Below are 105,764 nucleotides of genomic sequence, written 5' to 3'. Positions count from 1 at the left end.
CCCTAAACCCTAAACCCTAAACCCTAAACCCTAAACCCTAAACCCTAAACCCTAAACCCTAAACCCTAAACCCTAAACCCTAAACCCTAAACCCTAAACCCTAAACCCTAAACCCTAAACCCTAAACCCTAAACCCTAAACCCTAAACCCTAAACCCTAAACCCTAAACCCTAAACCCTAAACCCTAAACCCTAAACCCTAAACCCTAAACCCTAAACCCTAAACCCTAAACCCTAAACCCTAAACCCTAAACCCTAAACCCTAAACCCTAAACCCTAAACCCTAAACCCTAAACCCTAAACCCTAAACCCTAAACCCTAAACCCTAAACCCTAAACCCTAAACCCTAAACCCTAAACCCTAAACCCTAAACCCTAAACCCTAAACCCTAAACCCTAAACCCTAAACCCTAAACCCTAAACCCTAAACCCTAAACCCTAAACCCTAAACCCTAAACCCTAAACCCTAAACCCTAAACCCTAAACCCTAAACCCTAAACCCTAAACCCTAAACCCTAAACCCTAAACCCTAAACCCTAAACCCTAAACCCTAAACCCTAAACCCTAAACCCTAAACCCTAAACCCTAAACCCTAAACCCTAAACCCTAAACCCTAAACCCTAAACCCTAAACCCTAAACCCTAAACCCTAAACCCTAAACCCTAAACCCTAAACCCTAAACCCTAAACCCTAAACCCTAAACCCTAAACCCTAAACCCTAAACCCTAAACCCTAAACCCTAAACCCTAAACCCTAAACCCTAAACCCTAAACCCTAAACCCTAAACCCTAAACCCTAAACCCTAAACCCTAAACCCTAAACCCTAAACCCTAAACCCTAAACCCTAAACCCTAAACCCTAAACCCTAAACCCTAAACCCTAAACCCTAAACCCTAAACCCTAAACCCTAAACCCTAAACCCTAAACCCTAAACCCTAAACCCTAAACCCTAAACCCTAAACCCTAAACCCTAAACCCTAAACCCTAAACCCTAAACCCTAAACCCTAAACCCTAAACCCTAAACCCTAAACCCTAAACCCTAAACCCTAAACCCTAAACCCTAAACCCTAAACCCTAAACCCTAAACCCTAAACCCTAAACCCTAAACCCTAAACCCTAAACCCTAAACCCTAAACCCTAAACCCTAAACCCTAAACCCTAAACCCTAAACCCTAAACCCTAAACCCTAAACCCTAAACCCTAAACCCTAAACCCTAAACCCTAAACCCTAAACCCTAAACCCTAAACCCTAAACCCTAAACCCTAAACCCTAAACCCTAAACCCTAAACCCTAAACCCTAAACCCTAAACCCTAAACCCTAAACCCTAAACCCTAAACCCTAAACCCTAAACCCTAAACCCTAAACCCTAAACCCTAAACCCTAAACCCTAAACCCTAAACCCTAAACCCTAAACCCTAAACCCTAAACCCTAAACCCTAAACCCTAAACCCTAAACCCTAAACCCTAAACCCTAAACCCTAAACCCTAAACCCTAAACCCTAAACCCTAAACCCTAAACCCTAAACCCTAAACCCTAAACCCTAAACCCTAAACCCTAAACCCTAAACCCTAAACCCTAAACCCTAAACCCTAAACCCTAAACCCTAAACCCTAAACCCTAAACCCTAAACCCTAAACCCTAAACCCTAAACCCTAAACCCTAAACCCTAAACCCTAAACCCTAAACCCTAAACCCTAAACCCTAAACCCTAAACCCTAAACCCTAAACCCTAAACCCTAAACCCTAAACCCTAAACCCTAAACCCTAAACCCTAAACCCTAAACCCTAAACCCTAAACCCTAAACCCTAAACCCTAAACCCTAAACCCTAAACCCTAAACCCTAAACCCTAAACCCTAAACCCTAAACCCTAAACCCTAAACCCTAAACCCTAAACCCTAAACCCTAAACCCTAAACCCTAAACCCTAAACCCTAAACCCTAAACCCTAAACCCTAAACCCTAAACCCTAAACCCTAAACCCTAAACCCTAAACCCTAAACCCTAAACCCTAAACCCTAAACCCTAAACCCTAAACCCTAAACCCTAAACCCTAAACCCTAAACCCTAAACCCTAAACCCTAAACCCTAAACCCTAAACCCTAAACCCTAAACCCTAAACCCTAAACCCTAAACCCTAAACCCTAAACCCTAAACCCTAAACCCTAAACCCTAAACCCTAAACCCTAAACCCTAAACCCTAAACCCTAAACCCTAAACCCTAAACCCTAAACCCTAAACCCTAAACCCTAAACCCTAAACCCTAAACCCTAAACCCTAAACCCTAAACCCTAAACCCTAAACCCTAAACCCTAAACCCTAAACCCTAAACCCTAAACCCTAAACCCTAAACCCTAAACCCTAAACCCTAAACCCTAAACCCTAAACCCTAAACCCTAAACCCTAAACCCTAAACCCTAAACCCTAAACCCTAAACCCTAAACCCTAAACCCTAAACCCTAAACCCTAAACCCTAAACCCTAAACCCTAAACCCTAAACCCTAAACCCTAAACCCTAAACCCTAAACCCTAAACCCTAAACCCTAAACCCTAAACCCTAAACCCTAAACCCTAAACCCTAAACCCTAAACCCTAAACCCTAAACCCTAAACCCTAAACCCTAAACCCTAAACCCTAAACCCTAAACCCTAAACCCTAAACCCTAAACCCTAAACCCTAAACCCTAAACCCTAAACCCTAAACCCTAAACCCTAAACCCTAAACCCTAAACCCTAAACCCTAAACCCTAAACCCTAAACCCTAAACCCTAAACCCTAAACCCTAAACCCTAAACCCTAAACCCTAAACCCTAAACCCTAAACCCTAAACCCTAAACCCTAAACCCTAAACCCTAAACCCTAAACCCTAAACCCTAAACCCTAAACCCTAAACCCTAAACCCTAAACCCTAAACCCTAAACCCTAAACCCTAAACCCTAAACCCTAAACCCTAAACCCTAAACCCTAAACCCTAAACCCTAAACCCTAAACCCTAAACCCTAAACCCTAAACCCTAAACCCTAAACCCTAAACCCTAAACCCTAAACCCTAAACCCTAAACCCTAAACCCTAAACCCTAAACCCTAAACCCTAAACCCTAAACCCTAAACCCTAAACCCTAAACCCTAAACCCTAAACCCTAAACCCTAAACCCGAAACCCTAAACCCCGAAACCCTAAACCCCGAAACCCTAAACCCCTAAACCCTAAACCCTAAACCCTAAACCCTAAACCCTAAACCCTAAACCCTAAACCCTAAACCCTAAACCCTAAACCCTAAACCCTAAACCCTAAACCCTAAACCCTAAACCCTAAACCCTAAACCCTAAACCCTAAACCCTAAACCCTAAACCCTAAACCCTAAACCCTAAACCCTAAACCCTAAACCCTAAACCCTAAACCCTAAACCCTAAACCCTAAACCCTAAACCCTAAACCCTAAACCCTAAACCCTAAACCCTAAACCCTAAACCCTAAACCCTAAACCCTAAACCCTAAACCCTAAACCCTAAACCCTAAACCCTAAACCCTAAACCCTAAACCCTAAACCCTAAACCCTAAACCCTAAACCCTCAACCCTCAACCCTAAACCCTAAACCCTAAACCCTAAACCCTAAACCCTAAACCCTAAACCCTAAACCCTAAACCCTAAACCCTAAACCCTAAACCCTAAACCCTAAACCCTAAACCCTAAACCCTAAACCCTAAACCCTCAACCCTCAACCCTAAACCCTAAACCCTAAACCCTAAACCCTAAACCCTAAACCCTAAACCCTAAACCCTAAACCCTAAACCCTCAACCCTAAAACCCTCAACCCTCAACCCTAAACCCTAAACCCCTAAACCCTAAACCCTAAAACCCTAAACCTTTTTTTACTTTTTACAGAGATGATCTTTAAGGGATGACCAATGAGATGTACAATCATATTTTTGAAACATAACTCGTAGACCCATAAGGTGGGATGATGTGCTCATTACCCCTATTAATTCGAAAATCTGTATGATGGGCTATTTTCTTTCAATTCAACAATCTAAAAGTTTCGTATTCTTTAAATTTTTGGCAGAGATGATCTTTAAGGGATGAACTATGAGATGTACAGTCGGATTTTTGAAACATAAGTCGTAGACCCATAAAGTGAGATGATGTTCTCATTACCCGTAATAATTTGAAAATCTGTATTTTGGGCTCTTTTCTTTCAATTCAAGAGTGTAAAAGTTTCGAATTAATACTGGTAATGAGAACATCATCCCACTTTATGGGTTTTACAAGCTAAGTTTCAAAAATCTAACTGTACATCTCATACGTCATCCCTTCTCTGCCAAAAATAGAAAGAATAAGAAACTTTTAGACTGTTGAATTAAAAGAAAAGAGCCTATTACACATATTTTCGAATTAATATGGGTAATGATAACATCGTCCCACTTTAGGGTCTACGAGTTATGTTTCAAATATCCGACTGTGCATCTCATAGGTCATCCCTTAAATATCATATTTGCCGAAAATAAAAAAAATACGAAACTTTTAGACTGTTGAATTGAAAGAAAAGAACCTGAAATACAGATTTTCGAATTAATACAGGGTATTGAGAACATCATCCCACTTTATAGGTCTATGAGTAATGTTTCAAATATCCAATTGCATATCTCATAGGTCATCCCTTAAAGATCATCTCTGCCAAAAATAAAAAGAATACGAAACTTTTAGACTATTGAATTGAAAGAAAAGAGCCTGAAATATAGATTTTCGAATTAATACGGGTAATGAGAATATCATCCCAGTTTTTGGGTCTACGAGTTATGTTTCAAAAATCTAACTATACATCTTATTGGTCATCCCTTAAAGATCATCTCCGCCAAAAATAAAAAGAATACGAAACTTTTAGACCCTTGAATTGAAAGAAAAAAGCGTGAAATACAGATTTTCAAATTATTACAGGTAATGAGAATATCATCCCACTTTATGGGTCTACGAGTTATGTTTCAAAAATCCAACTATGCATCTCATAGGTCATCCCTTAAAGATCATCTCTGCCAAAAATTTAAAGAATACGAAACTTTTAGACTGTTGAATTGAAAGAAAATAACCCATTATACAGATTTTCGAATTAATAAAGGTAATGAGAACATCGTCCCACTTTATGGGTCTACGAGTTATGTTTCAAAAATCTGACCGTAGATCATCCCTTAAAGATCATCTCTGCCAAAAGTAAAAAAGAATACGAGACTTTTATACTGTCAAATTGAAAGAAAAGAGTCTGAAATACATATTTTGGAATTTATACTGGTATTCAGAATATCATCTCATTTTATGGGTCTACGAGTTATGTTTCAAAAATCCGACTGTAAATCTCATAGGTAATTCCTTAGAGATCATCTCTGCCAAAAATAAAAAGATACGAAACTTTTAGACTATTGAATTGAAAAAAAAGAGCCCGAAATATAGATTTTCAAATTAATACGAGTAATGAGAACATCATCCTAGTTTTTGGGTCTACGAGTTATGTTTTAAAAATCCGACTGTACCTCTCATAGGTCATCCCTTAAATATCATCTCCGCTAAAAATAAAAAGAATACAAAACTTTTAGACCCTTGAATTGAAAGAAAAAACCGCGAAATATAGATTTTCAATTTATTACGGGTAATGAGAACATCATCCCACTTTATGGTCTACGAGTTATGTTTCAAAAATCCAACTGTACATCTCATAGGTCATCCCTTAAAGATCATCTCTGCCATAAATAAAAATAATTCAAAACTTTTAGACCCTTGAATTGAAAGAAAATAGCCCAAAATACAGATTTTTCGAATTTATACGGGTAACGAGAGCGTCATCCCACTTTACGGGTCTACGAGTTATGTTTCAAAAATCCAATTATACATCTCATAGGTCATCCCTTAAATATTAACTCTGCCAAAAATACAAAGAACACGAAACTTCTATACTCTTGAATTGAAAGAAAAGAGCTCGAAATACATATTTTCGAATTGTATATGAATATGAATTCTGAATATTATGACACAGTACCAAGTTAACCATTTTCCTGAAGACGATGACACGCTTTTTGGGATTAGAGTTCTTCTGCAGCTCTCCTCTTCAATATGCAAAGCCTCAAGAATGGGGTTTAAGTTTCTGTAAGATTGCATGATTAGAAAGAGTGCAAGGACCCTAATATATGTATCATACATAGTGGTAATCAACTAGGACTCTTCCCATTGAATAATCTTAATTGATCTTAATCTTATCACCGTGAATTCCCTTATTCATATCAGCTACAAAAACTTCTAATATTATCATGAGTATTCAATCTAATGAATCCTAATAAACATGTTCCTTATCAACTCATAAACATTTAATGTTGATCTCTAATATTTCCACGTGAATAACAAGTGCTAACCAAGTTTATTGCTCTTATCAGAACTTACAATACACTATTAGATGGAGTCTTGGAGATATTCTTACATACATTGGTTTGTACGTGTGGATGTGCAAGTTGCAATTATGCAATGTTAGATGGAGATATTCTTGCATACAGTACATTGGTCTGTTTGGGTGGATCATAACACGAGGTTGGTTCGTTAGATGACCTTCGGGTATGAAACAGTTTATGCAATGAGAGCTTCTCTCATGCAAAAAATATTTAGTCTCAATGGTGTCATCGTCAAATAAATGTTTGCAACGTACGTTAATTTTTTGATAGGATTTTTACTTCCAGTAAAAGTAAGGATAAAAGCACTTAAAATACTTACAAGAGTACCAGGTAATCGTAATATAGTTAGCTCTAATAAGATTGTTCTCCACAAGAATTGAATGAATAATTTATTTCAAACCAAATCTTAATTAACTATTTAAAACAAAGTTTGAAAAGAAAAAAAAAAGTTGATCTTGGAATTTAAAATAATAAAAAAAAATTAATAAAAATAATTAAGTAAATTGACAAAGTAAAGAAAACAAAAGAAAATGGTTTTGAAAATCAAATTAAAAATTAGAGTTCCGCTATTACCTTAATAATCCTATGTAATTTTTCCAATTACTTATGAATTACACGTGCATATTTTGAAAGTTAGGTTTTCCTAAAGTATGCTCTACTCAAACCCCTAATCTAAAACATATATCAAATATGTAACCCGTCTGTAGTATTCAGATCAAATCTAAACATGCAAGACTCATTATGTTTTGTGAAAACCCTTTGAAAAACCATGCAACCCTTAAGACGTGATATTCATCCTATGTGAAATTACACATATCAATCACAATAAGCCTTCGTCAATTTCAAGGACCAACCTCCGACCAAAATTACATCAAATTACTTTTCTAAATATCCTAATGGTGATCAAGCATTAAGACAAATATATAGTTTAAATACGATGATTAATAATTCAAATCTACATGCATAATATCATAAGTAAATTGAAAAGAAACTATATATTCTTGTTAAGGCTCGTGTCATTGCTTTAGCAAAAGAGAATTCGATATGAATAATCATAAAAGAAAATATTATTAAAAACATGAATAGAAAACACCTTGAAATACAAATCGTCAAAGCATAGCCAAGTTCTCCAAATTGATGCGTTCATCAACCCTAATGGCTCAATAGCCTTCTTTATACTACCACAAAATAAAATCCTTACCATAAAAGATCTTCTAAAAACTAAAAAACTTATAACAAGATAACTAGGAAATACATTTCTATTGGGAAATCAGCCCAGCCACAAAGAATCTCATGTGTCTGGATCTTCAGTGCTCCAAAACAGGCCCAAAACGACTTGAATTAAAGCTAAACATGTCCCGAACATAATTGCAAAGACCTCGAACCTAAAAGACATCATCATGGTTGCCAAAAAGTCCAAATAAGCCCAAAATGTTACTTTGACAGCACTGTGCGCTACTCCTTTATTTCTTCACCATAAATAAACTGCTTGATAAAAAAAAATCTGAAACTTTGATAGGAACAAGTTGAGAGACTCACAAACATCCTCCAATTGGAATCCTTCCAAAATTCGTCTGTTTGATCACTTTTTGCTTAAGAGGAAGTCGCATGTCCTACATTAGAAATATAAATCAAAGTATCAACTTTCACCAAAATAACCAATAAATTAATACTAAGAATAGGGTAAATTAGTATAATATCGGCTCATCAATGTCATCGTCAAATAAATGCTTGCAACGTGTTTGACAAGTGCACTATCCATCTAATAGACAATTAATACATAGTGGCTTGAGAGAATCGTTTTTCCGAAGGAGTTTTAATGCAACGCCAATTGGAGAAGGAAGCTAAGACGTTGAAGATTGTTGTGTCTGAATCTCATATTTTTTCATTGAGTCATTCATTCCAGTTTTACAAATCAATCCCTCGAGATTTGCATTCTCGTCAAAATTGCGCAGTTGTGAGAGAATGAAGATTTGGAGCCTTTCCCAATTTTCCCTAGTGGCGTGCAATAATTGGAAAGATAAGACATAAATCTAAGGTTCTCATATTTTTACAGAATTTTCCGAAAGATAAATAGACCCCAAAACTGGCGTGCAAGATAAATGACGTGTTTCCCAAGCCAAGAAGGATTCTTTCCTAGTTTGTGTCATTAATTGTTTAGAAGTTTGTTTTATTCTAGGAGAATTTATGCCAGACCTTTTAGGGTTTTTCTAGTATAAATAAGGCGTCCTAAGCTTTCTCTACAGATATCCCCTACATCACCACCACACTATACTAGCATTCACCATCTACGCAATTTGTGAAGAGCTTAGGGACGTGCTTTGTCATGGACTCCGGGTTCCATCTTTCTTTTATTTTTATTTCTATGTGTAACTAAGTTACTTCTCTAAGGTTTATGATGAAACCATGATATGATTATATCTGAAGTATTTTGTTGATTATTATTCGATTACATGCCATGTTTAATTCTTAATCTTTGTGTGTAATTTATTCTAGTTTTGAATGTTCTTGTGATTGCCCATCATTGTGAATTTGTTTTAGATATTTAGGCAAATCTAGACAACCAATCAATTAGATTTATTGAAACTAAGATTAAGAAGAGTAGGAAAATAGTGAGGATGGCCTATATCAAACTAGTCCTACTTGGTTGACATAATTCTTCAGTGCTTAATGGATTTTTATGTGTTTAACTATATGCCTAACCAATAGGATATAGTTATCTCGTATAAACAAACGAGTTGATGCCTGACCACGAATTTATTCATATCTTAGAACGAACAACCTTAAATATAGGCATGGTAATTGGATGGTGATCGGCTTTAAGAAAAAGAAAAAGATTGTTATTGGTGGATTCATGACCTTAGGCTTTCATCATCTTAATTTGTTTAAACCGTTGTGTGTTTTCATTATTCATCTTTTAGATTTTATTATAAGTCGTAGTTCTAATTACTTTTCATAATCAATCAATCATTCGTTTTTCTACGTTAAGTTTCACATAATTAGCTGGTTAAATTGGTGTTAAAGCAATTCCTATGGAATCAACCTCGTATTTGCATATATTCCTATAATTGATTCGTGCACTTACGAGTTTATTTTGGTTTAAATTAATCCATTATTTAGGTTATTTTCCACCATATACTTTTATGTGTCTATTGGACAAAAGATGAAAACTGAAAACTAAAATCAAATAAAATCTGAAATGGATCCATAATGTGTTCGGTAGTGTAAGTAGTTGCGGAGAAAGTGAATCATTTGGATAAAAAGGAAGCAAAGTGACACATGTAACAAAATTTCAACAAGTATTTTTAGGTTTAATCTTGTGCAATTGATAATTTTTGGAAAGTGCGGCCGGTCGAATAATTTAACCTACCTCCGCACTTGCTAGACATCTGCGAGAGCAATAAGTTGATCGATCACATTTGGTTCCGCAAGGGTGCTAGTGTCTCCAAGCTCATCTAACTGTCTAGAAGCGATCTTCCTCAGAATCCTCCTCATGATCTTCCCACTCCTTGTTTTCGGAAGGCCAGGGGCCCAGTGGATTCTGTCCGGTGCTGCAAATGCTCCTATCTGAAAAATGTTTAAATTCCACAATTTAACAATTTTAACCTGAAACCATCAGATCTGTGCTGCAAATGCTCCTATCTGAAAAATGTTTACATTCCACAATTTAACAATTTTAACCTGAAACCATCAGATCTTAAGTTTCCCGGACTGTGAACAGCACAGGACTAGAGTGCCGTTGCACTTGCACTGCAAGTAACAAGGTGCAGTAGAAAACTTAGACGCAGAACTAGATACATACCTGCTTTCTCACAGCCAGTACAAGGCTTTTCCGGAGTTCTTCACTGTAAGGTACACCTTCCACAAGAGTAACAAAGGCATATATACCTTGTCCTTTAACCTATAGAAAGAAAGTAATTTTGTTCAGACATACTAGCCACAAGCATCTGCCACTCCCTCCCGCTCTCTTGCTCTCTCTTAGATATGTCATGCACAATTCATAAAACAATGCGAAGTATATGGAGATAACTTACCAGATTTTCAATGCAGATTGTAGAAAGACAATTTCATTAGAGTTTATTCTTCTCTAGTGGGATATGATTTTTATTTCAATGTTAGGGTTCAAATTTCTTAGTACTTGAACTAGAGTGAGTATCCTTGCTGGGTTTATTTTAGGTAGGTTTAGTTATTTGGATTTGTAAGGCATCAGCAAATAGATGTGTGTCACATTAAAGGTTAAAGTTTGGGTTCTCTCCTCCAAGGATCCTAATCTGTTAAACTCAGTTATTGTGTCACATCCACGTACTTCATGCTCAACGCCAACCACAGCAGCTTCAGCACACTGGGGATGGGAGACCAGAGCAGATTCCACTTCTGCTGTACCAATACGATGTCCACTGCACATATTATGATTTTATCATTGAACAAAGGGAATAAACAACAATCGCACAGTTGTCCACATTACATCCTAAGAAATTCACACGTTATCCTATCACTACGTTTAGCTAACTCATACAAACATCAAGATTGAAAAATTATATGCACGTAGTTTATGGAATCCAAAAATACCTAACGTTGATAACATCATCAACCCTTCCTGTAAGCCAGTGATATCCATCCTTGTCCCTGAGACATTGATGTGTAACACTTAGTTTTATTTCACATTAGAAGAAGTCCTAATAAATAAATCCTAAACTCTAAACTCAAAAAAGGAATCAAATCTCATCCTGGAAACAAAAATCTCCATGCACAACACTTGTTAGCATTCACACTAATGTCAATGTGATGTTACTACTTACCTGCTGCATCCATCACCACTAAAATAATACCCAGGAAAAGGTTTAAAGTAAGTGGTTTCGTATCTTTCGTGATCACCGTATAGAGTTCGGAAGGCTCCAGGCCATGAGCTTTTTACACACAGATAGCCACTGCATTCCCCTTCAATCTCAACACCCTTTTCATCAACTATGACAGCCTGCGGTTACAAGCAAAATAATTATTAAGATTAGATCTTACAGATTCAAAAGTATAAAAAGAGGACACTTTATGAGATCCATAAACTAGATTAGAATAAAATACCTGCACCCCAAAGAAAGGGAAAGTAGCAGAACCAGGTTTCTGTGGCCAGGCACCCGGTAGTGGAGTTATCTGTCAGGTAAAGAAAGCCAAGCATTTCAAGTTAAAACATCTCACTGATGGAAGTCCAGGTGAATACACATACATATTGGCACATAAGTGTGGTGAGAGGAGTGTTCAACAACTTTAACGAAGTAAGATCTTGAGGAATTTTCCCGTGCCACTAACATTTCTGCTTAACACCAGTCAATGGTGCAAGGGATAAAAACTATATAAGAACAGTACTACAATACCATGAAGCCACCAGTTTCAGTTTGCCACCAAGTGTCAGAAATAGGACATTTTGAATCTCCAACCACATTGAAAAACCACCTGTACCAAACAGCGTTGGGTTAATAACTCTTTTTGGGTGTGAAGTGAAGTTTTTGAATCAGACAGCAAAAGAGATGAGAACCTCCATGCACTTGGGTTAATAGGCTCGCCTACACTTCCAAGGACCCGTAACGATTTTCGCGAGTATCGTGTAACATACTGCATAATACATAAATAAATAAAATTCAAAGAACACACACATCCATAAATACTTAAGGCATTATGTAAGGGGTACTGGAATCTTAGCCTTATCCAGACAACAAAACCACCATGGATACAGAAACAGAACACTATGTAGAATGGCAAATCTTGCAATGCAGATAGTAAATGACGGAGATTATAAAGAGGACTGATTTCTTGATGGTAATTTAATAAGATACATCGAGAGATGGGACACCCCAAGAAAACCAGATATGTATGACAGGGGAGCATCTTTGATGGAACAAAAGAACAAAAATTAAACAGGGACAAATGACAAGAGGATATTATAGCCTAAAAACACAGACAAGCTTTATACTTCAACAAAATCATGTCCAGTTAATGAAAAAATCCATTAGATTTAAGGAAAAAAAAAAGGTTTGGGAAATGATTAACCAAGAAACAAAATAGAGAAAAGCATTTTTTGTTCATAGCTGCTAACAGCCATCATAAACTTATAAAATCATTTGGATCAATAACAAACACATTAAAATAATCACATCCATTTATAACAAAGGAATGGCTAATATCTTACCTCGTCACTATCACGCATGAGGGACCGCACTAATGTGGGGGCAGTATAAAATATGGTCACTTTGTATTTATCAACAACATCCCAACAGCGTCCAGGATCAGGATAATTTGGAGCCTGCAACATATACATGGATAGTAACAGCCACAGGAAATGTCAACATAGGAAATCCAATTCAGCAAAAATTAGAGGAAGCATGTGCACCAAAAAATACACCATAATCAACCTCACTGTAGCGCTCTTTACACATGAGATCCTCTATCCACATATTCAGATACAGCTAGTCAGTGTTCTAAATATAATTATGTATTTAGCAATAGAAGAGTTCATTTCATTTATAGTATAATGTTCAAAGAATTTAAAATTTTATATAGATCATAGACAGTGATACGTGATTCTTCTCACCATAAGTAAACACGTACAAATTTTAATTAGATGTCATATTCATATCTAGTCAACTACTGTTTGTTATTTTGCCTTCTTGAGGAAATAAAGGCATTATTAAGTTACTCTGAGTCCAATGGTTAGTTTACACCAGAGGGGTTACCCTTTTTACCATAAGAACCTATCCACCCTTTAAACAATAGTATATGTCCAACTAAAGACCTTCCGCTAAGAAGGAGAGTACAACACTGGTAAAAAAATAAAAAGTTAAAAGAAAAAAAAATGAATCTTTAGACCTAGCTGTCCAGCTTCTTCTTGGTATACTCTTTTTCTTTTTTTCCGAAGACTTCCAAGTGCCTGACTAGAGATGTCGGCTGATCCATATGTGTGCATGAATGTTTTTCTTTAGACATGTATATTAGGTTCCTCTCTTACAGCTACATGTAAAACGATAATATGTATACATTAATCTGTCTATTAGTTACCCCTTCATATAAAACAGCAGTTGCTCCATTAAGCAGGGGTCCATAAGTGACATAGCTGTGCCCGGTGATCCAACCACAGTCAGCTGTACACCTAAATTAAAGATAAAGCCATGTTCAGGAACAAAAAACATCAGAACAAAGCAAGTTTCTTTCACATGAGGAAAATCAAAATAACATTAATGATAAGCTTAGGGTTTTGAAGGATACCAGTAGATGTCAGATGAGTTGTAATCAAATGCGTATTTAAATGTTGTGGCAGCGTACACCATATATCCTCCAGTTGTGTGGAGAACTCCCTATAAGAGCTTATTGTTAGAAGAATCCACAAGGAGAAGAAAAAAATTATTTGAAGTATGGAACATATATTACCTTCGGTTTACCAGTGCTCCCACTGGTATAGAGCAGAAAAAGTGGATCTTCTGCATCAACCCACTCCACTGCACAAGTAGTTGGATATTTAGGTATGACATCCTGGGAGATAATCATGGGTCATCACTCATCAGTCACAACCGTCCGTAAGACAAACATTCAGGTCAATTATAAGCACATGATGAAACAATAATATAGGAAGAGTACACAATGCAGCATGCATGTTACAAACAAAAGAATTCTTTCCTCATGGAAGTCTATATCAAGAGGTGTTAGTACAAGTGCTAACCTGCCACCATACATCCCTTCCTTCCAGCCATTTAGTACTTTCCCTCTTCATAGCCGATTGATTTTCATAAGTTAAGCATACATCTGCTCAAACAGGGCACCATATGTCATGATACAGAGAACTTTTACATAAAAACTGTGCACTGCCTCGCCATACCCACACACACAAATAGGTCATTCCATAGATCACATATCAATTTGCTAATTTCCATACCTACAGAAACCCCACTTTGGGATGATTCTATAAGGGCAGCATCAACTATATCTTTGAGGTGGATAACCTTAGAACCTCTTTTAACAGCATTGCAAGTGATTACAACTTTCGGCTTGCAATCTACAATCCTTTGAGCAAGAGATTCTGCAGAAAATCCGGCAAAGACAACCTGAAAGATTGGAAAAGGCAAATAATTATGAAAAAAAAAATATCATTGGAGGATGCTGGAAAGCAAAGAGAAAGATGGTGCAATACCGAGTGAACGGCACCAATGCGAGCACAAGCAAGCATTGTAATTGGAAGTTCCATTAACATGGGCAGGTAAACCACAACAGCATCACCCTTTTTAACTCCAACATCTTTCAAATAGTTCGCAAGCTGTGAATGAATGGTAGAGGTAAGAAAAGGTGAGATATTTTACTAGTTAGTTTTATGAAGCAACTCGGATTCCCAGGCAGATTGATAGACGGACCGACCTGGCAAACGTTCTTGAGAAGCTGGGTGTAAGTTAAAGTGGCATCAACACCAAGCTCATTGCCTTCCCAGTAGAAGGCAATTTTGTCACCAAGTCCAGCTTCAACATTTGTGTCAAGGCAATTGTAGCAAATGTTGGTGATACCGCCCTTGAACCACTGCTCAAATCAAAACTTTCTAAACTCGAAAAAAGGCAAGGCAAGCAAATCGAATCAAAACAGAAAAAAGGAATCAAAAGAAAGACCTCAATTCGGATATCGCCTTTCCTGACATCAAGATTCTCCGAGTACACAGGTTGGCCCCATTTCTGTTTCCAAAAGAAGGTGGCAGCGATGTCGGACCAAAATCCGGCGGGGTCCTCGATGGACCGTTTGTACATCTCCAGATACTGAAGGGGGAGGAAGATGGTAATAAGATAGGATTAAGAGGTTAGATGATGTTGTTGGAAGTGGAAGTGCAAAGCGCAGAGAACTGAGAGAAGAATTAATAAATGGAAGGAAGATAGCCAAGGTACCGTACCTGTTGGGGAGAGGAGACGTGGGCCTGACGGGAGAAGTGGTCGCTGGGAAAGACGAGATCGTTCTCTTCAGAAGCGAGAGATTCTCCGAGAATGACAGCGTTCAGGTGGGAAATGTTTCCGGCGCCGGAAGGCATTGTGGCCATCGACTCCACATGCCGCAGGTGATCGCTTGTCGTAATCAAATTTGGATTATTACGAGGCTTCTTGTTGTTGTTGTTAGCAGCATGATGATCGGCATGATCAGGCGTTGATGATTCCATGTCCCAACCGCAGGATTTAAATCTGAGCGACGCCCACAAAGAAGTCCTCCTTTTTCCTCCTCTTCGTCAAAGGAGAAGAAGACGACTCAGCGAATTGGAATTGGAGTCTGGAATTGACTTTCTTCTTCCGTGGAGAGCGGAAAGGGAATATATGGCTAACGGAGGGGTGTGATGATGAATCTGATGATATGCAAAACCCTGACCCTCAGCAAGGATAAGATTATGAAGATTATTATAACAACCCCTCCTCCTCCTCCCTCCTCCTCCTCTCCAGGTACAGGTCGAGGTAGTCATAGTATTTTTAATATTAAAATTAGTCTAGTTTCCTTTCTCTCTCCTCGAGGTAGTCATAGTATTTTTAAGTAAAGCTGTCTGATATCATTGCGTTGTGACTTTTCACCCATTAAATAAATAAAATAATATTAATTGATGGATCATAAACAAACGTTTCAAAGCTGGCAGGCAGTGACATAGAATAGAATATCCTTTTCTCTCTCCACTCTCCACTGAATATTTTACTCTGCAGAAGCTTTTCCCTTCCAGTGTCGATCACTACTGCAGGACAGACAGACTGCACCTGCCATATCCAGGATTTCACGCCGTGGCGGGAGGAGTCGCCCCTCACCTTACATACCTACCCACGTGCAGTCCACGTCAGAGGATTTAAACGGTTCATTGTTCAATGATGCTCACTTGTAAAAGTACGAGGTATTCATCAATTTTTCCTCCGAATTGGTGATCATTGGTCAATTTTCTCTCTCAACTTTAATTTTGGTCAATTTCTTCCCTCAACTCTCATAATTACTCAATTTCCCCCTCAACTTTAATTTGGCCAATTTCTCCCATCAACTCTCAAAATTAGTCAATTTGCACCCTACTGTTAATTTTTTTTATTTTTAATTTTCCATATATTCTTTTCTTAATTTTCAATATTTCTAATAACTTCCAACAAAGTACTAAAATTAACATAAACTCACCTGCATAATATAGGGTAAAATGTACAAAAACATAATACAATTAGTATGTGATATGGGTTGATTATAAGAAAAAGTTACGAATCGGGTTTAAAGCATGTAGAAGAAGAAATAATAATCTTAAACTCATGGATCAGACGTATTTCAATAAAATGAGTTATTCTTAATAAAGAGTCGAAAATTATGAATAGACTAGCCATTTTTTCACTAAAGCTCGATTCTCCGCAATTTACTTGAACTTAGCTTTCACTTTTATAAAGAAAATTGTATTCACATACAAAAATTTAAACAGCAATCATTTTCGTTATCAATTTTGTATAGTCAAAAATCATATAAAATTACTCCATATTGATTTATCATGACTAATAATACTATCTAAGATAAATTGTAAAATTCTAAATTTTAATCTATTTGTAATAGGATAAAGATATAGGAACATGATTAACATACATCTGATTTAGTTTCTTACACACACTTGTTTAATTATGATCAAATTAAAAAATTAACAGTAGGGTGCAAATTGACTAATTATAAGAGTTGAGGGGGGAAAATTGGCTAAATTAAAGTTGAGAGGGGAAATTGGCTAATGGTCACAAGTTCAGGAGGGAAATTGATGAATACCTCTAAAAGTAAATAATTAGAAAATATGAAAATAAAAACAAAGTAATCATAGTATAAACAGCTTATTCTTTACAAAAATTGATATGAATAACTTACAATTAAAACCAAGACTTAGTTAAATATTCAAAACAAAATATGAAAAATTGAGATCACGAATTAAAATAAAAAAATGCAAGAAAGTAAAATTAACTAAATTGGCAAAAGTAGGAATCACGCAAAGTAAAAATAACACATGGGTTTAGAAAAACAAGGGTAAAGGCATTAAGGTTTAGTCATCGCCATTAGCAACCATATCTAATATGTGATTGGTCTGTGACATTCAGATCAATCTAAACATGTAAGACTTCTTAAGTTTTGTGAAACATTTTGAAAAATCCGAGAATCTTTAAGACGTGGCATTCACCTTGAGTGAAATTACAATTAATAATCACAATAAGCCTTACTCAATTTCAAGATGGCACTCCAACAGAAATTGCACACGATTATTGTGACATCCCACATCGCCCAGGGGAGTGATCCTTAAATGTATATTCTCATCCCTACCTAGCACGAGGCCTTTTGGGAGCTCACTGGCTTCGGGTTCCATGGGAACTCCGAAGTTAAGCGAGTAGCGCACGAGAGCACTCCCAGGATGGGTGACCCATCGGGAAGTTCTCGTGTGAGTTCCCAGAAACAAAACCGTGAGGGCATGGTCGGGGCCCAAAGCGGACAATATCGTGCTACGGTGGTGGAGCGGGCCCAAGAAGTGGTCCGCCCCGGGCGGGGATGTGACAATTACTTGTCTAAACATTCTAATGGTGGCCAATCATCAAGACATACAAATAGTTTAAACATAGTGATTAATAATTCAATGTATGCCTGTATAACATCATAAGTAATTTGATAAAAACTACATATTCTTGCTAAGGCTCATAGTTATGCCCTAGCAAAAAAAAATTTGTAACACATATTGATAAAAAATAAATAAATAAATAAATTTAGTAACACATATTCATAATTAAAAAGTAAACTATCATTAGAGTAACCGATAGAAATCATCTTATATCAAAGTAAAAATCCAAAAAGCTATGTCGAGTTCTCCAAAGACTAGAGTGTTAAGAAATATTGGTGATGTGGATGCTATTTCTCTTACAACAAATTACATAAGAGTTAAAATGTCGTTTTCGTTAAAAGTGAACAGTACCGGAAGTGTTTCATTAAAACTCCTTATCTTTTATAGGATGGAAATCATTCTTCGTCGATACTTGATTAGAACAAGATTTTATGTTGAGATGTGTAGGTTCACTGTCCTTAAGAGTAGATTTCACCCCTCCAAGATAATTTCTTGATGTAGCAAGTTATGACGTCCTACTCTACAAGATTCAACAACCTATAATCATTGCAAGCGTGTACTCGTAATACTTGGATCGAGTGAATAACTCGATTATTTCTTTTGGTATAGAAGTGAATAATGTAAAAGGACTCGGAAGAAGGACAAATCAAGGGAGTGTTGGATAGTGGCCAAATTAGTGCCATGTTTTGTGGCTTAAATTGCTCCATGTTTTGTGACTTTTTCAAAGCCATGTTTTGTGGCTTTTTCAAAGCCATAATTATTTGGTTGGTATTAAAAGGAACGGATGAAGGAAGGGAAATCATCCAAGGAAGAGATGTAAAGCATTCAAAGAGATGGTGTGAGCATTTGGCTCTACCATGGGTAAGGGTGAGAGAAATCAAGAGAGTTAGAGTGAAAGATCTCTTGTGAAAGAACTCTTGGGGTAGAGTGAGGCTCTTGGGAAAATTCTGTGAGTGGGTGTACAAGGGATATGGGATTGGGTTATGTCGATTTAACTCATGTATACTTGTACTGTTATTCTCATAGTGAAGAGCAATATCTCTCCGGGAACGTAGGCAGTTTTTTGCCGAACCTCGTAAATTTCTCTGTGTCTTTATTTCTTGTATTTTATTTTGTTCAACTGTGTGTGATTTGTAATTTGAATCTCGGTTCCGCACTAACGAACGGGCCAAGGCATAACAATTGGTATCAGAGCATCGTTGGGGGCTTTGGTTCGTGGGAGGTCCAGATTTGTTGTTCACCATGGAATTTTCAGTTGAGCAGTTTAAAGGGAGAGGCGGTTTTGCTCTTGGTAAAGGAGAGTAATGGAAGCCTGAAGAAATGGAAGTCGGGTTTAGGGATGCTTGGATCAACTGCGAAAGTTGATGTTGAGGAAGAAGACAAAGGCCTCTTTCTTCTTACCTCACTTTCAGATTTGTACGAGAACCTTGTGAAACTTTACTGCAAGGAAAGAAACAGTAAGTTTGGAGCAGGTGCAAGCTTCTTTGGTGTGGAATGATACACACAAGAGACCATGGATGATGGTGGGCACAAGACTGCTTAAGCTATTCAAGGTTGAAATCGTGGAAGAAAATTGGAAAGAGGATCTGAGAGAGACAGCAGGTTCAGATCTGGTTCCGGAGACAAGGGTCCACAGTGCTACGGGTGCAAGGTCGGGTTAGCAAGTTTGTGGTGGAAGACTTTGAGTATGCCCTCTAGGTACTCGAAGCAACACTTCTCCTGGTGATGTTTAGTCTCAAGTGTTGCAGGGGTTTTGCAGCAGGTGGAGCTATGAGATTAACAGGTGATGAGAAGGTCCTGAGGTAGGAGGAAGTGTGGGAATTTTGTCTGGCTCGATGGGTTGTTGCTGGAAATAGGCGCGCTGACGAGTTTCCAGGTTGCAGACAATGAAGAGGAGGAAAACCTGCTGGAGGAGACGAGGATGTGTTGAGATCCTGTCTGAAGCTAAATGGTGATTTTTAGCTTGCAGCAGCTGCACATGCATTGGCAGTAACTGAATCGGAACAGGACCAACGAGGTGGATTCAGAGTGTGCATGCTGGTACGTAAGGCCAATAGATTTTGGTACAATTTGGCCAAGGTGGAGATTGTTGGATAGTGGCCAAATTAGTGCCATGTTTTGTGGCTTAAATTGCTCCATGTTTTGTGACTTTTTCAAAGCCATGTTTTGTGGCTTTTTCAAAGCCATAATTATTTGGTTGGTATTAAAAGGAACGGATGAAGGAAGGGAAATCATCCAAGGAAGAGATGTAAAGCATTCAAAGAGATGGTGTGAGCATTTGGCTCTACCATGGGTAAGGGTGAGAGAAATCAAGAGAGTTAGAGTGAAAGATCTCTTGTGAAAGAACTCTTGGGGTAGAGTGAGGCTCTTGGGAAAATTCTGTGAGTGGGTGTACAAGGGATATGGGATTGGGTTATGTCGATTTAACTCATGTATACTTGTACTGTTATTCTCATAGTGAAGAGCAATATCTCTCCGGGGACGTAGGCAGTTTTTTGCCGAACCTCGTAAATTTCTCTGTGTCTTTATTTCTTGTATTTTATTTTGTTCAACTGTGTGTGATTTGTAATTTGAATCTCGGTTCCGCACTAACGAACGGGCCAAGGCACAACAGGGAGGAGATAACTCATTGTAACCGTAGATAGGCACCAAATCATAGTAACCGTAGATAGGGCATAACTCACATTTAAGCAAGACAACAAAGAATTAATCAAGGCACTTACGTAAAATAGATATGACATGGTATAAGCCTTTCCATTGCCTTTAGTACTATTACAGATTCGTAGTAAATTACCCTCCTCAATAACACAAATGCTCTCCACAAAACGAAAGATTAGAACTAATTTAATAAAGGAAAAACTTAATAAGTAACATAATTTGTGGCGCTTAACTAAAAAGCTTCATATATAATTTACCCAACGCCTATTCCAATCTTTTATTAAATATTCTATGGATAAGTGCAAATTCAAGAAATACCAAAATGTACCAATAATTCCAACATTTAAAGGAAAGATCTCACCGATAATCTTACGCATAGAACGGGGAACAAAATGGACCCAATCACCCTACTGCGATACATGTCTACGTAGTTCTGCGTTTCAATCAATCTTATATTGCCCTGACCTGAAAATTAAAATGCCTAACCAAATCACCATCAATCTCTTGTGCTGTGCATCCATGAGCCCACCATCGACATAGGTGGTAGTTTGTGCGCAGACCAAACGATGTAGAAGTATCATCCAAATCAACTCTTAAGATTGTTGGAATATTGGGGTTAAATGCTATTTTCTCTACATCAAATCACATAAGATAAATATTAATACATAGTAATTTACGGTGCCACAATTAATTAGATAAAATAAAATACTTATCTTTTATAGTAATTTACGGTGCCACAATTAATTAGAAGTCCGCAGAATTCAGTAGGATAGTATCACCTTCAATATTTTACAATAAACTCATTTCTTGTCCAAAAAAGGTGAAAAAATACCAGTGTATACAATCCATAAAATTTGGAGTTATGAAAGTCTATAAAAAAAAAAAAAAGGATCTGTATCAGGCTCAAATTATTGACATGAATGGTTTCTTATCAAAATTACATCAGTTACATGTAACACTTAAGTAGTAATTATTATTTTCCATGTCATAATGAAAAACGAACTATGGATTTCAAAAGGATTTTACAACATAGGTTTAGAAAGAAAACCAAGAACCAATGATTTGTTTCTTATAATCCATTGCACAAAATTACGAAGAGGATTCGAATAAACGAAATTAAATACCACTTGGGTAAAACCCCAAAGAACCCCATTATAGAATTACCTTAAACTAATGATATAAACACATCAATTCAAATCAAAGTATAAAAGGAATTTATTCAATCACAATACAAACCCTACAAACTCTTAACGAAAATTCCATATTAATCCGTAGAAGGATTTGTATTTGAAAGTTCGAAAACAATCTAAATTATGCAATTTATACAAAAACATTATTCAAATTAAATATCACCCAAGTTACCTCATGACGGCTAGTGATTCACCGGAATACTCATAAAACAGCCAATGTCCAGTCGGAAATGCATCGAAGTCTCAAAGCTTTGATTACCCTATTATTTTGTCCATGAAGGATAGACCAAGATAGCAAGTATCTATATAATAGAAAGCCAGCGCCCCAACCGACAAAAATTTGGGGTCGCGCTATTCGACAAAAATATTAGGACAAAATTGCCCCTTAACCAAAAAAATCCAAAAGCAGCCCAATATAATATATCAAATAATGCAGGGGTAATTTGGTAATTTGATCATCATAAAATACAATATAAATATAAGGAGGAAGAGAGAAAAGAATAAAAAAAGTTTTTCGCATGTGGATAACAATGTGATTAAATAAGTTGTCAAATGATTGTTTTTTTTTTTTTTTTAACAAACGATATTATCTACACTAAGGAAGAGATTGTGAGCTTAGCCTCACAATGGGCTAGTAATAATGTAATTCAATCAGTTAATTATTTATTAAATATTATTTTCTCTATTTTTAAACACATTCAAAACATCTTAAGAGGCGTGTAATGCCGGTTATAAAATAGGTCTTTCGCACATGGATAATAATGTGATTAAATTAATTGTCAAATTATTATTATATTTTTTTAAATAAACGATGTTATCTACATTAAGGAGGAAGGATGTGGGCTTAGTCTCACAATAGGCCAGCAATAATATGATTCAATCAATTGTTTATTAAATATTACTTTCTTTATTCTTAATATAAATTCTATAGATATTGATTTTATTATGTGAATTCAACTACTTTAATTGGTTTATGAGGGATTTCTTTTAACATGATCTAAAATTATTCATTTAATTCAAATATTTGACTTTCCTTTTTTCAATTTACGCATATAAATACATTTAAAATATGTAAACAAAAAGATTTGGACAAAAAATGCCCATAAGACAAAAAACTTCAAAGGCATCCTAAAATAATGCATCAAATAAGGTTAGGGCATTTTCATCAGTTTAACAGTATTTTTTTAATAATTAATTTATTTGTGGTTTTTTTTTTAATTAGTACCTCACAATAGGCTAGCAATAATATGATTCAATTTCTCTATTTTTAAACACGCTCAAAACATCTTAAGAGGTGTATAATGCCGATTATCAAAAAGTTCATTCGCACGCGGATAATAATGTGATTAAATTAGTTGTCAAATTATTGTTTTTTTTAAAAAAAAAAAACGATATTATCTACACTAAGGAGAAGATGGTGGGCTTAGCCTCACAATAGGCTAACAATAATATGATTCAATCAATTGTTTACTAAATATTATTTTCTCTATTTTTAAATATGTTCAAAACATCTTCAGAGGCGTGTAATGCTGGTTATGAAAAATGTCTTTTGCACGCGGATAATAATGTCATTAAATTAGTGGTCAAATTATTGTTCTTTTAACAAACAATATTATCTACACTAAGGGGAGGGGTGAGCTTAGTCTCACAATGGGCTAGCAATAATATGATTCAATCAATTGTTTATTAAATATCATTTTCTCTATTCTTAATGTAAATTCTATAGAGACGGATTTTATTATGTGAATTCAGCTGCTTTAATTGGTTTAGGAGAGTTTTCTTCTAGCATATCTAAGATTATTCATTTACTTCAAATATTTGACTTTTCTTTTGTCAATTTACGCATATAAATACATTTAAAACGTGTAAGTTGTGTGTAGCACACCGTGATTCAAAAACTGTTTTCTGCACGAGTGTGAGTGCATGCATGAAGGCTAGTAGGAAAGAAAACATGAGGGAAAAAAACCCCTTTTGTCCTTCACTCCAATCATCTAATTTCCTCCCTTATTCATTTATTAGTTCATAATTATCAAATAGGAGTCCAATTTTGTGATAAACTGATAATATTTATCAAAACCAAATCGATAATTAGACAAATTATTTTGAAATAAACTAAATGGGATGTAGTCAATTTGGATTTCAGATGATTTTTTTTAAGTGACAAATTTCAAAGGATTTTAATAGATTCTACAATTCCATATGGATTTTGACAGATTATTATGGATTTCAATTATAAATTTCTATGGATTTGTAAGGATTTCTTTTGTGGATTTCTTAAGATTTCTTTTTTTGACTCGTACAACATAAATTATTTTCTCATTACACAATCTAAAAAGGACATAAACATATATATATATATATATATATATATGTCACATCCCGGCCCGGGGCGGATCACTTCCCTGGCCTGCTCCACCACCGTAGCACGATATTGTCCGCTTTGGGCTTACCATTCTCTCACGGTTTTGTTTTTGGGAACTCACGAGCAACTTCCCAGTGGGTCACCCATCATGGGATTGCTCTAGCCCCCTTCTCGCTTAACTTCGGAGTTCCTACGGAACCCGAAGCCAGTGAGCCCCCAAAAGGCCTCGTGCTAGGTAGGGATGGGAATATACATATAAGGATCACTCCCCTGGGCGATGTGGGATGTCACAATCCACCCCACTTTGGGGCCCGACGTCCTCGTCGGCACACACGCGACCAGGGTTAGGCTCTAATACCAAACTGTCACATCCCGGCCCGGGGCGGATCACTTCCCGAGTCCGCTCCACCACCGTAGCACGATATTGTCCGCTTTGGGCTTACCATTCCCTCACGGTTTTGTTTTTGGGAACTCACGAGCAACTTCCCAGTAAGTCACCCATCATGGGATTGCTCTAGCCCCATTCTCGCTTAACTTCGGAGTTCCTACGGAACCCGAAGCCAGTGAGCTCCCAAAAGGCCTCGTGCTAAGTAGGGATGAGAATATACATATAAGGATCACTCCGCTGGACGATGTGGGATGTCACAATATATATATATATATATATATATATATATATTGATATGAAAATATAAACCAATCAAATATGTCTTTTCTTTCCCTTTCACATTTGAATTGTGATTTCTTTACGAAAATAAAATTTTAACTAACCAAAATAAGTAGTGCTTCTTAAATCAAATGTCTCAAAATTAACCCTTTTTTCTCAACAATTGATTAGTTCATAATGTGTTGTTCAGTCGAGATTACGTTTCTACAATACTGACAGCCATCAAAATTCCTGCAAAAATTAGTCTACACAATACCCATAAAATAAGAACAAAATAAACTTAATTATTATGTAAATTTAATCGATACAGAATTGCTTTTATCATGTTAGCTAATTCTAATTGAATAGTATAAATAGTCAACCAAACAATATACACAAATTATACTTTAGTTCTGTCGATCATTTACAAATTTTCAATTAAACAAATTACCTATTAATTGGACCCTAAGTTTGTTGCGTGGCTCTGATACCACATGTAAGACATACTATGAAATCACAAAAACAAGACATTAGGATCACAAATATAATGAATTAAATCAATATAAAATGGAGATGAACTAATTATATTGAACTTATCTGTAGAATACGGAAGACATGGTTCTTTCGGATGACAAAGGAATCGGCATATGCATAAGAATGTCTTCTACTCTCTCCAAACTATATGTTCTTGCTATGAATAGGGTTTAGCACATAATAGAATGATTATTGTGAGAGCAGGGACAATCCTTATATAGTTGCTAGGATATATCTCAATTAAACCTATTATTAAATACTCATACTCATAATTATATATTTTATATCCCACCATAGTATGTTTTTACTAAATAAGATCATGTAAGAGGTTAATTAGAGGTTAAAACTCTATTATTCTAACCATATTAGGCCATAAAATCACTTGACAATCAAATCGCCTAAATAATAAGTTACTCGAGAATAAAGCAATTGATTGACAAGTCATTGATATTCACTCTTATGTTTACAAACACAACACAAAACAATACTGTCTTAACGAGAGAATGAAAGACAGGAACTAGTATCACTCCTTTCTTGTATCACAATATATTTGCTGTATTATTTATTCATCACTAATCTACATATTCATTATATGTTTTAGTATATGTTGATGACCAAATTGTAGCACAGTCTAGTTTTGCTGCCATTCACCAATTCATCAATCTTTTTGGAAGGTGTAATGTTGCCAACCACGGTGTCCCGCTCTAGTTCTGAAGGTGAATGTTGTGCTCTTATCACCACTACCGCTGAACTACGATGGTTCTGTCATTTTTTTCGTTAACTTGGCATTCCTATCTGTACCCAACCTTCCATCTTTGTTGAAAATGTCCCTGCTCTCGACATGGCCGCAAAATCCGGTCTTTCATGCTCGAACTTGTCACATTAAAATTGGCTACCACTATATCAGGGAATTGCTTGACCAATGGTATATCCCACCTCACTACCAAATCGCCGATGTCTTTCCCAAGGCCTTTCACGTGACCCGTTCTCTTTCCTCACTTCTAAGCTTAATCTCCAATTTGTTTTATTTCGCTTGAAGGGGATAAAATGATTACCATGAATCTAGTAAAGAGTACCATGACCATTCAACACATACAAGAATCACTCATTTCTTGTATCACAATGATTGCACTTGCTGATTTATTACTCTCTTAAATGATTACTAGTATATGCCCACATACAAAATGTGTGTGAAATTTTTATTTTTGTTTTTAAAATTGAAGGAGAAAAGAAGAGAGTAAGAGACAACACGTGGAGAGAATGAGAGAGGTATTTTTTTTTTTATCTTTTTTTCATTTTTTTTAATTAGAGAGGTTAAAATCACATATAAGTTGATGCTTAAATAAAAAACAGCAAAATTTGATTTTGAAATATTATGTTACTGCCCTTAACTTTTTTTGCTATGATAGAAGACTCAATAGTATTTTCACCCTCTTTTGGTTAACAAAGAGGATTCTATTAATATGTAGTTTAGATACATAGTTAACTTGTAATATGAAATATATTTAAAGCTATGTAAATACGGAGATTTATGTACTAATTCTCTAACCATCTACTGATTGTTGTAGGCATAATTTACTGAACAATTATGGAGGCCATAGAGAGAGGGGGTGCGGCACAGTAGAGAGAAAGAGAGAGATTTGTAATTGTGAGGTGTGTGTTATGCCACCCTATTGTGCCTTTATTTACAGTAGTAGGGAGGGTAAATTCCTTACCCCAATAGGATTACAACTCTAATAGGATAATATCTAGTTTAAGAGATATAGTAGAATCCCGTAAGGATATCCCAAATATGATAAGATTTACATGATCACATTCCTAATCTAATAGGACTGCAACATTCCCCCTTAAGTGTGTAAATACTCAAAAAAAAATGGCGCATCATGTCTTCAACGATGAAGTAAGTTCAATTGATGAAGTCATCGACACAATGAGCAAATGCGAATTTCAAAACAACGAAAGAATGCATAAAAGGTAAAACTCACAAAACCTTGCTATGGTAAACCCCAAGGTGGGATAAAAACCCATTGACTAAGGAGAAAAGTGAGAAGTTGCATTAAGTCAAAACTATACGTCTTCTGGACGCAAGTAGAAGAGCTCACAAAGGTATGACCAACCTAGGTTAGGTGTCTCGTCAAAACCTAGTTAGGTAGCAAAAATCCAGTGAGAAAAATGCTCCTAATCATAGGGAAAAAGAGTATATTAAGATCAAGTAAGTATATTTTTAGATACTCGCCCTAAGTTTGACACAGCTTCCAATTGAGAACTACAAGCATTGCATATGAATAGTTAAGCATACCAATTCCTTGGACAAGCTTCTGGAAGGTTAACTTTGGTAGTGACGTCGTGTAGAGGTCGACAAGGTTGTCTAGGATCGGCTTGCATGACTTCAATCTCCTTATGCTTTGTTGATGTAGGCGTAATATGTCTTGCATTGACTTTGTTGATATATCATGTCATGGTCAGGTTGATATATGCGGCATAGTCTTTATGGATCGTCGTCGGGACTCAATGATGGATGAAAACAACGCAGGTACTTTGAATATGCTCAACAAGAGATCTCAACCATGTCTCACGTGTGGCATAGTGAAGTGAGGTGAATCTTGGAATAGTTCGAAGATTTCGCAAATTAGGTCATATCGTGAACCTCCAAGATATTACAATATCTCTAACAATAAAGACATAACCATTCAGGGATGTGCCTTATACGGGTTTGATAAATAACCAGCATCAGCATAATAAACAAGGCAATCATCATTCTGAGGATCAAGGGTGGTCAGATCCACTCGAGATGCATTGGAATTAGCCCAAATTCGTAGTACCTTCAAGGTAATGCAAAAACCATCTTTAATACCAATTCAGTGGATGTGTGTAGGCGCGATGTTGCATCTTTACTAATAGGTCAACAACGAAGGAAATATCATGTCTAATACATGAGCTAAGTACAACAAAGCGCAAAGTTGAACTCAAATATGGAACTTTGGATTCCATAAACTCTTCAAGGTCTCATTTGCATATAACATATGGAAGATCATAGGTATACTCAAAGATAACACCTTCGGGGTGTAGTTTCGACTGGTAGACCAAAGTACTGTCAGAACAAAGCTTAAACTTCAAGTCAAGGCATAAACGAATTTTCCAAGATCCTTCATCTCAAATTCCGTCTTTAGATACGAGGCAGTTTTCTCAAGCTCTTATATAGTCTTAGTGAGATTCATGTTAACGACATAAACTGTAACTCTAGCAATTCGGAATATGACTTCATAGTTTAACATGCAAAGGCTTAAGTCATATCTCTGACTGATCAAATAATCACTTAGACAGGTATACCATATCTGCCAGATTGCTTCAATCCATAAGTGAACGCCTCAAACGAGTTAAGAGGGTGTTCCATAGTTTTGGAACTATTTGAACCAGTCCATGTAATTCTTCGGGAAGTTACATGTCAATCTCCGTATCAATATCCCCATGAAGAAACACTAACCATGTTCATAATGTTGCAATCAATCACAAGGTGTTTAAGAGAAACCTTGCGCCGTAAGGTGTGCATTATATCGCACTATTTCATTTATCTCATTATGTTTCCTTTCCCATTTGTAACACAGCAAGGTTACCTTAGGTAGTGTAAGAACTACGAGTCCAAAACACCCTTTGGTAAGGAATTTAACTTGGATTTTAATTTCGATTGTCCTATCACTTCTACATTGTCACTAATCAATGGAACACGATTTAATATAGTCACTTTTCATTTATGTCGGTAGCTACCATATAAGTGAAAACATCATCAATGATAATCTCATTCCAATTCTATTATCTCATCCAAACTAGTATCTGGACCAAAAGCTTCAAGTCTCGGGAGTAATTCGGATTAATCTCATGAGATGAAGATGATTTAAGACAACAATCGAGTATGGATTCATTGTTGTGTCGTGATCTTCCTCTTCTAGGGAAATGAATCCTATGAATCGAGTGATCTGTCGTGCTTCAGGCCGAGACAGATTAATTGGCTATCTGCCGAGGTACTAGGTCGTCTAACAGGGACAACCAAACCGTCCTTCAAAGGCAGTACACCCTTCAGGGATGTTAACTCGACGTCCATTAAACATGTCTATCCTTGCAGGCATGTTTACAGTTGATATATGATTTCGTCACTTTAGCTAGATCAGAGGAATGCGTCTAGAGCAACATTTTGAAGGCTATAATACATTGCACTTGCTTATCACACTTGTGCAGTACGAGGATTGAGATGAGACATAGTGGGCAATGTCCACGTAAATTCGCATCATTCTACAGGAAAGTTGACGTTCTTATCTCCCCCTAACGGTGAGAAGACTGCCTCATTGAAGTGACAATCCGCAAATGAGCGGTAAAAAGATCGCATGCAAGGGCTCTAAAAGAGCTAGTGTGAAGAAGAATCGTAATCGACAAAGATTCACAACCTTCTATGAAGACCTATATTGGTATGTTGCAGCGGCGTAACTTAGCACATGGAATGCACACCCAAAACGCATAAATACGAAGCGTCAAGTTCATACCCAGTAACCAACTGTAACATAAAAAATGATTGGGTGTCAGTGGACCTCAAGGCGGACCAACTTAACTGCGTACAAGATTGCATAGCATTAGGCAGAAACCGTAAGCTTGATGCGTTCACTATGGTTCTGGCGATCAATTAAATTGCGTTTTATGATCGTTCTGCTAGGCTATTTTAGGTTGAACATGGGAATTCGATGTTCAATTATAAACCCAAAAGACATGCAATACTTTATCGAAAACCGTTGATATAAACTCCCCGGCATTATTCAGTCTTCTAGACTTTATGGGATAATTCAGGTGGTGAACCCTTAAAATCGACCAAGAGGTTTAGCAGCAATGTGTGTGGATAAACATATGACCAATTTGTCAATTCATCAACCAAAACCATAAATATTTATACGGTCAGCATTTTGGTTGGATTAGTCCACATATATTCCCTTGAATCCACTATGAAAAAAGGGTCATTTCTTATCTTTGCTAGGGATGATTTAGAAAATCAATTTCCCTAATGAGCAGGCTTGGCAAATTGTGTTTTTAAGCACAAGATCCTTACTTTGGGTAAGGACATGCGTCATGGCATCATTGTTCGACCTAAGTGTCCCAAAAGGTCGTGCCAAAGTAAACTGCTCAATCACCAAACTCTAGGCCGGCCACATGTGGCATGTTCCCAGTTAGGAGACAGCTTATTAGCCTTAAAGCAAAGCTTCAGGCTCATTTTTGAAAGTGGTGCAAAGATATTCAACTCTATTTTCTTCAGTGGTTCCATTTATGATTGTTATCATCTCGAATATCCTTAAAACTCAACAACGTTCTTCCAGAACGGGGAGAATATAAAGTCTTTTAAATGGTAAGTTAATACCATTCATACAACAAGGAACGTGCCAATGCTCTTAATCAAGTTGGATAGACCTGGAGTCGTTGCTAGAGATGTGATTTAGGTATAAAGTTAGTGTGCATAATATCGCATTCATCCAGACAACTAACTTTCCCACATTTGTAATCATGTATTTAATTGAATTCGGTCACATGTATACAAGAAACATGATTCAATTAACTCATATTCAAGGACAATATCGATAAGATTATCCATAACTAAAATAAACACCAAAGTTGAATCCAAGAACATTGAAAAATGTTCACAAAGTAAATGGTTTACTAAGGGGATTCACTCAACAAGGTCATCCATGTCAAAATTCTGTTATTCCAATAGTGTCCGGTGGAGCAAAATTAGTCTCACATATTGACTATGAGAATGATACTCCTCAATGACATTGGTAGGGGCACGAACAGGTGCATAACCAATGATCTAGTCCATCAGACAGAAGTAGATTTTGCAAGGTTAAGGTTTGGGAATATTATCCCTTATTCTTAAAGTTTTAGGTCTTAGGTGCCAAAGATCACACTTCAGGTGTGATGTCACACCTTGGTAGGCTCTGATTCTACCATAGGTTGTAAAAACAAACTTTAAATTAAATTGTGAGAGAGACAACCCAGATTTGGGTTCGGTAGGCCTCAATCGAAGTAGAGCAGTACCATTCGGTGGGCTCCAACCAAAATTGGGAATCACCATTTGATAGGCCTTGACCGAACTAGGTCGAGCCATTCGTAGACTCCAGCTAAGTTGGGTCTATACCGTTCGGTAGACTCCTACCTTTTTTTTCACATTTATGGTAGTAATCAAATTCGAGAATTTGGTAAACTTCCGCTCTCTACACTGCTGCTTCAAGGGTGAGTTAGAAACATGGAATGATGAGAAAAAAATTCTCCAGTCAAATTCGATCGAATTTATAAATTTCACAATTGTACTCATTCATGGATGTAATCATGGTGTGCTTCAGGCAATATCTTTCATGATTAAACAAGTCATAGAAGAAAGCCAAAAAGCCATGGAATCCTCGTTCGGGACGTATTTCCATTGGTAATGCTTGGGGTATAAGTCTTCAAGTGAAGATCATGGCGAAGGCTTATTCAGCTCTTCCATGCCATTGTTGGCTTCAATGGTTACTCAACTTCTTGATAGTCAAGTGGAGATTCACGTCTTGTACCCACATAAAGTGGTTTCGATCAAGAAACGTCCAAATCAGTGATATCAAACTTGCTACAGTACGACAATCCACTGAATGGGGGGAATAAGATTATGATTAGTGCTATAGAAATAAGATATCCATAAGCATCAAAATTAGAACATTCTGGTTCTAAGACATGATTGACATGAAAATTTTGAGTTTCATTGGTGTATTGTTTTATGAAAACTTCGGGTTTCAAAGGCATTAAATTCGAAATTACAGGTTCGAGTTTAGTTATGAACTTCTGGTTCATAAAATGAGGTACATGTAAGAACATAGAATACAATATACAACTAAGTGTAGTGTAGTGAATTTGGGTTACTTCAGGAACTCTAGTGTGAGTGCTTCGAGACTACGAAAGGGAGTCAGCGGTTCAAAAAAAAAAGAAATAAACTATTGAATCGTTAATCTCCAAAAGTGGGCTTCAGGCCATTTTGGATGTCTTGTCAGATTAATGGACTGCTGGTCACTTTAATTAATTAAATAGATCGAGACCATTCGGGATCGATCGTAGAAGCAAAAATAATATTTGCCTAGGCCCGTTAATTGTTTAATGTTGGTTGCAGGCCACACAAGAAAAATAAGGCCCAAATTGGGCTTGGGTTGACTTCATTGGGCAGCCCAGTAACCTGCAAAGCAAATTGCATGCTTGCTGCGATATCTCACGGGCCGAGAGGAACAGCCCAGTAGCTTGCTGGTATGCGGGCCAAAACAAAAGAAGCCCAAGTAGGCTTGGTCTGTGAATAAAATAAAAAAACATCAGCCTTAGCTGGATGTGGATTGAATGAACATAAGCCCAAAAGAGAAAAATGTTAGGCGGGTTAGCCTGGGATGGGGACTGGTGCAAATATGGTTGAGAGACGACACCGTCCGCCGCAGATTTGTCCAGCAGGGAAGACAGACGGGAGGAGGGGAGGGGGGGGGGGGGGGGGGGGGGGCGGAGCGGGGGAGGGGGGATGGGCCTTGGGGAGCAAGGAAAGAAGATAACTTTGTAATTTTTTTAATATTTTAATATTAAACCATATTGACACGTGACATTCATTTATTATTCACGTACCAAAATTATGATTCTAAGTACAATCTTGAAATGGAAAAAAAAATTTATGTAGTTGAAAACCAATAAATAGTAAACTGATTAAACCTAATTATAATGATTATTGACGGCTAAGAAGGAGATGAAAGAGCAGGAGGAGGGCCAAAATTCGCGATGCCTCTCAGAGCACAATCAGACGAGTTCACCCACAACTATTAAAAGTCCAAAGGGAAAGTGAAGCTTTGATTCTTTCTGAACCTGGGAAGCTCCAGGAGGGTTTCGGATTGGATTGGGTTGCATAATTTAATTTTTGTGTTTAGGGGAAGTGGGGACGGTGGACTGGTAATCGTTGTAAGTTGGAAAATAGTATTATTGGGAAGAGAGAGAAAGAAGGATGGGGGCGAGTAGGAATAGCGACCCGAATCAGGATGGGTCAGATGAGCAGCAGAAACGATCGGAGATCTACACCTACGAGGCGCCGTGGCACATCTACGCCATGAACTGGAGCGTCCGTCGGGACAAGAAGTACCGGCTGGCCATCTCCAGCCTCCTCGAGCAGTACCCAAACCGAGTGGAGATCGTGCAGCTGGACGACTCAAACGGGGAGATCCGATCGGACCCCAACCTGTCCTTCGAACACCCGTACCCGCCCACCAAGACCATCTTCATCCCGGACAAGGAGTGCCAGAAGCCAGACCTGCTGGCCACCTCCAGCGATTTCCTCCGCGTGTGGCGCATCTCGGGGGATGAGGACGACTCAGACTCCTCGTCGTCGGTGGAACTCAAGTCCCTCCTCAACGGCAACAAGAACTCCGAGTTCTGCGGGCCCATCACCTCCTTCGACTGGAACGAGGCGGAGCCGAAGCGCATCGGCACCTCCTCCATCGACACCACGTGCACCATCTGGGACATCGAGCGCGAGGCCGTAGACACCCAGCTCATCGCCCACGACAAGGAGGTGTACGACATCGCATGGGGCGGCGTCGGTGTATTCGCCTCCGTCTCGGCGGACGGCTCCGTGAGAGTGTTTGACCTGCGCGACAAGGAGCACTCCACCATCATTTACGAGAGCTCGGAGCCGGACACCCCCTTGGTCCGCCTGGGATGGAACAAGCAGGACCCCAGGTACATGGCCACCATCATCATGGACAGCGCCAAGGTGGTCGTCCTCGACATCCGCTTCCCGACCCTCCCCGTGGTCGAGTTGCAGAGGCACCAGTCCAGCGTCAACGCCATTGCCTGGGCCCCACACAGCTCTTGCCACATCTGCACCGCCGGTGATGACTCCCAGGCCCTCATCTGGGACCTCTCCTCCATGGGTCAGCCGGTGGAGGGTGGCCTCGATCCCATTCTGGCCTACACGGCTGGGGCTGAAATCGAGCAGCTGCAGTGGTCCTCTTCCCAACCTGATTGGGTTGCAATTGCCTTCTCTACCAAGCTTCAGATACTCAGGGTATGAATAAGTATGACCACTGACCGGGCACTTCACTAACTCCTCCAGCTTCCAGAGTCCAGTTTGCCACCAACCAAATGCCATCGCTCAGCTGCTCTTTAGTCAGTCCTCCTTGCTAGCTCGTAGTTCCTAGTCATAATTGAGATAATACTGCCTCACTCTGTTACTTTATTGATAATTGATGTCAACATTAGCTGAAGCCATATATGATTTGGTTATCAATATTGCATTTCATGCTCCTTGCCTCCTATATTTCTTACGAAAATGCATCCTGGTTGATGATAGTCTTGGATATCTGCTAATGAAAAGATAATTAAATTGTTTCTGAATTCCATCCGTTTGTTAGCTAGATTGCTCAAATCTTTAATAACTATGCTATCATTTGATTTGCTATGTTGATATTGCTCTGCATTTTATTTCTGTTTCGCCATGCCATTTTCGTATGAGAAAGAAGAGATTGTCACCTACCTGACCATCTCAGTCTGCTCCTTAAGCTTGAAATTCAGTCGCATACACATATACAACATCTTCTTTTGAAGTGTTTAGCGTTTTTTTATTTGACTAAACAGTATGATTTAATGAGTTATGCAAGTATGACTTGATAATTTGTTAGTGAGTTTGTTTCCTCATTACTAGTGGGTCACATGTGTGTAAGGAATGCCTCAATTTTTCTCACTGTAGTATGAAATTGCATTCCTACCTTCATTCGTAGCAAACACTGAGTAGTTGATAGAAGGTATATGACTCTGTTAGAAGATCTAACAGTGAAATTTTTCAACAGAATATGTTGAGAATCCACAAAGTGAAATGAAAAACAATGATTTGTGAGAGTTGGATTAGTAGTTTGACTTTATGAGTTGGATTAGGCTTTAGCTTAGTTGAATTAAGTAGTTTGCATCAAGGATTCACTCTTCGAAGGTTTTTTCTGAGTCGCCTGCACTTACATTCTAGACCTACCTTCCAGCTAATTGTGGTTATCAACGGGTTCTCAACCAGTCTGTTAACCTACTCTTTGAATCTCACACTAGGGTTTTCATTCAAAGTACAAGCATTTTATGCTAGAAAGCTGGAAATGCTCCATCGGTAACACTTTATAAGATGTCATTCCCGAAACGTACCTTGGAATCAAGAGAAAATTTTATGTCAATGTCTCTCATAAGTTAGAGAGCAGAAAGGCACGACAAATTGTGGAAATAAAAAAGTAAATTTGAACTCTTATCTGAGAAGGAATTTCGTAAAAAAATTATTTTAGGGACGAGGCTAGGTAGCTTGTTGCTGCCTTCCTGCTTTTGAAGCGTTCGCGGTTCTGTTAGAGTTGTTGGCGAGTTGTGTATTTACAATTAGTGATTTCAACACTTTTTTTTTTTTTATTACCTTCTGCACCTATTATCATGATCGTTGATTTTATTTTAACTGTTCATCCTAATGGCTGCAAAATAAGAGGGATGTGCATGAGATGAGAAATGGTGTATGAAATTTCTTTTAACTTGTTGCCCTTTTATATTGAGTGCAACTTTGCTCAACCCTTCAGGGGGTGAGCTGTTCATCTCCTTGATTATCGTTAAATTAGTTTGGTTTAACTGATTTTAGATGCATATTTCAGAACTTAAACTAATAAACTAAATTAAATGGCAATAAATGGGAGTTAAATTAGTTTGGTTTAACTGATTTTAGACGCATATTTGAAAACTTCACCTAATTTAAATGGCAATCGATGGGAGTGAGCATCACTCTCACTTTACAGGTGAGCAAAAATGCACTCTTGTGTAATTCCATTGTAATAAGAATTTTTCCTATTGTATTTCATATCCCTTGGATTGCGATCCATGTAATTCCTATATATATTTCCTCCATGTAATTAGTTTCCTATATATAATTCCTATGTATAATAAACGGATGTAATTTGAGGATCAGGCGAGGATCGTCACTCCCGTTGCAATTGCACTCGCAAGAAATGTCTGGGCTTGAACCAACTGGCAAAAAAAATTATAAAAAAAAACATCATGTTGTGCCATGTGGCAAAATGTGGCGCTTGATTTCAAATTATTTTTGGAAATCAATGGTTAGGATTAATTCAAAAAGTAAAATTCCCAAAAATTTCTTGAAATTACCAAAAAAACCCTTCTTTTTTTTTCTTTCTATAAATACCTCTATAAATACCCAACCATCTTATTCATTACCTTCACCACAACTCAATATTTATTTTTACTAAAATCTCTTACGTTTATTTTCTACTTTCCAAATCCATTTGTTACCACAAAAATGAGTGAGAGGACAAATTGGTCGATAGAGGAAGACATTGCTTTGCATTGTATTTGCAATTAGACAACCGTTTTACTTTCAGGGAACAAACTTACAAAGCATAAATATATATATATATATATTTTTTTTTTGTGAATAGTAACCTTTCTCCTCATTCATGTGATTCAAAAAGGGTTTTGCTAGACCACCCTATTGTCTTATTTTTTTACCTACCATGAAGTTAACTTTGGAGGGTAAATTAAGACAATAGGATTTTTCTAAGAGATTTTTCTTAATTTTGGGACCAAAATAAGATTTTTCGGATATACATGGACCATGAACACGCCATGCATAACAATAGGATTTTTCCTATACCTTGAAATGATCTAATTGCCCTCCCATATAAATGGGTTACCCAAAAATTCCAACCCTCATTACTCATTTTGTAGAGAGAAAAACAAAGAAGAGAGAGAGAGAGAGAGAGAGAGAGAGAGAGAGAGAGAGAGAGAGAGAGAGAGAAACATCCAGTCCTCCTACACCTGCAAATATCTTTTAGGGCTTCAACCCACGTTGTCTGCAAATCAAGCGAGTTCGCCCATCCAATCCTCTTACATCCAGTCCTCTCATTTTAGTACTTCCAGCTTTTATAGTTCTCTCTCTCTCTATTATTTTTCTTAGCACTTATCCTATTGATGTAACGAGTCATTTTTTGGAATTTGAGTGTTGCGGCAAAGATCAGAGCTTTCAATTTTTTTAATTTGGGATTTTTGTTTTTACTGTGAGAAATTAGGGTTCTTGATGCATTATCTGGAGGGAATCTTTGAGTGCGAGAGTTTTGGAGCAAATCTTTGAGGAATGTGGTCAGTATTTTGTCTCTGTTTTGGGAAATCAGGTTTTGGGAAAAGTTAAAAAAACTTGATGCTAGTCACAGCAACGTCGTCGCCGTTGAGGTCGAAAATGAAGTTGGGGATGATACGTGCAATGACGCCGATTTTATTGTGGACGTGCATCATGCAATTAATGGCGTTGGGGGATATGTGGGCGCTTAGATTCTAGTAATCCTTTAAAAATATGTAGTTTACAAACCTTTGACCTAAACCTAGACTCTGGAATCCCATTAAAAAATCATCTATTTCCAGTGACATGCACATGATATGCTCACAGGTATAAGACAACCTAAAAACCCATAGCTCACACCTATCTCTTCGAAATTAGAAAAATGGCGTCATCATTTGTGAGTTTTTACAATTTATATGTGGGGTCATTTCAGTTTTGTGCATAGTGTGCATAGCTTGTGCGTGACCGGTTTGTCCTATTTCAGTCATAAGATTAATTTAATATGCCATTTTTGGCAATTTCCCATTAATATTTTATTAACATGTTTCATTAAAAAATGAGTGATCAAATTGGACAATAGGTTTTGTTTATCAGCACTCTTCAAATATGAGACTTGTTTCAACTAAATGGACTCAAATACCACTAATTTTTAATAGAGTAATACTAGCGAGACAAAATTTATAGACAAAATTTACAAACTAAATAATTTGTCACTAATAAAAATGAACACGTTTATCAATACTGAAGTAATAATCTAATTATCAACTTTCATATCGCTTAGTTTATAAAATTTTATCTTCAAATTTAATCACGTTAGCATTACGCGTTTTAATAATGGGTAATTGTAATAAAGATCGAGTCAATTCAGCAGCACAGCTGCACACGTGTACACTAAAGATCGAACTGGTGGGCAGAAGCTCTAAAAAGTCGTTTGGAATTTCATTGTCGACAGATGAAAATTGGCCCACTAAGAGAATGAGGCTCAGGCCCAAAGGCCTAACGTCCAACATTATATTAGTTGAAAATGAATATTCACGTGAGAGGGCCGAGGGCTGAGGGCTGAGGGCTGAGGGCTGAGGAAGATGTGATGATGGAAGGAGAATTATGAAAAGGAATAGGAATACGAGTAGTTGGGGGAGGAAGAGTAGAAAGAGAGGGGGACACAAAACACAAAGCTTCAAACGACAGCCATTCGTTGAATGATAGGCTCTATCCATAATCTCATCCTCTCCTCTCCTCTCCTCTAGTCCTCTTGGTTTAATTTCAGTCATTCCCTTCCAACGACACACTACACCAGTACCTCATCTCACCATCTTAGTTTTATCTCAATCATTTATTCAAATGAATACATAACGACCTTGTCATTTTTGTGACTGTCGTCCTTCCTTCCTCCCTTACCACTGCTTAGCTATATCCTCCCTCCCCCCCCCCACCCTGCCCTGAGCTAGTTATTAGTGCATAGCTAGCACCGCTCCGCTCCAAGAATGTCTTCGGCTATGCTTTCTGTGGCCAAACCATCTCTTCAGGTTCATATATGCAGCTACCTTCTCGTTTTCTTGCCTCAATCACTTTATGCTTCTTAACTAGCTCGCTCAGACCTGTATGGATATTGCATTGTATGCTAGATATACACGTTTTATATACATATACATGCACACAGACGCAAGAGTACTAAGCCAGCTGATTACTTAAACTAATTAAGCGCACATGCAGAACGTACCGTACGTTAATTAGTTAAACTGATCATTAATTAATTATAGCTAGCTAGTGTTTGTTTAATTTGTGTTATATATGTGTGTGCGTGTGTGTGTGTATAAGATGCCCAAAATGATTAAATTGATTAATTTGCAGGCCAATGGAAAGGGATTAGCAGAATTCTCAGGTCTCCGTACCTCATCAGCTTGCCTTCCTTTCGGAAAGAAGACCTCAGACGATTTATTCTCAGTCATTACCTTCCAGACCTCTGCTGTGAGTACTACTACTACTACTTCTACTTTGATTAATTTCTTCTTGTCTTTAATGTCTTACTGTCCATGTCTTTTCCTATGTACATACGTGCTAGTATCAGTAAATAACGTTTCAATGATCATCGATCAATCATAACATTTAAGGAATACCAATTATGGTTATCAAATCTCATAATTAAACAACCAGGGAGTCGAGTTTAAGAAACACCGTGGTTTATATACAAGGAATATTAGTATATGCCTACAGCTAGCGTATGTGCTTATGCCCTGAAATTGAAAATCAATAGAAACAATCCTGAGATTGTCCATGATCTATTATTTTGGTCATTCTGTTAAAAATTCTGTCAAGTGTCTCGGAGCTCTTAGCCGAAAGTTTGGGCAATTTTCAAAGCTTCGTAACTCAATCGTTTCTTAACCAAATTCAACCTATAATATATCAAAATGAAGATAGGAAAGTGTAGAACAAGATTATACCATTTGAAAGCCCAATGGTTGCTAGAGATGGCCGGAAAATAGCCTGAAAGATGACTGATTTGCGGGAAAATTGGAAAATTCGTTGGAAACTAGGTAAACTTTAAACTTTCATAACTTCTTCAATAATCAACGAATCGAGTGATTCAAAAACGAAAATCATGCTTCTTGACGAGACGAAGATAATTGTACCTTTCTCAAAGGCTAACTCGTTGTGGTTTGGTCGAAAAACGGCTCGAAAGTGGCTATCTTGGTGGTCAAGTTAGCCACTTTTGAGCCATTTTCCGGCCAACCCACGACGAGTTAGCTGTCGAGAAAGTACCATTCTCTTCATCTCATCAAGAAGTATGATTTCATTTTTGAATCACTCGATTTCGTTGATTATTGAAGAAGTTATGAACGTTTAAAATTTACCCAGTTTCCGGCGAGTTTTCTAGTTTTCCCGCGGACCAGTCACATTTCAGGCTATTTTCCGACCATCTCTGACATCTATTGGGCTTCCAAATAATATAATCTTGTTCTACACTTTCCTATCTTCATTTTGATATATTAGGGGTCAAATTTGAATAAAAAACGATTGAGTTACGAAATTTTGAAAATTACCCAAAATTCCGGCCAAGAACTTCGGGACATTTAACAGAGTTTTTAACGGAATAACCAAAATAATGGATGGTGGACAATCTCAGGGACCATTTCTATTAATTTTCAATCTCAGGGACCAAAGTGATGTGTTATGCAAATCTCATGAATCATTTTGACTAAAAAACCTTTCTTTTAATTCTTAATTTTATAAATTATACAATTAGACTACTTTACCCCTTTTACATGAACTGTTTTCGTTTCAAGTGAGGGCATAATTGCTCACTTTGAAAAACAAAAGGGGGAATAAGAATTGTTGTTATCGGGGCATAAGATCGCATTTAAACGTGTGTTTGTAAATGTGGCGGCGTAATATGTATTTTGTAAATTTTAATTTTGGGAAGTTGGGAAGCAACGGAGGATACAAAAAAGGAGTAACGGAGGCGAAGCTAAAGGTGGCAATAAATGGGTTTGGAAGAATTGGAAGGAACTTCTTGAGGTGCTGGCATGGACGCAAGGACTCGCCTCTTGATGTCATTGCCATCAACGACACTGGAGGCGTCAAGCAGGCATCCCACCTCCTCAAGTATGACTCTACCCTCGGTATCTTTGATGCTGATGTCAAGCCCGTTGGGGATAATGGCCTCTCCGTTGATGGCAAGATTGTCAAGGTCGTGTCTAGCCGCAACCCCCTAGACCTGCCCTGGAAGTGAGTTGGCTTAATGAGTTATAGCTTTATTAGTGAATACACACCTGCATCTACGTGTACGTGCATATACATATGATCGATCATGTACTAATTAATTTGTCAATGGCTGCATGACAGGGATTTGGAGATCGATCTGGTGATTGAAGGGACTGGTGTGTTTGTCGATAGGGAGGGCGCAGGCAAGCACCTCCTGGCAGGGGCCAAGAAGGTACTTATCACTGCCCCTGGAAAGGGTGACATCCCCACCTATGTGGTCGGAGTCAATGCTGACGCTTACAACCCCGATGAAACCATTATTAGCAATGCTTCTTGCACCACCAACTGCCTTGCCCCCTTCGTCAAGGTCCTTGACCAGAAATTTGGTAATTACATCTTTCTCATCCTTACTTATATATTTTCTTTCTTTCACCAAATTCCTTCATTACCAAATTTGTTTACCAATGTTGTGTGTACCTAGTACGTAGTACATAAGAACACATGTCAGTTTCTTACAAGGATATTATTCTGTACTGCAGGCATCATCAAGGGTACCATGACTACCACGCATTCCTACACTGGTGACCAGAGGCTACTTGATGCCAGCCACCGTGACCTAAGGCGTGCACGGGCTGCTGCTCTCAACATTGTTCCCACCTCCACAGGTGCAGCAAAGGCCGTGGCCCTAGTTCTTCCAAGTCTGAAGGGCAAGCTAAATGGCATTGCCCTGCGTGTGCCCACCCCAAACGTGTCGGTGGTGGACCTTGTTGTCCAAGTCACTAAGAAGACCTTTGCAGAAGAGGTGAACGCTGCTTTCAGAGACAGCGCAGAGAAGGAGCTTGCAGGTATCCTTTCTGTTTGTGACGAGCCCCTTGTCTCAGTCGATTTTAGGTGCACAGATGTCTCCTCCACAGTCGACTCCTCATTGACAATGGTAATGGGCGATGACATGGTCAAGGTCATTGCTTGGTACGACAACGAGTGGGGTTACTCCCAAAGGGTTGTTGATTTGGCTGACATTGTCGCCAACAACTGGAAGTGATCATCCTTTCAAAATTCAAATTAGCCACTCCTACTCCTATTCTCCTCGTCATTCCTGGCGGCCGGATCCATGTTTTTTGTTTTTCCCTAACCATTCTGCGTTTATAATTTCTACTTTTATTCTTCTTTTCAGATTAACGATGAGAATATTGTTGAAACCAATTTCTCCTTCTTTTCATTATGCAAGATGAGTCTTGATGTATGTAGAGATCAAGGTGAACAAGTCGTTTAAACTTTGAAGCATGTGTTGTCGATTCCTTCACTATTATATTTTTATTATGTACATTACATATATCCATTGCTATTTTTGGCTTCAAATTTTTTTTATTCTGGGGCTACACATATAACAATTGCTATGGTATACTCGCACTAATATTTGAAACTAAATGATTAAGCTACACCAAAATTAAAAGCAACGCTAATCATCTATGTGAAGCTTGTTTTACGAACTCCTTTTCAGTGCTTCATACCAAATTAAGGTGGTCTCATATGGTTTGCGTGATGATTTGCTTGGAAATGCAACTCCAATTAATGTCCATTCCCAAGGGATTGTAACGAAACATCATTCCCGTGTTTAGAAATGCTGGGAAATGAGAATTAGAAGCTTTATGAGCATGTTTACTCACAAAGAATGACTATCATTCTCATTGATGTCATATCATACGTTAACAACCAATAAATAGAAAGACAAAAAAATCAGGCTTAAGAATAAGATAACTAGGAAATTATTCGTCTCATATCCATTCCTTCCCCGTGCCAATTTCATGTATGGTTTATGCAGTCATAGGAATCAACATTCCAATAATAGCTTCATAGAAATTTGAAATATAGAGGAGGTGGGGATATGTGAATGTTGAATTTATGGCCAAATTACATTGAGTCTTAAGTTAATCTCACTAGCCCATTAAGTGGGCCTTTTATTTTTATTTAGCCCATTTGAAAAGCCAGGTGTGGCTAGGGTTTTAATTGGCAGCAGCAGCTGCCTTTGTTTTTGAGCAGCAGAGAAGAAAAAGAAAAGGTGGTGCCGCAGTCCCACTTTGCAGAGAAGAAGAGGGTGCTCTTTTCTTTGGTTAGTTCTCACTCCATCAAAGTTGTATTTGTTGTATTATTTATTATATTTCCTTCTCTATTTGTTTCTTTGGTGCGTAAGAGTTTTTGAATGTATTGGGGTTTTGGGTTGTGAGATTATCAACACTTTGTAAACTTCCATTTGGTTGATAGTGGATTATTGAGTGAGCTCCTACTGCTCCGATAACGTACTCCAGTTACATTAACTGTTAAGGAACCTCGTTAAAATCTTGGTGTCTTTTATATTTTGTTCTTACATTTCATTTGATATATTTCCTGTGGGTTAGCTTGAGTTGGTTCCAATTGGTTTGGTGCTATCCTAGCACAACAGTGAATACGTGGGGGAACCGCCAAATAATCCACACAGCTCATTATTACCGTGGCCAAGGTAACCCAACAAAACAACTGGCGAAAAAATATATAATAAAATTCATCTTAGTAATTTCACATCGATAATCGATAAATACCTTAAAACTAAAAGGAACAATCCATCCGTCTCTGGTCTTACAAAAGAATTGAGCAATTCAAATAATACAATCTTGAAACACTCAACCATCCAGCACAGCCGTAATCGTCAAAACTCTAGTGTTGTATATACATAAGCATGCAACTGTATAACTGAATTAAATTGTAAACTCGAAAAAACAATGAAAAAGGCAACATCTAGAGAACTTATGCACAGTACTAAAATCTGTGAACATCCCGAGTTCTAGATGCCTAGAACAACCAGTGTTTCCTCCTTGGTTTCTGTTGAATTGGAGCGTCTGCAAAAAAGACACGCAACTAAGACATTAACTTAACTCTCTCCTTGTACTGCAGTTGACACCTATAAAATGAGCCTCTTTCTGATTTAAATCAAACAAAAACACAGAAAAGAAACAAAAGAAAGACACCTCGGATTTCATATAATGAATTGTAATGAACCTCGGACCAAAAACTCAGCCACAACTCTGCATTATTTAGAAGGAAAAATAAGAATGTTAGAATCTGAAATTGTCCTATAGCATTTTACAAGACAATTTTTCATCTAAATCTACAACTACGAGACTAGAGGATCTCTTTTTTTTTTTTCATTTCAATGAGCATAAAGGAGCAAAAATACTTCCATCTTACCACGTTTTGGTGGCTGGTACTGAGGCATAATTTCAATAAAGCAAGTATCTCTGAATGATGTCAAAAGGCAAATCTTTGCTGAAAACTGCATCCAACCAGGATTACGAAACATCATAAACTACAAGAGAAGATATTGCATAAACACTACGCCAACAAGAAACTTTCCAAGTTGTGAGCACTGGTCTACGTTTTATGTACTAATATTTGAACTATTGCATCATTTTTATTTTTATTTTATTTTTATTTTTTTTGTGCAACTAAAGATTCAATATCAAGTTCCATTTCAGGCTCATGAAGAAATATTTCCAGTCAAACTGAAAAAGTCTTGATGCCATCATCAATAAGTCGTACTTATTAAGTACATTAATAAAGCTAAGATAAATCACCAATGAGTACAAATCAACCACCATGAAAATACAAGAAAATAATGATAATAAGAATGATATGCCGACTACTAATCTACAGAGAAATTCAGATCCATTGGGACAAATGTAAAAGACCTTGTCAGCTGCTGCTTGTAAGGTAACATGATCTCCCCATTCACCAGATCTGCATCATGTGGAAATTAAAAGTGAATACAAACCTGCTGTACCGAAAAACAGATGAAACTAAGCCAGAATTCATGTATGCAGACAGAAGCTTGTTGATCAAATAACCGAACTAATGACCCTAAAAAATTTGACATACTTTGCCATTTTCTTGTGATAGCGCTTGTACTTCATAGGGACATAGCCTTCATACAAAGAACGATAGTCTTTGAGCTGGAAACAGGAAAGTAGTGCATGACAAGCATACTCAAATTAGGCATCCACTTTTTTGTTCCCCTTTAAACTAATCAAAGAACTGGTAAAATAATGTTGAAAATGAGACAATGTGGCACTGAAAGGTCACTATAAATACTGGTCATGATGCATTGTAGAGAGAAGGGAAACATGAAGCAGTAGTTGTGAGAGCAAAGAAAAGTCACTTTGGCATTATACCACCCAATGGTTACAGGAGTGGTAAAGGTGGTGACTGCGGAGGTAACAATATGGTGGATGGAGGTTTACTTTAATCAAAATATGGCGATGCCCAGCAGTGGTAACAGTTTCCATTATCTCCTTAATTGATCCTTCATTTCATATCAATGGATCTCCAGTCCATTTTCTAGCCATCTAAAATTTTGTTCCTCCTATAGCAATTGGTTACTTCATATACACCCTACCTGCTTCACAATCTCTTTTCGAACATGTTTGTGATACTCTGGAGATTTGTACATTTGGTCTGAAAGTGCACGAAACTGCAAAACAATAAGAAAAGAAATCAATGTAACTTAAAAATGACATACCTTTTATTTTGGATTTTCAGTATTGCAGATACCTGACAATTTCCATCACCAGAAACCTTTACTTCATATAAACTATGGACATGTAACCTGCAAGGAAGTAATAAGAAATTCACTAAACTATCAGCCAAGAAGAAGTAAAACAGAAGTGTGGAGAATACAAAACAGATATTTACTTCTAGTCCGCCAAGATGCTGAGTACAGAGTTGCATCACGCTCAATGCCTAAATGAGATTACAAATAAATTCATCTACAAAGTAACATGTTGTTATAGATTAAAGTATTGTAATACAAGCGTAATTTGAGTACAACCATCAACCCACACCCAAGGGTAAACTACCTCTCCTATTAAAATACCAACAGGTTGAACACCCCAACAAACATGGTAATAAAATACATCATATTTGATACTATCATTTTCAGGACTGTATGTGGTTTTCTATGAGTTGCAAAAATGCATATCCAAAGTCAGGTTTGCCAATACCTTCAGCCATTTCCAAATGTGTGCTTACGTGGTTTTTTTTTTTTTTTTTTTCCCTTCGAAATATGCAGTTTTTTTACCTGTATTATTCCCATCATCAACCAAAAAGAAAGGGGAAGATTGCTACAAGAAGTTATCTTAATACCTTTTAGGAAAGTTGTCAACCACAAAATAACCAGTCCATATTTCTATTCTGAAGCATAAACATACCTCTGGAGAAGGCGTTGGTGATCCAAACCAGCATCAGTTATATTGGGGATGTAGGAATTTACCCGTGGAACATGCTGGAATTTTGCAAAAGATATCATAATATCAGATATAAAGCTATGAATGAAAAGAGTGAATTGAGGGGGGAGCAAAGGAAATTTTCAATACAGGAACAGGTGCCAGGTTGGAAAGGCGCCTAGCAACTGCACCATCTAACTTAGCATACTCTTCTGATAGTACAACAGCAATCATGCAGTCATCCTCAACATCCTGTTGGCTGCTCAAGGAAGTTGAGCTAGAACATTTGTCAACACTGTGAGTCACGTTCATCATAAACTATAGTCTGTTTCAAATTCTTCACTCTGAAAACAAGTACCAGAATGAGCTTATAAGCTGAGTAGCCTAGTTTGAAAAGCTAACAAGAGTTTACAACCTTCCAACAAAAGTGAATTCACAACCAATAAACAAAGATATGGCATATTTCTTAATTGCGGGTAAGATTGGTCTTAAACAATTGCAATATATAAATGTAAAGCTATGCTAGGCTTGCCGAAATGTGCACTGTCAATTACTATCGGGTAAGATTGTTCTTAAAAGTTTGTTTGAGTGATGGCAATTAAGAGTAGTAAGACATGGCTGAATGTGGGTCTTTTCTTTTCCTTATCCTCATCATTAATGATGTCCAAATGCAATAAAAGAATGAACTGAATAAATCATGCAATACAAACTCAAACATGGAAGACTCAGATTGGATACGAACAAACAAACAAACACGATAGATATTTGGAAACTGAATACGAACCTGGAATTGGAATTGGAATTGGAAGGCGAAGAAACAAAAAAACGATTCTTTTAATGCTCAACCGAAATATCAAATCTATTCAATGGCAAACAGAAAGAAAAACAAGTTAGAATCTTGAATGATTCCTCCATCTTGACATTCCGCGCACAGAAATTGTATGGCGTGCGTAAGCATAAAAATGATGAGCTTTTGCTCTTTAGGCCTTACCCTGATGATGTTCTTCGTTTCGTTCGATAATTCAGAGGGATGATATCGTCGTCCTTCTCCTCCTTGGCCCGGTTGTTGTTGGTTGGTGGACTAATGTGCAATGCGTTGTTGGGTTGCGTGCCCAGCGCCCTGCCTGCAGCTGTATTTTCTTCTTTTTATTAAATTAATAAAATTATACCGTGCGCGCGAGCAGTGGTAGGTTCGTTAGTTGGATTTTCAAGCACCGGGTACGGGGCATCCCCACCCTGATTCGCGATATTTTATATTTCCATTTTGTCCTCCGAATTTTGACTTACAACACTTTGTCCCTCAGAATTTCAAGACGTTCCATTTTCGGTTGCTTATTTCCGTATGTACTCATTTCCACCCTTTTTTTTTTTTTTTTTTTTTTTTGACCAAATGATGTGTTATCAATAAGAGATAAACACATGAACCAACAGTTATTTAATAATCCAATTATCTAAAACCACATCATTTAGTTTGCAAATTTAATTTAAAAATTTTGATTTCTTTAGCATTACTTTTTTGCCAAATCCACCTATCAGCGTCTCCTAGCAAGACCCAGTCTCAACTAAGATTGTTTGTTTGATGTTAAGGATTAAATTGAATGTCAACGAAAAAATTGAATGGCACCAACGAATACTAATATTGTCTAAAATGAAAGTAGAAGACAAATTAGTCAACATTTCAAAGCTATTATCCATTTCAATCCAATCTTAGACACCAGGACCTTGGATCAAGCTTGAACGAGATCAAATTTAATTTGTTTCAGTTCAATTTGAAGGCACGAGTGACAATAGTTGTTGTAAACAGCCTATCTACAAACTCAAATCACACGTATTCGCAGCCAAATTTCACACACACACACACACATCTCCATTGCAAGTGCAAACAGCTGCTTGGCTGTAAAGCCTGAAATCCGCAAACTATCCCTGCTAATCTTATTATAATCCATAACCACCCAGCAAAATCTTGTATTAGCAAGAATGCCAATGCAGCGTTGCTCTGTTATGGTAAATGTATCTAACTTAACCAATTCCCTGAATCCAGATTCCAGAGTAATATGGAATAGAACAATACGAAATTTCATCAATCATGCTTTCTCTTTCTCTGGCCTCCGCCAATGGAGTATGGGCATGCCATATACCGTGAATTAACAAGCTCCCGAGGTATAGCTGCACCAGAAGATCTCAAAACTTCAACTAATTCTGGAAACAAGTTCTTATTCTCCTCACTCACAAATACAATTGCTGTACCCTCTTCTCCCAATCTAGATGCTCTACCAATCTGATGGACATACTCCTTAACGGAGTTGGGCATGTCAAACACAATAACCTGTCTCACACTCAGGAGATCAACCCCACGGCCTAAAATCCCAGTGGCTACAATAACAGGAACCTCACCCATTAAGAAAGAGCTCATGATATCTCTCCTCTCTTTCATGGATTTCTCCCCATGGATCGACAAAGCTTTCACCCCAGTGGTGACTGTAATTGCACTAGATAGGAGATCTGCCCCAAGTCTTGATCCCACATAAACCACCACAGGCGGCATAAAATGCTGCTTGCTCATCAATATGTCGAAAAGCTTTTGCTTTTTTTGCTTTGACTCAACCCAGATGGGTAGTTGCTTCACAGCCTTATTTGGCCTGTTGGGATTGCCAACAAAGACTACGGCAACATCTTTTGCCATACAGCTTGCCATCTTCTCTATATCTGGGGAGACTGTTGCAGAATACAGTAAAACCTGGGGTTGCGATAAAGCCCTAAATATCTGCATTACCTGATCCCGGAAGCCCCTTTGAAGCATGCAGTCCACTTCATCAAGTGCGAAAATCCTTACATCATCCAGTTCTATATCATTCTTCGTTAAAAGATCTATCAGCCTGCCTGGAGTTCCCACAATGAGCTCCACTCCTTGCTGAAGGCGGTGAAGTTGTCTAGCCATTGCATCACCACCAACTACGAGTGCTGTTTTAAAAGGCAAACCCTTTCCGAGCAACTTAGCCTGCTCCTCAACTTGTATGCAGAGCTCTCTGGTTGGTGTTAGAACCATTGCTAATGGCCTCTTTTGGTCTGCGGACTGCTGAAAGCGAAAGTTTGCACAAAGAGAAACAATTGGAACCAAAAAGGAAGCAGTTTTACCAGAGCCCGTCTCAGCAGAAACAAGCAAACTTTTGCCACTCAAAGCAGCTGGGATTGCTTGCATCTGGACTGGTGTGGGCAGTTCAAAGCCTGCAGCCTCTATATTTTGGAGGAGCTTTTGAGGACAATTACACGAAGAGAATGACAAGATTGGTGTTGGAACTAAGTCTCCCGTCACATGAATTCCAAGTCTTGTTCTAAGCAAATCAGTGTGGTCGGCGGATAAGAATTGAGATCGGGATTGAGCACCAGAATCTCTAACATAAAAGCACTCATCAGTAGCGGGTAATGTTTTGGGAGGTGGGAGGTTGAGTGGCAAATGGGGGACGACCACTTTACATAAGACAGTTTGTTTGCATTCCAAACTGCAAATGTCATCGTCTGTCTGATGGCATATGTACTCACCATAACGGTTACATATAACACATTTAGGCTCCCCTGGAAGAGCTTCTCTTTGATCTCTGGACCTTTCTTTCACTTTATCATCTGCAGGCAAGCATCAGAGGGAGAATGGAAACCATGAATATGCATAAGTTGGGTTGGGAGAACGGATTATGATCTTGTATTACTTATTTTAATTTATCATTTGCAGGCAAGCATCAGAGAGACAGACTGGCTGACTTTCGGAATAAGTTACAAAAAAATCAAGTAATGATTGGAATGGGAACAAAAATAATTACGATTTCATTGCAATTTGCAATAGCTGTACCTTGAATGCCAACGACTGAAGTATTGCTGCATCGGTCATCATTCTTTCTGTGTTCCATTGTATTTGAATAATCACATCACATGGACACTGCAAACAAACAAACACCAATCAAATATTGCAATTGCAAAAGAATTCTAGAATAATATCAGACACAGTGATGCACTGCAGCCAATTTTAGTGCCTCTTCGTCTGTGACTGAGTGAAAATTAGCACAAAAACTCTCCTCAACGACGACATTGAGAAGTGAAACCAAAAGATGAGGAGCATCGGAGCATCAGACCACGCCCAATTTTGGTCGATTCCGACATAACCCAATCACAACAAATGACATACCTTGGAATTGGAATTGATATTGGTATTCGAATAGCCATCCGCCACAAGCCACCAGCCACCAGCCACCAGCCGTCTCCGTCTTTGTAAAACGGATTCTGAATTCGGAACAATTTTATGAACTAGGGTCTCTCTGTTTGAGACTCTGCCAAGTCTTACTTATGAATAAAGAGGCCCAACCGGTAGATATCTCTAAGCCCAGGCCTATTTCTGTTCAATTGTTTTCTTTTGGGCTTCGGCCCTCCTCAACAATTTAAATTACATTTTTCACTCAACAATTTAAATCACTTTTAAAAGGAAAAGTTGTAAAGTGCTTGTAGCATGAGTGGTTAAGAGTGTTTAATTCTCATTTTCACTTTAAAGTACTACAATTATATCAATTTGTACCTTTGGTTTGATTGATTGTATGATAATTCATAAATTGATGAAGTGGTAAGCTCAAGACACTTAAATGGGCAAAGCCGCATTTGCACAACATTAACAAATTAGAAGCATAACCCATTTTGAAATTCACCACAAATGATGTTCAGGAAGGGAAACAACTAAATTAGCCAAAATCTCATCCTACGTCATTTTTAGTGATTAAGGGCTTACAGGGAAGAGAGTTCAGAAAGGAAACGATATTTTAGACTTTCATGTCATTAAATCAGTATTCTCATGTCAAATTTTGGATAGAATTATCATAAACTAGAACAGAAAATTAGAGCAATGGTCTTTGAACTTTGATCAAATTAGAGCTTTGGTTTATGAACTTAAAATCCATAATTTATGGTCCCTAAAATTGTCATAATATGGAGCAATGATCCTTTTATTTTGATTAATGATGTTACCCAAAAGCTCTATTACTCAATATTGTAACAAGTTCAAGGACCCGTAATACTCAAGAATTTTTGTTCAAGGAACAAAGTTTCATTGAGACAAATCCAAAAACAATTGCTCCAAATTTCTTTAAACTAAGTGGGTTAAAATTCTACAGAGAGTAAGCCCCCGTATTGACTATATTTGGGTTGAATCTCAGTTTTCCAATATCTTACACTACAAACAACAACAAAAAAGGAAATCTTTAGTAAAGTTTCCGCCGGGATAAAACTGCATTGTGCCGCAGTAAATAACTTTTCCCGACAAATGTCATTCTATCAGGAGAAGTTTTGTCGTGAAAAACAAATAATAATAATTATTATTTTGAAAAAAATAGGTTCCCATTCCTTATTTTCATATTACATTGATGTAAACCTTATTATTTTTCTATTTTAGATCAAGGTCATTTGACTGATTCCATGTCATCATTTTAGCATTTAAAATATATATTACACATGATCATAAATGAAATCTCATCCCTTTGTGCATTTAAGGCAAAATAAACTATATGAGTAAGTTTAAAACAAGGAAACTCCATTGAACTCCTCCATTCTTCTTCTTCCCTTATGCACATCCAGAATGTACAACATCCCAAACCCAATTTTCTCCATTTTTTCTCCATCCTTGAATTGATCCAATGCATATATGTTGAATAAACCTATTGTGATTAAAATACAAATTAGCATCAATGATTTTATCGGCTTGTGAGATTTGTGTGGCATAGGCAAGGCAATGCAGGCATCGCTTTCTCAAGGATTTTGGTTGATTCAAACATGCAGAGACTGTAGAGTGAGCGGACTATGTGAAATTTGTACCATTCTGAAGTCATCTTCTTTTGTTCTTTATATTTTTTTTTCCTTTTATTATTATATATTAGTCTCGATTATTCAATGTCTGGTTGGCTACACTTATATCCATGGGTACATTTTTAATCTACATGTTTGGTTCTAATATATCTATTGCTATAATATGTTTTGGTTGGTTCAAATTCGTTTTACATAAATATATGGATATTGTTGTGGCCTATATTTAACTAACAGGGGAAGGGGGGCCGGCGGCGCAGAGAGAAAGATGTGTTTGCAGGGTTGTGTAGAGGATGTGTTATTCCCCCTGTGCAGTGCCTTTATTTATAGTAATAAGAGGAAGAAGAAATCATTCTCCTTCAAGGAATACAAGTCCTAATAGGGAAGAATAACTAGAATCAAATCTAATTTAGAATTTACACAATCACACTTAAATAAGAAGTTTATAACAGGTACAAAGTTTTTGGAGAATATTATGTAAAATGGTTTTTAGGGTTGCTGCATTTTATGTACCCACATATACATGTCTATAAAACAATGTGGTATGATGTACATTCTTTTCCTTGAGTTTTTAAATGTACCCATGAGTTTTCTTATAAATTCGGTAAGTACCCATATGGTATTTATTTTTGGTCTAAGTTCATGGGTACATTGCTTTTGTATGTATGAATTCATGGGATATATTATTTCCCTTAATATTACTCAATGAAATTCACAAAAATATGTGCAGTGTGCATGAATTTTATTGTAGAATTTTTTCTTTTTAAATTTTTAAATTTTTAAATTTCTTTTAGACTTGATCCCATAAATTTTTTAATTTTTAAAATTTTAAATTTCTTTTAGACTTGATCGATTGATTGAATCTCATAATACTAGGATTTTGAATTACATAAATTCTTGGATTTAAATCCCTTAAATGTTGGACTGCAATCAATATTTTAAATTACAGTTTTTATTTAAGGTATAAAAAAGATAACATGGAAATATAGTAATACTAAAATGCTGAGGTGTACAAAGTCAAAGGACTTTGATCAAAAAATAAAAAACAATAAGATTTCAATCTAACAATGTTGACTAAGGACCGGAACCAATTTTTTTTTTTTTGTCAAATGATAAATTATTGTTAAATTAGTCACCGATGAAATTTGAACCCACGCCGTCATGCAAACTTTTAAGGTTAATTTCATGAGTTTCTAACTTTTTTTCACATAACTAGCAAAGATTTTTACACCTAAACACTTTCTTTCCTCCCTAAAATAGCAAAACAATTTACTCTCCGTCCATAGTATTAGCACCTAGCTAGCTAAAAACGAAGCAATAGCTAGGTGCCTATATAAGCCAGGTAAGCGCGCGCGTGGTTGGTAGGTCGATCAGGCAACAGTGTGGATGAGCTCCGACTGCTGCTGCTGGTGCCTCTTGAAGGAGTGCTGCTTCTGAATTCTGATTTGGCGGTGGAACCTCCTTATGAACAAGTCTGCCACGTGGTCTATTTCTCCTTCGAGACTGAATTCCTGGCCGGCCTCTTGCTTTGAGTTCTTGACAATATCTATCACGGATCCAAGCTGATCATCGTCCGAGTCGAACAGCGAGTGGGTCAGATCTGGGTACTTTTCTGCATCATTGACAACGACGTGGTCCTCCGACGTAGTAATGTGATCGTGATTATGATGATCAGTTGGAGTACTAATAATATTATTATCATGAACCGGTCGCGGCTGCTGCAGGTGGGACTGGGATTCATGGGACGACATTAATATTATACCATCATCGTCATCATCTTCTTCTTCTTCCAGCTGCTGATGATCAGAGTCGTCAGAGTGGCCAAACAAAGCGTGGATCTTGTGAGGGATGGAGGTGATCATCACCAACTTGTTGTTTTTCAGCAACGAGAATATGATGATTCGAGCCTTCATGGCCCTGGTTTTTCTCTTGAGAGCCTCTAGGGTTTTACCCTTGCCCATTGAGCTTACCGCACCTATTATCTGCTTCACTAATGCTGCACATACTTTCTTCTTCAACATCTTTCTTATATCTCAGCTAGCGCAGCAGCTATTGCTCGATCGATCTGCACTTAAATTCTCAAAGCACACGTACGCCACAAGCCTGCAGCTGCTGGGAATGATCGCAGCGCTGTTGAGAGAGAGAGAGAGAGGGAAATATACACACTATTGATTTGTACGCAGGCGCATTGCAATTATCTAGCTACTGGGTGCGCGTATGGGTTTTATATATAGTTTGTCTATATAGATATATAATGATACGTGGCCATGCTATAGAGTTATGTTTACATGCAATTGGCTAGCTGTATATCATTTTTATGGGACAGAGAGAAAGCGCGGGAGTAAAGAAAAGCAAAAGTAAAAAAAAGTGAAAGTGATGGTTAAAGTGATTGACCGTGCTAGCTAAATATTCTTATTTCTTACTTTGTAAGGAAATTAATATTGTAGGATTTTTGTTTTAATTTAGCAAGTGGTGTATTATTTTAGTAGTCAATAAATTTTGTTTTAATTTATTGTGTTTGGATTTAAAATTTTCTTTTTTTTAATGTAAGGTTAGTTTAAAATTACACATAATAAAAATCATTTGATAATTCAAACTTCAAACAAATTATGTCACTGAATAGTCGGGCAGAAATCGTAATCAACAAAAAATAAAAAAGCACATACACCACCACCAAAGGAAAAAAGCACCAACGATTATGTTTCAACTTTGGCTTTATCAAGTATAATGACAAAAATAAATAATAAAATGATTAGATGCCTCTAGGTTCTAGGCCGCTCCAGCTTTAGTATTTAGTGTGTGCAACTTTAGGAAATCAGGTGCCTCAATTTAAATTTTGTCCATGTTTGACTAGTAGTCATACATTGCTTAGCCGGGGTATTTATTATTATTATTATTTTCTTTTAAATTCAAAAGAAAAATAATATGAAGGTTAAATTGTATTTGTTATAGGCCTATTTGACTGAACTATATTTAGGACTAGAGAAGGAGAGAGGTCGACGGCAAGAGAAAGAGAAGAGAGAGATTTAATTGTGAGGTGTGTGTTATATCATCTCATTGTGCCTTTATTTATAGTAGTAGGATAGATCAAATCCTTACCTAATAGGATTACAATTTTAATAAGTTATTAACTACTAAAGGGAATATTCAAAGGTATCCCTAGATACACTAGGATTTACACAATCACATCACATTCCTATTCTAAATATGTCTGCAACTCTCCTCCTTGAGTGTGTAAATACTCAAACAAAACATCGCATCAGATCTTCAGCAGTTGAGGTAGACCAGTTGATGAAATTGGCGGCACAACGAGCGAATGCGAATCTCAAATATAAAAAAAGTATGCATTGGTAGTAAAACTCATAAAACCTCGCTATAGTAAAACCTAAGGCAGGTGAAAACCCATAGACTAAGGAGAAAAATGAGAAGTATGTATAATGTCTAAAACAAACGTCAAACAGGACGAAAATAGTGAACTCAACAGAGTATGATCATCCCAGGATGGGTGCCTCATCAAAACCTCGTTAGGTAGCAAAAACCCAGTGAGAAAAATGCTCTTAATTGTAGGAAAAATAGTACATAAAGATCAAGTGAGTATGCTTCAGGATACTCCACCTGAGTTAGACATAACTTCCAAATAATAGAACTACAAACAAATCAACTCAGATAATTTACGCATACCAATTCCTTGGACGAGCTTTTGAAAAGTAAACTTGGGCAATGACTTGGTAAAGAGATCAGCCAGGTTATCTTAGGAACGGATTTGCTTAACTTCAATGTTATGATGCTGTTGTTGTTGGTGAGAATAAAATAACTTCGACGCTATGTGCTTGGTGTTGTCTCCCTTGATGTATCATTTCTTTAACTGCTCGATACATGCTGTATTGTCTTCAAAGATCGTCGTAGGAAGGTCAACGACGGTAGTAAGACCACTAGTGCTTCGAATATGTTCCATGACTACTCTCAACCAAAAGCACTCAAGCAATGCTTCATGCAGGGCGAAGATCTCAGCATGGTTCGAAGAAGTCACAACTAACGTTTACTTGTTAGAACTTCAAGATATAACGGTGTCTCTAATGGTAAATACATAGCCCGTTTGAGAACGTGCCCTATATAGGTCAGACAGATACGCATCTGCATAACCAACAAGGCGAGAATCAACCCGATGACCGAGGGGGCGGCGGCTCCTCTCGTGTAGGTGCATTGTTGTATTTAGCCAAAAGATTAACAACGAAGGAAATGTCAGGTCTAGTGTATTGAGCTAAGTACAATAAAACACCAATTGCACTTAGGTATGGAACTTTAGTCTCCAAAATCTCTTCCTCATCCTTCTTGGGATGGAAGGGATCTCGTTTAGCATCTACAGTTCGAACGACCATAAGAGTACTCGAAGGCTTTGCTTTATCCTCATTAAAATGTTGTAACACATTTTGGGTGTAGTTCGATTGATGTACTAAGATTTCATCCGAACAATGCTCGATCTCTAGGTCGAGACAATATCGAGTTTTCCCAAGATCTTTCATCTCAAATTTCGATTTCAAGTGAACGACAATTTCCTTAAGCTCTACGGGAGTTTCAATGAGGTTTATGTCATCGACATAAACTGCAATGATCACAAATCCAGAATGTGACTTCTTTATGAACATGCATGGGCATAGTTCGTTGTTCACATAACCCTGACTTGTCAAATATTCACTCAAACGGTTATACCACATTTGCCCGAATTGTTTCAATCTGTAGAGCGATCTACTAAATCTAATAGAGAAAGTATTACGTGATCTAGAACTATTTGAACCAGTCAATGGAAGTCATTCTGGAACTTTCATGTAGATTTCCGTAGCTAGATCCCTATAGAGATACATGGTTACCACGTCCATAAGCTGCATATTCAGTTTTTTGGAAACCACCAAATTGATAAAGTAATGGAACGTTATGACATCAATTACAGGGGAATACATCTCCTCGTAATCAATCCCAAGGCGTTCAGATAAGCCTTGCATTACGAGGCGTGCTTTGTATCGCACTATTTCATTATTCTCATTACACTTCTTCATGAAAACCCACTTGTAGCCCACGGGCTTCACATGTGGTGAAGTAGGAGCTATAGGTCCAAACACTTTATGATTTGCAAATGAATTGAGTTTGACTTGGATTGCTTGTTTCCAATTTGACCAATCCGTTTTACATCGGCATTTATCAGCGGAACGTGGATCAATGTCATCGCTAAGCATGATGTTAGTAACTACTATGTACGTAAATGCATCGTTAATGATCATCTCATTTCAATTCCAAACCTTATCCAATACTGCGTAGCGGATTGAAATCTCACGATTCTCGAGAGGTCGAGTTTTCTTATCTAAGATAACACTGTAATCTAGAATAACCTCATGTGTTGGAATAGATAAGTGAGCGATTGTCAGATTCAAACTAGGGTCACTAGTTTATGCCATTTTCCTATTCCAGGGTTATGAATCCTTTGAACTAGGGGGTCTGCCACGCTTCAAGGTAGAAGCAGATTATTGGCTAGCTGCCAATGTACTGGGCCACGTGGAAGGTGTGCCGCCCCACCCTCGGGGATGATTCGGCCTTCCCAGGCGGTATTATGGCATACTCGAGGTACGTTTATCCTTGCATGTGAGTTTGCAGCGAGTATATGTGATCTCGTCACCTTTGCTAGATCAGTAAAAGCATCCAGCATGTTTTGAGCAATGCTCTGAAGATCTATAATTCGTCACATTTTAGTTTCAGATTGGGTAATGTGGGGATCTAAATGAGTCATAGTGGGAGTATACCACGATAATTCGTGGTGTTCTATAGGAACGTTAACATGTTTATCTCCCCCTAATGATAAGAAGACTGTCTCATCAAAGTGACAATCCGTAAAACGTGCGGTAAAGAGATCTCCTGTCAAGGGCTCTAAATAGCGAATAATTGATGGCGAATCATAATCGACATAGATTCCCATTTTTCTCTGAGGACCCATTTTGGTATGTAGTGGTGGCATTATTGGCACATAAACTATGCACCCAAACACACGTAAATACGAGACGTCAGACTCGTATAACCAATTGTAACGATGAATGAGGTTTGGTAGCTGTGGGCCTCAGGCGGCCCAACATAGCTGCGTGCAATATTGCATAGCCTTAGGCAGATACCGGCAGTTTGTTTCGCATCATCAAAGTCCGAGCTATCAATTGAATGCACTTTATGAAAGCTTCTGCCAAGCCGTTCTGGGTGTGAACATGGGGTACATGACGTTTGACTTCAATCTCAACTAACATGTAATAGTCGTCAAAATTCTATGACGTAAACTCTTCAGCATTATTTAGTCGAATCGATATGATCGGATAATCAGGGTGGTAAGCCCTAAGCTTAATAATTTGTGCTAGGAGTTTCACAAATGTAGCGTTATGTGTGGAAATAAGCAGACATGTGACCAAAGTGTCGATGCATCAATCAACACCATAAAATACCTAAATTGTCTGCATATTGGTTGGATAGGTCCATAAATATCCCCTTGAATCCTCTAAAGAAACTTAGGAGGGTTGTGAATACCCTTTGTAATTAAGGGTTGAGTATTCAATTTCCCCAAAGAACAAGCTTTGCATGGCAAGAATCCAACGTATGAAGGTAAATGATGCCCATGTGATGATTTAAGGATACTGCGCATCATGTCACGTCGGGGATGTCCCATACAATCATGCTAAAGTAGCATAGTGCTTTGGAACCCAGGCTCAGGGCCGGCCACATGATGGATTTCTATGCTGCAAATGGTTGTGATGTACAACCCACTTAAGAAACGTTCCAACTTCTTGTGAATACGCTTCTGGCCATACTCATAAAAAGTGATACAAAGAAATTTAGAACCATTCTCTTCAGTGGTTTCAACATAATATTGATTAGCTTGAATGTCTCTAAAACTCAGCAACGTTCTTTCAGAACTTGGAGAATAGAGGGCCTCTTTAATGGTTAAAAAAGTACCATTAGACAACATTATACGGGTCTTTCTGTATCCTTCAATCAGGTTGGATGAGCCTGAGAGGGTTGTCAGAGGTGTTTTCTTAGGTATGAATTAGTAAGATAGTGTCGCTCACGCAATATGGTGTGCGTAGTAGCACTATCAGCTAGATAACTAATTTCCCCATTAGTCATACCTAGAAATAAATTGATTGAACAGGTCATATGCATAAATATAATTCCATTCATTCAATTAATCATTTCAAAAAATAATATCCATAATTCAAAACAAACCAAAACCAAACAAATTATTCCAAAAATTTAGAAAAATTGTCCAAAAATTAAATCATAAACCCAAAAAATTAGGCGGGGTTTGGCCACTAGGGGTAAAGACACCCTAAAAACATGTCTAGAAGAATAAAACTTATTCGTCTATAAGAGCTGATGACTCTTGAAAATTTGATATCTTCATGGATGCAGTAGCATCTTTGGGATGTTCCACATGGGAAAAGTTAAACTCACGACGGGAATGATACTTGGCAATGGCCTCGGGAGTAGCTCTGCATATGCGTGACCAATGATCATTTGATCCACAGCGGTAGCACATGTTCATTTAAGTGGAAGCTGATTGAACGGTAGTTTTTCCCTTGTTCTTGAAATTTAGGGTCTTAGGGGCAAGGGGTTGGCACTTCTGGGTCAAATTTCCTCCCTTAAGTGGGCCTTGACTCTGTTGACCTTGGGCCCGTGGTTCTTGTTGCCCATTACCACGACCACGACGATGTTTTCGCCATTTATGGCTACTAAAATTGGTCGCATGCGCTTTAGGCGCGGCATTCGAGCTAGTGGGTCGAGCTTGATGATTTTTCATCAAAAGCTGGTTCTGCTTTTCATCGAGAAGTAAAATAGAGATCAAATCCGAAAATTTGGTGAACTTATGTGCCCTATATTGTTGCTGAATGACAATATTGGTGGCATGGAAGGTCGAATAGGTCGTCTCCAAGAGATCTGCATCTGTTAAGTCCACTTTACAGAACTTAAACAGTGATCGGATTCTACAAACTTCAGAGTTGTATTCATTCACAGCCTTAAAGTCTTGGAAGCGTAGATGCTGCCAGTCATGTTTTGTTTCAGGCAAGTAAATGTCTTTTTAGTGATAGAAACAGTCGGCCAGACCAAGTCAGAAGGTGCATGGGTCCTCCCCAGAGAGGTACTTGGTTTGCCGTGCATCATGAATGTGTCTTCAAATGAAGATCATTGCAAAAGCTTTCTGAGCTTCATCGCCGAGTTGTCGTCGATAGGTGCCTTAATGGTGACTTTAATACCCTTTGTAGTAAGATGGAGTTTCATGTCTTGAACCCACTTCTGGTAGTTTCTTCTTGAGACTTACAAAGCAGTGAAATCGAGTTTGTTCAAGTTCGACATGTCCCTAAAACAGAGGGTACAACAAAACGTAGTTAATCATATGGTAATCCATAGATATACATCATAGAACAGTCGAGGTCTATAGACATATATATTGGTTTAATTTAAACATGAAAGCTACAGGTTTCATGTGGTAAGTTTTGAATGAACACTTCGGGTTTCAAAGGCACTAAATATGAAACTACAGGTTCAATTTATTTTATGAACGATTAGTTCATAAATGAGATGATCATACGAGAACACAGAATACAATATGCTAATTTAAAGTGGATTTGAGTTGCTTCGGGAACTTAAATGTGAAAGCTTCAGGACTACGAAAGGATGTCAACGATTTAAAGTAGAAAAATAAATTATTGAATCATTAATGTCCAAAAGTGATCTTCAGGTCAATAATTTTGGATTAATTATCAGACTAATGGACTGCAAGTCACTTTTAATTAATTCAATAGATCGGGACCAAACATGATCAATCGTGGAAACAAATTAATGACAGACGGGTCATATTAGCTTTGGTTAGTGATAAACCAAGTGATAATTAACCTAGAATTCATTAGCGTAAACCAAAGTACCCAAAAATTGGCATTGGGTCGAAAAAAATAACGTGGCCCAGCCAAAAATGGGTTAGTAACAAAGCGGGGATAGGCCCTGTAGCTTAGTTGCAGGCTATTGGGCCTCGGGAAGGGCAGCAGGCTTATGGGCATGTGGTCTGGGTGAGCCCATCAGCAAAAGCTCTTGGTTTGGGCCAAAACAGGGCGTGGGAGCAGGCCCAGCCCAAGGCTGGCTTACGGGTTGGCGCTCGCGAAGCCCAGCCAAAGCTGGGGTCGGGTTTTGGGCGGGGGTAGTGCGGGCCTAGCAGCACAAGTTGCTGGCGAGTGGGCCAATGCTGGGGCGAAGCCCAACAAGTTAATGCGGGCAGGCCTAGACATAGGTTAAGAAAGGCCCAGCAGCTCTAGGTTGCTGGAGTTGGGCTAGGGATGCGCGAAACAAGACCAAGAAAGCTTCAGACCTTCTTGGTTTGGGTTGGGGGCATCGGTCCCGTGATTACCCTATCAGGCCTAGGGCCTGGGTTATCTAGCGTGAGCAGTAAAGCCCAAATGGCTGTTGCCGTGTGGTCCAGGGCGTCAAATGATGTCGTTCCCATGTTTGCTCCACACAGCTGGGCTGCAAGCCATCTACGGTGGTCGGCGATAGTGCTTATGGCGGTGCGGTGACAAGCCGCATTAAATTCCAAGATTTTTTTTTTTTGGACATCTCTAGGGTTTGAAAAACCCTAAATTGCTTCTAATTTATTTATATGATTTGACTCACAAATTCCACATAGCAAAATAATTGCGTAATGCATGAAACATGTGTGTGTATGTATATATAGGAAGGAAAATATATATATAAGGGGTTAATGCATCATGGGGAATGTTTTCATGATTCGTGAACGTTTCAAATATCTTACTTTATTTTAAGCGTACCTGATTGACATAAAACAAATAAAAGCCTTTGAATTTTGTAGAAGAAAATCTCCTGCTACAATCCTTTCAGTTCCTTAGCTTCTAGCAAGAGCGTACTGATAATGCGTTGTAGGCCTGTTTAACTGAACTGTATTTAGGACTAGAGAGGGAAAGAGGCCGACAACAAGAGAGAGAAGAGAGAGATTTAATTGTGAGGTGTGTGTATCACCCCATTGTACCTTTATTTATAATAGTACGATAGGTTAAATCTTTACCCTAATAATATTACAACTCTAATAGGATATTAACTACTAAAGGAGATATTCAAAGATATCCTTAGATACACTAGAATTTACACAATCACATTCCTATTCTAAATATGATTGCAACATTGTTACCTTTTTAATGAAGGTAAAACTTAATTATTTATGAACTCTTTGAAGAAAATTTTCAAAGTTTTCAGAACCCAAACATCAGTTTTGACACATGGAGTACCCCTTTAATTAGTTATTATCACATGCCCCACTAAAAGGTTATTTTTTATGAGTAAATTACATGTTACCATCTCAACTTTGGATCACATAATAAACTCACACTTTATCTTTTAAACATTGCAATATCATACATCAAATTATGAATTTATTGCAATATCATATCTTGTTTCTTTGTCTGTCAATTTGTCTGTTAACGGTTTACGTGATAGAAGTAGGGCGCATTCCCTCGCCCACTGGAACTCCACGGTGGAGTGTAGCTAATCCCACGGAGAAGAAGAATCTTTGGCTTACAGAATAATTGATGTTTGGCTTAGGGTTTAGAGACCAAAAAAAAAAAATTAAAAAAAAATTAAAAAAAAAAAAAATTGATAGGCTGGGCTATTAGGAGGTCAGTAAATTTTGGATTACTGACCACTCCGTGCTCAGTACCCAAGTGTTACCCAATAAATAAATAAATTCTAGCTCATCATCTAAGAATTAAATCAACAGAACCCCAATCCTGCTAGCAGACACTTTTAAGTGGTCTAGCTAATTAAGAAACTGGATGAAATATATAGAAATCCTGAAAGAAAAAAAAAGATAACAAATCATAAAAAGAGACAAAGAAATGACCCAGCAAGCTAAACAACATCATTTCAAAGATAAAGATAAGAGTCCAAACTAATCAAGAGATAGGAGGAGAAGGAGACCATTAGTTAAGAAATTTCTCCACGAAGAAGAGTAGGTTAAGATTACGACCATTAGTTGTTAAGCATTTAGAAATATCTCCATAAATGGCTTGTTTGGTACATATATATTATTGGATTGAAATGAATTTAGAATTAATGTATGTTGAAGGATGAAATTATAGAAATATTTGTGAAGAAAACTTAACAACTCCAGTTCTTCTCCAATTCTTTTTAAAATGGTAGGATTAGGAGGGAATTTCCTTCGTAGCTAATCCTTTATCCTTTAATTCCCTCCAACTGAAAACCATCCATTTTCATCTTCACTATATTTTGAAATTCGAGAGCTACCTATTCAAATCAAATCATGCATACCAAAAAAGCTCAAAGAGTAAGTAATAAAGTAGCTTGTATGCCCCTTCATTTGTAAATGAAAGATATTTTAAGTTCAAATATGGTAAATTGCGAGTATGATATTATTTTATTCCACACTTCTTTCAAATATATCATTATATTTAAAAAAGAAATAGGAAAAAAAAAAAAAACACAAGAATTTAGTAGGAAAAAAAAGGAACGTCATATTGGAAAAATCCCTATTTCCCAACCGGCAGTCAGTCAAAGTCAGACCGGTTGGCCAGGGTTACAATGAAATAGCTACCGGTACCAGTACCAACCACGTCGACGATCCCTCCTGTTATTATTAATATATCAAACTAATTGATTGAAAAAACCCAATTATGTCATCCTGCTGATGTCCATCCATGTCCATGTGGCTGCGGTGGTCCAATCTCTGGGCTCCAAGGACCGTATTCATGGTAAGGATGATGGAATGGGCGAGTTGGATGAGAAGGTAGAAGATAATTATATTCTGCCATGGGCGGTGGCGGAGGAGGAGGAGGAGGTGGAGGAGGAGGAGGTGGCGGTGGCGGAGGTGGATAATAGGCATGAACATGATCATCTGCTGGGGGTAGCACCGGTGGTGGCCGAGGAGGATTATAATTGTAATGGGCACTACTAGTAAGAGTTTGATGTAATTCCATTAGCGAGCTGGCCGGATGGCAGACTTGGTTACTGCTGTTGAGCTTGTTGTGGTAGCCGGCGCTGCTAATATTGCTATTGCTAATACATATATCATCGTCATCGTCTTCAAATGTAATTGTGGGATATTGGATACGCAGCGGCTGATGATCGTGAACATCATGCCTTCCAGCACTACCCTTTTCAAATGGACGACCAAAACCAAATCCAATATTAGTATATGTATATAATGATCACTATAACTATTATTATTTTCACAATTTCACTATATATACATATATATGTATACATAATTAAGAGGGATGCATGGTTCATATGGGTGTCTTGTATATGTACCTCAAATTTGTAAGGTAGCTTCGAATTCAGTAGTTTGTAGGAGAAGTTCAGTATCCCATTGGGTTTTTTATCGCTAGTCGTCACCTGATAATTTACATACCTTGCCAATGCATCGTGCTGCTGTTGTAGGCGTATGAGATCCTTCAAGGGCACACGAACCTCTCCTATACTCCTGTCTCCAATTCCCAACAGGCCCATACCCTCGTGTCGCAGATCGAAGTGAATGAAGAGATCATCATCGTCATCAAACTGATCAAACTCAAAGCACATCTCGTGATTCCATTCTGGATTCCCATCTCCTTCCTTATCTGTTGGTGTTCTATTCATCATTTGTTTTTGTTGATCCACCACCACCTGCTGCTTATTGTCATCCTTCTGCACCGAGACAAGCGCGTAAACTGACAGCTTCTGGAAGAAATTGAAGGCTTTCAGATCTTTGCACGACACCACTTTGATTTCTACGATCGCACCTCCTCTGCTGGATTCCATCTGTAGATATATCGATATATATTCCTGCAGGCTAAGGCTGCAGGCGCACCAAGTGTCTCTCCTCTCTCTTGAGTCGAGCAGTAGATCTACAAATCTCAAACTTCAAATAATTATAGGACTGCAAGTTTGCAACTCAAACGGAATTTGATCTCGTCCACTTTCTGGGATTCCTCACATCTTAATCATTCATTATGTATTGTGCGGTCAGAAATTATTTGATTTTTTTATTTAAAATTAAACATAAATAGTATCTGACGAAAACTGACTGCATGATATACGATAAACGGTTAAAATGTGGAAATTCTTAGCATCCCCACAGAGTGAATACAGAGAATCCTCTTCCAACTCAAACTACAAGATGCCGCTCAACTATATTTCTTTTTCGGGCAACTACAATTCTTTACACGTCTCCCGAGTTTACATTTCAATTTTCAACACTTAATTTCTTTTTCATAGATCTAATTTTGGTTAAAAACAAATAACACAACTACGAAAATTCTATCATGCTCTGTGTATAATTTATAGGTTTTTTGGTCAAAATAGTCTATGAGATTTGGCTAACTCCTCATTTTGGTTCTTAAAATTTGAAATCAATAAAAACGGTCAATGAGATTGTCCGTCATCAATCATTTTGGTCATTCATTAAAAAATTATGTTAAATAAGAATCAAAATAACAAAATTACTCTCAATCTAATAAACAATAGGCTAAAATAATTTGACAAATTTTGAGGGTATTTTTGTCATTTTATCCTTATTTTATGGAAGTTTTTCACGGAATGATCAAAATGATTAATTGTGGACAAACGCAATGACCAATTCTATCGATTTCAAATTTCAAAGATCAGAGTGAAGAGTTATGCAAATCTCAAAGACCATTTTGGCTAAAAAAACCTAATTTTTATCTCTATTTAAACATGTTCTTAATTTTTATTTATTTAATTGATTTCAATCTGATAATTATAAATAAATAAAGATAAACAGTCATTTCCCGTAAAAATATATAATAATGCTGTTTTTCTTATCATGAATGAAGAATGAAGTATGAAGAATGAAGTACTATTGTTTAATTTTTCAGTGTTAAGTCTAGTTATTTTTTAAGAACTTTTACACGATGATAAACCAATTGTGTGGGGGCGTCGGTGCATAAAGGTGATGAAAATGCAAATCGATCGATAGGGAAGGCAAAGGTGATCTAAAGCTTTCTTCCAAATATATTAGCAAAGAATATACAATAACGTGACGAATTACACCTCGTTAAAAAAACATCAAAGCACAATACAACGAATCCTAAACATTTGTATTTCTACAAAACACAACAAAATGAATATAATTCCCTCCTAAGAAGCAACTTAATGCAATTTACTACTCCTATCACGGGCTCTCGGAGAGCACGGGGTTTGTCTCCAGCATTTTTGTAGCATCTTCATCCATGGACATCTTGGTCCAACCAGAATTTCTCATGGAGAAAATCTTGGCGCGGTCAAACCCATTTCCTCTAAAGCCCGTTATCTTTGATGACACCATAGGCATCACAAGGACAGCAGATGCATTGATTGAATCATCTCCAAATCCCAGTGACAACGCACAAGCAGTCTGTAAAAGGATCCAAGTTCAGAGCATTAATAGTCAGTCATGCGATATTTACCAGGATTCTATCTCAGTAAGTTCAACAAGCCAGTTTAGATCACCTTTGCCTTCACTATCGCATCTGAAATCTTCACCAGGATTCCTTGCACAAATGATCGTGTGTCTCTAATTTGTACATCTTCAGATGAAACAGCAAACCTGTAACACCCACGCAGGTGTCAAACAGTGGTGAAATTGACAAAAAGAATACTGATCCCGCTCAAATTTGAAAGCATGTGCTACAACATATGTTTTTAAACTAAAACAACAGTGTAATATCCACTCTTGCACTGCTATCAATATGCTACAATATTGAAATCATATAATAAAAGTTGCATAAAAGAATGTATTGTACCTGCCCATGTCTTTTGGAATGCTTGAAGACACCACAGAAACTAAAGATGGATTTTCTTTGACTTCAGCACCTGAAATTTAAAGAGTTAGTTCAAATCTTGATATTCTGCCAGCTTAAATTTTTTAAAATATGAATCAAATACCTCTGGAATCATCAGGTGCCAGCAAAGTAATGCCTACGAACACAGACATCATTCCCAGTATGAACATAGTTGTCCTTAGTGCATCCAATACCTGTTTTGAGAACAAAAATATGCTTTTCACACGACCTCAAAAACATATTCCAAGGAAAAAAATGTTTTGGGGTGGGGTGGGGGGCTGCGGGTGGTGTTTGGGGGGGTGGGGAGAGAGAGAGAACCTGGTATTCTTGAAAATATACAAATCCTGTACAAATGGAAAAGAATGTCCAAGCAATCTGAAACATAGGAACAATAAGAATTGCATCGAAAAATGACAATCCTTCGTTCAAACGAGCCATCTGCACAAGTAGAAGTGGAAAGTGTTAATATAAAAGTTAAATAAAGAACCATAGCAAGACAGCATGCAATTGCAGCAATTTGTGAGACAAGTAATCTAGAGTTAATCTGCAATAACTGATACCCAAAATCCAGCTGTACTTAGAAATAAAAGGAGCATGGAGTATGTGAACCAGCTATGTAACTGATAACTGCTAGACATGGCCAAACGTAGCAGGTTAGATCTGCCACCAAAAAAACAAGGGAATTAGAAACAGAAGGGAATTGCATGATTGCACCACATGCATTACACAAGGAGAACTATCATGGAAAGATAACTTACAGAGATTTTGCAAACAACACTGAGAATGATCCAACAGCACCTGAAACTATAGCATAGGAAAAAGGAAGCAGCATATGCCAATAGGGTCTCAGATCCTGGCCAGAAACAGCATGCAGAAGTTCTCCTCTCCTGTATATCCAGAAATTGATGTGAATGAAATTTGTTGGAGCCATACCAATAAGAAGGAAGAGTTCATAACTTAATTCCCACCTGTAAATGGAGTGATGCAAGGCAACAACTAAAACCAAAATCATACAGTAAAATAGGAATGCAATATTGCTGTATTTCTCGGCCAGCTGTTCAGGTGTGTATACTGTAACAAAAACAATTAAACTTCATTACATTTGAGTTTGTGGAGAAAGTCTTTTCTGCAACAGTTATATATTATGGCCCTCTCACAATAACCAGTCATGTGACCAGCACACATGGGGTTGGATGTGATAAGGCTGTTGTATGCAATGTTTGTAGGGACAATCGTTGTACTTGTGTGTGTGTGTGTGTGTGTTTACAACAGGGGGGAGTTTCGGATGGTACTTGAAAATGAATCATGTACCAGGTGACTGGTGGTTGCCAAAAGCAACAAGAAAAATATTCCCGATAACAATAAAGGCTGTGGCAACCATTACCCTGTAAAGAAAGCAGTCTTATTACATAGAGATGTACTCAGAAATATATGTAAAATGGATGTATGGACAGCATTACAGTTATGAAAATTCAATCTCACTTCAGATTATAACATACTTTACAGTCACCATTTTGTTTAACACAAAGTAAGCAAAGGCAATGTTGGATACAAACTGAACAGAACCCAGTGCCGCAAGAAGTGACTGCATGGAAGGATACAAGAAAACAAAACTAATTAGAAATAACAAACTCATCCAGATATTCTTGTCGCAGATGTTGACATCTGTGTATGTATAGTACTAATCCTGCTTTGTGGATTCAAATAACAAGGCTAACAAAATAGAGTTTATACTGACCTGAGCAGCATATCCAAAGGATACAAAATTTAGGCAATTACCAAGAGCAAAAAATAAAAAGCCTGCATATGAAGAAAGGTAACTTATTTTAAGTCCTGTGTTCGTAATCCACCGTGCAAACTAGAATATCCAAACAGTTAGAACAGATGAAGCACTGAGAGAGAAAACTGTACCAACTCTCCATGTCTGATAGTGTATAATAGGCTTCAAAGGAAGCTTTCCATTTCCTCCATCACTTTCTAGTATTGAATGTCTCTCTCTCTGCCAAAACAGAAAATAAACATTCTGACGCTTGCTCATGGTATAAATACAGTTACCAGTATTAAATTGGTACAGAAGGAACACAGGTGGCTCAAGTCTGCATTTTCAGACTAGCTACAAAGTGGTTGACAGCATACAAGAATTGAAAACACACGAAATGTAGATGTTCTCGCATACATCAAATGAAAACTATGAAGTCAATGGAAGTGAAAGTCTGACTAATGAAGATTTAGCATGCAGAGAAGAATGAAAGGTGTGGTTTGTATTGTTGCTTTGCCAGCTGCATGTTGATTGTTCAAGCAACAATGTGCAGTAACAGTTAGAGTAAAAGTGCTAAAAAGAGGAAAAAGCATACACACCCTACTAGTGGGAAAGTCATCACAATAACATGTGGAAGGTTATAAATTTGCCTAAAGATTGTTAGACACGATCACAATTCATAATGGTTCAACGAGAAGAAGGGAATGAGCAAACATACACACAAGACAGCCACCCAAAGTAATAGAGTATAGAGAATAAACCTCGTTATGCCCCAATTTGAGAAGGTTAGTTCCAAAGTTGATGGCAATGCTGCCAAAAAGGTTAATGAAAGCTCCAACGACCCACTCCCCCATGGATTAGAGAGAGATGTGAAGCCGAGGTTGCATGCAGCTTAGGTGTCAAGTTGCCAACCAATATTACTTACTGAACCTGGCACAAGTAGAATACAATCACATATATAGCGGCGATTTGCAAGAGAAATGCTTGAGGAATTCCCAATGTCTCGCACATTAACAGACAATCTGACAGATGTAATTCTATATGAAATTTGAATTTACAATCAGTCAATCAATCTTATTGCACATTAACAGACAGTCTGACAGATGTAACTCTATATGATATGATACGATACGATACAAAAGAGTAAAAATAACATGTATGTATGATTGTAATTCTATATGATATGATTCACAATTCAGATGAAAAAAATTAATATTTATTATCATTTCGTTTCGATTCGATTCGATAGATCAGGCATAAGAATAAGAAATCATAAATACATTTAACAAACAAAGAAATTCATAAAGAAATAAGAAGAAAAATAAAGAATGAAACCACATTTGGAGCTATTAATTTACCCCTCTCTCTCAAGGACAAGTTGGAATTTCGATCGAGGCGGATCCAAATTGTGAAGGTATTTACTTTTCTTCCTTGTGTTTCTGTTTAATCTGTGTGTTATTTCCGAAGAGAGAAGGAGAAGATAATTGTAAAGGAGAACAGAATCCCAGATGCGAGATCGATGGATGGATGGATGTGCAAGACTTGAGATTAAGGAGGAAAGGATTAGGGAAGAATGAATGCCAGAAATGCCAGAAATGCCAGAAACAAGAAAGAAGAGGAGAGACGACGAGGGAGAAGAAGACAGAAAAGAAAGAGTTGTCCGGTCAATAGCCCAAGGCGTGATGCTTCAACGCACGCTATGACGGCCGTGCTCTTGAACTTGTCGGCAAGACAATCACCTACGCTAACCCACATGACAACAAAACTATAACTGCTATCATCTGTCCGTCCATCTTTGTTTTTTCGCTTGGGGAAGGAGTGGGCTCCACTAACTGTCATTGAAGTAGTTAATCTTCGCTTCTAATTGCCAGCAACGTCTTTACAAAGAGACCGGATTCTCGTCGGATCTTCTTTGTGAGGATTTTTAGGATTTGTGAATCGTGTTCGTTCATTGTATATCATACGGTCGAAAATTATTTTAAATATGTTTATTTAAAAATAAACATAAACAGTATTTAAAAAAATTAATCACACGATATACGATGAAATGATACGATTTACGAATTCTTAAGATCATCACCAAAAGAATCCGGAGAGGATCCTGTTGACTTTACAAGGCGGGTTGTAGTTTGTTTGTTTGATATCATTAGGCTATTACTAGTAATTCCATTAAACCCTGAAAAACATTACCTCAGCTCTTCAAATTAATTCAACTAATTCTAACTAACTAACTGGAATCACCTCTCACGAGGTTGAAGCACGACGAGTATCTGCAGACTCTCTGCCCATCGACTACATGTATCGCTGAACCAATTTGCAGTTTTTGTAGTTAGAACATGCAAATATATTTTGAAGAAAATTTAGTATTGTATTATTGAAAACTCGTGTCAATGCAATATGTAAGGATGAGAGCACGCGAATATATCACTTATAAGCTATTTACTTTTTGACACCAACTTTCAACTATGTATATATACTTTTACAAAACGCATTACCTCCCTCAAAAATAAAAGAATTAAAATTAGTTCCCGTCTTCAATCAACATATTGATCAATTGTGCCGATAATTTTACAAAAGTATTCTGTCTCACATGCATTTCCCTCTCTTGGAAATGTAAGCAGAGAAATCAGTTGAGGTGGCTAGCTAGCTAGCTAATTTCTCTCAACCTCTTGTTTATTTGTGATCAGGATTCCGAGCATTCAGGAATATCATAAAATATAACACGGAGTCCCTTTCTTTTGGTGTGACCAAAAACATTTCCAGATAATGCATATATTCTTACTGTAGTGTGTCGTGTGATTAACATCTTTGTATCTTCTTGTGGTGGATAACTGACATGTGATGAAGTGTCCTAGCTAAGAGAGAGAATTAATCATAGCTGTTTGAATTCAATGTCCTAGCTAGCCAAAAGATGGAGTTTTGTGCTCTTGTCCTTGTTGCATTATCCGTCGGAAAAACTTGAGCTAACAATCACATTTTTAATCGGTTTTCGACCAAAACCATCGTATTTGAGTAACTCTGATCAATGCCATTTACGCCCTCCCGGACTCCCAGTAAGGGAAATGCTATTCGTAACACAGCTTATACAAACACAAAAATGAATGAAACACACACGGTTCTTTAGAGGACACCATTAGTAGTACCACAACTTTCTCATACTAATCAATTATAATTGTTCTGTTTTTCAGCCCTCCACTTCATCAACTTCATACCTTCATATAACAAATTTCTAAACAAACAGTAACTTAATCCAACACCCACTCTAATTATGCAAACAATATAACTGCACAGTATAAGTTGGTATCAAACATACTCTTTAATCGTCATCTTATCATATATGCTATAGAATGACAATGATGGTAATGCTTTAGTTTTATCTACGCAATAGTCAATACCAAGCACAACAAAGTCATTTGGTGTCCTCGATCAAAATCCTGAGATAGCACTTCCCCTGCTTAAATTAACACATATGAGCAGACACACAAAGCACTGCCAGAATAAATTTACAAAGATGTACAAAAACATGAAACCAAATGGAACAACCACCTGAATCTATTTCCAAGATGAGAGTATCTAAAGTTTCAAACGCGTGTTGAAACTTGTTACAAAGCACCTGAAAGATTATACCATACCATACCATATGAAAAAGAACCAAACAGTTTTCAATTCAAAATATCTACCAACCAAGGAGTGCTTTGCAGTGAAATGCAGGAGTTCGGGTACCTTCACTATCCGCAAAGCTACCCCATGTATTGTAACAGATCTTACTTGTCGGTTACTTCAGTAAGAAGGAGACTAATAAAATCATTGCATCTTGTTTTCTTTCTTTAGTGAAGCTGTTAGTGAAGAGCTTTAGAATCTTTCATGGCCACATTGCCACCCCACCCACACTATGTGAGTCTATTTCCATAAGCACAGGTGTCTCTAATCATGCAATCCTGGGAAGAAGTTGAAGATGTCTCAAACGAATGGTTAACCCGACATTGCCACCTAAATGGTATTTTCATTTTACAAGTTCATTACAACATAGTAGGCAGTAAAGGCCCTTAAAGCAGTACGCCAGCAAAACAAGTAATCTAATCTAATTGACAAGAACAAAGAAGAAACCACACAAACAGGCAGGAAATAAGAGAGGAGCCGGATTCATTAATGTAACAATGTAAGAGTAGGAGAGAGGGCAACATTGGGCAAGAAGTAAAAAAAAGAAGATACCAGAGCCAAAAGAAAGAGCAGAGCAGTTTGCAGTTTGTACTTGTGATGGTAACATAATGCAACTAATGTTAATGGTATACACACAGAATCAAAAATCTGCCGGATGTCATCACAGTAGTACTACAGTGATTTAAAGAAAAAGAACCAAAAAAAAAAAAGTACCGGTGATTCTCCTGAACGAGGGTGAGGGTGTGGGTGTGGATGCTAGGCTGCTAGCTAAGCCTGAGTGCCGCTCAAGGCCTTCATCTGAATGTGGTTGTGGTCGGAGGAGGGGGCAGCGTTGGGCAAGGCCTCGTATGAACCCAATCTGCGGATTCCAACAGACTTGGCAACGACGGCGTAGGTGACCATGACAATGAGCAGGACGAACATGACGTGCACCAAGAACACCAGATCCAAAATGGCCACCGCCCTGAACCGGGACTCGTCCAGGTCGCACTTGGTGGAACCCTCCACCGCGTTTACCACGTCCAGCAGCCTGTGGCAACCCTCCGGGATGAACGCCTCCACGTACAGCGACAGCCCCGTCTGCAACACCCACAGCCCCTGCAAGCACATGGCCGCCCCTAACCCCACATCCGCCACGAACACCCTCGGCTGGCACGCCAGAACCACGCACAGCCCCGACGCAACCGCCGTGATCCGACCGGAAACCGAGTCGCACTTGGCCTGCAGATCCGACATCTGCACCGACGCTGCCCCCCACGACACGAGCGATTGCAGGTAGAAGAGGGCCGCGGACAGCCCGAACACCAGATCCGAGGGCAGCGGAAGAACCGATGGAGCACACTCGGAAAGCAGCAGAGCCAGCGTGAGCACCAAAAAGAGGAAGAGGGAGGCCGCGAACTGCAGGGACGTGAATCGGTGGACGGGGGTGCGGCCCTTGAGGAGTGGGTCGGCGTCGAAGGAGGTGAGGGTCTGGTGGACGACGGCGACCAATAGGCAGGCGATTATGGCATAGAGCTGGAGATACCTGAGGCGATTATGAGGAGGAGGATTAAGGTTGGAAGAGGAAGAGGAGAGGGGGAAGGGGTGGTAGGGCTTGGCGGCGTAAGACTGTGGAGATTTGAGGTGGTTGCGGGTGGTGGCCACCGTGTGGTAGAGTCCCAGTGATACCAATGCGGAGGAAGACAAAATCTGGTATACTAGGGCTGCCATTTCTCTCTCTTTCTCTCTCTCCTTCACTGCTTATTCTACTGCTGCTTCAATCCTTATCTCTCTCTTGAGTTTTGAGTCTTGGAGTTTTGAGTCGCGAATCGATTACTTGTTTTCAAATAAATACTCGCAATGAAATAAATAAATAAAAAACGAGGAGGAGGCAGGCCAAAAGCTAAACACAGGCAGTCATCGTTCGACCTCCGCTCCGATCCCAACCAGATCCTAATCAGATGATCCTCCTAATTACTTAGATCCTCGGATCCTGAGAAGCCTATGATATAGAAGCCGATGACCGCTGTAGATGATTCACATAACCTCTTCAAACTCTCCTTCCCAACTCACCCATCATTTCAATTCTCAAAATTCTTGCGCTAGAAATTGTTTTATGTTTGGAGCCGGGCCGCTTTTCTTTTTAAGATGTGATATTTACGTACTTTATTTTTTATTTTTACATTTTTATTATTTTTGATCGTCGAATTGAAGAATATCAACCAATAAAAATTATCAACGATGTGTAAAAAGTAAAATAAAGTGTGTGAAGCACACCCTTCTTTTTACATGGGCATTTTGGCGCATTGCCATTTGGTGAGGCAACAATGCAAATTTTGCATTTTCTTTAGGTAGATTGTAAAAAGAAAAGTAAAATTATGGCTGTTTTAGGGTTTTAAATATGACAGTGTTCACACACTCATTTTTATTTTCACACAATTTTGTTTTATTTTAGTCATTGTATTTTTTCAACTCATTTGATCTCACTATCAAAAATTAAACTATGAAATTTCAAGGTATTGATTATGTTTTTTCGACAAAATTAAATGTCTATAAAATCCAAATATACTTTATAAATTGTTTATAAAAATTCTTTTGTATTCAATAAGAATTTGATTTCAATTCAGTTTGAAATGTGAAAGACTTTTTTATTTTATGAATTTAGCGAGATTTTGTAGTGCGCTTAAAGTAAGCATTTTAAGGGGTGTATTCAATTGAGTATTTTTTTTTTTTAACAAACGATATTATCTAAATTAAAAGGATAGGGAGTCAGATAAGACTCGAACTGGGCTAGCCATAATAATGTGATTCAAATTCGTCTTTGACGAAAATCGAATATGAGACATCTCACTTACTAGCTAGAGAAATACCACTAAGTGGCTTATTCAATTGAGATTAGTCATTTTAAATTTTAATCATGGTATTCAATCAAGATTCTACCACAAGTCTAGATTTATTCAATCAAGATTACTTCTAACAAGGCTTGTATAGATCGGCGATTGTTATTCCAGCCATGTCAGAGTCATTATTACGCATCTCTGGAGTTGTGGTCACATGTCCGAATCTTGGGTAGTAGAATCAATATAATGGGTTACAATGACCTTAGCCATCAAGTCCTAGGTGCCTATGTTCCACTGAGACGCAAACATTTTCTCAAGGTCGAGTTTGGGGCAACGGGGTGTTAAGAGCAACTCCACCGTTGCAAAGGCCCCCTAGGGCTATTCACTATTTAATCCACCCAGTGAATAGTAACTACCCTTAATGAACAGTAACTGCTCTTTGCATCTTCACCCCTACACTGAATAGCCCTGACAATAGGCAATAAAATATTAGTATTTTTTTATTTATAAAATAATTTTATTTATAATTTCGGATAAGATTTTTAATCATTCTCGTTGCGCCACGTGTCATTATCCGAAAAGACAATTATTGGTGATGGGTTTCGATAAGATTTTTATCCAATGTCTTCGTGCCACGTGTCGTTACATTTTCAGAATCATTGAGAATAGATTTCTGATAAGATTTTTAACCAATCACATCGCGCCACATGTCACAATCTATTTACAATCTTTAAGGATAGATTTTGATAAGATTTTTAACGAATGACGGCATGCTATGTGGCATTATCTACAACCTAATCCTTTCTGAATCCTCCATATAATCCACCATCCATCCTCAGAAATCTCACACCAATTTTCTCAAGATCTCTATCATTATTCATAGTTTCTGTTTCCTTCTTCACCAAAATCAAAATCTGTATCATTATTCATAGTTTCTGCTTCCTTCTTACAATGTCTTCTTCTTCAAGGATGATGTGGGAAATCGATCGGCAAAAGGAAGAATTGTTTAACCAATCAGAATGAATGTTCAATCTCCAGGTGCCCCAAAATGAGATGGAAGAGGATGAGGAACGTTGAAGGAGAGATGACGAAGCAAGAATGGCAAAAGCCTCACATTCCCGTCGAGTCATCCAAGATGTGGCTCAGATCTGCAGGCCCAACCATTCCGTAAACCTTGATAGAAGCAGGCAACGACGAGGTACGGATCTTGGACGATTATTTTGTCCGTAAAAGTGCATTCCCTGATATGTACTTTAGACGTCGTTTTAGAATGGAACAACATTTGTTCAACAAAATCATGATTGCTGTTTCCAACCATGATTCTTACTTTGTGCAAAAGAAAGATGTTTTTGGTGTTATGGGTCTTCTTCCTGAGCAAAAAATTATTGCTGCCATGTGGATGCTTGCATATGGAGCATTTGCAGACCAAGTAGATGAGATAGTGAGGATGGGGAAATCAACCATTCTTGAGTCCCTGATGAGGTTTTGTGAAGCAATCGAATCTATCTACACCGTAGAGTACTTCTGGAAACCTACTGAGATGAACTTGCAAAGGCTTCTGAAGAAGGGTGAGATGCGAGGTTTTCCTAAGATGATTGGAAGCATCGACTGTATGCACTGGACCTGGAAAAATTGTCCAAGTGCATGGCAAGGTGCTTATGGGGACAGAAAATGAGCAAAAAGTATCATTTTGGAGGCGGTAGCATCTTTTGATACATAGATTTGGCACGCCTTATTGGGGTTCCGGGAGCTCAAAATGACCTTAATGTCCTTGCCCAATCCCCAATGTTCAACGATGTCTTGCAAGGTAAGGCACCAAAAGTTACGTACTGGGTCAACGGACATAAGTACGACCATGCTACCTAGCAGACAACATTTACCTAAGGTGGTCATCGTTTGACAAAACAGTGCCACGTCCGCGAAGTGCAAAGGAAAAACACTTTGCAAGCTATCAAGAGGGGTGCATGAAGGATGTGAAGCGTTGTTTTGGTATCCTCCAAGCTCGCTGGGCGATTGTCAAGGGTGTTGCCAGAATGTTTGATTTAGAGTCACTTCAATCCATCATGATGACGTGCATCATTCTTCACAACATGATTGTGAAAGATGAGTACGATTATGATGTCGTTCATGAATATGAGCCAGACACGATAAACAATTCTAGAACACAAATATATTGTGCTCATGATGCCACCGAAGAACCTGTGCAACACGAGCCATTATAAAGGGATGGACGTTACAATGAAAGGCTCGTTCAACAATATACTGCACTTCAGAAGCCATATATGCACAATGCCCAGCAAATTGACCTGATAGAGCACCAGTGGGAATTGAAACAAGCTCAAGATACTTAGGTTCATTTAGTGTGTTTGTTTTTATTTGGTGTGTTTATTTAATTTTATTTGGTGTGTGTTTTTAAGCTCATTTAGTGAGTTTTTTATTATTTGGTATGTTTATGTAATTTTATTTGGTGTGTTTTTTAAGTTCATTTAGTGAGTTTTTTTAATTATTTGGTATGTTTATGTAATTTTATTTGGTGTGTTTTTTAAGTTCATTTAGTGAGTTTTTTAATTATTTGGTATGTTTATGTAATTTTATTTGGTGTGTTTTTTAAGTTCATTTAGTGAGTTTTTTTTTATTATTTGGTATGTTTATGCAATTTTATTTGGTGTGTTTATGTCCTTTGAATAAAGAATGTCTTAGTTTAAATAAATTACCAAATTAAATAAATATAATCTTAGTTTAAATAAAGTATTATATTCAATAAATAAGAAATTATAACCCAAGGTGATTGGAAAATTATGGGCTCGTGAATGGAAAATCATCACCTGACCAATTTGTGGTGCTAGGATTATCTTCTCTTGTGGTGCTAGGACCTTCTCCTCTTACTCTCGCTTCTCTTACACGTCTTTCTCGCACCACGTCCGCTTTCTCCGAATTTCAAATATATTTAGAATTCAAATACTTCCTTTCTAAAGGCATGTTCATAATGTCACGATCTCGTTGAGCCCTTCTTTCTTCTCTAATCTCTTCCCTTTCTTGCCTAAGTAGCTCTCTTTCTCTCTTATTAGCTTGAAATTCTCTCTCAACATCTACAGTTTTTGCCTCATCTTTAGCCTTATCAGCCTCAAATTTAGCCATTTCCCTCGCCAAACTCAATTCACCTTGGCGAGCAAGTTCTTCCATATACTTTGCATAATCATTCTTGGAAGCATTCCCTTTTCTCTTTGAAGCCTTCTTACCTTGAGGCCTAATTGGATAACGGGTCGACTCCAACGCTTGTTCAAGTTGGGCGTTTCCGGCACTTCTTCTGCGTCATCTTCATCATGAACATGCGAGACATGATCGGGCATAGAGTGTAGAGGGGTGTTGTTCATGACTACTTTTGAACCGACAGACACAACTCTGAATTTAGGACAGTCTTTGACAATATTCCAACATTCCCACCAAGTGAATGATTGCTTTTGGTTTTTGGATTTAGCATTATACCAAGCTTGTGCTTGAAGTGTCTACACAATGCGGGAGAAGAAATAATATTAATCAAAGTAGCTAATGTAAATTTGGGTATAGTATAATACAAACAAATAAATAATATATTGTTACCTGATCCGCTAAATTTTCCCCACTTCAAATATTACTACTAACTTGTGCCAAGGCGTCTCTCCACATACTAAACGATTGGTTGAGTATTCTCCAACGACTGGACATCGATTCTTTGGTTCTTTTCCCACCAAATTTCTCAAGATAATTGGTATGAATAAGACTCCACATTTCTCGCAACTGCATCTCATTACCCGTAATTAGATCATGAGTAACTTCAACCCAACTAGTACATAACGTAACATCTTCAATAAGCATCCAATTTATTCCTGCATCATTAGTCATTTTGTTGGAAAAAAATTGGATTGAAACTTTGAGAGAAAGATAGGAATGTGGTTGAAAGTAGTTGAGAAAATATGAAATTGTGCTTGAAACTTTGAGAAAATATGAAATTGTGGTTAAAACTTTGAGTGTGACGACCCGTCCCGAATTATAATATATTTTATCTTCGAAAGCATGGAAATGACAATTTTACCCTTGAAATGATGTGTGGTGGTTGTATAAGTAGGCTAAGGAATTGGACCAATTATTGTACCTCCTACTTTCTTAGGTCCAATTAGAATTGTGGGTTTGTTTTGATTTAAATTGTTAGCCCTAAACCTTATGGCCCAATCAGGGCCCTGCTTTTTTATTTTTGCCCAATCTCGTAGCTCAGTCACACACACACCAACACCTACAACTCTCTTTCCTTCTTCTCTCTTCTCGACTCTTCTTCCTTGTCCGTACAATCCGAGCCTTCAACTCTCAAACACCATCCAAACTTCATTGATCGAGCTTGAGCTTTGCATCAAAGTGTTTTTGGTGACTTCACGAACCTATATGTACCATTGGATAAAAGAACAGATCACGGGAACCCGAGAACCTAAGAGCTTCAGCATGGTATTCTATAGCTTTGTCGTGATCAAGGTTAGTTCACGGAGTTTTAAAGCTTAAGGGAGTCTTAAAACTACTCCATAGAGATCTGGGAACAATTTTTGGAGGATTTAGACGTCGGGATAGGTCAGCTCCACAAGTTCTTGTTTAGTCGGAATTTTCCAAAGATTTTCCGACCACTTTTCGTTGGTTTTAGGACCTCTAAGAGGTAAGATCGTGTTCTTCTAGTTCAGGGCTTCAAATTGATATAAAATTCGCGAAATTTGGTTGAAAAATGGCGAAGATATTAAAGTTCAAAGTTTTTCTAGAAACCGGCAAGTGCAGCGGTGGCCGGCACCAGAATACGGCGAACCCATCGGAGAAGACAAGGACTATTCTGTCAACTTTGATGAAATATAGTGACGGCGTAAGGTAACACCATTAGTTTTTAGACGGTATGTGCTGATATTTAACGAAATATTCCCTAACAGCGTTAGGGTTACCGTTAGCTTGCCAGGCACGTGCCTGCTTGTAGCCAGCGCGTAGGACATCGGAAAAATTTTCTAAAAATATGGGGATGCTCATGGTGTTGAGTAGGCCATGATGGTATATTCAATCACCCCAATTGAGCAAGGTATAAGAAGTTATTTCATAATGATGGTTATGTGCTTTAAAATAACATTAAATTAGTTGTTTCACATATAGGTGAGACGTTTCCAGAGGAACAACGTAGCCAAGACTTGGGGGTTACGACCCGGCTATATACCAATGAGTGGGCTTTTTGATTTTATATATATATACATATATATATATATATACATATATATATATATATATGCCTTATGTTTCCCAGAAACTGCTTAAATGGGTTTTTACGTTTTAAATGCCATATCGTATGCATTATATATTAGAATATGCTTTATTATAGCTGTGCATATTACTGCTCGACGCTGTGGACGCTCAGGTAAGCTTCAGGTGAGTATATAGTGATGATTGTGATGGTAGTAAGTATGATTATGATAAGTTGCTTTTAGTGATTTATATCATGCACCTCGGTGTTAGTGCTCCGCCCAAGGATAGGTCTAGCCTTCACGTGATCATTCACCTCCTGCACCACACGCTCACCTTGGATCCAAGGCAGGTGCCAGCCTATTATACAGACCACATTAGGTGGTTCCGACTCGTAGATAACTTGCGATACTTCGCACAACCTTCACGTGATCGTAGCACTTGAGCGTACTTATTTACACCTAGCCTATTGTACAAACCACATAGGTGGTTCCAACTCATGTGCAGGATTTGATTTGATTGTTGAGTTATTGATTTTAGCCGTACAGGTCACGTTAGGTGACTCTGGTTAATATGTCACTTTATATTAATGCAATTCACATGGCTTACTTATTCATGGTTGAGATGATTGTCATGGCATACACATAGTTTGGTTATTCTTGAGTATAGTTTTCATATGTGTTTACAGTATTATTTTTTGGGAAACTTATACGGGTTTTACAGTGAGGTTATTATATTTGAAAATATAAATGGTTTTGAAAGCTTTGTGTTTTTGCCCACTCACACTTTTTGTTTTGTGCCCCTCCAGGTTCTAGATAAAAGTTCGTGTCGATGGCTCACGAGGACTTCTCGATGGTTCTGACAGACATCCACCAATATAGGGTTTCTTTTATGGTCTGTATAATTATTACTTAGTCTTCTGGACCGCACTTCGATACCTATGCTCTGCTTGTGTGTGTTTTTACTCTAATCACTTTCACTCGTACTTATAGGCTAGTCTCAGGTAAGATAACTACTGGTTTTTATTTATTCGCATTTTCATATCATTACCGCTTCCACACAGTGCACATGGTTACGTCACCCTCACGTGACGGTCAGCATGCCTCTATTGAGGTCGGGGTGTGTCATTGAGAAAATATGAAATTAAGGTTGAAACTTTGAGAAAATATGGTTGAAAGATTGGAATAAGGTAGAAGATAATGAGAAGGTATTTATAGAAAAGTAAAATCAATTTTTTTTTTCAAATTTTTATTAATTTTTTACATTTTTTTATTCACATAATTAATCTTTGCTGTCGAATTAAAAAAATTTTGAACTCCAACCCTCCAAATTGTGCCACGTGGCACAACGGTAAAATTTCAGATTTTTTTATTATTATTATTTTAATTTATAAAGACGAATAACATGGACTGTTAATCTCAAATCCAACGGCTGAAATAAATGAAGGTTTGAATTTTTTTTTTTTTACCGTTGGAAATCCAACGATCCATAAAATGTAACCGTTGAAATCCAACGGACGTGAAGAAGCCACGTCGCCTCCCCCAACAGGCCCCACGTCTGAAAATGTGTCGAAGACGTGCCTGAACCATAATACAGATAACAAAAACACGCAGAACCGCCGCAAGATAAAAGGAAAGTGAAAAAAGAGACGTTCCAGTTTCCAATCTAATACATGTAAATCTCAACCAAAGGCTGGAGGACATCAATAAACAAAGAATTGATCAGACAAACAACATTGTCATGCAGAGGCACACCGTGACTATGTATGTATGTACTTGCACATTATATGATAAGGACGATCACGACGATCACGACCACCACTACCAAAACTACCAGCACCCACCAACACTGCAACAGGTAATAGACCAACATTGAAGATAAGATACACTGCTTCAGACAAGAATTTGACAGGAAATAACAAATAGGAGATAATCAGAATCAAATTCTAAGATAACCTAAAATTATTGTGCCTTGTGCGGTAGGGTGATCTTGTTCGCAAACTACCCAAACATGTCCTCTACAAAATCTCTGCTACACCAGACCAGACAGTCTTCTTGCTATTTGTCACTAAACAAAACAAAGGAAAGTTTGTGTTCGCAATTTTGCGAGTAAATTCCATTTCTTATTGCAACCTAATGTCTTCTTTTCTATATTATGTATCACAGTCTAGATGACATGATGTGAGGTTGCTAATTTTCTTTTGTGACAACATTAATTCTGTCACTTCTTTTTTTAACGCGCACAATTCTAAACACCTCGTTTTCCCCTAACAGATCAATCACAAAGTACTAAACACCCTGTATTAATGGTAAGTGGGGTAGATAAGACGTGAAAGTTAACTAGTTTGTTTAATTTATTGTTTACTCCTTACCCATGAGCATCTGGATTTAACTCCTTTGGACGCCTTAGCTAGTTGAACTCTAGCTTGGGTCGTTGCAGCAGAAGAGTTGTCAATGTTTGATTGAATGTCATCTGCAATGAGAGAACAATATGCCCGATAAATAAAATAAGAGCAAAAAGCTCCATGAATGCAAAGTGAAAGTGAGCTGTATTACCAATGACTACACCCTGCTCATGAACGAGAACAGCAAGGTCCTTGAAAATTTCACTAGCTTCCCCTATTTGTGCTTCTATGTCTCGAATACCCTGTTCCCTCTCCTCAATGATGGCCTCATTGAAAGCAACCTCATTATCAAGCAAAAGTAACTCCTGCCTGTAGGTGAGGTGTTTGTTCAAAACAGAATTGTGAATCCTTGTAAAACGTGTATCAACCCAACCCATGTGTAAGGGTGTGTGCAAGCGAAGATGCTCAAACTATTAACCATACACGGTAAGTTGTCAGCCAAAGTTAAGACTCCCTCCCAATGTACAAGGTTCACAGAAGCAACTTGAAACTTTGAGCCACTGAAAATACACAAGAAAACTTTGGCCATAGCCACGGGATGGGATGGGAGATCCAAGTTTTTTAACAATACAAGAGTTAAAAGGTCGAACTGAAGAACGGTTGGCAATATTCAATCCTTTTTTCATATGATGAAAAGACAAAAGTGGAAGGTGAAGGGAAGGATGATGTGAAATTGTTAATGAGTCAATGAGAGATGAAATAATAAAACGAAAAGAAAAAGGACTGGAATGTTAGGCAGAGCAAATGATGTGAATGTAGATAGAGAGCATGGAAATGGGTTACCTCTTTTGGTCCTGAAGGAAAGGTTGGCGGTGCTGATCCCTGGTGCTGCCACTGCTAGGTTCCAAATATTCCCCAGAGGCGGAGGCGGAGGCGGAAGCTGCAGAGCTGTTGTGAAAGCAAGCATCAATAAAACAAGGAGAACAAAAACAAACAAGAACAGGAACAAGGTGTGGAGGTAAGCCAATGTCATACATACACACAAAAACACAAGTATAAATATTTGAATTAGAAAGGTGATAAGAGGAGAAATGTAGTAGTAGGGTAGGGGTGGTACGTTGGCAAGGAAGGCATGTAAGTAGACTCGCGCTCAGACGCGAGCTGTTGAACTTTCTGAAATTCTTGCAATGTGGTCTGGAAATCTCTTGCAAGCTTCGCATCTTCTATCTGCTTACTCGGCTGAAAAATCATGATAACATTTATTATTATTATTATTATTATTATTTTGAAATTTGAATTAAATTAGAAAGAAACAAATGCCTGAAATTGTTGCAGTGTGATTTAGTTTAGTAGATGAAATTCAAAAGGCGGAGGCATGAGTGATGAGAGTGAGTGAGGTAAAGAAAGAAACGCACATTGACATTGGATTGGTGATCAGATTGGGTGAGGGATTTGAGCTTGGCAGACGTATCTTTTACCAGTTCAAGTATGCGTTGCCTCGTGTTGTGCCTGCACTTTGCATTTCCACTCATTACATTACATAACAACAACAACACATTAATTATGAACGACTTTGCATAACAGAGAGAGAGAGACGCACAGCTTCTGGCGGTGATCGGGAGTGTCCTTGGCAGTCCCGATGGCATCGACCAGTCGACGGAAAGTGCCGACGGCAGTGTTGATCTGGAATATACCGGCAGCCACCGCCTGAGACGGAAACGCCGATGCCTTCCTTCCCCTTCCTCCTCCGCCACTCTGCACATCTTGAAAGCTCATTTCTTCCTTCTTTTTTTCTTTCTTTCTTTCTTTCTTTCTTTCTTGTTAATTTCTAATAAGATCGAGTTGGGAAGGAGAGGGCGCATCACAGATTCACAGGACAGCTGCTTGATTGATGGAATAAATTAAATCAAAATTAATGGAGTTAAGACTTGGACCAGTGGGATCCATCATCGATCTACGCTCCACGTTTCTCTCTTCCCCACTAATCTATCTGTAACTGTAAAGTGAGCCGTCCTCAAAAAACAGAGAGTAAACAACACTAGAAATGCTCTCGGTATTTTTGTTTTGCTGCCAAGTACTAGCAAATTCGTTGGTATTTTCCTTTTCTTCTCAATTCATTAACGTCTTAATTTAGTGGTGATGCCCCGATCTTTCTCTTAACGTCGGAAGAGGTTCGATTTCTCTCCACCAATTGACTGAAAATTAAATAACAAGAAATCCATCGCTAATTAGACATCTGACATTTTTCACCTTTTTTTGTATTTATGTATTTATTTCATCTCATACTTGTAAATTTATTATTTCTAATATGTAAATTGAATAAATTAAATAAAGAGTAGATAAGGGCATGATTTTATTTCTATACGCATTTGAATTCAATAAATAAATAGATAATTAAATGATAGAATCGAATCAGAAAATAAAAAACATTTCCTGTTAAAGAATACAAAAGCCAAAAATTAATTTGTGACTTAGTGGACGACCCCATTCTGTAATTTATCTGCATACGTGGCTTCACCTGTCGATTTTATACCCGTCAGTCAACGGCGCACCCCAGCCACCAACCAAATGGCAAATACCAAACCAAAGTAGCAAATTAGCAACAGCAAGGAAGAGAAACAAGAGTAATTAGAGACTAGAGAGCACCTCCACCATTTGAAATGATTTCTCTTCTCTATCTCTACTAATAATAGCAAGTGCAGAACTACTCCACTTTGCAGAATTACAGATGAGCATTTAAATTAGCATCTAACTATGCATATACCCTACCAACGGAATGACTGATCCTTCCTTCCATATACAAATACAAATAGGATTATCGTCGTCATATGCATATGCGTATGGCCTATGGCGTATGCGGATGCATGCATGACAACAACAGAGTGCGTATTTCGCTGCCCCACACACCTGTTTGTATGTATGCATCTATGCATGTATGATGTATCTCCCTCCACTTGTCTTGCTTACCTAATTCACAAGTAACCTGCAGTACAGAGTACTGATATAACTTAACCCATATGAATAAACCAACCATCAGATCAATTGGTGATGACTTACCAAATGACTCACGCAGATATACGGCATCTTGGCTTTACAACAAAATCAGGCAGATATATTTGGCGCTCTCTTTTTACGACCCAATCAATATGCTAATGCTCAAGGCTTCCAAGTACGGCAAAAGGGTTAACAAATCCACTCCATCGTGTACAAGTGTAGTGCTAGTCCATCTTTAAAAAAAACTGAATTCCTGTCCGTGCCCTAAGACACCTAATACTTTATGAGAGCAGGTAAGGAAGCATGCAGTTCAGCCAAACATTGAAAGATCCAATTCAACAGCTGTTCCCTCGGTAGCTCTAGAAGAAGTTCCGCCTGCAACACGTGACGCAACCAACATGATGATATCGTGACAAAATTTTCTTTTACGAAACTTAGCTCACTTGTCAAAATGTAAAAGAAAATGTATTCATGAAATATGAGATTACCTTGATCTGGTCACCCTCAAAAACCAGAGAGTTTCGGTAGACATCAGAGACCATTGATTCAGTAATCAGCTTGAAGACCTTTTTCTTCATACTTGTTTTCATAAAAACCATCTTACCTAAGGCATATATCTTGCTTATTCCAAGATCTGCTGCCATCCTCCTCACATAAAGCTTCTTTAAAAGAATCTCCATGGAGTGTGGTTCCTTTCCATATTGCCGGCGTAAATTCTCAGCATAATGCATCAAACTCCAGATATCTTTCTCAGCAGCTTTCTCGGCTTCATGAATTATCTCCATGGGATTCTCCAGATAATTTATGTATTCAGAGGGGAGATGAGGATTTATATTTAAATCAATCTGAAAAGTACATAAAACACACCCATCAAATATAAATATGCATGCATGTTGTCATCCCAATCTCTTCTAGGAAGTACAGTAGGATGTGTCAAAATTAATCAGCATCTATCTTGGTTCAAGTGTTTATTTTAAGATGCTGAAAGTGATGGTAGAAATACCTCAACAGACCAGTAAGGAACTGAAACTACGCGGTGTTCATCAACCTGGCATCAAACAAACAAAACAGCAAGTTTTGAGTTCAAAAGTTCCGAGAGAAGACAAATTCTAGACAGTGAGTGGGCCTAACGAATGAACAGTGACTACATGTGTGCATTGTTCGAGAGAGGAAGAGAATATATTGAACACCATTTTAGATATTTTGAACCATTTCCATCTCATACATTAATCTTTTATGCAGTTACAGAACAAAAGATATTGCAAATGCAATAATAATAATGACAATAAAACTAGCCAAAATTGCACTTAAAATGGAAACAAGAAGTAAAAGGTAAAATATTGGATCATGAGTGTAAACCTTGGATAGGCTCTCAAAGAGCATTTCAAAGAAGAGATCAATGCCAACATTTCCAACATCCCCTGTTTGTTGCTCACCAAATATGGTACCAAAGCCTCTGATTCCCATGTCCTTCTCTGCAAGTTGGAAACCTTGCCCAAGTTCACAGCATTCCTCAAGAGCTGCAAGTCGCTCCTAGAGCATGACCACAATGATTGCTACTTTAAACACTCCAAAGTAACCACAGACAAGTAAATCTAGAGCAAAGTAGCTAATTGCCTTTTAACTGTATCTAAAATAGCATGCAATCATGAAAAACAAGTGCTAAATATCATAAAGGGTAACACAAGTAGTTACAAAAATGTATACAATATTCTATAAGGGACAAGAAGTACCAGCGCTTGATCAGTTAGCAGTGACTTCTCCGGATAGAACAAGTATGCATGAGCTTCCTTATCTGCCCGGCCTACCCTTCCCCGCAACTACTACCATTTATGCATTTAATGAAACAAAAAAGAACACAGTAAGTAAAATGGATTAGGAGTTGGAGAAGCTCAGGTACCATTATGTTCTCCCGTTTAATAATTGAAAAGCACTTAAAATAACCATAATAAAAATTTCAAATGTTAGTATTCCTTATATGTTGCACCATTTGGAAATATATAAAGAAAGAAGAAAGAATAAGACCTGGTACAACTGCGCTAAGCCAAATTGTTGAACATCCTGAATTATGATGGTGTTTGCATTCTGAATGTCAAGCCCACTTTCTACTATATTAGTGCATATAAGAATCTTGATTTCACCTTGTGCAAAATTCTCCATGGTTTCCTCCAGCTGCTTTGAATATTGCTGAAAAAATATGCAGATATAATTACTGACATGCAGAAAAAGAAACCCAAATGAGCAAATCCCCTTATAAGTTGTAACAAATGATGCATACAACTTGACAAAAAAAATTGATGCATACAAAGAACTTTCTCGTTCAAATCCTGATGCATCCTCAATTTCCCTAATTCTTAAAATTTCATCACATAGTGGTTCCCTTTGGTGATACCAAATGCCAAAGCAAGAAAGAAAATACCTTCCCATGTGCAATAGCTATTTCAACATTAGGAAATGACTGTTCAAGAAAGTCCATCACTTCTTCAAGTCCTGCATCATAAGAACAGAAGTGAAATATGTATCAGCCATCAAGAGAACCAAACGTTTATGTGGGAAAACATTCTTGAATTTCCTCTAATTAGACTGTTATTCAGTAATGGAATTTCTCTTGTTCTTTAGACATGAAAGCCAAATGAACCTAGAACCACGAACAAGGCAGTCCTCATTTACTCTACAAGTCAACAGGCTCACAAAATAGTGACATATGCATGTAGTCATTGATAAAACTGAAAAGAAACAATACAGACACTACCACCGAGCAACATCATGACAAAGAAACTTTGTGCTTAGCGTTGGTAGGAGTAATAAAAAGCATAGATCATCATTCAATGAGGTTACCTTTAATGCGAGGCAATACATAAAACACTTGGCCTCCTCTCTCCAGCTCATGCTTAATTGCTGATAAAACCTTTTCTTTACTGTATGCAGAAAGATGGGATTTGATAGGGACCCTTTCTGGTGGTGGAGTTGAAATCAAACTGAAAAATTGAAGAATACATAATTACAGCAGCACCAAATTAAGGGACTCACATTACGCAAGAACTACTGCAAAGATAAGTCATTACCAAGTATCACAGAACAAATTGAAATGGGCATCTAGATCAAGAGATCTCTAAAAGTCCAAAGACAAGTCATTACCTAACATCACGGAACCCAGTCAAGGCTAAATACAGGGTTCGTGGTATAGGTGTTGCAGAAAGAGTAAGAACATCAACCGATGTTTTGAAAGAAGCAATCTTCTCCTTTTGTTTGACGCCAAACCTCTATTTAGCAGAAAGAAAGTGCATGCTTTAAGACAAAGAAAGAAGATTATGTAGGTCAACTAGGAGAGAATCTAATTTGTTGCAGATAGCAGATTCGATGACAAACCTGTTCTTCATCAACCACTAACAAACCAAGATTATTATACACAACACGACTTCCAAGAAGCGAGTGAGTCCCAACAATTATGTCCAATTGCCCCTTTTTAATCATGTCCAAATGCCCCTCCTTTTCTGCTTTGGTCTACATGCCATAACGGTTGTGATCAGTTTAAGACTAAAGGGAGCAGTTTGAAAATTCCAAAATGCATAAGATGTGATACCCAATAAGTATGTAATATGTAAGAAAAAGACTTGGGTTACCTGAAACCTGCTGAGAAGTCCAACCTTGATGTCGGGGTAGATAGAAAACCGGTCTGAAATAACATCAAAATGTTGCTTGGCCAAAACAATAGTCGGTGCGAGAACCATAGCTTGCTTCCCTGCAGAAACTACACAGAAGATGGCACGCAGGGCAACTTCGGTTTTGCCAAAGCCAACATCTCCACAAATTAAGCGGTCCATTGGGGTTTCTCTGGCGGTTAGATCTTTGTGAACATCAATGAACGCCTGCTGTTGATCAGGGGTGGGTTGATAAGGAAACTGAGAAACAAAGTGAGTCATGGCAGGAGTGAGTGGGTAGGGAGGGCGTCTTTGTTTGAGTCTGTGAAGATACAGCTCCATCAAATCAACAACCATTTTCTGAATGGCAATCTTTCCTTTGGTCTTTCTTTTCTCCCAGACACTGGTGTCACTCAATTTGCTCAACGTGCGAGGCCTTTTCGTTTCGTTCGGCCTGAAACAAAACATACAGATTATAAGTTAACGTATCGTTTTTTTGGTTGGTTTGTTTGTTTTGTGGAATGAATTCATGAGATTGAAAAGGAAGAAAGACAGAAAGGAAGGAAAACGTACAGATTATAACGATAGAGCAAGCGAGAGGCCTGCTTAACAGGAAGCTTAGCCATGCCATCGGCGTACTCGATGAAGACGTATTCAATGGAGTCGGTCTTAGAAGCGGAATTGAAACTGGGACTAGCACTGTCTAACTTAATCCCAACGAATCGACCAATGCCGACCTTCTTATGGACGACGTAGTCCCCAGAACGAAGAGTGTAGGGGTCCACCTTGTAACCAACATCGCCTCGGAGCTTCTCGAGGCCCCTCTGCTGCTGCTGCTTCACCATCTCTATGTACTTGTCCGCCTCCTCCGATTCCATCACCGTTCTCGTTCCCGAGCCCTCTCTCTTGCTCTGCTCCCGCCGAATCCTCTCGTTCAGAATGGTTATGGCGTCGCCCTCTGCCGAATCCTCTCTTTTCCCCGATTTCGGTTTCCACTGCTGTTCCGTGCTTTGGGTGTGGGTGTGAGTCTGGGCGGTGTAGACAGCGTTGGGCACCCAGCAAACCAGTCCTCTTCTTCCGAGTCCGACTCCGCAACAAAAGCTGGCCCCGGGACACGGCGGCACCCTCAGCCCTCTAATTGCCGAGCTAGAGTTTAGGGCGGGGATTGGGAGGAGCAACGCCATTTTTTGTTCCCTGCAGAGCGACTCTTCAGTGGATAAAGTTGAGAGGTTTTAGAGGGGTTTTACAGTTTTACATTCACCATTCCTTTTTTCACTGTTGCTGCTGCTTTTGCAATTGCATTGCGAACAATACGAGAGAGTCCTCAACTCAATTCAATTCAATGGGAGGCATTTGATGCGTGGAGTGGAAGATTTTTCGCTTTTTTATTTTTTTTGTCAAATGGAGTGGAGGATACGTGCCCACGCCATGCTACCCAGTCCCACACACACTGACTGACGACTCGACACCAGATATTTCTATTTCTGGGCCCTTTGCCTTCTTGTTGATGGTAATGGACCTTGGTGGGCTTACAACTTTCCCAACAGACACAGCATTCTGTCTCCTTTCTTTAAGATTTTTTTTTTTTAACAAACGATACTATTTACAGTACACTAAGAAAAAGGAATAGACTTAGCCTTACAATGAAATAATAATAATGTAGTTCAAATTCTCCTTAGCAAGAATCGAACCTGAGACCGCTCACTTACAAGTGAAAAGTAATACCATTAGACCATAGTACCAAGTGGTTTTTTTAAAGATTTTTATCACCTTTTATTTTTTACCAACTCATCAGTTTGATTTTTTATGTTTCAAATTCGCCAATTTAGTCCTCTATCTATTGTCCTCCACTTGACACAATGTAATTGGATTTGTGGGTTCCACAAATATCCACACAAGTATCCTAACAAATATTTTAACAGAATATAACGACAATGATTACATTGATCAGTAAGATAATAGATAAACACTAAACTGATGAATTTGAAACATAAAGGATCAAACTAAGGCTGGGCACGGGCCAGGCCCAATTTTGGAGGAACCGGACCTTATCCGTTTTAAACAGTAACAGGGCGGGGCAGGCAGGGTAAAGGGATTTTGAGTTTTGGAACCAGATCTAACCCAGCCCGTTTCAAACGGGCCAATTCAGGGCGGGTTCACGAGTCCAACTCTTTTTTTTTTTTTTTTAAATACGTCATTTTGTAAAATGGGGCTACAATCTACCGCTGCATTACAGTGCACAACAACACATATTACATTTATAGAAGTATTGAAGCACAAATGTGCACATCAGCACATATTAATATAATCCCAAATCATTGAAATTCGAGTTCTCAAGGATACCATGATCCCATTTTAACAATGGTTAAATTCTCAAACTGATACCAGCTAATGCTTAATCCCAAATTTCGACCCCTTCCACCTAAATCATTTGAACAAAAGATTTGAAATTGGAACATAACAAAGGTCAAGATTTCAAAACCCAACAAAATCTCTAAATCTAGAAAACCTTAATTTAATTTTAAATCCTAAATCCCTAAAACATAATACCTTAAAACTGAATAGGGCTGTTAGTAGAGCTCGACTACGCTGCAAATATGAGTCTGAGTCAGATGGAAGAGATGATTGATTCGTCGCTTCAAGTTGTTCGACTTCGTCGTTCGTCCCTTTGAGTTCGACAGAGAGAGAGAGATTGATTGATTTCGAGAGAGAGACACATCAGCAGTGGTTTACGGTTACATTAGAAATCAAGTAGCTCCAGATCATCGACCATGATTGCATTCCCCATCCCAATTCCTTGCATGCATTCAAAAATTAAAGGCACATAAAACAAAGAAATTCGCTATAAATTGAATAAAAAAAAAAAAAAGGAGAGAGTATTTCAGTTTCCTTGGATCGAGGTCTGATGATGGTGGTGGCGGACGAAGCTGATGATGACGGCGGCAGACGGAGCTGGGATAGTGAAAGCGAGTCGGGATGAGAGATCGAGCTGGGAAAAAGGCAAACTGAGTGACTCTTTTCGAAGTATATAAGAAGACTGAAATGAGGATAAAACCAATTATTCCCTACTAGAAACGGGCCGGGCCGGGGCCCCGTTCCCTCCTATTTCTGGAACCGCCCCAAACCGCTAATTTAGTATACTCGTCCCGACCCGCGAGTCCATGACCTGTTTGCCCACCCCTGGATTAAACTAATGAGTTGGTAAAGATAAATGATCAATTGTGATAATAAAAAAAATGAACATGGGGAATTGACAGACAATTGACGGAAAGTTTATTTTTAATAACATGGAACACGAACATGGGGTGGGTTTTTTTTAATTTTTAATAACTTTTCTTCAATTAATTATTATTTTAATAATTAAAAAATATTAAATAATTTTTTTTTTTAGTTTTTAATATTATTTTTTTAGTTTTTTAATAGAAAGTGTGCCACGTTAGGATTTAACGAAGGAATTGATAGACAATTGACGGAAGGTATGACATTGCAACAAATTCGAAGATACGATATGACATTGAAACTTTTTAAAGACGAGGCATGAAACTGTTAGTGACCCAATAGTTGAGGTAGTTTTGTAATTTACCCAAAAAAAAAAGAGAAGAAGATGATGATGATATACCAAACCGTTCCATTTTAAGCTTTTCAAAGCGGTTTATGTAAGTTTGAGTCTTATATTTAGAAACCATGCTATTTAAGTTTGATTTTATAGCACTAATTTTGTAGTTGTGAGTTTAAAAGTTCCGAGAGCCATAATCAAATTCAAAGTTTTCGACCCACCCTGTAGAATCTTAACAACCCATCTCCCTTAGTTATCTTCCTTTGTAGACTAGTAAGCAAATTCATCTATTTTTTACATATAACAAAAAAGATTTGTATCTTAAACCGAACAAAACAATAGTTCAAAATATTTATTACCGATGATGGAGGAGAGATTTGAGGGATACATTACGGCCCAAACTACTACAGGAGGCAGCAATGGGCGAAAGCTTGATGGAGCAATACTACGTGAAGGTAGAAGATCTACAAGTTGTGAACTTCTTTTTCCGAAGAAGAAGCAATGATAGTATCTGGAGAATAAGCATCGGCTAACTCTGTGCCCGCAGTCTCGGTAATACAAAGGATGCAAGCGTTATCCCAAATGATTGGACGTAAAGCGTTTGTAGGTGGCTTTTTAAGTCCGCCGTCAAATCCTAGAGCTCCACCGCCTAATGGCTCTAGGGAAGTCGGAATAGGAGAGCACTCATCTTGGGTGGGCTTACTACTTAGATGTTTTCAACAATTATCCACTCCGCACTTGGCTACCCAGCGTTTACCGTGGGCACGATAATTGGTACACTAGAGGTGCGTCCTTCCCGGTCTTCTCATACTACAGAAACCCTAAAACTCAAAGCTAATGGCTCCATCAAGAGGGCTCGTAGTGTGGGGAAAAGTTTCACACAAACCTATAGCATTGATTATCTCGAGACGTTTGCTCTTGTGGCCAAACTAAACTCAACTCCATATAAATCATTATGTCAGTTTCAACTAACAGATCTTGACCACTGCATCAACTCAATGTCAAAATGGCCTTTCTTCATGGAGACTTCCACTAAGTTTTCGAGCTCAAGGGGAGGAAGGGAAAGTTTTCAGGTGAAAAAAGGCGATATATGGTCTCCAGCAGTCTCCTCAGCCATGGCTAAGTGATCCTAATCACATTGGACCTAGTGCCCAAGTGGTTTGGCCAATAATGGGTCAAGAAATATTGAATGGTGATGTAGGGGGAGTTTCAGAGGAATACAAATAACCTCTAGGTTTTTTTTTTCAAATTTGGCTAGCATCTAGAATAACTAGTGAATTACAACTCTATTGTATTGCACTTGGTGCGTTGGTCCTTGCTACCTCAATACTTTTTGCTAGTTGGTTCGATTATCACAAAACTGCTACGAAACTAATGAGCAAATTAACAGATACAGAAAAGTCAAACTCAAGAACAAGAAAGAAGGGCAGTAGTAGTGGTCATGCACGTTAGGAATTGGTTCACTAGAAAAAAATAGAGAGGGTGTAGAGAGATAAAAACGTGTTGTTGCTGGTTGGTGGGTTTTGGGTTCTAGTATTAGTTTTTCTTTTCATTTGTCTAAAGGCCATATTTCGTACTTCAGTAGAGAGATTTTATTAGTTCGGTGTAGAGACACAACAATTGGGTTCAAATAAAAATTTTCAAACATAATACTAAATTACTTACCATTAACCAATGAGAAAAGAGATGATTTTTACACACCATTTTTCACTTCAAACATATCCTCTAGTTTTGTATTTGTTAGATTGAACAAGTAAAGTAAAATTAGCAGTCAAAATTAAAAGAAAAACACATTAGAAAATACAAAGTGAAAACAATAAGAAATTTGATATATGTGGTACGCCACACCCATTCATCACATTGATCATCTTTGATCTTTAATCATCAAGGCACTACATATAAAATCACTCCACAATCATCTTTGTTCAGCATCGATCACAACATCTAGGGCTACTCAGAAATTGTATTTAGAAAGAAATAATAATAATAATAATAATAATAATAATAATAATAATAATAATCCCATATAACAAGAGCAAGAGAAGAAGGAGAATAATTCATTAATTAAATACAAGAAGACTTTTCATAATTGCAAGCAATATGCCAATATCCACAAGTGTTCCGTCTAGAATAATGCGTTGTATTTGATGCCAATAAATAGAATTATCTGAAGAGACAACGATAGAGCTGTGGCCGCCACGCTTCCACGAGAGAGCAACGAAAAGGCATCGTTTACAGAATTTGGAACTGAGTTCCTGGAATTACTAGGAGCACGACTAGGAGGAGAACCTGCTGAGAGAGAGAGAGAGAGAGAGAGAGTAATTCACTAGATGATGGTGAGGAGAGGACAAACAGATAATTAATGAGAATTAATTTAATTTACCATGGACATGATTCATTAAGAGTAAGACAATGCTGGTAATTAGTGCGATGAATGAATCTTACTTGAAAGGCAGGCGAGCGGGTTGACACGTTCACCACATCTTCCCGGCAACTGCTGAGCCTCGTTGATATTGATGCCGGCTTGCTCAGCTTGATTGGTGGCCCGGTTGCTGATCATACTACACAAACATTGTGGATTAGACTTGATCATCGATTTGAGAGGATCGCAACAATTGTCGGGTGGGTGACGGGTTCCATTCAGGTAGTTGAGGCAAGGAGCAAGCTGACTGAGGCAAGACGTGTCTCCTTGAGCAGCAGCCACCATTAACATTCCTTCCTGCGCCATAATGCCGGCAAACACTAGTATTACCAGTGCATTGTTTTGGTACTTGGCCATTTTCCAAAGTTTCCTTGAGAACGCAGTTGTTTGTTGTGTTGTTAATTTGTTTGATGTTTCTGTTAACAGCTAATGCATATGTGTGTGTGTGTGTGTATACATATAGCAGCAGCACAGCACACATGAATGAGATGACTTGAGGTAAGGATGGGTTTGGATTAATTCAGTTGGTAATCCAACTTCTTGTTGCCTAATTGACTAATAGTCTAACAATTAAAGTCACTGTCGCAAGTAGGAGGAAGGCGGTGGTGCTGGTAACTGGCTCATTACATTATATAGCTGATATAGATAAATAGGTGAAGCTACTTTCCCTCCCAACTCCCAAAGTTCCAAGGAATTTCAAACGTACAGAAATCAATCCCCAATGTTGTTGTTGTTGTTGTTGTTGTTGTTGTTCACCTTATTAATTGATTTGCTCCTGAAATTGCATTTAGTCTCACTTTACCTCTGAAACTGGTTTTATCTTACTTTGCCCCATAAAACTGCCATTTTCGTCTCACTTATTCCCAGCTCACCTCATTTTCATCCATTTTATCAAATAAACGTTAAATTAAAGGGTAGTATAGAATTTTACTTTTGACACTGTTCTTTCCCTCCAAATTGTCTGCTAAACAATCTCAAATCCATTTTTAATACTCTAATTAAAACCCATGTTTGTTTCTCTTGCGTATTGGTGTGGAGTTGAAGTTGCAGCTGTTGGAAAAAGCAAATAATGAGTTTGCTTCAAAATCTAATTCAAGCTAGTCATTGAATCCAAGGGTTGCAACCCAACTACGCATCAATCCGCAAGAGAGATGGAAGAAATATAGTTGTCGAAAAATGGAATTAGAATTGGAATTGTTTTAGCAGCAAGTTAACGGCAAAGAATTGTGTAAAAAATAAAATGTCCATACTACCTCTAATTTAACATTTATTTGACGGAATGGGCAAAAATGGATTGAATTGAGACTAAGTGAGACGAAAATGGAATTTAAAGTGAGAAAAACAGTTTTAGGGGGTAAAATGAGATTAAAAGACAGTGTCAAGGGGCAAATAAATTATTAAGCCTTATTATATTATTATAATATGCATGCGCTGGCACCTGGTAGTAAGGTATCGTTTGGTATGCAGACAGGACGGGACGGAACGGAATGGGACGGGACGGGACAGGACGGAACGGAGCGGAGCGGGAGCAAAGATGTCTTCGGATGGAAACAAGGAGGAAGAAGAAGGAGACGGAGAGGTTATAATTTTGTGTTCCACGGATGTGGAACGAGTCGTTCCAGGGGGATGAGGCGGAACGAAAATTCATCCAAAACTCGTCCCGTGGAACAGCTCGTTCCACCCGTTTTAGGGGCACCAAACGTGAGACGGAACGGCTTGTCCCACTCTGTTCCGTCCCGTCCCACGTACCAAACGGTACCTAACAGATACCATTGGGATTGGCTGCTGCATCAAACCTTCCCTACATCCTATCGTTCCTTCCTTCTAATTTATGATTAATTCGTACAAAAATTGCTATCAAATCACTATTAGCATTAGCAAAAGTAAGAAGACACATCAAGTACAAGTAGTGTAGAAGGAAGGTTAAGGGTTGTAGAGGGAAAATAAAGTTGAAACTTGAAAACCCACCCCAGGCGCCAAGTGGTGTTGCAGTTGCTTACCAAATAAAAACGACGACAGAAATTCCAATAAATTGGAACAAAAGCAAAGCGCAGATATGTACCCTGCCCTTTCGATTATTTGTCCTTCTTCCCCCTAGCCTAGGAGCAATAACATCTATTCCATCAGACATAGTATATCATCCCAACTTCGATAAGACTGATGTGAGGAATGTTAAGCGCCACGGCAGGGCCCCTGCAGTTCTTCCTAAGAAAAGAATACCCCATATCAATCACAAGCTTCTTCAGAAATGATGACGACCTCCTCGCCTTCACATATGAATGCCCCATTATATACGCAACCCCTGCTTCCCTGGCCTGGATTAAATCCATCAGCTCTTCCCTTACTGCAGGATCCATACCCACATTTGACGGCACCTGAAACCTCACTTGGTGCCTCCTCATTTGTGGGTTCTCATCATCATACACTGATCCCATACTCCGCAGGGCCAAAGATTTGCTGCTTTGGATGGAGTCCCCCACACCAGAACCCTCTTGTTCACTGGCTACCAAGCTCAAACTTGATTGCACCGTCCTCGTGCTTATAACCGCCATCCTTCCATCAAATGATGTGCTTTCTGGGCTTGAGAATTGTGGTTCCCCCGCTTCCATCTGGATGAACTCTGCTATGCTCTGTATGAGCAGGTCCTCAAAGTCCCCATCATCCCGTTGGATGTCCTTGTACCCATACCTCACAATGCACCTATACATACGATAAGGTCTTGGACATATCCGGCCAATCAGAAATCGTTCCTCAGGTGAAACCCATGGCACCTGAACTGATTTTACACAAACAAAAACCAACACCTTGTGGAATGCAGGAAGATTTGTTACAAAGTGAGAGAATATTGCAGGAACTCCTGTTGCCAACTCTGAGTATATGAGACCTATCCCAGGTACCCGGACGATACCGAGGCTCGGGCCAAGACCAAGTAGCCATTTTAACGAGACTTTGTTGTGCAGATCATAGTTATACTTCTTCCGTGTACCATAATGCCAGACATACATAACAATCATAAAGATGAACGAGAGAACAAAAGGGACCCATCCTCCCTGAGGTACTTTAATGAGTGCTGCTGATAAGTACACTCCCTCAATGAACCAGAAAAAAATCAGAAAAATCGCAGCCAGGACCACACTTTTCTGCCAAACAAAGATTATTACCAGCGCCATAAGGAATGTCGTGATAAACATAACCATCATGCAAGCAAGTCCTGAGAACCAAAAGTGAACAATTTGTCATCCTCACTTAATTTGTTTAAGGGGCAGAGAAGGAGGCGGGGGATACAAAGAAATAACATACCATAAGCATTTCCGATTAAAGTAGTGTCTTGAAATCCAATAGTTATGGCAAGAGTAAGGATCATAAGTATCCAATTAATTTCCGGAATGTAGATCTGCCCACATATATGCTTTGAGGTGTGGACAACTTTGACTCGGGGGAAACAACCAAGGGCATGACATTGCTTGATGATTGAGAAAGTAGCAGTTATAACAGCCTGGCTTCCAACAATTGATGCGAGGGTAGCAACAACAAAGACGGGCCAAAATACAGGAACTTGCGGATATGGGAGGACAGAAAGCAAAGTTACCAACACTGATTTAGAACAAAATTCTGGAAAGCAATATTGATAAATGTCAGGATGAACTAACCAGGTATGGAGTCATAGAAACTGTAACGAATGGAGCCAGGATGTTTAGACAGGAAAGCAGCTTGACCCATGTATTGTACTACCAAACAAGGATATATAGCAAATGCAAACGCAAGCTGCACAAGCAAGAGCCAAAAAAAAAAAAAAATATTCTCACTTTTGAAATTTCAGTCCATATCACAATGATCAGGGCGTACAAAGCTAGAGTGGGTAGAGTAAACAAACCACATATTTCTTTTATATAAAAAGGTTATCAGAGGATAAATAATAAACTTACTCTTATCGATAAGGCAGTGAAATGACCAAGATCTGCAAACATAGCTTCAGTACCTGATAAACATGCAGATGCCTAAAAGTCAGTTTACTTAAAATAGCAAGCATGCAAGAGCAGATCTTGAAATTAACGGTGTTGATAACTTCTTATTAGTGCAGGGCTAAGATAAAACTCCCAAAGAGGTTTCGTATGGATAGTTACACCAGTACAATAACTTCTTGTTACTGCAGGGCTAAGATAACTCTCCCAAAGAGGTCTCGTATAGATAGTTACACCAGTACAACAACCAGTAAATATATTATTTATATGTAAAAAATTTCCATCAATTTTCGAATTCAGCGTACCAGTTATTGAGAGAAGAATCCCACCAAGAGAAATCCAACCATCTTTACCAGTCTCATGGAAAAACTTGATAATATAATGGGGCGACAATGCATGAACAATATCTGGGTTCCACTGTATTGTGTTGTACAGCCCAATGGAAAATATCGATATCAACCAGATTATTACAATAGGTGCAAACAAAAATGCTACCCTGTGGGTGCCACAATGCTGCAAAGCAAACAGGCCAACCAATATGACACATGCCAGCAAGAGGAGTTCACCTAGTATCAAAAGCAAAGCCAATTATATGATACACAGAGAAATATATAGAATAGGCATCATGAATTTCAAACTCGTTTATAAAAAAGATATAAGAAAAAACTGAAAGTGAAAAAGAAATGCTCAAAGATATAGAACAGGCATCATGAATTACCATCAGTTAATTTCTCTTCTGTAACTTGTAACCCTGATACCGATGATAAAACTGCATGTGAAAAAGAAATGCTCAAAGATTTAACTCCTTAATCAAGGGAAGTGTGAAAACATTATTTTAGAAACAAATAATAAATATCAACAATCTGGGTTTGCCTAGACAAAATATTTTATTAGGTAGAGCTTACTGAAAACTTATCAGCATTTGAGCATAAAACAATCAGCGTATCAACAAACAACAGAAAGACTGACAGACATGGTATTATTAAGTGGCTCTACTAAATGAATAGTAGGAATATATTCAGAAGTGTATTGGATGCGGCGAATTGTACATGTATACATCTTCCTCGTATTTACAGGGATTGGAGCCCCAATTTTATTGGATATTCCCCAAGGGGCAAGACAACTTAGTAATGTTATCATAAGTTTTTTGTTCTTTTTTCTCATCTGTCTCGGGGTTCTGGAATGGGTGATTTACTAACATTAGATGAATATAGACTGTATTCAACACCAACAATTATTCTACAACTTAGTACCGTACCTGAAATTGCTGGAGTGAGCACGCCATCTCCTATGACCATGCAAGTGCCTAACAATACCACCACTAGTAGGGCTGTCCGTAACCTTTTATGCTTCTCCAAAAATCTCTTTAATGGGGAAGAGCTTACAACCTGTGATGAAGGACCGTATTTGTAAGCTGAAAGCTCCTCATCAGCTGCTTGCTGGTTGGGAAGTAAACTAAACTTTGCATGGCGGCAAAGCAGCGAGTAAAGCGCAAAAGTCCCACCTGAGACGAATTAGAATAAATACTGACCCTTTGGAGACCCAATAAGAAGCAAGTATGAGATGTCACACAAAGGATGTATTCAAAATTCAAGTGTCACCACACCTTCACCATTATCGTCAGCACTCAATAGGATAAAGACGTACTTGAGCAAGGGTACCAGTGTAATGGTCCAGAAGATTAAGGAAAATGCACCAAATATCACTTCCTCAGAGTTATGGTTGTGTAGATTCCCTGTGAATGTGCTAGTATAAACATAGAGAGGAGAAGTACTAAGGTCCCCATAAACCACGCCAAGGCTTTGATATGCAAGTATGAGATTTCTGGAGAGATTCACCCATGAAAGCTGCAAAGCAACAAGAGGTTAATTGGTTACACTAGTCGGTAAGTAACAGATGAATCACATTCAGCCCAGGGCATAGGAGAAAGAATCCATATCTAAAATGATTACAAGCCTAAATCCTTAACTAGAGAACACAAACTATACTTATATGCCAAGTAGTTGATATGGAAGTGATTGAATGAGGCATTCCATTACTTCTCGTCGTTGTCAAACTCAATTATTTATATATTTGGACCTAGGTATCCAGTGATAAGAACGTAAAGCCACTCAATGAGTGCTGGTACAAGCACACAACAAATCCTCCTGAGGAAATAACGATTTAAAATATAAACCACACTGCATTAGTTGGCAAAAACCGACTTCTTCTTTAAGGCGAAAAGTGCGAGACAAGATTGAGAATTTGTAATTTGTATTTAAGATCTCCAAATTACAACTAGTTAACAGAATCTCATTTGCTACTTAGTTGTTACACATACATGCGGATCGACCAGTGCTCAAATGAATTGAATTGAATTGAATTGAAATGAAATGAAATAGGTAAGGATTTGGGCGAGTGTGGAGAGGATAGATATTAGACAGACAGAAACCAAATCAATCCAAACAGCAGCAGAGAATCAATGAATGAATGCAAAAGTAATAAGAAAGAATGAATGAATGAATAGGGAAAAGAAAGCATCAGCAGCAAGTACCTGACGAGGAAGAAGAGGAGGAGGATTCCGGGAGGGCGTCGAAATTGCAGAGTCCGGCTCCATCGCCGCCTAATCCTAAATTCCTAATCCTAATCTGAAGAGGCTAGGCTAGGCTTCTTCTTCTACAAAACAACTAGCTATAAGCTGTCCATCTCAATCTCCATGGAGGCTCTCAACACCTCATCACCTCATCTCATCATCACCTCTACTCTGCGTCCGCCTGTCTGCCTGTCTGTAACTAAACACTTAAAACTGAGCACCTTTATATTTATCTTATAAGAAGAAGAAAGATAGAAAGCATTTGATTTTTCAGATTTTTAGATTAGGTTGCATGGACTCTACTCTAGTCGTCTAGTTTGGTATGATTGAAATTATATCAACTAATTATAAAGCTTACAAATTTTGGCATCCCTTCCTTGCCACCTAAATGATAAATCCCTAATTCCTGAAATAATTACGACGAGTGGAGGGAGGGAGGGAGGGATTTTGCCATTTGCTCTCATCTGGGGCGGGGAGGCATATTTCTCTTCTTTCGCTTCCCTCCTGAATCCCCCCACTATCTCTGCGCCACCTGTCTGTCACTCTGAAAGTCAGTCTATTTCCATGCGCGTCCAATGCGTGTGTCTATTTCCTTCTTAACAAAATAAATCTCACTCGCCACTTAGTACGATTTAGTAGTATTCCTCATCACATATAAGTGAAAGATTTTAAGTTTAATTATTGCTAAATACAAATTTCAATCACATTATTACTAACTCATTGTGAGGTTAAACTCACTCTCTTTTCCTTGGTGTAGATGATATCGTTTGTTAAAAAAAAAAAAGTCTCACTTATCAACAATAAATTTTGAATATTTTCAACCAACTTTATTAAGATTATGGGCATACTGATATCTTTTGTTCAAAAAAAAAAAAATCCCACTCATCAACAAGAAATTTTGAATATTTTTAACCAACTTTATTAAGATTATGGGTATACTGGATCATGGTAAGTTGGGGATTGGGCCAAATGGGAAATGAGGGGGCATGATATGTAGCTGATTGCTTATTGTTATGGACTTTAGGGGTTGTGCCAAATAGCAAATGAGGGGGGATGATGATGCAGCTGATTGTTTATCGTTGTGGACTATTTTCCCGTTTCTCTAGACTAATGGGCGAAGATCGATGACCCAATTAAATTTACACAAAAATCCTTCCTCCAGTCATGTTTCCTCTCCTCATTGGCTTATTTGCCTCATTCGTTCTAAATTTAAAAAAAAATCAGAACCCTTAACCAAAAAAAAAAAAAAAAAATCAGAACGCTACAGTATGAGTGAATCTTGGAATTTGGAGTGGAGATAAATTAAAAGTTAAAACTTTCTACTGATATTTTATCTTTGCATCAATTTGCATATGCATATCTATTTATTTATTTATTTATTAATAAGAAAGAAGCATTTAAAAGTTACACTGTCATGACAATTTATATGATATTTGATCGATGGAGAAAGTTTCATCAAACAATTTGGCTTTTGCTTTTACATTTAGTCAGGGTCACTACTAGGCCGAGAAATTGAACATCACATGTGCCAATTTGCCAATTTAATTGGCAGCAGCATACACACACACACACACACACATATATATATATGTTCGATCGATAGTCATATGCATGCGGCATGCCATCAATGGCAACCCCACCTTGTCCTTGAGAGCCAAGTGCCATGACAATCAACTGATATCACCAGTTGACTAGCACTAGCACTTGAAGAAGAAGAAGAAGCTGGCTTTATGTAGCAGTTTGACGACACTATTTTACATTCAGCCATCACATGTTCCACATCTGACAACGGCGGCTGCAGGGTAGAATCCGGAGGTGGCAGCTCTCCTCCTAATTTCATCTCATCTTCTGATCCCATCATCATCTCCACAACTTTCACTTTTCCATCCTCATCATCAATATTATCATTATCATCACAAACTGAAAGTACTAGTCCTCCTCCCATGACTCTCAGAAACTGCTCCAACGCTTTGCGCATCCATTCATACCGGCACACCCTAAATGCCTCCTTTATGCTTAGCTGTATCCATACTCATTAATTAATTAATTAGCTAATTAATCTCTCCCACTCCCAATAGTTCATGAGTACTAGCTTAGAAGAAATACCCTTTAATTAATATCTACTTTGATTAGTACTAATTAATTACCCATTTCCTGTCACGGTTTTGGTGCTCTGGCCAGGTATCAAGCTCTTGGGTGACCTCTAATGCAAACATATATCCTCTGCATCCACCTTCCAGGCTGAGGTTGCACATCTCCTCTCGACTTTTGCTTCTGAACTCCCATACTCCCAGCGGAGTTTCCTGATAGAGAGAACAAATAATTAAACAAACAAACTACATATTGTTGGTGATTATCACACGAACATTGGCCAAGCTCAAGCTTAATTAAATAGCTAGAAAGTCAATTATCAAGGTATACGCATGCTATTGCCGGTGGTCGATCGGGACATGGGAAAAAGATACCTTTATATATGCATGCTATTGCCGGTGGTCGGGACATGAGAAAAGGATACTTTTGTTTGTATTTTCTTTTGGTGCTTTACTATATAATTATATTATTATTTCTCAGTAATCAAATTATTTTTACTTCATTACGAAACAAGAGCTTATTCCTACCAAAGGTTTTTCAATTTGAAGGCAACCGATCGAGATAAAAGACAATTTAATTAAATGGAAAACATGACTGATTAAAACAAGCAACGAAAGGCAAGATAACAGTAAAAATTAAAGAATAAGCCAAATATATATGACGCGAAATTGTTGTCATTGTAGAAAACCAAGATCCACAGTTTCTAAATATCTCTCATATATTGATTAATCAGATAATCTTACAATGATGCAGCAGTGTATATATAGACAGTACACTGCTCTTACAATTACAATTATATCCTTGTCTAATCTATTTATTTACATAAGAATCATAACAAACATTTAACTAATTTTGCTTGACTCTTTACACCCCCTCAAGCTGAACTTGGAGGCATCGAAAGGTCCAAGTGCAAGCTTGGATTGCAGATACAGAAACCTAGATTTAGACAGAGATTTGGTATGAATATCAGCTAACTGATCTTGAGAACACACATACTGGACTTTGAGTAGATTAGCAAGGACCAACTCTCGAATATAATGGTAATCAAGTTCAATATGCTTGGTGCGAGCATGAAAGACTGGATTGGATGCAAGGGATATGGCAGACAGATTATCACACCAGAGAGAAGGGACTTGAGGAAGCTGGAGACCAAGATCTTTGAACACTTTGCAAATCCAGGTGATTTCAGCGGCTGTGTGCGCTAATGATCTGTATTCTGCTTCAGTTGAGGAACGAGCAACCGTGGGTTGCTTCTTAGCACTCCAGCTAATAAGATTGGATCCCAGGAATATGCAATAGCCACTAGTAGATCGACGATCGAATGGACAGCCAGCCCAATCAGCATCAGAATAGGCAGTAAGATGAACATTACCTTTCGTGAACCACAAACCATGACTGACTGTGGCTTTGAGGAATCTGAGAATACGTTTGGCTGCTTGAAGATGTGGTTCGCGGGGAGCATGCATAAACTG

General features: G+C 38.1%; 13 protein-coding genes across 19 annotated transcripts; 3 read left to right on the top strand and 10 right to left on the bottom strand.

Annotated features, from left to right (window-relative positions):
- Positions 1–7,480: 7,480 nt before the first annotated feature.
- Positions 7,481–15,924, bottom strand: LOC137707949 (acetyl-coenzyme A synthetase, chloroplastic/glyoxysomal-like). Of its 3 annotated transcripts, none has more exons than XM_068446896.1 (20): positions 15,338–15,920; positions 15,063–15,206; positions 14,821–14,976; positions 14,600–14,722; positions 14,345–14,513; positions 14,132–14,214; positions 13,843–13,944; positions 13,681–13,769; positions 13,474–13,564; positions 12,608–12,721; positions 11,957–12,033; positions 11,796–11,874; positions 11,506–11,574; positions 11,226–11,401; positions 10,996–11,052; positions 10,733–10,823; positions 10,229–10,327; positions 9,797–9,993; positions 7,966–8,039; positions 7,481–7,811 (listed from the first exon to the last, which is right to left on the bottom strand). In XM_068446896.1, exons 1-18 carry the CDS (start codon positions 15,596–15,598, stop codon positions 9,808–9,810), a joined length of 2,166 nt encoding a protein of 721 aa, XP_068302997.1. In that variant the 5' UTR covers positions 15,599–15,920; the 3' UTR covers positions 7,481–7,811; positions 7,966–8,039; positions 9,797–9,807. The 3 variants fall into 3 exon arrangements, with proteins under 3 accessions (XP_068302997.1, XP_068302998.1, XP_068302999.1); XM_068446897.1 differs by having other exon boundaries at positions 7,481–7,827; positions 7,967–8,039; XM_068446898.1 differs by lacking the exons at positions 7,481–7,811; positions 7,966–8,039 and having other exon boundaries at positions 9,932–10,068; positions 15,338–15,924.
- A 17,229-nt stretch (positions 15,925–33,153) lies between these two features.
- Positions 33,154–34,835, top strand: LOC137707860 (WD repeat-containing protein LWD1). The gene has a single exon (XM_068446789.1). The coding sequence runs from the start codon at positions 33,445–33,447 to the stop codon at positions 34,507–34,509; it is 1,065 nt and encodes a 354-aa protein (XP_068302890.1). The 5' UTR covers positions 33,154–33,444; the 3' UTR covers positions 34,510–34,835.
- Positions 34,836–38,763: 3,928 nt separating this feature from the next.
- LOC137707438 (glyceraldehyde-3-phosphate dehydrogenase A, chloroplastic-like) lies at positions 38,764–42,622 on the top strand. Its single transcript, XM_068446304.1, has 5 exons — positions 38,764–39,107; positions 39,433–39,549; positions 41,003–41,307; positions 41,425–41,669; positions 41,823–42,622. The coding sequence occupies exons 1-5, from the start codon at positions 39,066–39,068 to the stop codon at positions 42,323–42,325; spliced, it is 1,212 nt and encodes a 403-aa protein (XP_068302405.1). The 5' UTR covers positions 38,764–39,065; the 3' UTR covers positions 42,326–42,622.
- A 713-nt stretch (positions 42,623–43,335) lies between these two features.
- LOC137708864 (OVARIAN TUMOR DOMAIN-containing deubiquitinating enzyme 12-like) lies at positions 43,336–47,678 on the bottom strand. Its single transcript, XM_068448023.1, has 11 exons — positions 47,527–47,678; positions 47,320–47,394; positions 46,686–46,879; positions 46,521–46,594; positions 45,865–45,919; positions 45,710–45,784; positions 45,193–45,266; positions 45,006–45,054; positions 44,506–44,590; positions 44,286–44,342; positions 43,336–44,156 (listed from the first exon to the last, which is right to left on the bottom strand). Exons 3-11 carry the CDS (start codon positions 46,848–46,850, stop codon positions 44,110–44,112), a joined length of 681 nt encoding a protein of 226 aa, XP_068304124.1. The 5' UTR covers positions 46,851–46,879; positions 47,320–47,394; positions 47,527–47,678; the 3' UTR covers positions 43,336–44,109.
- A 527-nt stretch (positions 47,679–48,205) lies between these two features.
- On the bottom strand, positions 48,206–50,832 carry LOC137708144 (DEAD-box ATP-dependent RNA helicase 41). Its single transcript, XM_068447145.1, has 3 exons — positions 50,713–50,832; positions 50,380–50,466; positions 48,206–50,156 (listed from the first exon to the last, which is right to left on the bottom strand). Exons 2-3 carry the CDS (start codon positions 50,435–50,437, stop codon positions 48,616–48,618), a joined length of 1,599 nt encoding a protein of 532 aa, XP_068303246.1. The 5' UTR covers positions 50,438–50,466; positions 50,713–50,832; the 3' UTR covers positions 48,206–48,615.
- Positions 50,833–53,527: 2,695 nt separating this feature from the next.
- On the bottom strand, positions 53,528–54,558 carry LOC137749224 (uncharacterized). The gene has a single exon (XM_068489336.1). It carries the CDS (start codon positions 54,389–54,391, stop codon positions 53,741–53,743), a length of 651 nt encoding a protein of 216 aa, XP_068345437.1. The 5' UTR covers positions 54,392–54,558; the 3' UTR covers positions 53,528–53,740.
- Positions 54,559–63,767: 9,209 nt separating this feature from the next.
- LOC137707518 (uncharacterized) lies at positions 63,768–65,515 on the bottom strand. Its single transcript, XM_068446400.1, has 2 exons — positions 64,725–65,515; positions 63,768–64,567 (listed from the first exon to the last, which is right to left on the bottom strand). The coding sequence occupies exons 1-2, from the start codon at positions 65,211–65,213 to the stop codon at positions 64,091–64,093; spliced, it is 966 nt and encodes a 321-aa protein (XP_068302501.1). The 5' UTR covers positions 65,214–65,515; the 3' UTR covers positions 63,768–64,090.
- Positions 65,516–66,402: 887 nt separating this feature from the next.
- On the bottom strand, positions 66,403–70,682 carry LOC137707517 (probable magnesium transporter NIPA8). Its single transcript, XM_068446399.1, has 14 exons — positions 70,352–70,682; positions 69,755–69,923; positions 69,146–69,233; positions 68,973–69,034; positions 68,734–68,819; positions 68,546–68,619; positions 68,203–68,305; positions 67,993–68,121; positions 67,795–67,894; positions 67,553–67,672; positions 67,338–67,428; positions 67,196–67,265; positions 66,903–66,999; positions 66,403–66,807 (listed from the first exon to the last, which is right to left on the bottom strand). The coding sequence occupies exons 2-14, from the start codon at positions 69,845–69,847 to the stop codon at positions 66,586–66,588; spliced, it is 1,335 nt and encodes a 444-aa protein (XP_068302500.1). The 5' UTR covers positions 69,848–69,923; positions 70,352–70,682; the 3' UTR covers positions 66,403–66,585.
- A 921-nt stretch (positions 70,683–71,603) lies between these two features.
- Positions 71,604–74,734, bottom strand: LOC137708260 (uncharacterized). Of its 3 annotated transcripts, none has more exons than XR_011064770.1 (2): positions 73,368–74,734; positions 71,604–72,983 (listed from the first exon to the last, which is right to left on the bottom strand). XR_011064770.1 is itself a non-coding variant. In XM_068447300.1 (1 exon), the coding sequence occupies exon 1, from the start codon at positions 74,361–74,363 to the stop codon at positions 73,422–73,424; it is 942 nt and encodes a 313-aa protein (XP_068303401.1). In that variant the 5' UTR covers positions 74,364–74,734; the 3' UTR covers positions 73,116–73,421. The 3 variants fall into 3 exon arrangements, 1 of the variants encoding a protein (XP_068303401.1); XR_011064771.1 differs by having other exon boundaries at positions 71,605–72,931; XM_068447300.1 differs by lacking the exon at positions 71,604–72,983 and having other exon boundaries at positions 73,116–74,734.
- A 2,095-nt stretch (positions 74,735–76,829) lies between these two features.
- Positions 76,830–77,694, top strand: LOC137709314 (uncharacterized). Its single transcript, XM_068448399.1, has 3 exons — positions 76,830–77,082; positions 77,193–77,279; positions 77,381–77,694. Exons 1-3 carry the CDS (start codon positions 76,830–76,832, stop codon positions 77,692–77,694), a joined length of 654 nt encoding a protein of 217 aa, XP_068304500.1.
- A 7,144-nt stretch (positions 77,695–84,838) lies between these two features.
- On the bottom strand, positions 84,839–91,048 carry LOC137708236 (ATP-dependent DNA helicase At3g02060, chloroplastic-like). Of its 3 annotated transcripts, none has more exons than XR_011064769.1 (13): positions 90,263–91,048; positions 89,672–90,143; positions 89,418–89,552; positions 89,187–89,311; positions 88,887–89,026; positions 88,468–88,538; positions 88,074–88,235; positions 87,782–87,868; positions 87,408–87,581; positions 87,052–87,096; positions 86,537–86,893; positions 86,112–86,423; positions 84,839–85,249 (listed from the first exon to the last, which is right to left on the bottom strand). XR_011064769.1 is itself a non-coding variant. In XM_068447270.1 (12 exons), exons 1-12 carry the CDS (start codon positions 90,871–90,873, stop codon positions 86,322–86,324), a joined length of 2,481 nt encoding a protein of 826 aa, XP_068303371.1. In that variant the 5' UTR covers positions 90,874–91,048; the 3' UTR covers positions 85,391–86,321. The 3 variants fall into 3 exon arrangements, 1 of the variants encoding a protein (XP_068303371.1); XR_011064768.1 differs by lacking the exon at positions 84,839–85,249 and adding an exon at positions 85,391–86,037; XM_068447270.1 differs by lacking the exon at positions 84,839–85,249 and having other exon boundaries at positions 85,391–86,423.
- Positions 91,049–95,271: 4,223 nt separating this feature from the next.
- LOC137707468 (non-specific lipid transfer protein GPI-anchored 30-like) lies at positions 95,272–96,147 on the bottom strand. Its single transcript, XM_068446344.1, has 2 exons — positions 95,691–96,147; positions 95,272–95,537 (listed from the first exon to the last, which is right to left on the bottom strand). The coding sequence occupies exons 1-2, from the start codon at positions 96,022–96,024 to the stop codon at positions 95,371–95,373; spliced, it is 501 nt and encodes a 166-aa protein (XP_068302445.1). The 5' UTR covers positions 96,025–96,147; the 3' UTR covers positions 95,272–95,370.
- A 1,375-nt stretch (positions 96,148–97,522) lies between these two features.
- Positions 97,523–102,663, bottom strand: LOC137707467 (potassium transporter 4-like). The gene is made up of 9 exons (XM_068446343.1): positions 102,163–102,663; positions 101,236–101,476; positions 100,888–101,133; positions 100,348–100,398; positions 99,935–100,195; positions 99,594–99,646; positions 99,318–99,432; positions 98,968–99,222; positions 97,523–98,878 (listed from the first exon to the last, which is right to left on the bottom strand). Exons 1-9 carry the CDS (start codon positions 102,223–102,225, stop codon positions 97,791–97,793), a joined length of 2,373 nt encoding a protein of 790 aa, XP_068302444.1. The 5' UTR covers positions 102,226–102,663; the 3' UTR covers positions 97,523–97,790.
- Positions 102,664–105,764: the final 3,101 nt, after the last annotated feature.

Source organism: Pyrus communis, chromosome 11 (genome assembly GCF_963583255.1).
Source record: "Pyrus communis chromosome 11, drPyrComm1.1, whole genome shotgun sequence".
NCBI lineage: Eukaryota > Viridiplantae > Streptophyta > Magnoliopsida > Rosales > Rosaceae > Pyrus > Pyrus communis.
Note: the sequence above shows the minus strand (reverse complement) of the source record. Positions and strands in the feature narration are given on the sequence as shown.

What these genes read in the sequence shown, in the direction of transcription:
- LOC137708260 (XM_068447300.1), bottom strand. Translation starts at nt 74,363, where the DNA reads ATGGCAGCCCTAGTATACCAGATTTTGTCTTCCTCCGCATTGGTATCA.
- LOC137749224 (XM_068489336.1), bottom strand. Translation starts at nt 54,391, where the DNA reads ATGTTGAAGAAGAAAGTATGTGCAGCATTAGTGAAGCAGATAATAGGT.
- LOC137707860 (XM_068446789.1), top strand. Translation starts at nt 33,445, where the DNA reads ATGGGGGCGAGTAGGAATAGCGACCCGAATCAGGATGGGTCAGATGAG.
- LOC137707518 (XM_068446400.1), bottom strand. Translation starts at nt 65,213, where the DNA reads ATGGAATCCAGCAGAGGAGGTGCGATCGTAGAAATCAAAGTGGTGTCG. An exon ending in AGCTACCTTACAAATTTGAG is followed by an intron (nt 64,568 to 64,724) that starts GTACATATACAA and finishes CCATTTGAAAAG; the next exon opens with GGTAGTGCTGGAAGGCATGA.
- LOC137709314 (XM_068448399.1), top strand. Translation starts at nt 76,830, where the DNA reads ATGGGTCTTCTTCCTGAGCAAAAAATTATTGCTGCCATGTGGATGCTT. An exon ending in GATGATTGGAAGCATCGACT is followed by an intron (nt 77,083 to 77,192) that starts GTATGCACTGGA and finishes TTTGATACATAG; the next exon opens with ATTTGGCACGCCTTATTGGG. An exon ending in GTTCAACGATGTCTTGCAAG is followed by an intron (nt 77,280 to 77,380) that starts GTAAGGCACCAA and finishes TTGACAAAACAG; the next exon opens with TGCCACGTCCGCGAAGTGCA.
- LOC137708144 (XM_068447145.1), bottom strand. Translation starts at nt 50,437, where the DNA reads ATGGAACACAGAAAGAATGATGACCGATGCAGCAATACTTCAGTCGTT. An exon ending in TTCAGTCGTTGGCATTCAAG is followed by an intron (nt 50,157 to 50,379) that starts GTACAGCTATTG and finishes GCTTGCCTGCAG; the next exon opens with ATGATAAAGTGAAAGAAAGG.
- LOC137708236 (XM_068447270.1), bottom strand. Translation starts at nt 90,873, where the DNA reads ATGGCGTTGCTCCTCCCAATCCCCGCCCTAAACTCTAGCTCGGCAATT. An exon ending in GACTTCTCAGCAGGTTTCAG is followed by an intron (nt 89,553 to 89,671) that starts GTAACCCAAGTC and finishes TATGGCATGTAG; the next exon opens with ACCAAAGCAGAAAAGGAGGG. An exon ending in TTGAGGGTGACCAGATCAAG is followed by an intron (nt 86,424 to 86,536) that starts GTAATCTCATAT and finishes CACGTGTTGCAG; the next exon opens with GCGGAACTTCTTCTAGAGCT.
- LOC137707438 (XM_068446304.1), top strand. Translation starts at nt 39,066, where the DNA reads ATGTCTTCGGCTATGCTTTCTGTGGCCAAACCATCTCTTCAG. An exon ending in TTACCTTCCAGACCTCTGCT is followed by an intron (nt 39,550 to 41,002) that starts GTGAGTACTACT and finishes AATTTTGGGAAG; the next exon opens with TTGGGAAGCAACGGAGGATA. An exon ending in GGTCCTTGACCAGAAATTTG is followed by an intron (nt 41,670 to 41,822) that starts GTAATTACATCT and finishes TCTGTACTGCAG; the next exon opens with GCATCATCAAGGGTACCATG.
- LOC137707468 (XM_068446344.1), bottom strand. Translation starts at nt 96,024, where the DNA reads ATGGCCAAGTACCAAAACAATGCACTGGTAATACTAGTGTTTGCCGGC. An exon ending in CCCGCTCGCCTGCCTTTCAA is followed by an intron (nt 95,538 to 95,690) that starts GTAAGATTCATT and finishes TCTCTCTCTCAG; the next exon opens with CAGGTTCTCCTCCTAGTCGT.
- LOC137707467 (XM_068446343.1), bottom strand. Translation starts at nt 102,225, where the DNA reads ATGGAGCCGGACTCTGCAATTTCGACGCCCTCCCGGAATCCTCCTCCT. An exon ending in CTCCTCTTCTTCCTCGTCAG is followed by an intron (nt 101,477 to 102,162) that starts GTACTTGCTGCT and finishes GTTGCTTTGCAG; the next exon opens with CTTTCATGGGTGAATCTCTC. An exon ending in GCTCACTCCAGCAATTTCAG is followed by an intron (nt 100,399 to 100,887) that starts GTACGGTACTAA and finishes TTTCACATGCAG; the next exon opens with TTTTATCATCGGTATCAGGG.
- LOC137707949 (XM_068446896.1), bottom strand. Translation starts at nt 15,598, where the DNA reads ATGGAATCATCAACGCCTGATCATGCCGATCATCATGCTGCTAACAAC. An exon ending in CCAAAGTGGGGTTTCTGTAG is followed by an intron (nt 14,215 to 14,344) that starts GTATGGAAATTA and finishes CTGTTTGAGCAG; the next exon opens with ATGTATGCTTAACTTATGAA. An exon ending in CTGCTGTTTTATATGAAGGG is followed by an intron (nt 12,722 to 13,473) that starts GTAACTAATAGA and finishes TATATGTTGCAG; the next exon opens with GCTCCAAATTATCCTGATCC.
- LOC137708864 (XM_068448023.1), bottom strand. Translation starts at nt 46,850, where the DNA reads ATGATGAACGTGACTCACAGTGTTGACAAATGTTCTAGCTCAACTTCC. An exon ending in CCAACCTGGCACCTGTTCCT is followed by an intron (nt 46,595 to 46,685) that starts GTATTGAAAATT and finishes GCAAAATTCCAG; the next exon opens with CATGTTCCACGGGTAAATTC. An exon ending in CACCAACGCCTTCTCCAGAG is followed by an intron (nt 45,920 to 46,520) that starts GTATGTTTATGC and finishes ACTTCCTTGCAG; the next exon opens with GTTACATGTCCATAGTTTAT.
- LOC137707517 (XM_068446399.1), bottom strand. Translation starts at nt 69,847, where the DNA reads ATGGGGGAGTGGGTCGTTGGAGCTTTCATTAACCTTTTTGGCAGCATT. An exon ending in TGGCAACCACCAGTCACCTG is followed by an intron (nt 68,306 to 68,545) that starts GTACATGATTCA and finishes TTTTTGTTACAG; the next exon opens with TATACACACCTGAACAGCTG. An exon ending in GGCACCTGATGATTCCAGAG is followed by an intron (nt 67,266 to 67,337) that starts GTATTTGATTCA and finishes TTTAAATTTCAG; the next exon opens with GTGCTGAAGTCAAAGAAAAT.